This window comes from Chanos chanos, chromosome 10, assembly GCF_902362185.1.
Source record: "Chanos chanos chromosome 10, fChaCha1.1, whole genome shotgun sequence".
NCBI classification, from domain to species: Eukaryota; Metazoa; Chordata; class Actinopteri; order Gonorynchiformes; family Chanidae; genus Chanos; species Chanos chanos.
Window position 1 is genome coordinate 11,663,721 of NC_044504.1, and position 119,794 is coordinate 11,783,514.

The 119,794-nt window shown below is 40.0% G+C and overlaps 6 protein-coding genes across 7 annotated transcripts; 5 read left to right on the forward strand and 1 right to left on the reverse strand.

Annotated features, from left to right (window-relative positions):
- Positions 1–1,230: 1,230 nt before the first annotated feature.
- Positions 1,231–28,554, forward strand: fyco1a (FYVE and coiled-coil domain autophagy adaptor 1a). 2 transcript variants are annotated; one of them, XM_030785931.1, is made up of 18 exons: positions 1,231–1,278; positions 2,266–2,367; positions 3,463–3,569; positions 5,006–5,131; positions 6,810–6,916; positions 10,729–10,872; positions 11,821–11,914; positions 12,729–15,224; positions 15,419–15,511; positions 16,939–17,057; positions 17,937–18,104; positions 19,578–19,730; positions 20,782–21,011; positions 22,600–22,747; positions 24,026–24,121; positions 24,972–25,182; positions 26,111–26,220; positions 26,906–28,554. In XM_030785931.1, the coding sequence occupies exons 2-18, from the start codon at positions 2,307–2,309 to the stop codon at positions 26,979–26,981; spliced, it is 4,539 nt and encodes a 1,512-aa protein (XP_030641791.1). In that variant the 5' UTR covers positions 1,231–1,278; positions 2,266–2,306; the 3' UTR covers positions 26,982–28,554. The 2 variants fall into 2 exon arrangements, with proteins under 2 accessions (XP_030641791.1, XP_030641790.1); XM_030785930.1 differs by having other exon boundaries at positions 1,265–1,278; positions 2,263–2,367.
- A 12,108-nt stretch (positions 28,555–40,662) lies between these two features.
- ghrhrl (growth hormone releasing hormone receptor, like) lies at positions 40,663–62,695 on the forward strand. Its single transcript, XM_030787354.1, has 14 exons — positions 40,663–40,841; positions 46,346–46,370; positions 46,667–46,772; positions 47,623–47,730; positions 48,258–48,349; positions 49,698–49,795; positions 51,931–52,063; positions 53,023–53,176; positions 54,976–55,036; positions 55,823–55,892; positions 56,141–56,232; positions 59,233–59,362; positions 61,002–61,043; positions 62,594–62,695. The coding sequence occupies exons 1-14, from the start codon at positions 40,663–40,665 to the stop codon at positions 62,693–62,695; spliced, it is 1,392 nt and encodes a 463-aa protein (XP_030643214.1).
- A 1,452-nt stretch (positions 62,696–64,147) lies between these two features.
- On the forward strand, positions 64,148–73,480 carry rabggta (Rab geranylgeranyltransferase subunit alpha). Its single transcript, XM_030786996.1, has 17 exons — positions 64,148–64,200; positions 64,540–64,569; positions 64,710–64,820; positions 65,367–65,491; positions 65,768–65,955; positions 66,703–66,954; positions 67,591–67,674; positions 67,804–67,886; positions 68,482–68,577; positions 69,516–69,621; positions 69,836–69,887; positions 70,094–70,182; positions 70,307–70,395; positions 71,417–71,533; positions 71,648–71,761; positions 71,869–71,956; positions 73,140–73,480. The coding sequence occupies exons 2-17, from the start codon at positions 64,567–64,569 to the stop codon at positions 73,286–73,288; spliced, it is 1,746 nt and encodes a 581-aa protein (XP_030642856.1). The 5' UTR covers positions 64,148–64,200; positions 64,540–64,566; the 3' UTR covers positions 73,289–73,480.
- Positions 73,481–83,652: 10,172 nt separating this feature from the next.
- On the forward strand, positions 83,653–94,273 carry tgm1 (transglutaminase 1, K polypeptide). The gene is made up of 13 exons (XM_030786897.1): positions 83,653–83,905; positions 84,526–84,717; positions 87,888–88,139; positions 88,799–88,917; positions 89,177–89,284; positions 89,668–89,845; positions 90,234–90,372; positions 91,012–91,204; positions 91,592–91,745; positions 92,594–92,878; positions 93,097–93,257; positions 93,846–93,982; positions 94,129–94,273. The coding sequence occupies exons 1-13, from the start codon at positions 83,653–83,655 to the stop codon at positions 94,271–94,273; spliced, it is 2,316 nt and encodes a 771-aa protein (XP_030642757.1).
- A 4,002-nt stretch (positions 94,274–98,275) lies between these two features.
- LOC115823071 ((Lyso)-N-acylphosphatidylethanolamine lipase-like) lies at positions 98,276–101,170 on the reverse strand. Its single transcript, XM_030787076.1, has 8 exons — positions 101,148–101,170; positions 100,635–100,720; positions 100,409–100,513; positions 99,774–100,062; positions 99,467–99,630; positions 99,149–99,260; positions 98,830–99,016; positions 98,276–98,365 (listed from the first exon to the last, which is right to left on the reverse strand). The coding sequence occupies exons 1-8, from the start codon at positions 101,168–101,170 to the stop codon at positions 98,276–98,278; spliced, it is 1,056 nt and encodes a 351-aa protein (XP_030642936.1).
- Positions 101,171–101,569: 399 nt separating this feature from the next.
- Positions 101,570–103,130, forward strand: LOC115822916 (dolichyl-diphosphooligosaccharide--protein glycosyltransferase subunit DAD1-like). The gene is made up of 3 exons (XM_030786874.1): positions 101,570–101,815; positions 102,450–102,607; positions 102,746–103,130. The coding sequence occupies exons 1-2, from the start codon at positions 101,605–101,607 to the stop codon at positions 102,578–102,580; spliced, it is 342 nt and encodes a 113-aa protein (XP_030642734.1). The 5' UTR covers positions 101,570–101,604; the 3' UTR covers positions 102,581–102,607; positions 102,746–103,130.
- Positions 103,131–119,794: the final 16,664 nt, after the last annotated feature.

The window sequence follows — 119,794 nt, forward strand, 5'->3', positions numbered from 1 at the left end:
ACGTTAATACCCGCAACAGAACAGAGAACAGTATTTGTTGAGGTCTTGCTGTTAACTGAACAGATTGGTATCTGATAATTAATCATTTGAGGTACCAAATGACTGACTTTAAAGTTAAAACAATAATGATTGTAAGATTAGTAAAAACAAACAGACTATTTTTTCATTCAAGACTTTTAGGTTATTACACAGTATTTTCCCATAATATATATATATATATATATATATATATATATATAATAGCAGATTGTCATATTTTTTCACTCTTATTCAGACATTTTTCAGATTACTAAAGAAGCTGAGTAGAGGCAAAATGAGGAACAATGAACACAGATAAACACAATATTTCCACTATTGGTGCAAATGGGTGCAAAGGTCCGCATGCCGAATTAATATTAAATGTCTTCTGGTTAGCCACATTCCTATGGTTTATGATGAATTGTATGATGCAAGGGTCTCAGTACCGTCACTTATTTTGTGCTGAACTGCTCGTCTTCTTCTGCCCCTGTTATCAGTTTCTTGCGTAGCTATACAATAGTAACTCATATCGAGGCGACGCTGGATTTCTTAATGTGTTTTGCAATGACGTTGCTTCGTTTATTTATTTAGTTAGTTTGTAGTGGGTTTTTCTTTTCTTCTTCTTTTTTGTCGTTGCTGTTGTTCTTTTTGTTTTGTTTTTTGTCAGTAGTTGTCACAATACAGGTGGATGGCCCATAATATATGACTTGGAAATTATATCACATTGCTCAAAAAAAAAAAGAAGAAGAGAGAGTCATGTTATCGCGACGAAAATAGTCATATATCCAGTTATCTAAGTGCCATGTTTACTTCTGTGGCACCGTTTCCAGCTGACTCATGATGTCATTTTGTTTTCAGACACAGGCCTGTATTGCAACCAAGCTATAATATGTACGCCAGAGCCATGGCTCTGATGTACACTAATCCCGCATGTGGGTGGGACAAAACAAAGCGTAGTCCAATGGAATAAGATTTCTTCCCCACGCGACTTCAACTTTCCTTTTCAGGTTATTTTATTAATGTAACAAATGTAATATTTTTTCATGAAATCCGTATTGTTTATTATTTATACATGAGCTGCGACAGAGGGTGTCTTGGCAGCTTCAGTGATCTGAACATTCTACATTATGGATTTAGTCTTGCAATCCCAATCGCTCGGTCGAAAGTTTACTCGTTCACAGAGCTGTCAATCAAACAGTTCAACTGTCATAGCAAGTTTGTTCACCTATGTAAACTATGTGGACTGCTTCAGACCTTTAAGTATGTCAAAGTTACTTCTATGTCTTTGAGAACATCTTTCTGTGATTTCGTACTTGCATACATTTTATAGTGTTAAGAGTATTGTTATAAAGCATTTGCGTAATGAATATTAGTAAAAGGCCCTGCTGAGGCGACTTCGATGGTTTTTCATGGGCCATCGTGTATTCCATGGTAGGCTATGCTGATTTCGTCAAATTCATGGTTTGCTTTTCGTTTCGATTATTTTACGAGTTGCGAATATACGCTCGGTTGCTTATGCCCATAGCTATAACCTAAATCGTTTCATGTATTATCATCGTAGACAACGATTGTAAACCTAATCTGTCAAAGCTTGCATGAACAAATATTTTTGAACATACTCACAGAGCTTGACAAAACCTTGAAATGAAACCCACACGCCTGTTTCCAGGTGGCTAATTTCTCTATTTGTGTCACATCCTTTCTGTTAGTTGGCGTCACTTCTCGAATAAAATACTGCTATTGTGACAAGATCTGGTTCCATGAGCATTGACATTTATCTCTTCCGGCTGTGGTGGGCAGTATGGTAAAATTGTTGACCATGGAGGTCTAATACACCCAACAGTTCAATCGGCTCTTGTTTGAAATTGTCAAACCTGGAACATTGCCTACAGTTTTTGTAGCCTAACCTCTGTTCATTCCGCCCACACCCAGCACATCCTCATCCTCAAAGGGCCCACCTTTTCATCAATGTCTGCCGACGCTGAGACAAGATGTGCTCTTAGTGATAAGCCTAAGTGATAGGCCTAGTTTTTTTTCCCTGTAGGATCAGCCCCACAACATCATGTTTTTAATAAGACTTTGACTTTGTAAGTTACTTTACAGGGTCATAAGTGAATCTAACCACTGCCACAGGAGCATTTGTATCCATGTGTGTGTGTGTGTGAAAAAGAGGGAGGAAGAAAGGGAGCTAACATTTATGTTCTGTTTCTGCTGCCCCTGAACTTTTCTGATTTTCTGACTCAGCAGACCGTGACTGTGTTTGACCCCGTAACCCAGTGGGTAGTACCATGGCAACTGGCGTGGCTCCTGGGGATGGCCAGCTACAGAGGATTATGAGAGATTTACAAGGTACTCTTTGTGTGTGTGTGTGTCTGTGTGGTGTGTGGTGTGTGTGTGTGTGTGTGTGTGTGTGTGCGTGCGCGTGTGTGTGCGTGTGTGTGTTTGGTGACAAACGCAACATGCACTATATGAATGTGACTGGGGGAGATCAGCAGAGGCCTATTGTGTGGACACAGCGAGAACAAGAGAGAGCGAGAAAAGAGTACATGAGAGAGAGAGAGAGAGAGAAAGAGAGCACTGCTCATGTCACTGTCTGCCGTCAGCTCTTTTGTGGCTTTGATCAAGCAAATCGCGTATTGGTGGTGTTGAGGGATAGCTTTTGGAAGAACTCCAAGAGAAAGAGATGCAGTTAGAGAGAGACATGAGGGTCAGAACTCACCCCTCACGGGTGTCTTTCCAGTTTCTGCGCTGGATCAAAGGCACGTGTTTACTTTTTCTCTTCCAGAACCAAAAATGGGATGAGCAACAACATGGAGAAACAGGATAGTGAGAGGGCCAAGAAAAGGATGAGATGATGTGAAGAGAAACGAGATTAGAGACGATAGAGTAAGTGGATGGAAAGAGAGGGGACAGGCAGAGACAAGATGAAAGAAAGCCCCAGGAGAAAAGGAAAGATTAAGAGAGGATGTTTCTGGAGGAGAGGGGCATGGATTTGTCATGGTGGAGAGAGTGACAGGGATAGGCCAGAGGAAGAGATGGAAAGAGTGGGTTATGAGTCTGTAGAGAGGGATGGGAATGAGGATGTAGAGGAGAAGGATGAAGTTTAAAAAGAGAGAAAAAGAAGACAGAGCAAGTGATAATGTGATAACTGCCAGAACTCAAGAGTGTGATGGAGTGGAAGAGCTTTTAAGGCAACAAAGTTGATAGTTTGAATGACACATTTTCTGTAATTGTATTTTTTTTTTTTACTTCCTCTGTACTCCATTAGACTTCAGAGATGGCAGCACTTAAGTGCAGCTTTCATTGGTTCTCTCTGACTATAAATGTATGTGTCTCAAAGGATCTAGTCAAAGAAGGCGACAAGGAAAGTGGATCCTGTGAGTGTGCGTGTGCATGTGTGTGTGTGTGTGTGTTTTCTGACTGCTTGCTTTCTCTAATCCACAGATGCTGTAGCAGAGTTGACAAAGGAATATAAGGAGAGTGGGGAGCCAATCACAGATGACAGCCCTAACCTCCAAAAGTTCTCCTACAAACTGGAATACCTGCTTCAGGTGAGCTATTTTTCTTACGACTCGCTTAAGAGAGAAAAAATAGCTAACCTCTGGTTTTTTATATACCCAACTGAAATGCAACTCAGAAGTCGCATCAAAACAATAAAACCCACTTCAGACAGCAAGTGTTTATCAAAGAGGATACTCATTTGCTTATTGCAAATGCGCGTGTTTATAACAACCTGATTTCTGTTTATCTACATCTACTGTAAGACAGTCGCCATTTTAACGCATCTCCTTGCACACAAAGTAGGGAGACAGAGGCTTTGAAAATGAGGAAGGACGGATGACAGCCTGCACTCCAGACACCTTTAGAGTGATAGTCAAACAAACAGACAATGTTTTGATTCTCATGAATCTTTGTTAGGTCTGACCTAAAACCAGTGACAGTCCCTTGACACATCAGGTAGAGAATATACAGTTCTTATAGAAAGACACAAAGGCTTAGCAAGATTCCCAGACTTAATGAAACAGATCAGTCTTTTTACCAAGGGCATAAACATGCATATTGTAATTGGCTCTGTCAGACAAGGTACATAATTTTTTATAAACCAGTACATTTTAATATATAAATAGTGTCTTGTCAACCTCCTTGTTCAAACCATGTTTTTTTGTCAAAACAAGGCTCATTTCCTGTTGCTGACTCTATCAGTGGTAGGGTATTGCAGTATGCAGTATGATATATTACAATGAGCTTTAATGGTCCTGGTTATAAATACCGCCTCTGTAATCTGATGTTCTACTTTTCACAGCTCTTGATGCTTTCTGTACGTACTTAAAATCCCTGGACACGTAATTATGCACCCAGTATTTTTGTTGCAAGGGAATCTTAAAAGCCTCTCCTGTCACTGGCTGAGGAAACATCTTCCCCTTAAAATCAAATGTTTTGCAGATTGTGTGAAATTATGTTGGGCTCACTGCACAATGTTCTGTCGGATGCATAACCTGAAACCATCAGCTTTTTCTCACGATGCAAGTCAGACTGGACAGTAGACGTTAGAACAATTCTGTGGGTAGTTTATTTAGGGTTTTTTTTTTTACATCTCACCGACATAAGACATGGGGCCTTCGAGTCTGCTGATAATTATAGATGTGGGGAGTCTGCCTAATGTACATTTCATTTAACTCTTTATGACAGTTTGACCTATGTGTGAAAGATTTTTTTAATGGTTTTTGCTAAGAGTTTTATGGGTTTCGTTATGGTTTTTTGGTTTTCTGTTTTTATCAAAGAAAACGGAGTGTGTAAAATATATACTCTATGTTACTCTTTGCCTAATTTTTTAAGTATAACCACATAATGAAACACACTACATATATCTTTTTTTCAATGTCGGCCAGTTAGGTGTGAAATATGAATCTGCTAGAGTATGCTAGTGAAACGGCTTTTTGTGTTTGTCATCAGTGTAAACTGTAATATATCTGAATTGTGTGTGCAGTTTGGCCAAAAGGAGAAAACAACATTTCTGGGCACTAGAAAAGACTACTGGGACTATTTCAGCGACTGTCTGGCCAAAGTCAAAGGAGCCAATGATGGAATCCGCTTTGTTAAGTCCATTCCAGAGGTATGGGAAATGGCTGTACCATTCACTGAGACTCACAGACTCGCAGAATTGCAAGCAAACCACTACCTAGTGCTGCAAGTGTTGTATAAAAGACATTTAAGAGAGAGGTACTATAGTGAAGAAAATAGGAAATAAAATTATGAATTCCAATTAAAAATGAGGTGAAAAAAATAAATAACCTTGTCAGATATGAACTTGCTGTTTCGTTTCTTTATAAGATGCAATTATTCCTGTACCCCTAAGGTAACTTCTCTAATTCCCTAGTGAAAGTGATGTTTCGCATTTCAGAACAGTTTTGAGCTAAATGCTGCTGTTTCATTTTCATATGAAACGAAGGCAGCTTTTTTCTCGCTCTTTTTTTTTTTTTTTTTTTTTGCATTTACAACCATACTTTACATAAAGACTTGATTTCTACGTTCTTTTTTTTTGTCTAATATGATTGTCTAGATCTACTGCTGCTGATATAAAAGTGGAGAAAGGCATGTCAGTGGATGATGTAGACCTGCTGCTGCTTGAGACTAATACAGCTGTATTTCTGTGGGCCCTAGCTCTACCTTTTTTTTTTTTTTTTTGTACTATGTCTATAATCATAGGCATCGCTCGATGGTAGGACTCTCAGTGCTATATGGTGTTTAAAATAGCTTTGGTATCAGCAGGAAACTTTTACACAAAGCGAAAAATATGATGCAAGCTTTGTGGTTGTGTGCTTGTGTTATTCTTTGATTCTTGCACCTCTGCAGAGTTCCGCATGCATGTTTTTGACTAGGGTGGTCCCACTAAAAGTGCAGACACCATCATTTATTTTCCCATAAAATGATCTTGTTTGTCTAGAATGAGTTATTTAAAACCAGAGACTTATCGGAAATTCTGAACTTGAAACCTAATCAGAATGAACATTCAAATCAACATCTCTTCTAATTCTTTGTATTGTAAAATTACACTGAATTTCCTTAAAGGAGAAAACATTTCTTTTTTTTTCTTAAGTTTTTGTGGGTTGATACTTTTCTGATTAACAGGGCCCAGGTGTAAGAATGTTGCTCTAGTAGTTAAAAACTGAACACTTTTGCTGAAACCTAATAGCAGTTTTATTTCAGAGCCTTGCAGACAGATATGGCATGCCACATTTTATAGTCGTAGATGTTTTATGTTTCATTTATGTAGATGCTCATAACAGTTTGACTTTTATCAGCAGGCTAGATACATGTCAACTGAAATCACACACACACACGCACACACACACACACACACACACACACACACACACACATACAGACAAACAAAAAAACGCACACAAAGTAGACATCATCTCAGTTCCCTCTTCTTTGGTTTTGGGTGACGACAATATGCCCAATGAAACATTTTGTTCTGGCAAACCCTCACTATAACTAAGTGCACACACAGTTCCTATTTAACAAGAGCACCTGTCTCAGAAGACAATGTCAAGGCAATATTACACACACACACACACACAGACATGCATGCACGCACAATGTAGTTTTGCAGTATGGTGTACTAGTGGTTTTGTGTTTGAGGCGGACAAACTTCAGGGAGTCACAGATGTCAGTAAACCATGGTGTGACCACGCCCCTTTCTTGCCCCTCATTTCTGCAGTGCATTCACACATCCTCTTTGTACCTTTATTTATACTTACCCAGCTGTCTTTGTTTTTCTCGTGTAGCTGAAGACATCCTTGGGCAAGGGCAGAGCCTTCATTCGCTATTCCCTGGTGCATCAGCGTTTGGCCGACACCCTGCAACAGTGTCTCATGAATGAGAGGGTCACCAGGTAAGCTGTCTATGAGTCAGGTGAAAAACAGTTCACCAGATTAACTTTCCGTGAGTCAGGTCCAAAAGTTTTCACCTGTCAATCACTGTTTGGGTAATTCTGTTGTAAAAAACACATATGATCCCCATTCAACTTTTTCTTTCCATAAACAGAAATCAGGAATCTGTATAATGCATAATTTCCACTTGTTCTGAGGACAGGGATGTACAGTACACAGTCCATGAGCCAATTTCAGCCATCTACATCAACCTTCAATTGGATCAGTTGATAAAACTAAACAAATAAAGTACTTCTGCTTGTGAGCACATGCTGGGTTATTGCTACCCGCTATGTCTGGATTAGTGTCAGACGCATAAAGTCACAGAAACAATAGGTGCTGAAACATGAGCTGTGGACCATTTTTTGTATGTCCCTCTGAATTGCTTACGGGTTTATTTTAGAGCTGACAAAATAGCTATCTGAAATTCAGAGAGATACATCCTGCCAGATCTAAGATGTTAAAACATTAACATGCACTCTGAACATAGAATGGACCAAAAAATGACCTTTGTTTGACTTGATACTTCCATGTAGTTAAAGGCAGACTTTGCTAAAAGAATAAAACGTGCGCCAGCACTTAATGTGGTGAGGTGGTGAGGGCCAGATAAGCCACCAGAGAGATGTACGGTCATTCACTAAGCGTAATGATCTACTGCTGATGCATCCCTGAGTAGGATACTTGGAATAACCCAAATATTATTTTAGGGGTCTAGGACCTCTGGCATAGATTATAAAAGTTGTAGGTTACTCAGGTAATTAAACTATTTTCAATTGTAACTGAAAGGCAGTAGGGGTAAGATGGAGTACCTGTTAGAGGCCAGTGAAACATGGGCTGAAACATGAAGGATCAGCACTCTCCATCATTTCCATGAGTTCAGTTTCACTAATAGCAAAATTTACCGGTTTGTGACACACTGCTCAGTGGAAATATCTGAAGTTTTTCCCTGCAAGTTTTAAAATGCCATTAAAACAGTTTTCTTTTCCCAGAATAGACATGCAGCATCACATTACTGACATGTCAGATGGTTCATATGATCTGTAAAGTTGCGCTTATGACTTTGTGGACTGTAGCCACAGTTAAAATGTCTGTGGCAGTGTTTACAGAACAAAGGTTGGTGGAGAAAATGCCCCTCATCCAAAATATATAGTCACCCCCTTTTTGGTGTGTTTTCTCAGATGTGACAGTTCACCCTGTCACTAATACCATTTTTTGTGAAACTATGAGGTTGAATTGTTCAAAACCGACCTTTTACAGAGCGTTGATCAGCGTGTGGCTGAGCCTACTGGAAAAATCTATCACGATAGGTCAGTAGGCCAGTCAGTAACAGTGAAGTTCAAAAGAAAGCCATATCTCCTTGTCCCAGAACTTGACGTTACACAATAGAAATTGCATGTGGCCTTTAGGACTACTCTTTTTTGGTCTTTTGTATAAAACACACACGTGCCTGTTTAATCTGTTCACCTTTTGTTATCAGTGACCAAAAACAGGTAGTAGATTGACTGTGTCTTTATTTCTTTATAGATAAACCTTTGCATTAACAAATGTCAGTGGTTAGCCTAGATTTATGCAGTTCGTGCTGCAGTAAACTTTTTCTTCCTTCTTAGTGTGATGCCGTGTTTAGTTAGACTTACTTTTGAAGCCCTAAATTTCTCTTCCCTAATGATACTTCTCCACTGTTGTTTTCCAGTTCTGCTTGTATCACTGTGTAAACATGTCATTGCCCTTTCCCATGAGTAGCTCTGGTACAAAAAAAGAAGAGAGAACATGCTGTGTGTACCATTACAAATGTACATATTTTAACTTTAACTTAATATCCAAAAAGGCCTGAACTTCTTGTCCAACAAACACGGTGACAAATCTCCCCCTGTAGGTCGGATATTTAGAGCAGATATTGAAATGCAGTTTTCCATGTACTGGCTTAATCCACATCTCTCAGTGTAGGTAGAAGTATATTCACATTGTGGCCCCAAAACAAGTCTACACTAACAGAATGCTTGACCCTCTCCTAGTAACCTGCCATGTTCATTCGTTGGGTAAAAACAGTTGTAGTTTCTAACAAGTGTTTTTATGGTACTCATGAATGCATATTATTCAGATGTTGAGTAAAGTGGACAAAGAGGCCAGGAGAGGAAATACTGTAAGAGTTTCTAAGACAAGGCCAGGTCTTCAATCACTCTAAATAAATATTTAACTTTAGTCTTGATGGAATATGGACACGCGTGTGCTGATTGTCCCTGCAAAGTTGTCATATTGAAAGTGAGTAGTGCAGAGTAACTATTATCAGGAAATGATTTGTGAGTCCTTTTGTCTGACCAGAGACTAAGTTTTTCAATGGCGACATGATGGAAAAACAGGTCACTTTAAAAATCTGGAGCTGGACAGAAATTTTAAAAACCCTCAAATGATGCAAATCACTTTTGCACTTTTACTGAGGGGTGACAAAGTAACATATCCGAACTCAAACTCAAGAATAAGGAACAGACTTGGTTTTCTTATTACTAAATTCATAACCACCTTTTACACACCAGAATTGCCATGAACTTCTCTCTCCCCAACAGAGGACAGAAAATCAGTCTTTCAGAGCTTATGAATTTGTGTGCTAATGAGCCCTGATTATTAATGTGGTTATTACTGAATCTTTCTTGGCAGTGTTGATATTAATGTAGTAATTACAGTAATTAAAAGTTTTGGTTTTATATGTCAAGCTGAAAGGAAGCTATGTTTGTTTTCCCTCTTTATCTTGCGACAGCATTAGAATTATCACTTTCCTTCCTAAATATTTTTTGACAGTTTTTTTCCTAAATATTCCTCTTTGAAAGAAGGTTAATTGTCATATGTTTGACCTTGTCAAACATGTAACAATTAACCTTCAATCAACTTAGCCTAAAGTCACCGGTAATGTTGTTGCTGATGAGTACAGAGTGTAATTTTTACTGTAATAATCAATGTGAGCTGTACTTGAAACAAACTTAAAATTAACATTTTGGCTCAGTCCAGGAAAAAATGACATGGCAAAAAAAAAAATTATTTTACCAGTAGTACGTTGTAATAACTTACACATTCATCGTAACAGCACAACAGAAATCTTAAAAAGAGGAACTGAAAGATAACTCAGCTGTAAAGAGAAAAAAACTGAGGTCACGCTTTTGCTTTTCGGAAAATGGTTCGGAAATGCTTGATCCTGTGGTTGCGGTTAAGGGAAAGTGGTTACAGCTTACTGATCAGGATGTAGGCTTAACTGAGAACAGTGGATTTCTCCAGAAGCCATTAAAAGACCGTGACTCAGTTGTGAATAATGTAATAAACTCTAAGATGAATAGCGTTTACAGTTCCACCTTTAAATCATTGATAGAGGTGAATATTAACACATTATTATCGGCATATTCTGCTGATGACTTTAAGGGATTTTAACATTTGTGATTTTTATTTAAACTATCTTTGCAATAGGCTATGTCCTCATCTATGGACATTATATGAGTGTAATTCCAGGTGAAGCTTAGCCAGTATTAGTGATTCATGCTTCATAAAGTGTCATAAGGCATCACAAATGTTTAATTGTATTAAGAAGATATTTCATTGTAATTTTCCACATAGTGATGAGCTAGTACACACTTTTTAATAATAAACTTGTAACGGAGCTACAAAATTGTTTCACTAAACTATTTTTAATTGCTAAATACTTCAGATATCTGTTTAATACCCATCATTACTCCACTAATAGAGCTGTTTTTTCTGTATTTGTGTCATAAACGCTCTGTTTGTGTTCTCACAGTGATTGGTACCACCCACGCAGTCCCTTACTGAAGCCCCACCTGTGTGTGGATATAATCAACCACCTGTATGAGCTAAATGACGTCCAGTTCGATGTTGCTTCCCGGGGTCATGACCTCGATTCAGCTTGGCCTACATTTGCCAGGTAAATGAAGAGAAATTTATGTCAGTGGTTATTTTTATGCTGGCATTATAAAGGCATACTTCTGCCCATTATCCACTACAGATTCAAATAATTAACAGTAATTTGTGTGTGTGTGCACAGATGTGCGCACACATACATGTGTACACATATGCATGTCAGTGTGTTAGCTTAATGATTAACTGTGGGTGTTAGAACACTTATGCAGAAATTATGTTTGTGTAGGATACGAAAAGTGTACCCACCACCTTATACCAGCAGATCCAGGTTGTATGTTTTGCCCTTGTGTAAGCATTGAAAGGTTGACTTGGCCATCTTATAGACATCTGAACCTGTTTCACTGGATTGTTAACTCCCCAAGTGCTGGCAGACACAACTCCACAAAACATTTTTCCCCTTTGTCCAAACAAGTGCATGCATCCATTCTGCAAAATCCTAGCTGTGTCAATGCATACTCGTCACTGGACAGGAGATAATTATCTTCTACGTTGTTCTCATACATTGGATGACTTCTGCCAGCATGCTTATGGCTTGTCAAACTCTTTACCTGGCCAAAAGAAAAGCTTCTTGAACGAAGGCATCGTGTATAGATCACTCCAGCATCATGTTTGCATATTGTTTCAAAATAGCTGAATTTATTTTGAACGATGTGTTTGTTTTATCTGATTTTACGTGAAACCATGTTGAAAATAAATTTGACTTGTGAATGTGTTGTCATCGGCAGGGTTAATCAAATTGGTTTTTATCTTGACATACTTAAGACTTAAGGCATGAACTAGTTCCGTCGTTTGAATGTGGTGTGCTATGTGGAAAAATTAAATACATACACAATGGTGCTCATTTACTATGAAATTAATTATAATTTTGATGAAAAGACTGAAGACTAAAACAAAATTTCCTAACAAAGTTCACACTGATGACTTGACACTGATTTATGCTGTTGCATCTCAGGAGGACCTTGGGTATGACAAACTCACCCAGCCACATGTGGAAGGCTCCGAGTCGGAGCTCGAGCATCAACAGCCTGGCTAGCTCCTACTCACAGGTACCTACATTCTCAGGATTTATGGATTACATTCACTATTTGTTTCTATAAGAGCACAAACACAAGCCGATATTCAGGTCTTCACTTGTCATGCGTTAAGCTGAAATATTGTGTACGTGTTCAGAATGTGGAGGCTCATTTATTCTGCCCTGAATGATACAGTAAAAAGTTCCTAACTATTATTTTTCTTAAGCATGACTTGATAGGCTTTTTTGTTTTGCTTTTTTAAGACATTGCCAAATGCTAAACTTTATGACATTACCACATGCTAAACAACATTACTTGGCATGTCTCTAGATGGCAGTGTTTGCCACAGATTTGATCTAAATCATGGTGAAAGCTCTTATGCCCCCCCCCCCTCACTGGACATAATGTACTGTCATTTTTCAGCAATGGTGTTGTAGTTTGGGTATATGCAACACTCTTATTGTTCTCTAAAAATGACACTGTCACATTTGACTCATTTATTAGCATTTTAATTTTTCTTGTTGCTGTCAGCAGAATTGTCTTCATCTGAGATGAATACAATACAATCCCCTCTCTGATTTCACTGCATAATTCAGTTTACTACCCACCCAAATGCCATCTGCCCAATTTTTTCCCCCACATCTTTCTTTCTCTCCATTCCACCGCCTCTAATCTCATCCTTTTGTCTCTACCCTTTTCCGCAATTTATTTACCCTCTAGTTTTATGTCTTTATCGCTTTTCATTTGCCCATAATAGCATCCATCTAGCTCTCTCTCTCAGTGTCTGTCTGTTTACTTCTCTATCGTTCTCTGATTCTATAATTCAATCCCTTTCAACCTGCAACAGGCTCATGAGTTTCCCTGCAGCCCAGACTATGGGCAGGGAACACTGGCCGACCTGAACGAGTCGCTCCCAGGCGGAATTAATGACTCGGGGGTCAGCACTGTGGAAGAACTGCGTCTAGAGCTTGACCAGTCGGAGCTGAAGCAGAGAGAGCTCTTGGACCGTGTGCAGGAGTTGGGGGGAGAGGCCTCTGAACTCCGCAGGGTTGTAGTGGAGCTCCAGAGACAGCTAGATACCTCGCTGGCTGCCCAGGCAAACCACCAGGAGCTTGAGCAGAACCTGAGGGTTTTGGGAGAGAGGGAACAAACCCTGGCCCATGAACTGGAGAACCTAAGGGGCTGTATGAGCGTTAGGGAGGCTTCCCACCAGGCCCTCCAGGAGAAACTAACCACAGCAGAGAAGAAGAATGAGGAGCTCCTTGCTAAGCTGGATGAAGTGCTGGATGAGAAGGGCCAACGGGCAGCAAGCCACTTTGAGTCAGCCCAGAAGATACATGAGCTCCTAGACAAACTGAAAGAGGCAGAGAGAGGAAGGATAGACGCCGTAGCAGAGGGAGACGAACGGAGGAGGCAGGCAGAACGACTTGGAGAAGAAGTAAGGATGCAAGACGAAAACCTAAGAAACATGGAAACAAAAATGGCAGCCCTAATAGAAGAGGGAGACAAGCTGCGAAAGCAGTCGGAAGACCAGCACAACACAATCGATAAACTTCAGGGAGCGCTTGCAGTCAAGGAGAAGGAAGCCAGCAACTTGCAGATGCAGCTGCAAGACCTTCAGAGCTCTCTGGAAATGTGGGAAAAACAGACAACTGAAGAGAGAAGGAAGACTCAGGAGGAAAAAGAGGACCTACAGCAGAAGATGAGCAACATGAAGAGGAATTTTGATGAACAGGTGCAAGACCTCAAGGTGCAGCTCAAAGCCAAGGAGGACAGTCTCCTTTCTATCACCAAGAAGAATCAGCATCTGGAGGCAGACACCAAGAGGCTGAACAGTGAGACAGAGAGCCTGACAGGGAGCATGGCTGAGCTGGGGGCCAGTATTAAGGATCAGGCTAAAAAAGTGGAAGACTACAAAGCCCAGTGCAGCAGCCTCATGGAGCTGAATAACAAGTTACTGCAGACAATAAAGAGGAATGAGGAGACTAATAAAGAGCTTGTGGAAAGTAAAAGTGCCATAGAGAGGGAGCTGGCTTCTCTCAGGGCTTCTGAGAAACAGCTGCGTGGCCAGATTGACGACGCCAAAGTCACTGTAGACGAAAGGGAGAAACGGCTGCGTGAGGAGAACCGAAGCCTGGATGAAAGGCTCCAAAAGACTATTATGCAACTTGAAATGTCAGAGACACTATGCCACAAACTGGAGCAGGAGAACAAGGACCTCAAGGAGGAGCAGAGTACTGTGAAGACCTCACTTGCTACCATGCAGGGGGAGCTGCGTGCCATCAATGGCCAAATCACTGAGCTTGAGAAGAGCTTGGGGATCTCAAGACGCAGTGAAGCAGACCTGATGGCGCAACTGCATGACAAAACGTCCCAACTGGAGGAACAAGAAAGGCTCTGTGAGGAGCTTCAGGGACGAGTGGAAGACCTGACATCCAGGAAGAAACAGTTGGAGATTGAGAAAGAGGAGGCTGAAAGAGCCTGTACCAAGCAGAAGGAAATGATTGACAGTTTAGAAATGCATAAGCATGCCATCGAAAAGGCCCAGCTGGAAAAGAGCGCAGTCCAGGCTAAGGAGGCCCAGGAGACTGTCTCAAAAGTGTCCCTTCTTGAGGAGCAACTGAACCTGAATATGAAGGAAGCCTCCAGGCTCCAAGAAGAAGTACTTGATCTCAGGGCCAAGCTCCAGAGTGTCACAGAGGAAAAACTAAAGATCCAGGCCAGATTGGAAGTCACAGAGGCCTCCTGTGTGGAGCTACAAACCTTGACAGAACAGTTGAAGAATCAGGCAGAAGAACTGAACAGAACCCATGTGTCGGAGCTGCTTCAATACCGAGAACGTGAAGAGGCAGTAACCTCTGAGCGCGACAGGGAGAGCTCTGCAAGGACTGAAATAGCAGCTGAGGCTGCCTCAGTGAGGGAAGAGCTGGCGGAGCTCAAAGTCCAAAACGAGAGGCTTGCCCTGGAGATCGCTGAAACCAGAGAAGGGCTCCACAGGGCCAACACAGAGATGGCAGAGCTTGGGATGACCATCTGCCGGCTGACGGCCGATCGTGAGGAGGCTGAGGAGTGCTTGGCCAAAGAGGCTTCACGCATCCAGGAGCTTGAGGAGCAGACTGAGAGAGAGACAGAAAGACTGAATGCCAGCTTGGCTGCCCTTCGACAGGAAAATGCCAGCCTACGGGAGGAGCTGAAACAGTCAGAGAAGCTTCCAGAAACTGTGTTGGAGCTGAAGGAGCTACTGGACAAGGCAGAGAGTGAACGAGAGGCCAGCAGAGAGGAGGTCAATGCCGTGAAGTTCCAAATGAGCACAGAGAACATGACCCTCCAGAATCAAATTAAGGTAGCCATCCACTCACACACTCATGCAGACAGATGGGGTTTGAGTAAACAGTTGTTCTCTTGGCTTAAATCTCAGGGATATGAGGCTTAATTTCTACCACTCTCATACCCCCTTCTACAACACAAAGTTTCAGATTACAAGTAGTTTTGGAGCTGATTTCTATTTGTTGGTTGTCTATATGTCTGTCCATACAGGGTTTAAATGAAGAACTGGAAAGTCTCAAAGCTCAGCTGAGGACCGAGAAGGAGAAGACAGTGGGTCTGCAGACTAAAGTGTCTGAGTTAGAGGTCTGTCAATGTTATTTCAATTCTCTCATAAAGATCCTTGAAGTGACCTTATGTGTCTTCGTTTTAAACTCCTGATAGGGTTTTATGATGTACGCAGTAATTTAACTGCGCTGTTCTCTTATCACTTTATAGAGAGAGACACACAGAGTCACACATGATTTTGTAGTGGAGTGGATCCATTTGAGATGTGTATTGAGAACTGAGTTGAGAATCTGAGAGAAGATTGCAATGTTTGACAGATATTAGAGGGTTCTGGGTCTCTATTTGCTACTCAGAGGAATGATGTCTGAAGTTGACCCTTTTGTGACACAGTAGGTCTGTTTCTTCAGCCAAAACACTCCCTGCCTGTAAATGCATCCAGATATGATTCATATTACAGTACATCTAAGAAATGTTGTTAATATGGTTATTTTGCAAGGTTTTCTACAGAATAAAAGTGCATGTAAGTGCATGTTATATGGCTTTGAAAAAATGCACCTCAACATTTAATGGAAACGCCTTACTGATGAAAACATTATTGGATTGCGTTTCAAGTGTGTTTGGAGACTTTCTCAATAATCCTTTAATCTCAGATCAATTCTGGGATGTTTTTAGATGTACTGTGTATTAATAGCACTGTTTTAAAAAGTTCTGTAGAATCAATTTATTTAGTTATTTTTACAACCAGCATTTTCTGTATCATGCTCTTAGCTACTCAGAGACAGGTTTAAGAGCAGAAGTGATGGCCGACACTCTCTCTGACCTCATTAGAGGGTCTAGATTGCATTCTCTCTGTGAAGTATTTTTTTTTCCCCCCAAGTCAGTGTGATAAAGTCTTGATTAAATGGTCTTTATCTTGCGCAGGGCAAACCTAGAGTGTGACTCAACAAGATCTTTGTCATCTCTGAATGGCTTTAATTTCTCTCACAAACCTCACTCAGCTCACCGTTTGTTAAAGTTGTGACGATACAGTCAACTCAGTTCAGCTAATTAGCCAGACATTAGGAGTCAACTTAAACTCGGGTCTGTCTTTTTTTCCGAAGATTTTAATTCATATGAGTCACACGGAGAGACCAGGATGGCTATCTGCAGAGGAGAAATGGTATAATTAGCAAAGGACAGCACATCGTGCAGTTCTCATTACGATTTGGGCTCAAAAACAGAGCAAAATGATCTTGATGCCTTTCTCATGAGCGTGAATGGGGCCTTGTAATTAGTTGTTATTAAAATCCTTTTACAGAAATGTAAGAACATTGTCACTGACACTGTACTGTTTTTATAATCCTTAATGATAGCAAGCAATTCTCTTACACTAGTTATGACATTGAAAAAAAAACCCATAAATGTGATATGTAAAAAATAAAGCATTTATCTTTTTTGTGGTTGTTTTGTTTTGCTCATGTTTTCATTTTTTTGTTTGTCTGAATGAATTGTTTTGGCTCTTTTAGGAGATGAACCTAGAGTATTCTCATCTGATAGAGGAGAAAGATTCACACATCACTAAATCAGAGGAGCTGATTCGCCAAGGGGAGAGTGAAATACAGCGGCTCCAAGGGAGCATTAAGAGGTCAGCTCTAGAATGTCAATGCTTTTACATTTAAAACACACACTCACACACACACACACACACACACAGTGAGGGAATACAGAATAACTCTCCACATTGCTGGATTTGTAAGTTACTGGTACAGAGAAGAGCACTCTATTTCATACAAGCCAGAAGTGAAGGAAGCAATATGCCTGTACTTAACTATTAATATATCTCAGATTTTACTGTACTTTGATTATTATATTACCCGGTACTTATTAAATATTAAAACATAGAATATCAGGGGACTAGAGAAATAATGTGTGTGCTGAGAGAAGACATGGGCTAGGGTGAAAATTGTGCAATCCTCAAGTCATGAACAGATAGAGATCTCGAGTGCCATTAGCATTTCCCTTGGGGGAAGGATGACAAGCATTCATCAGTGTTCATAAATGATCTAAATGAGTTAATCATGGGGTTAGGATCTGAGAATGAGGCATTGCACCTGAAATTCAAAAGCACCCTGTGCTGTCTGCCTATTCTGAATTGCCTTATCTTATAAGGTATCTGCTGTGTCTGAATTACCTTTAAGAAATACTAATGGAAACGGATATATTCCAGTCATGAGTTAATTATTTATTACATTACTGCCATATTTTCCTAATTTTTTCTGCCTCTCTCTGCATCCCTCCCTCTCTCTCCATGGATGCAACACACAACACACAATAAAATTGCAGCTAACAACTTAAGTTTCATTTCATATATAAAGACAAACACCCTACTCACTGCATTACCTTGTTTTCACCCCGGTAATCCTCATAAAACATGCACTACGTGCTTATCTTTCAGATTCGTCTCTCTTTATGGAAATACAGTTTGAGTTGTAGTTTAATCACTCTCTCTGTCTCTTTCTGTCAGTTCTGAGGTGGCTCTGTCAGATGAGCAGAAGTTGAGGGAGGAACTGAAAAAGCAGCTGGACCAGGTCTTGACCGAGAGCCAAAGCCAGAAAGTGAAGATGGCTGCTGAGATTGAGGAGCTCTGCGGTACCAAGACCAATCTGGAGGAGCGGCTAATTGAACTCATCAGGTAAAGGGTGCACAGACGTCTCTCGTGCCCCGACAAACTCTGACTTACATCCTGTCATACATCACACAACATTCCAGCCAGGCCATGACCTTTAGCACACCAAATCTGCATGTACCGACCCCAAGTAGTGAAGCCTCTGAACTTAATTCACCTCCTCTGTAGAAATACATTGGAAAACAATTGATAGATGTAAAAATGTGGATTTGAGCTATGACACAGTTAGTTAACTGATGTTCTGTTTATTTGTAACTTAAAATGTAAAATTAAACGGTGCCAACAGATGGAGACTTAAATTTGTTTGTTTGTGATATCTTGGCCTTATATCCCAGATTCCTAGATACGCTGGTCCTATATCCTGTTGTATCTAGTCAGGTGTGTGTGTCTATGTGTTTGAGTTTATTGTGGCACCTCCGGCCAGCAAGTTTGGTTTGAGTGTGTTCAGATAATCATTAGCGTTTCCATGAGTCTAGTACGAGGTTTGTTTTCTCTTATTGTAAATAGAGAAAAGGGAACAGTTTAATCTTTTTATGTGCCCCTGAGCCCACCCCACAGTAGTCAGCAGGCTGTCTTTTGATTATTTTAATTGCTTTAGCAACAGCTACGGGGGTCTCTTTCCCTCTCTCTCTCGCACACACTGACACAAGCACACTCTCACACACACTCTCACACACACACACACTCTCACATACACACACACACACACACACACAGCCAGCATATCTGTCATGCTCCGCTTGTCCTTTTTCACGCTTAATTTGTTTGTTTGCCTCATCAACCCCCGTTTTGGTCTGACAAATTCAGTTGAATTTCCCTCAGCAAGCATGCATAAACTGGGTAAAAAGGTTAAATAAACACCGAGATTAAATCAAAAAGCAACACCAGAGTGATACAAATAATATCCATGAAAAACATCCTTGAGGCTGTGCTGTGATATAGCCAGTTGCCAAATGGATGACTCATACCCATCAGACCTTTATTATCAACAGAAACGTGCTATTCCGTGAACCCATCTCTCAACCAATTTTTGGCAGCGTGGACCTCTGATGTTATCCAATGGAATGGCCGTTCAGTTTCCGCGCTCTGCCCCGTCTGCATCTTCCTCAACTGTCTGCTCACTTGTGATAAGAACATGTGATTTTTTTTTTTCGCTTAATGCACAGACTCCTACAGGGAAGCACTTAGTCACTTAGTAGAGAAAATGACTGGGAGTACTCACCAAAGTTTAAACTCTGTTTTTAATGACTGAGTTTTTAATGGCTGCGTTTTCTACTGTATTGCCCCCCCCCCCAATCGCCACTACATCTTTCTCTCTCTCTCTCTCTCTCTCTCTCTTTTTCTCCCCTCTCTCTCACTCTCTTTCTCCCCCTCTCCCTCTCTCTCTCTCTCTCTCTCTCTTTCTTTTCGCCTCTTTCTGAACCTCCCTCTCTCTCTGTTTATTTGCTTTACTTCACTTCGTCTCTCTCCATCTTGCAGAGATAAGGACGCTCTGTGGCAGAAGACGGATGCTTTGGAGTTTGAGCAGAAGCTCCGTGCAGCCGAGCAGTGGTGGTTGGTAGATAAGGAAGCCACTCACTGTCTGGGCTGCCAGGGCCAGTTCACTTGGTGGCTACGCAAGCATCACTGCAGGTACGTGCAGTCTGTGTTGGGATGAGAAGGCCAATCTGTAACAAATTTATCTGACTTGACTTGCAGTCACAGTATGCATACCTGTTTGCAAAGTGTACTCAAAGCTGCCTTTCAGAGTTTCCCTCCTGAGAGGTAAAATGCACCTCCATTCCATGTAATTTGCTTCTCTACTTTATATAAGTCTGACACAGAGCAGAAAAATATTCATTCATTTCATTGGCTTTCTACTTTTACTCTGCACAATGATAATAAAGTTGAGTCTAATCTATTCTAATCTAATGCTCACAGCTGCTTTCATATTGGTACCTGGGGGTATTGGCACTTAACCCATTAAGGCTGGATGCAACATTTGCGTGATCCCTTTAAGCTGTGTGCAGCGTTTGCATTCGTCTCCCTTTAGAGTTGGGTGCGATGTGAGCGCCTTTTAGATGATGTCATCATTTTCAAGACCCGTGACCGATGAACTGCATCTGATTCACTGAAATACACGCGGGGAGGACGAAATGCTTGTTTTCATTTGTTTGTTTGTTCTCAGCGCGAAATGCTTTGCTTGTTTTCCTGCTGACGACAGCTGACGACGCGCTCCCCTCGCTCAGGTCGTCAGCCGTTGTCACTGTCTGAAGCTCGACTTTAGAAACGTTTTTGCGGTCCAAATGGAGACTAAGAGGCTAAGACGAGCTAAAACAAACAAAGCATTTCGCCTTCCTCGCCACGTGTATTTCAGCGAATCTCGATGCATTTCATCGGTCACGGGTCTTGAAAACGATGGCATCATCTAAAACGCTCTCACATCGTATCCGACTCTAAAGGGAGAGGCATGTGAACGTCGAACACGGTCTTAAAGGGATCACGCAAACGTTGCATCCGGCATTAACGGGTTAGTAGTTACCCACTTGAGGAACCTTGATCGGCTACTCTTCAGCACGACTCAGTCTTCTCATTGTGCTCTTAAAAACACACTTCTTTTCATGCATTTTGTCATGTCAGTCATCAGTCATTTCATTATGATACTGTGCTTAGTTGACATGAGTGTTGGTGTCTTTGCGCCCAGGCTGTGTGGCCGTATCTTCTGTTACTACTGCAGTAATAATTACGTGATGACGAAGCACAGTGGGAAGAAGGAGAGATGCTGCAGAGAGTGCTATGGCCAACACAACGCTGTGACTGAGAGATTCACTCAAGCTGAGCTTAGTGGCTCGGCTGAACCCCCGCCAACGCCACCTCCACACGCGCACCCACCCAGCCAACCAGCACCTTACAAACCCACGCCAAGGGTGACAGGTGAGGAGATAGATAACACGCACGCACACCCATCCAGCCAAACAGCACCTTCCAAACCCACACCCAGGGTTACAGGTGAGATCAATAATACACACACAAATGCTCACGTATGCACTCATATCATTCAGCAATCAGGCACAAATGCTATACTGCAAACTCTCACAAGGGTTCCTGCTGAGGAGAGGGGGTGTTTAATGCACACATGGGCACACATACACACTCACGCATACACACATACATACTCATCCATACACATACACACTCACGCATACACACATACATACTCATCCATACACATACACACACGGGCGCGCGCACGCACACACACGCATGCACACACACAGAGAGCAATCAGCAATCAGGCACGGACACTATCCTGCAAACCCACACGGAACATTACCAGTGAGGAGACATACAAATACAAATACAAACAAACACACACACACACACACACACACACACACAAACATGCACACAGCAATCAAGACTAGTCTGTACAAACTCATATATCATACCATATCAGAGCTGAGTGGGCACACACACTCTCTCGTTTACACTTGCGCTGTAGCCAAGACCTTTATATTTTGCATTAAAAAACATGATTTGTTTGCAGGAGGTGAATGTATAGATAAACTCACAGAGACTTCCTTGTACACAGATGGACATACATAGAATCTTTTCAGAGAAGGCTTTCTCCTGAAGGCTCTCCATTTCAACATTTAAAGACTAATGTTCAGTCTCAGAGGTAATTGTTTCGTCACTGAAATGGACAAAATGAGGTAGGGCCTGTTAGGGACACCGCCATGAATCACTGTTAAACTAAAGTAATTAAGAGAGAAGAGACATAGTGTACTCCAAAACCATTTCACCTCAAAAAGAAGTCATTACAATTCAGGGTCCTTTGTCATGTATTGATTGGGTTCACAGTCTTCCTGTCTAAAAGTCTTGACAGATTCCATAACATACTTCTGTCTGCTTTTTCGAGACACGTTGAGTAGTCTGAATATCGAACTCACCCAAACTGAACCGAGGTGTCGATTCTGAGACTAAAAGAGGCTTTTAGTGAGTGACCCAGTTCCAGTATTCTGTAATAACATTCTTTTCAATTGCTCACATCCTGGATAAATTGAATGGACGTTTAGGGGCCAAGGCACCAGAAATACTTCCAGACACCTTAAATGTATGTTACCCATTCAGATTAGGTGAAAAGAGGACAAGGAGACAGTGAAAGCGGGAGCAGCTGGCTTAGTCTCATTTTTAAAAATGTGTTTGGCCATTTGATTTGCTCTAAATGGATTGTATTAGCCAAGTATACTGTTAATATCTGTCCATGTGATGCAGTAAAGATGGTTTTCAACAATCCTTCCAGTCTGGTATAACATTTTCACGGTAGATATTGTCACAAAGCAGCATTAGCGATGTGAGGAGACCTGAGGTGACAGAGGAAAGAACAAAGAGTCCCAGAGACTAAAAAGCACAGTTTAAGGGGTGAAGTAATTAGTGCATAAATGTGCATATGCTGTGTTTAATGGTTTACTGTAACCATGGGAACACTTTAAGATCAGTTCCTGTTTTTCCCACTGTGCAGTGACAGATCCAAGTTCCAAGCAAGACGACAATGCGTTTGACATCATTACAGAGGAAGAAGTGAACGGTGTCTATGACAGCGACTCTCTCTCACGTACCACCACTGGCTCACAGGAAGGAGAGGTTGAGGGCAGACCAACTGGTGATCAGTGAGTACACACACACACACACACACACAGTCAAAAGATACCACACAAGCTCCTCATGCTCTAATCAACACACACGCGCACGCTCTTTCTCTCATTCAATTAAGATACCATTCTGACTCACTTGTGTACTAATATGAACACCCACTCTCATTCATCCAAAAGACAGCACACTGACTCACATTTGCACTAACACATATGTACCCACACGCACAGTCATTCAGTCAAAAACTACTACACTGACTCCTTGGTCACTGATATACACACATTCACACAGACAGAGAGACACATGATGTATAACTTCTAGGAAGAGATTTGCTAAATTAAGGCAAATGTAAAAAAGAAAAAATCAATTAAAATCTAAGGGTAGCCCAAGTAATCTCACGATGAAATAAAATCAAATCTGGATGCTCATTTTTAAAGAGTGAATTAGCTTGAAAGAGTGAATTAGATTTTTTACATTTACTGTGTGAGAGACTCATTTAGCCTGTCTCACCTGGCCAATCTGGTCTGGGGTAGGTCATCCATTAATATTCAGCCCAGAACTTCAGTTTTTTCCGATTCATTTTCCAGTTCCACAATTTTTTCAAACAGCCAGAGTCTAGCCATTTTCTCTTCACTTATATCCTGCTGGAATGATTGCAAATGAACGATAGCAAAAATCGGAGAATAATTCGAGGAAGCAGTGGGAATTTTGATGACTGTGAATTTATGCGATGTTTCATAACTTTGATTTTCATAGCAGCCGGTGCTCCTCAGATAAATACCTGCTTTAAAGGGAATTACGTAACAGTCGTTCTCACAGACCTGTCTCCAGTCTGTCTGAGGTGCTCTATGATTGAATCCACATCAAAGAGTGATGTTGTTTTCTCCTGTTTGTTCCAGATGATTCTTGAGTTGCATCTTGTTGACTTAACGATAGTACATGCTGATTTCATTAGCCAGTGGAGTCTTAAGCAACCAAAAAGAGCCCACAAGAAAGTTTGTAATTAAAACTGGAAAGTCAGTGTATCAAAAATCCATGGCAATGACACCAACCAATTAAGGTTTTCATGTGACATTTTCATTTTCTTACATATAAGTCATTTGCAAGTGTTTTTTTAAGCATTTATAACAAAGTAGAAGCAGCTCTTTCTTTTTCTCCCGTTTGGACAAAAAAAAAAAACCTTATGTTTACTCATATTTTAAATGGCTGTTGCCCAGAATGGCCTCTATGAATCAGTCCTCCCAGCAGGCCCAGATCTCTGTCAGTTATGAGCTTCTGTTTGTTTTCTTTTCCAGAAATCTCTCAGGAGACACGACCCCCGATGACCAAGAGGAGACAGAGACGACCGTGCAGGATGCAGAGATAAACCTTCTCAAGACAGGAGAACTGACGTTAGTATACAGACATAACTCCTACACACGCACGCACACACACACACACTCTCGTGTGGTCGTATAGGAGCTGATTTCAAGACCTTTCGGTGAGTTATTTCTTGTTTTGGAATTAGAAGGAGAGAGGAAAAGAGGAAGAAAAACAGAAGAGAAAAGCCTTTTCCTGGGTGAAGCTTTTAATCCTCAGAGTGTTAGGATCATAATGTCATGATGCCAGTGCTTACAAGTCATAGGTGCTGTGTGTTCTGTATGTCTTATGTAATTCAGGTTTCATGTATTATGATTTTGTGTGGGCTTAGAGGATATTCACACTACTTGACATATGGGCGCATTACAACCCTTAACTCAACATGTATTGGTACTTTAGGCAGTTCTTCAGGGAAACACTTGAATTTTTTTTTCCCCAAAACACAAATTTTATGTAATGATGTAAACCATAGTGTAAGAGATATTGATTTATCATGACATTGTCTGACTGCAGGGTTTCAAATAACTGTCCCAAAGCGTCAAATAGGTAAAGAAAGAAAGACATATTTGTCTTTACTGCATGGCTTTCTATATAATCTGTAATCTTTTGACGCTGTTCTCATATTTGGTCTCACTGGAGATGGATGGAAGCAGCATGTTGTACTATTGGTCTTAAAAATCCAGTATCAAGTATCTTAAAGTTGCACATTGATATACATAGTGGATTTCAATATATCAGAAAAATGGCATCAACATTATGAATATAAACAAGGACCAACAGCTCTTGTGGTGGTGGTAGTGATGATGATAATGATGATGATGATGATGATGATGATGACAATGATGATGATGACAACTGGTTGTGGTGCTATGTGTTTTGTAGACTGACTGTCCCGTTGAGTGTGGATGAGATTACTGAGTTTGGCGACGGTTCCCGTGAGCTGTTTGTCAAGTCCAGCTCCTACAGTGTCATCCTCATTACTGTGTGTGATGCTTGCCCAAGCATCAGCTGGGTGTTTTCATCCGAGCCAAAGAGCATCTCTTTCAGCGTGGTGTACAGAGACATGCAGGATACCCCAGTGGAGCAGGCCAAGGTAACCGCACCATAGACACATAAAACAAGCTCTCAGGGTCATTCTCCACTGAAATTTTATGAGTTGTTTCTGCTTAAATCTCACTTACAAGATCATTTCCAATGCTGTAAACATCTGAGGTGTTTAAACAGACTGTGAAATTTGAAAATAATGAAGTTTACTATTGCTGACCATTTTTGATTCATTTCCTTTCCCCTAAAAAACTGAAGACACGCTGTTCAGTGGAGAAGATCTTTAAAGTGTCTGGATCTAGTCAAAGGAAAGTTTAGCTCAAGACAATAGCTCAGATAAGCAAGGTACCAGACTGGTGCTGTTAGGAATCCATTGTGAAGCTCTACATGAGGTCTTTTTTTATCTAGATGAATACGGGGTTGCCTCGGCAACCCAAAAATGGTATGCAGTTTTAATCTAGTCTTATTCAAGGTGAAAAGAAAAAGAAATTGTTGTTGGAGAAAGTTCCATTAACCATAACTATCCAAGTGTAAAAAAGTCAGGATGGGTCAGGGTCACAAATGGAGCACAAAAAAAGCCAGACCAGATGATCTGTAGAGTATTTTACTCTGCTTTCCTGTCTGAATGAATTGCTCAGCTGTACAGGTTGATTATTAATACCTGTTCAGTCTCAAGTGCAAACTCTACTTTGTTTTTGTTTTTGTGCTTATTTATTTATTTGTTTGTTTGTTTGTTTGTTTTTCAGTCTCTTTGTATTTTCTGTTTTTAAATGAAGCATGTGTGGCTATATTTCATGGTATAGTAGGAATTGCTAGTCCGAGAGGAAACATATTAGACAATGTTTACCCTGGCGGACAAACCAGAGACAAGGGGATCTAGAGCACGTGTGTTTAAAGCACATTTAGCAGACAACACTGCAGGCACTGGTATTTCATAACTGTGCGTAAACCTGTCTTCCTCTGGTCTCTGTCCCCAGGTTTTGATCCCCCTGACACGGTGTAACTCACACAAGGAGAGGATTCAGGGTCAGCTGAAGGCCCGAAACCCAGGAATCTATACCCTCATTTTTGACAACTCCTTCTCAAGGTATTGACACAATGACACAGACTTACATTACTTTACCATTACAATGGTCTGTTCTGAAACAAGTCTACTTGCTTACGCCTCTTTGTGATGTATGTATGTAGCTTACAGTGTGCTTATGAAATAAGTTCAGGATAATTCAGTTGACTGGCTAATGACTAGAAGTGATGACTGCATGGAAATGACTGTATATCAAGGAGAATTTCACCTTTGCTGATATATATATAAGCCTATTTTTAGCATTCCCTCATTGTGTTTTAATTATCAGTGTGATTATTGTTTGAGTACACCACTATTTATCAGTGGTTTTGCACTATTTACGTTCTTATATTTGGTGAACATGGTTTATCTGTGAAGCTGTAAGAACTGTGTGGAATATGAGCATTTTCTGGAGAAAAATACAAAAAATGTAAATATCTGAGCGTTTGTTCAAAAAGACCATTTGTGGTAGTGACAAACATTGACGCTTGGGTGATAACATGTCAAAAAAAGGTTGGAGTTTCTCCTTTATATTGGCTACCACATCCTCTGACATGCATAGCACTGTAGAGTTTGTGCAGCAGCAGCTCTGGGCTGTAGTAGTGTTAATAATGATTTAAACATACATTAATGTATGTGTCCATATGAAACAGTAATGGGTATTATTCCTTATCATATTGCACGTTTCATAACGCTGTTCCATCCATAGGTTCATCTCAAAGAAAGTCCTGTACCACCTGACTGTTGAGAAACCCGTAATCTACGATGGAAGTGACCTCCCCTAGGCAGGGTGGCCTGTGTGTACAGGTTTTCTTAACAACCGATCAAGAATTTTTTTTTTTTTGTTTGTTTATTTGTTTCAGTTTAGTCTTTGCAATCATTTTAAGTTTCATCACTTTAATCTGTTCCTGTACTTGTGTGTGCGTGTGTGTGTGTGTGCGTGCATGTGAGTGCATGTGTGTGTGTGTGTTTGTGTGTTGTGCGCCTGAGATAGCATCACATGTTTTATATTTACCTGTAGTGAAGTATTTAATAGTGCAATGTGTTTTAGCAGAGGAACTGTGTTTTTTGGGTGTTGAAGTGTGAGATTTAACATAGCTGAGGATGTATTGACTTTGACCCTCTGTTATGGGGCAAAATATGAGGCAGTGCAATGGCCTTTCTCCCCCTCAGTCACACTAAACTATTGATTAGTGAGGGAGGCAGAAGGCTCTCATTTATCATAGAGAATGAAATGTCAATTGACTAAGTGTCAAATGGGTAAAATGTTATCGGGTGATTTAGTCCCTGTTAAATCTAATTTTATAGCCGAAGGTACATTTTGGGCTACAAGTATATTTGATTAACAATAAGAAGGAAGAAGGAACGAAGGAGGACATTTAGTGAGGAAGAAGTCATTTCCTAATCTCTTTTAAAAGACGAGGGTAATGTGAGACACTCTGGTGTTTATGTTACTGATGGAAAAAGTCTGCTGGCCTTTTGTGATGCATCCAAATCCAAGACTCAGGTGGAAAACACGCTGTGTAGTGCACACGTCTCAAACTGATAAACTGTGCATTCACCAGTGTCCCAGTCAACCCATTTTATCTCTGGAAAAAAAAATATTTCAAGCCAAAGGACCATAACTTCACTTTTACAATTCATATGAAAAATAAGCTCTTATTGCCAAGAACAAACAGGTTTTTCTATAACTAGGATCTACCTTCTGTATTTCCATCATGTTTTAGCTTAAGAAAATTTTAACAATGGATTCATTTTCAAATTGATTTTATTGTATTTTTTTTTTTTGATTGATTAACGAAACTTTTTTTATCAAGAGGTTTAAGGAGCTTAAGAAATATACACCATCATGTGACACTACATTTCTCTTCTGTGCAGTTAAAGCAAGCTATAATCATATATTTGTTGCATTTATTGAGAGAGAGAGAGAGAGAGAGAGCCCTGGAAAAAAAAAAATGGGAAGAGGGAAGTAAACGGAAGTTGCTGGATATTGTCAACCAGCGATGTAACCTTACAAAGACACAGCAAAGACAAACTCTTCTGTGTCCGACACGTCCTGACTTCTGACAAGAGTGCAGACCACCGGTCACTGCTGCATTTTTCTTTCTTTCTTTTTTTTTCTTTTTCTTTTTTTTTAATGTCAGACAAACTTTTATCTAAGCATTGGTCTCCTATGTAGAGTCTTCAGATGTTTTGAAAAACAGAATCTTAGGCATGGGTGGGGGACATTACTTTGTGCTTTGAGAGCATCAGTCATTTTGTGTGGACGACTTCCTTTGAAGCCCTGTTAGAAAAGGGGTAAAGTGATACCAAAAGAAAAAGAGGAGACCAGACAAAATGTCATGTATTCAGTTTCTCTCTCTTTCTTCTCTTTCACTCCCTCCACTGCTAATGCTTTGATTTCTTTTCATGTGTCATGGTTTTAATATGACAAAAAAAAAAAAACTTAATTTGTTGTTTGTCTCAACACTGTCGACTAAATAAATGCAGAAGTAAGAACAATTAGTTTTGTAAAAGAGGACTGAAGGTAGATATATTAATTGAAAGAGTGAAGATAAAAACACACTGATGACAATAAAATACAACAGAATACTCTCTCAACCCATGTAATTGACCTCTATTTAATATGCAAACACTAACTCCCGAACACTAGCCCTCGTACCCGTAGGAAAAGCCTTCTCACACCTCTGAACTGTTATTTGGGAAAGTCACGGACACTGTGTTGTGTTCTTCATCATTCTGTCTTTTCACCCCATGTCAAGAACATTTTAAATCCACTTGTGAATGATTTTCAGAGGTCTGCTGTGTTCCAAGACACAATCATACTCTGTTTCCACCTCGACCTTAGTTTAATGGGGTAGTGTTCTTTTACCGACACATCAAACAGAATATTTACTCAGTCATAATGTTTTGATTTTAATTCATCACACTGCTTTCTGGATCCATTTATGAATACGAGTACGAATACCTTGATTGTCATTGTACATGTACAACGATTTTACTCTGTTGTGGCAATTTCAAGACGTTTTGGGGGTTTTTGGGGGGGGGGTCATTTGTTCTGTTTTAATTGCAATAAGTAAAAACCACCAGTCATGCTCTGTGCTCATTGATAATTATGAGATATTGTTGTACTGAAAGCTGCTTTTGTAAGGACATAGTTTTATATTCACAGAACACATTTCTATTTTCAATTTGATCAGAGATACAGTTCTTTATAGTCTCTCTTACATCTAGACTTTTGGAGCAAAACAAGTTTTGAAAAATGTTTTAAACAAGATTCAAGATGCCTTTTGGAACTTTTCTAAGATAATGTTTTATAAGAATTTGTCTACTGTTATACAAAGCTTTTTATCAGCTAAATTTACAGATTGGTATATAAATTCACTATGCAATTACTGTTTAGGTAATACAGATCCGTTTTGTCAAACTGTTCATTTTAAATAATGTAATAAAAGACTTTTTCATTATTTACATTGTGGCTTCCATCTTCTGTGCATAAAGACAGATTCTGTGTATGCGTGCGTGCGTGCCTGCATCTGTCTACATTTGTTTTTGTTTTGGTCATTTTGTGCAGAGGCATATGCAAAGCTGCAGGTGTTTTAAGAAACACTGGTGTCATATGTCTTGTTTTAAAAACTGACAGTTATTTATTGATCCCAAGTGTGGCCATTGTGCAGTACCCCACTCTACGGGATGTCTACAGTCTAAAGAAAAAAACATCCTTTATTTAACCAAACGTGCATAGCAAGATACTCATAGAACTCATGGCGTGCTGTAATAAGACAGTTGTTACATTGCCGCAGCCAAAAATGGAATCAGCTGAAACACAACTCCACACCTATGTGCCAAATGCTAAAGTTCAGATGAACAAGAACTACAAAAGTGTATGAAACTCCGCTTATGAAAGAGACTCTTAATGAGCTTAGACTACACTCTAAGTCAGTGCCTCTTCACTCCAGTCCTGACCCCCCTCTTGACTGCAAATTCTGACTTATGCCAAGAACTGTCCCACCTCGTCCAAAAGACCAAAGGCTCAGTAATCAGTATATAAGCTGACTCAGGTGGGGTAGTGCTGGGCTGAGGGAAAAATCTTCTCTTGTGAGTCACAAAAACTGGAGTTGAGAAACGCTGTTCTAAGGTATCGGTATTGATGGATGGTCCCACTGTCTATTAGGGTCTGGGTTAGCAGAGTGATGGACCAATAAAGGTGGTTGCGGGCAGGTCCGAAATTCTGATTAGTTAATAAGCTGATTAGTTCAGCTCGTACATCTGGTCTTCTGTCTCCCTCACAATCTTAAAGAAGACACGCCTAATATACTACTTATCTTTCTATGATGTATACTTCATGGCACTTCCTTATAAATACTAAAAATCTATGTCGATGCTTATGCTGTCCTGTGTGCATTTACTTTTATGATGTACATCCCACATTCTATGACAGGTGTTACTTAGTGCCTATTTTTGTGGTACTTTATGTGGAAAGGTACACTATAGCATTAGATTATGGGGCTACGGAACCACTTTGTTGTCATGGCAAAAGTATTGTTATGTTGATCACTGTTCATACGAACCGACCTGTTAGCACTACTTTTCTTGCACTTTTGTTAGGACTGTTTCTACCTGTATCTGTCTGCAGCTCACTGTCTTACTTCCTTCAACTATTCTCGCTCTTGTATCTGGTCTAGTCCTGTACTCATCAGTGCCGCTTATGCTGCAGACAGCTCCTTAATGGCTACATGCTTGGTTCATATTCTGCCTCTCTCCCAAGTTGCTTTCGACAAAACATCTGCTAAATGAATAAATGTTAATGTCCAAAACAGCCCTGTTTTGCGAGTTTGTGGTAAGAGCGTATTAAAATGAAGTGGTGGGCTGGGCAACAGGGAGCCAGTAAACTGTCACCGTGAGAACCCTGGCCGCAGAACCCCGTGGGTACACAACAAGGCGCTAAAGTAGAGCTTGTGCTGGACGCGGATTCTTCTTTCACCACGTACAGTTTCTTGAAGCCACACGATCTCTTTAATGCCATAGGAATCCTTTCATGCCCTTCTGAATTTTGCGGCTGCGTGGCTTTTCGAAAACGTGATCACTAAACATTAAAACCAGGTAGACGATTTCCCCTTCACCGTTACCTATGTATGGTTGGTGTTAAAAGACTCTGGTGCTCCTTGGAGAACTAATGCCCTTATCACACAGGCGCAGAGAACACTTTAGAGAGAAGTCGACCTCCCTCAGCAAAATATAGCGAAATATAATTCACCAAGGGAGTTGCAAGTGTGCGTGGGCGCGTGCCCTTCTAAGTTGCGTTTTTTTTCTGCCGTTAACTTACTTGTTGGCTGCGCCGTCACTGGGAAGTCCAGACTGCTGTTGTCAAAGAATTGCACACTCCAAAAGACGCTTTCCGTTTCCGTCAAAAGCGCAGCCTGGAACTGTAATTACAATAGTGTTTTTAAAGGAACATAGCAACGGCTCTGGCCTCAGATAACAGAAAATATGACCATTTACAAAGAAGAACGAACCTCTTCTGGACTCTAATACAGTGCATGTATTCTAAATCAGAACCAAATGACCATTCTCACGCTGCGCTAAGTAGGCTTGCTCTGCTCATCCTCCCCAGAGCCGCGTCAGTGACCGACTATAAAGGCTTTGGTTGGACAGAGACCTGTCCAAAAATCGTTTTAAGTGGCTGTTATTCGACAGTTTTGTCTCTGGATAGCCGGACCAAGATGCTTACATTCTCTTTTGGAATCCTGTTTAAGACATTTCTGCCGATATCTGTGAGTACTCAGAACTTGTTAATTACATATTTTCGCGCTTACGAAAGTACTTTCAATTACCTTTCAGTAGTTGTTTAGTCTTGCTTTAAAGAGGGCTGTTTTTCATTAACCGGCTGGGATCACACTGAAAGTCATGCTCTGCTGTTTATTTTAAACAGAGTAACGAGTAACGTAGGCTATTTCTAACGCGTTTAGTGTGGGAAGGCTGTACGACGAGCAGATAAATGGAGTTTGTGGTGTAGCATGCTTATTACCTCTATGAATGCACAACTTTGGAGTGGGGGGAAGGAGGGAAAACTATTGTTTGAATTAAAGCTTACGCCTGAAAAACAGACGACGAATTGTCATTTGCTTTTTTACCGCGCACGAGTGTCATGTCTTCTGTGGAGTTTACTAATGATTAGTGCCATCTGCAGCGCACGCCCTGGCAAGGGGAGCGCATTCATAATTAGCCTGCTATTAATGACGCGGCAGGAATTCAAGATGTAAATAAAGGTGTTAACTGAATTCTCATCCCCAGTGACAGTAGTTTCGCGTTCGACTCATTAAAGTCAACGGCCTTCGCTTAGTCTCGTGCTGCCTACTCTCTCCTTCATATAATTACCAATACCATTAACACGGTGCGTTTTGCATAATACTAATGTAAATGACTTGTGTGTAAAATATAGTCTCTATTTGCGGTTCGTCACCCATAGGCCTAGTTCACTGACCCTAGACGCGTGTCTGGAGTTCCAATGTACTGCTACGAGTCTGCGCACAATTGTTTTCTGGAGAGTCATGTTTACTATTGTCAGAATAAATTGATAAGGTCTATTTATTTACTACCCCAAAATGCACGCTAAGGTCATGATTCGTATTTACAAGTGCGTTACAGAACAGTTTTTTTCTCTCTATTTTTAGATATGTTTAAACTAGAACAGTTAATAAAAATGCAGACAGTAAAGCATATAAAACTGATCGGTAAATAAGTCTTAGCCATACCCCTACGTGGAGTTCACTTGAGTGCTGCATATTCAGCTCCTCCAAAGACCCGACTCAGAGGTAGGGTCACAGTGATTATTAAGCCTCGGGGAGACATGGATAATAATACCACAGTCACAAACGTCACAATATCACAATCTGCAGACTGGACAAGAGAAGGTCAATGAGGAAGCGGAGGATGAAATGAGCTTTAGTTTAATTATTAAAATGAATATGAAGAATCCGCAGTAGAAATAATAACCATGATCACAGGTCAGGAAGAAAGATAAAGTAAATGGTAATGACTAGTGTACACATTTGTGTTATTAAGTATATTGGTCACGTCACATCACAGAAAGAAAGGAGAAATAATCACAGAACATAACCCGTTAAATAGAGCCTTTCTTGTGTATAATGTATTCTGTACAGAATTTTGCAATAAATTTGTATTGTATTGTACTAGATGAGAATGAAGACTAAACATCATCAGAGGTATTCAATGGGCGATTTTTCTCAACCTTGCTTCTGGAAGCCCACTGTACATTTTAGACGTCTCCCCGTTTTAACACACCTGATTCAACTCATCACCTAATTGTCAAGCCCTTGATTAAATGAAGCAGGAGTGTTGAAGCCAGGAGAGAGCTAAAATATACAGGATCCTATGTAGCTTGATTAAAAAACCTTGCACTTTAGTATAATGATTGTAAAGAGTGGCAGGTATGCAGGACCCTATGGAGCTTGATTAAAAAAACCTTGCACTTTAGTATAATGCTTGTAAAGAGTGACAGGTAAACATTTTCTATTTCATTAAAGTGCTCATGGCACAGAGAGAAAATTTAGCACATCAGACCAGCTGAAAAGATACCCACCAATTGGTATTTTCAGCTTGCAGCCAACAGCAGACAGGACTCACTGTAAGTGTCATTAAAGAGAGACATCCATGAAAATGTTTTCTTAACCGCTTTTGTAAAGACTCAAGAGGAGGCATTTATCCCTGTGGGCATGCCTACCCAGAGTCCTCAGATGCTCCAGCATGGCACCCTCGTTCTGCAGGTGTGTAGTGGAATCACAGTCTGTGATAAGAATGCCATCAAGATAAGAATGTATGCTGGATGGTTGGAGTACTTGATGCATTGACCTTCTGAAGATTGCTGAGGTGGAAGCAAGACTGAAAACTGAGCAGCTGTCACAAACAGAGCTGCACAATTAGCCGTGTATTAGTCTTATTCATGATTTTTACATCTGTAGATAACTGAGTGTGTTTAGCATTCTACTGAATCACAGCCTTTCCCTTGGAGTGGTCTGTGAGCGGCTGGTTTACGAAGCAAAAGTGAATGGTGTGCCTCTCTTTCCAAATAAATTTAAGGTTTTATTCAATAGTTTTTTTAATATATAAAAAGATAATCAGTTACTCTAATTCTAAGGAATAATTATTGTTGAAAGAAGATCCTCTGTCTATGAAGGCTATTCTGGTTGCAAAGGTGACAACTATAATCAAAGAACAGACACTGTTCATTTAAGTGATCCAGTGTAATAAAGTCATGTACCGTGGCATAAGTATATGACTGGAATATAATCACAATTATAATATCGGTCAGAATAATCACCATTTTTTCCCCCTCATAGTTATGCAGCCCTTGTAATGAAAAAATCCTTTGTATGTTGTTATTGTGAGAGATTTCTCAAACACTTTGTCCAGTTCTGTCTGAAGGTATGCATGAGGATTGCTGAAATGCCTTTTTTGCCACCAAGTAGATAATCGGGTCCTCGATTTGGGACGAATGACTTTGCTCTAAACATAGAACAAGATTAAGAGAGCCATGGTAAAATCCCAACACGCCCTCTCAGATCCTTTTGTTTTCTTGATTCAAACAATAAGGGAAGCCATCTCACTCATCTCACCATTTTTTACTGGTACCAGTCCCCTGATGTCCATTAGACAGTCCAGCTCTGCCTCAACATGTGTCCAAATAGCATAAGGTCCTGGTTTGGGGTGACAGAACTTTGCAGTTTGTTCTACCTTTAGTCTTATTGTAGCTCTGCTATCTGTTTAGTCTTACTGTTGCTTTAATGTGTCTTAAGTCTTACTATAGATTTAATATTTCCTTATGTTGCTAACATCTCATAAACACAGCAGCATGTTTCTTTATGTATGTGTCAAAAGAGAAAAACGGTTACTTTTTGTAGTCGTCTGTGATTCCTTAAAATATGTATGCTACAATAATAAGTATTATCTTCAGTCTGAGTCACATGAATGGTTTCAGACAAGCTGGAGAGACAAAAATGTACTTACTCAAAAGGTGAAAACACTCAGAAGGCAGGTGCATCCACACAGATTCCTAAATTAATTAGAATCTTATTATCCCAGTAAGCTTGGGGTGTATGATGAACATTTGAGGCATGTCTGGCTTTGGGTGTAGGGTGATGTAGAGAAGGAGGTGGTTTTGGGGAAATGTTTGGAAGGAGCTCACTAATCATTAGACAGCTCATCTTACTGGTGTCTCAGTAATTATGGTGTAAAGGAGAATAGTAGTCATGGGATAATTGGGGTACAGAAAGGCTAAGACTAACACGGGTCAGGGCCTCATTTATAAAACGTTCTTACGCACAGATTTGATCTTAGAATGTGCATATGCTCAAATCCACGCCAAAGTTCAGATTTATAAAAACGGTCCTTGACACGGAAAAGTAATTATCTCCACGTTAGGTTCCGACTTTGCGTACGCACGTGAAGCAATGTTGGAGTGCTGCAGGTATTCGCGGAGAGCGCCAACATGTCGACTGCAGCCCAATTGTTTCCTCATTATTATTCACATATAGTTCTTCTCAAGTTTTGTTATTATTATTTCTTCCCACAAGGAGTTTATGTTTTCGGTGCAGTTTGTTGGTTGGTTTGTATGTTTGTCAGCACGATTACGCTAAAACTACCAGGTCGATTTTCATGAAACTTGGCGGAGGGGTGTAGCATGGGCCAAGGAAGGACCCATTACATTTTGGATCGGATCCGATTCAAGATGTGGATCCACATATCATTTTCCACTTTCGTTAACATTGCCAGATAGGGCAAAATGTACTAAACTTGTCGCCCATGCGCGAACCCAGTGCAGTGAATGCCGCGAATGCTGTGCCGCGACTAAACTACAACAAAAAACGTAACGTCCACCCCAAACATTACTATAGAGATAAATGCAGCAGGTATGAAAGAAATAAGCAATGTCTAAATTATCCTTACTGTCCATTTTCCAAGTCGATATGACCAAAATAAGCCGATTTAATGTGGGCTTGCATAACACGCGAATAATCGCTAATCGTTTTTTAGTCGTTTCACAATCATACATTCTGATTCGTTCTAACAGTTTTGGAAATATATCCAGACATATAGGCTATAGTAGTGGCGGTTGCATCACAGAGGAGTGGACTATTGGCCTTGGGGGAGGTCTGCTCTCTCCGAGTGCTCTTCTAGTTATTATTATTATTATTATTATTATTATTATTATGACGGTCGTTTTTGGCGACGTTTCTACTCCAGCTGTTTTCATGGTATCGATTCCATTGCAGCTGCAACAGGTCCGTCCTAGTGCTTACAGTGTGCTTGTACACAGCTAATTGATAGGTCCACTCGTTTTATTTTTATTTATTTATTTATTTTTAATTACCGTATTTAATCTCTTATTTTCCCATTGAACATGAATGGGGAATATTTTAGGTCTCTAGTGGCACGACGAGGGTTTTCACACAGCGGCAGTCGATAGTTGATTCAATGGTCTTTTGCTCCGCGAAGCGAAAGTGATGCTGTGGCGCAATCACACTCGCATTTTCTGTTGGAAATGCATCTCTAGTTAGTAGTAGTAGTAGTAGGTAGTAGTAGTAGTAGTAGGCTAGTAGTAGTAGTAGCAGTAGTCGTGAGAAGAAGGCAGTTGATTCACATGTTATTCCAGCAGGTAGGAATGTTATTGGATAAAAATCAAAATATAAATTCACTTTTTCTACCAAAATACTTTATTCTCACACACCGTTTTCTCATGCTAAGAGATGTCTTTTTGACCGTAGGACGGCCTCAGATAGGCACCTCCGCTAACAGAACCTCGATTTCGGCCTCGATAAAAAAAATCGCTTGCAGCTCGCCATTATCAAATAGAGGATTTAGGTTTTGATTCGAACTTCTTTATATGCTAATAACATTAATTAGGGGGCGTTTATAAGGCGGGGATTTAAAAGCATTCAACTGCGCACAATTTCAAGATCACTTGTGATTTATAGATTTCACATCTGGGAGAGTGGCGTACGCTCGTTTTTTTGTGCGTATGTTTGTTTTCTCTGAATCTCACGTACGCACATTTCAGAAATGATCTTAGATCAAATGTAGGATGGTTTCTACGTAACCTTTTTGTAAATGAAGTCCCAGATGTAGCATTTTTTGTAGATGTTTTGTCAAGCTTGACCGTATCTACTATTATGTAGATACATTTACATATCCATGTCATCTGGTGTTCATGTGAACATCATAATAGTGTAACAATCATTTTTGACTTCTGGAAAAGTTTACTGCAGAATCATATTAGCAAATATCTTTAATGCTTTCTTGCTGAATGTCACAGTGTGGCTCATTGTGACTGTGACCCCAGGCATACTCTGAGCCTCTGTAGAGACAGTGAGGAGAAATTCTGTGTTAAAATTGTTCTAAAGAAGAAAAAAAAGACAAATAGCACTTTTTGCCAACTTTCTTTCCGTTGAATGTGAATCAGAGATTGTAGAGCAGATGAACGAGGGGGTGGGGACCTGCTTGAAATTGCACCTTGAGATGTAGGCACAATGGGAGTGTTGCCAAGACTGATGGCATCTGATTGCAGCCTCCGTTACTGTTCAAAATAAAGGTCTGTTGTATGCATGGCCTGTTGTCAATATCTGACAAGGAAAATTCATTCTTTGAGCGATTATCAACGACCACTCTAACGTAAGTCTGACACAACTTATTTGTCCATCTTAACATTTATTAATTAACAGTTGTAAGAATCACCCATTCAAGTATGAAACTTTTGCTGTTTAAATACCAATTTCCGTTATAAAACATAGTTTGTTTTTTAAAACCATTCCTGCTTGTTGAAGAGGAACCTCACTCACAGTTGCTTACCTTGTAAGCTCAGTCCTTGTTAATGGAAAATAAAATGAAAGATGTATATTTGGATGCCTAGTGTAAAAATAGGACATCTATAATGGCCAGGCTTCCCTATATTAACTATATGCACAGTGGCAATGGAAGATTGAGAGAAAGACGTCATTAACCACAGGGCTACTGTGAACTGTGACATGTCCGTGCATTGTGCTTGAGATGCAAGGCTGAACAGGCAAGCAGCTCTTGAACTGTTGCGTGATTTGGTGATTTCATGAGAAACTGATAGGTGAGAATTGCACAGTCAAGTTGCTGTTCAAAACCCAAGCTTGTGAGTTCAGTGATCCAAAAAAGAACAGGCATTAAGAAACAGTAGAGTAATGAGACATGCATGTAGAGATGTCCAGTTCTGGGTGCAAAAGTACCTGTGCTTTTTCTCATCTAAACAGAAATAGGAACAGTGAGTATCTATGTAATGAGTAAATTATCTGATACATTGGTGTCAGATACTGTATTACAGTTAGATTATGGACTGTCTACTCTCAGCAGTATTTTGTTCCATTGTTATGGCTGGTAGAAAGAAGGGCTGGTGATTTGTTTGGTATGAAAGGGTAAGAAAATATCGTTAGTGAGTGAATTAGAATAGCATTTCTGTTTTAATGTAAATGCTTTTTTTTCTGGCTCATCCTTTCAGTTTTCCTTGGCATTTTTTGTCAAGTGAAATAACATTTCCTGTGTTAAAAATGTTTCATAAAATGTCACAGTCATTCTGTCTGCTAATGGAACAGCACAACTGAAAATTGTGGTTGAGTGAGGGCTAGTTCTACCCATGAAGCGAATAAAAACATGCCTCGGGCCTTTGAAAATGACTGCACTTCCCTTTCTTTACATCCGTGCTGCCAGAGAGTTTTCCGGACTCATGCTTTAAATCTGTGTAAAGGTTGAATTACAAACATACATTTGTTGTTATAAACATGTATAATGTTGTTATTATCTGTTGTACTCTGCTCATAATGTGATATAAAACCCTAAAACAATTTTTAAAAAATCTTATCATGACTTGCAGTCATGGAATAATTGAGGCAACATTTCAGCTGATTTAGTTGTTTCCAACTCCAAACCTGGGTTTCTGCAGTGGTGGGCTGGTGTCATTTCTCCTGCAGCACCCAGGCACTGATTGAGGTGATGTTAATCCTCTGTGTTTCACACTACAGTGCAGTCTCGCATCATCTTGAAGCATCGAGAAAGGTAGGCATTTAACAGATGTTTATTTAGCTTCCCTTTCCTATACTAAATATCTGAGTTTTTCTGAAGAGGAATATGCTAAAAATGAGGCTTTCATCCCTGTCCCCACTGCACACCTACACTCGTGTGTGTGTGTGTGTGTGTGTGTGTGTGTGTGAATGTGTGTGTTCATTCCCTTGGCAACTGCACACATATGAATTAGTTTTAAAGAGTGCAGGGGGTAAAAAAAAAAGAATGAATTGAGCATCACCATCTGTAGTGCTCACCCTATGGCCCCTTTTTGGATAGGTAGCAGTAAATGGATTTTTACCATCATCTGGAGCATTTTATAGCTGTGGGCTGGGTTAAAATAGCCTTTATAAGAGAGACAGGTGAGGCGGTAAAAACCAGGTGTGACACTCACCACTTGGAACCTGAAGACTTTGTTCAGTTACGCTCAGCAGTCTTACCATTTTCTCTGTTCTCACTCGCTTTCTCTCTCTCTCTGGTTCTTCTGTTTTTTCTTTTTCTTTTCTTTTTTTTAACCACCGCAGCAGATTGCAGCTGTGATTAGGCCGAGTAGACAGAGAAAATAACACCTCTGAAGAGACGTCTTCCCTTTTGCAGTGTAGCTCATTCATTTTCTGTGTTTTGACATGTTTGGTGTGCCATTCATAAGCTGGCAAGACAAAGTATTTTAACAAAATGGAAAAGAGCTGCAAAAAAATCAAGAGTTACAAAAATCAAGGGACATAGGAAATAATTAAAATGCTCTGCATAATTATTTGTTTGAGTGTTATGGGCAGTGATGCCATTGTTTGCACCTGAAACTGTCTAGAGTCCTTCAGTTAACCACAACAACATCAACAACAACAACAACAAGGTTTATTTAGAGCCCAGCATCAGTGTTTGAAATCTCAAAGGGTTTTACATGCTCACAATAAACAAAACAGGATGGCACTCCCTGACTTAATCCTCATAGCGGGCAAGAAAAAACTCCCCCAAACCCCAGGTGTAATAGGGACAAAATAGAAGAAACCTTGAGAAGGCCTACAGAGAGAGGAGACCCCCTCATAGCCAGACAGGTGTGCAATAGGTGCTGACCCAGTGGGCAATTACAAGCAATACAAACATAATGCAAAAGAAAATACACTAGCAGACAAAATAAAGATAAAAGCAGGATGAGGGGGGACGGCGATGATGAGGAGGCTGACAGGGAGGGATGAAGAGGATGGAGGGGCACATGGCACTCCTGGGAGGAAGATAGCCACACTCATACTCACAAGACATTCATACATAAGCATAAGAGACACACACATGCAGAGGATAAGGGGGGAAAAGGAGAGCATTACTGGGGTGTTAGGTCTTAATAAAGCAAATAAAGAGTATAGTTCATAGATGCATAAACGCAGTGAAGCTATTGGCTGTGGATGGCGCAGGAGGAGCAGGGCCATGCAGGGCCATGCAGGGCAAGCAGAGCCAGGGAACACAGGGCAAGGGGACAAAGTCAAAGATGAGAGCCACGTCTATGCAGCGAGTCACAGACAACAACCACTCACACAGTCAGAGGAGAACAGGTTAGTAATAGGCCTAGAGTACAACGCGGGCAAGACAGAGAGTAGAGGGGAGAGAGAAACTATGAGAGACATCTAAACCATCTAAAAGTAATATTTCTACAGCCTGACATTTCCACACCTTATTCGAATTCATTCGGTGTCACCTTAGGACTTACGGAACATAATAGAAGATATGGAATTAGCAAAATGTAATGAAATGCAGTTCACATCCTTCTTGGTGTGACATTAACCCCTTTTGGAACATCTTTTACGTAAGATGTAATATCATGCCATTTTCTGGGCAAGGGCCTTTCCCCGTGTAAAATGAAAGAAAAAAAAAATCAAGAACAGAAAACACCGTTACTTGTAATATCTAATTATCTTCTTGTTTTAACCCTATAATTATCTACATTAAAAGAGCTGAAGTAGGGATGTTTACTGCTGAGTTTTGCTACTTGCAACTTGCTAACTTGTTGAATTGGAGAGTCCATAAACACTGCTTGGCTGTTTTGGATTAGAATGTCATCTGACCATCAAGTCAGCTTACACCCCCCCCCCCCCCCCCCCCCCGGTCAGACTGTGAAGGTTTTAATGGAGCAAAAAGAAGAGAGAGCTCCTTTAACAAAGTCTCTTTTGACTCGACGGAGTCTGTGATGGCATAATTACAACGCAAATGCATTAACGGAATCCCGCATTATTTTGTTAGAGAGGTTCAAACGCATTAGTCACAAAAGCACTGGCTGATGACTCTTCTATTTTTCCCATTTAATACTGAGAGATCAAGCCAATTACTATCCAGGGTACAAAACTGAAAACATTATCAAAGCCAGTCAAGTGTACAAATCAGCAGCATCAAACAGAACATGGTCGCAGTTATATGTAAATATTTTTGGCATATAATAATGCCTCTTTGTATTTGCATAGTACACAGAGAACCACAAAGCCAAGCTGCTTTTGCTTACATATTTGCTTGCCATTTCTGGAGAAGAGTGCAGCCGCATGTTACATTTGGAGGAAAAGCTCAGAGCTCTCTGTCAGTAACATGAAATTCGAACGCCGCCAGAACGAAAAGGCTGAAAAGGCATGTGAATTCACTTGTTTGTGAGTTTCATGAATACATGAATGGATTTAAATATTTGGTCCATGTTTCTAAAATTCTATGATTTTCCAAGCAGCAGAGAGGCTGAAATCAGCCCACATGTTTTTGAAGAGCCCGGCTGCATTTATGAGTTATTTATAGCAGGTTGTTTGAGCCTCCCCACTCTTTTCAATTGTATTGAAGGTAATGCTAAAAAAAAAATAATGTAATAATATAATAATATTGCTTCACATCTCCAAGATAATTATATCTACTGGTAATGTGTTGAAGCACAGTTAGGTTGCCTGGAATAGTGTAACCTGGATCAATGCTGGATTTGAAGAAATGTGTGAGTTAAGGCACGCAGCGAAAAATTGGGTGATTAATCTATTCAAAAAGTTGAGGTTTCTAGCATCCGATCGTCATGGTTTTCAATATTTGCGGATGTGATTTGAGGTGGTTAGAACTGTCAGTTCTTATAAAAACCGAGTGGTTTGGATTCATGTGGATTCATTACAAGTGGTAGGATAATATGTCAGCAATTCCTGCAAAAAAAAAAAAAAAAGAAAAAAGAAAAGAAAAGAAAAAGAAATACCAGAGGCATCTTAATTAAGAATATCAAAATCCTGTGCTAAGGCGTTTTCTCTTTTTACAGAGTTTTCATTTATTGCCTTTAATGTGATTTATTTATTGAAGGTTTTCATAGCTTGTATGTGAAATACATGAGGATGGTGTTCACCACCCTGGATGACCCCAGTCATATTTTGTGAGACTATCTGGAAAATTTAACCTTGTTCAGATTGGCGAGAACGGGGGGCTCTTTCACACAAAAGGTCACTTCGTTGGTCAATACCAATTTAAGCTAGCCTGTGGTGCCTGGTGATGGATGCTCAGGGAATATATCTTGTTTACTTATTTATGATAACATTCATTTATTTTTGAGGGTACTTATCTGAGCCGAGCGTATTCAGCATCGCATGCCCTTTCCAGTTTGTTTTTGCTCTTTTTTTTGTCCTTTGTCCCCGTGATATATGTGTTTGATTTCTGACCACTCAGTGTATAGATATTTTTTAATATAGTTTTTTGTTTTAAAGCACTGTTCAGAGCTTGCCCCTGAAAGCTAAAAAAACCCCCCTAAACATAAATGAGGATTACTCCCTGAGCTATACCCACGGTTCTGTGACTTACTGCCTGCCAGATGGCCAGCTTAGAGATGACATTTCAGAGTAGTGCTCTACCAGAGAGACACTCTGTGCCTGTGCATGTCTCTCTGTAATTTCCCGACCATGGGATATCTACCTCTCTCTCTTCTCCGGCAGCGCTAAGGGCACAGGCCAGGTCGGTGAAAGGCCATGCCAAACACCACAGAGCGCACCACACCAGAGACTGTAACATTAATCAGAATCTGGTAAAGGCACAAAGTGATGTTCAAATGACAGACAAAAAAAAAAAAGACTAGGCAGGGCCCAAGAGACAATACTTCTCACTGTGGAATTGGCCGCTTCAGCAAATAAGATATACTGATAATACCTGTAATCCACAGAAAAAAACCCTCCTAGAAAGAAAGAAAGAAAGAAAGAAAGAAAGAAACTGTAACTTGTAAGCAGCAAGAATGAAAGTACCCCCCCCCCCCATGTTTGGTCATTAAGACTCTTCGAAAAGCATTCAATAATAACCTCACAAAAGATGCACCAAGCTAAGGCACGTTCCTTACAGCAGAGAGTGACATCTTGTCATAGGGGTGAATTTCACTCCCTGCAATGCCATGCTTTTAATATTTGTTCTGCCTGGGGAGTGCACCTGTGCATACTTTGTAGTAATGTGGTTTCTCCCTTTCCATTTCATCACTGTGTGGCACCCTGTTGGTCAGGGAGTAGATTTGTAGATAAAAGCAAGAGACTGACTTACCCTGCTGTGGGTGTTATGTCACCTGACAATACTATATAACTTGTAGAGACTTGAACTGGAGGAGCCATGTATTCATCTTTCTATAGAGGTCTTCCATCTAGGGTCGGACTTCCAAATATGGGTCATCAGTCCGTTTGGATAAAATAAGAAAACGTTGGGAGGGAAAAAAGACAATTAAATACCTAGTCCTTGTTTCATTGTCCTTTTTATAGTCAGCTGTAAAATTTATAAATGTTGAGCTTAGCGTTTTGGGGAGACAATTTGTGCTGACCTTTCATCCAAATCCAAATCTCTGTCCATCTTGTGATTTCAATAATCCACCCTTTGAAAAGAAAATTCCAAATAATTAGCAAAAGCTGTCTATCCTTATCTTATCATGGCTGGTTTCTTCTTCAGTACAGCTTAGACAGGGCAGGGTGTTTAACGTTATCAGAGACAAATGTGACCTCGTTTTTAGAGAGACAAAAATCCTTTTTTTCTCTGGCTGAGTGGGAAGAGCGGAACATCTGGTGTGATTGTCAGACAGAGAAAATTAAAACCAAAGTGAAAACATTAAGTGAACAACTAGATCAAGAGACTTCTCAAGAGAGAGACTCTCTCAACTGGTCTTGCTATTTGATTTGGAGAGTCGGTTACTTGCATATGCATATGCCACAACAATTTTCTCAGTATATTTGTCTCCGTGGAAACATTCAATTGTTTTAGTTTAATTAGCTGTCCAACTTTATCCCCTAACATGACTTTTTTTTTTTTTTTTTTTTAAAGAACTTTTTTTTTTTCACACAACTAACAGTTCAGGAGAGAGAAAAAGACGGAGTGGAAAGGAAGTGAAGAGGTTTATGATACATTTTCTGGTGTGCTGAAATGGAAGTGAAATATGAAACCTCTTTCATGTTCATATGTAGTGCTTCCGTCATGGGTATCTCAGACCCTCTCTCTCTAACAGACCATGTACAAGTTAAACACAACAGATTTCAAGCACACAGCAAGAATTGTGTTGTATCTTGAATTTATACTTTCTCTTTGGATATGAAGCCTTGGACAGTTAAGTCCTCTGGGAGCACTCTCTTGCTTTGTGAACACGGCTCCATGGAACTGTATCTCATTGCTCTCTCAATTACTGCACTCCTGTGCAAAGTCTGAGGAAGCAGTCATCTACAATGAGGGTTCAGAAGGGAAAAAGTGGAAAATGATCCTTTCATGAATTCTGTAATTTTTTGAGAATGTGAGAAATGCTCTTCCAACTTTTTGGTCAACAGACCTTTTTTTTTGTTTGTTTGGTTGTTTTGCTTGTTTTATTTTTTACTCTTTTTGGTCTGCAGATCTATTGGTCTACAGATCTATTGGTCTGCAGATCTATGGCAGGGTTTTGGACCCTGGAGAATTTTTTTTTTTTTTATCTGAGCTCTCTCTCTGTCTTTTAAATCAGGATATAATCATTGATAAGAGCTTTCCATCTCTCTTCATGTTATAGAGAAGGGTTTGAATAGGTAGCGTGGAGAGCACAGATCTTAAACCTTCCAAGCAATGTTCTGTTCTGGATCTTTCTTTGATGGTTAAGTGCTGACCTTGGCTTTTAAAAGACTGGGGCCTCCACTTCTTTGCTAGAGTAGGCATATGGAAGAGCAAGACAAGCGATGTCCACTCATAACCTACACTAGCACAATCACTGGTTTGCCATCACCTGTATCTTCCTCTGTGCTGTGTATGTGACACATCTCAAACACAACAGGCTTGCTCCATGTTGATCCATGTCCATGTGGACTCAATGGCATCACACAAGTGCTGTACACTGAGCTGTAGATTGAACAGCATGTACCTTTAACGTCGCCCAGGACGGATCCATAACCAAACTCAGAGACTCCCTTCAGCATGACACCACTGGAAGTAGGATTCATTGGACCAGGATTTCTTTTTCCACTCCCCAGTTGTCCAGTGCAGATCATCTGCTAAATGAGGCTGTTACTACTTGTCTTTGGCTGAAAAGGACATGTGGACATCTGCTGCTGTAGTTGCACATTAGATGCTATTCTGCACACCACTGATATTCTGTGGCTTTAGTTGCCCATTGGTGAACAGCCTGTTAATTTGGACAAGTCTCACCAGTCTCCATCCACCTCCCCAATTATCAAGTTTTCTCATTTAAGCCTTCCACTAGATGGCTGTTTTTTTTTTGTTTTGTTTTGTTTTTTTTGTCAGACCATTCTAGGTGAAATCTGGACAGTGTCCTGTATGGAAAACAATAATGTCACATTCAAAGTGATGTAGGTCACATGGCTGTTCAAGCAGTCAGTCAGTCAGTCATACAGTAACTGTATCCCATACTGCATGTCTGCACACTCTGCACAGTGCATCACAACTAGGTGACTCAGCATCTGTAAGAGCAGTCCCTTGGCACAAACGATATGCTGTACACTATAAACTGGTTACTGGCAAACTGACTGGCTTTCCAAAGGAGACCTTTTCACCATCTTTATAACAATGTACTAACTGCTTGTCACCCTTTACCCCATTTCCTCATCCTCTATTTCCTCTTTAGTTTTGTCAAAAATCAGTTGAAAAGGGTATTTTGGATATTTGGACGGGGCGTAAATTCAGCAGATCTGTCGGAACATGTGCCAAGCCAACGAACAATTTATTCATCAGGTTATTCATCTCATGAACAGCTTCACAATGAATGTCAAATATGGGTCTCTGATGAGATGACAATAGTGTCTTTATTTGGTTGCTTTATTTGAAATTCATCTGTCCATTCATGCGATTATTTAATCCTTTGAGCGTAAATTTGTTTTATGAATTTCAATCACATTTGTTTATTCATTTGGAACATCTCTCTCTCTCTCTCTCTCTACCTCCCCAGGTGCTGTCAAGTCTGCATCCTGAGTGCGAGTACATTTTTCAGCTGGAGCGAGACGAACGACGCTGTCTCAGAAAGGTAGCCGAGCATGGAAATGTCAACATCTCAGGTAAACAAACAGACAAACAAACAAAAAAAACCAACCAAACAAACAAACATACAACAATTAAGCCCCCTCAGTGCAAACTGCTATCTCTGGGTAACATAAGATAAACTTTGATTTATTCATTATTTGATGAGCTTCTCTCGTTTAGTCTTAACTCACACACTGAAAAGTTCATGAGCCTGATGGTGTTGTTTGTGTCAGAGAAGAGAGGCCTGAGGTGGCACCAGTTGTAAGGTGATAAGATGAATGACAGGTTTAAACTACAGTTGGTTGGACAGGGAGAAGTTTCGGGTATTTCTTCAATGAGTTTTATCTTCAACTGGCAAAAACACAGAAAAGAATGCCTTTCATAGTCTGTGAGCTTTGTGTATGTGTTTTTGCCTTATAAAGGAAATTAACATGAAAATCAGCCAATGTTTATCCAATGGATAGAGCAAACACACTGTGTAATTGTAGTAGCTGATCTATATAATACTTCAATAGTATAATAATAATAATATCCTTATGTTATGTTCAAACAGAAATGTCTGCACTGACATATTCTAAAGTACCCAAAATATTAATACAGTGGTGTAAGAGAGATGCATAATTTGCTAAATTAACTTCAGCAAAGTTAGCATAAAAGCATCGTGAGTTGAATATTTGAACCACTCTGTCATTAGTTAATACAATTATCACATATATTCTACTCACTTTCCTATATGCACATATGTAAAGGGAAATCAGACCAGCTAAACAGGATAAATTTGGAACTGATCACATCATTCTTGGTTCACATACCCATTAAGCAGATGTTGGAATAGAGACTTCTCTCTCTCTCTCTCTCTCTCTCTCTCTCCATCCTACTCTACAGGGTGCCCCCCTGTGTGGGACTCAGTTGTATGTTGGCCAAAAGCTGCAGTTGGTGAAATGGTTCATTCCAGCTGCCCAGACTTCTTCTCCCTCTTTGGAAACAACACAGGTGCTTCTAATTTGAATCGAAAACCACCGTCCTCAATCAAACAATCAATATCTCATTATTTAAAACCCTGGTGTATTATTTTCCTTACAATAAACAAATCAACCAGATATAAATTCTGAACAATTACAAGATTCATTCCTAATTGTCTGTAAAAGTATCAAAAAGAAGAAGAATCTCAAAGGGCAGTGAAATCCAGCCATTCAGAAGATGACTACTTTTCCGAGACAGCTACCAGATAATTAATGCTATTCAGCTTTTCTTCATACAGGGATGACTCAGTCCTCTTTGAAGAAAAGTCACTTCAAGAATAAAAAAAACTGTTAGGGGAAAATGAAAGGCCAGGGTTCAGGTTTATGAGGCTGTCACGATTGTGAAGAAACTTCCTGTTCAACCGATTCAGTGTCAGTAACCCAAAGGCAATTTTTAGAAAAAGTTTGGAAAAAGTCATGAAGTTATCAAATTCTAAACAGAGTCATTCTTGCACACTGAAAATCTCAGATATGGTTTTATCTGTGCTGTGTTTGTAGGTACGATCAGTCGTAACTGCACAAGCAGAGGTTGGTCCAGACCCTTTCCACCTTACGACATCGCCTGCAGTGTTGATGATGACCTTCCAGAGGTCAGTGCAGTTTAGTGGTTTTTTCCCCTTTTGTCTCCTCTGAGAATAAAGAAAGACATACATTCCATGCTTTAATGTTTTTTGTATTTTATCTAATAGCAACAATCCCTACAATTTTATTCTCAGTATGATATAAATTATCTCTCTCTCCTCTTTTTTGAGAAAACTGCTTGAGGTATAATGTCTGGCTGTCTGGTCTGACTCTCTCTCTCTCTCTCTCTCTCTCTCTCTCTCTCGCTCAGTCATATCTTGGTGGTACATTTTAAGTATTCATGTTCAGTTTGAAGAGCCATGTATAATTTCCCATTTCCTTCTATATTTCCCTCTGTAAAATATTATTTCTTTCTGATCTGGTTTCATATATTCAGTTTTGGAGTGGGTAGTGCATTACGTAATACTGGTATATTATGTTCTATTCTATTCCTTTCATGCCCGTAGTGGACTCCAGTTTACCCCAAAGTATTCTCAAAGAAAGACAAAACCATGTCACATTTCTCTGGCGGATTTAACATTCAGTGATGCAAGACTGAAAGCCCTTTCATAGCAAGACCACGTATCAGACAGAATTTACATCTGCCTTGACATGCTTGCACTTAAAACACTTAAATCATAGAGAGAGGTTGACATGCAAGAGATTAATGTCTCTCTTTTGTCCTCCCTTCAAATATCCCCAGTCCGTCACGTTATCTGTTCTAATCAATAGCGTTTGACATTCTCATTTCAAACACGTCAGAACGTTCATTTGCTGAGAACGAGATGAGATTAGGTGGAGACGGCAGTTTCATGGTCTGACTCACAGAGCTGAAATTCTGTTCTGAGTACAGTCGCAGCGTGAGCAGTCACATAGCAGGATCTGAATTCCATTCCCATTAAAGGCTAGCCTAGCCATCCTCCCTCCTCCTGTAGAGTCGTGTTCCTCAAAGGTTGCTCCACCAATTCTAATCTACCGCACCTGATTTTAGTATTCATGGGCACATTGGGATCTTGATTAACTGAACTAGATGTGCTGGAGCGGAGGTCTAGCAGAAAGTGCTCTAGCTCCCCAGCAGGTGAATAGCTTGGTCTAGCACTGGAAACGCTGACACATTAGCCTAGATTTGATGCTGTCGGTTTCATGTCAGGGTGGTTTTGAACATATGGGTCAGTGATGATGAATATGAAGATAGAGATACTGTGGTAGTAGCTTATTTAAATTATTGTATATAAAATAGATGGCTAGAGACCTGTGTTTAAAATCCTGCTGTTTATTTTGATTCGTAAAGAGGGATTCTGTGCCACATTTGTCCTCAAATGCACGGCGTATCCTGTAAAGTGTCAGAAATGTGATGATTATTTGTCTGTGCTTTAGGAGTCCTATTTTGCTACCGTGAAATTGATCTACACTATTGGTTATGGGGCCTCATTGATCTCCCTCTCCGTCGCCGTGGTGATTCTATTGCTCTTCAGGTAAAGTGGCTCTTCATTGCACTGAATGTTTTACCATTGAATGAACATCTGTCACCAGCAACTGTTCTGAGCTATAAAATTTTTACTGGCCAAGAAACAACCTAGAGAGAGCTTCATGCGTCATCTGCCTTTGTGTTTTTATCCAATCATATGCAATTTGAGAAAACAGTGTAAGACCTAGTGTTGTGAAATCTTATGTTTCTTAGATTATGTTGTCATAAAGGGGATAGGAGCACCTTTTAAGGAAAGCTGCATGCATGTTTATAGATTGACAGAGAATAGTGTTAATGAATCAGCAGTAGAGGATCAGTGTAAAGGAGGGTGTCAGAATGTAGTGGCCTCCTGTTTTTGCAGTCACCAGAAAATTTGCACCAACACAAAATCTGGCAACATCAGACTGGTTTTTATAAAAGGAACACACAAGCTTAAATTTACTCAGCTTACACAGGACTAATTATGACTTTTGCACACATTTTCATTTTGTAGTTTACAGTTTTGCACCTTGAAATTTGCACAAATTTGTACATTTTCACTTTATACCTAAACGACAATAGGAAGTACTTTACACCTCACTTATTTCTGCTTACTCGCATATTGTCATTTTCCCTTTTAACCTTTCCCTTTTAAACTTTTAACCTTGAACCATTTTGAATTATTCCATCTTTCTTTGGACCAAGAATGGTTGTTTGTTCAAGAGTTTGAGTCACTCTGGCAGTTAATTGTCATCAATGTCACAAACCAGACCAGAAGCTGGATGCATGTGAAACACCAGGTTGTTTATTTGAAACAAAGAAAAAGGTGGAACAAACAAAAAGGAAGAATAGACAAGGCATAAGATACTGAAAAAGACTGACAGAAGCCAGTACTCAGGCTTAAAGGTAATATCAGAACTTCTAGGCGTTCAACAAGAATTCAGAGATGTAAGATTTCGCAAAGAAACAATGAAAAAATAGTTGTACTTATACAAACTAAAGACAAGAGTAAATTGACAGAAGGCAGGACAACCTAAGAGAACCAGAACAGAAAACAACAGGTGTAAACAATAATTAAATGATGAGGTGATCAGACCGGCAATCAGTAGAACCGTTACGCTGAACGGTGGAACCGGAGGAAGGAGGAGAGGAGGACGTTACAATCAAGGTGTTTTTTTTTTTTTAAATAGAATATTCTGTGTACGGTAAACTACTCTTCCTGAAAGTCACCCTTCAACTATGCTGCCCTGTTTGTTTTTAGAGTCAGTAAACACTCCAACCCTTGTCAGACATAGTTAACGACGTACTGCTTTTCTCTTCTAAACATATTTCAATTTGGGTTCAATTTAGCCTCTCCTAACCTCATGCCCCTCTAAACCATCTTGACCAGTATAATCTAATGAAACAGACACGCTTTGAAAAGGACAAATCAATTTTCAGGAATTCAATGACTGGTTCTCATCTCCCAGATGGACTTTTCATTAAGACATACAGTCACCTTTACATCTCTATTGACTTAGAGAGAGAGGAGGTTGAGTTTGAGCCGCATGAAGGGCAGACTAAATGGCACTGCCTCTTAACAGGCTGTCTAAGACACCTGCTCCGTCCTCCAGTAGTCAGATGGAAGTGACCTGGAGAGCTGAAGTGAAGTGTTACACAGAGTACGAGAGACTGGAATGGATCGCTCCAGCTAATTGGCAGGTGGAGGAGTAGGACAAAGCAGCTGTCAAGCACTCATCTCTATGTTTCTCCCACTCTCTGGACCTTTTACTTTTCTTTCTTTCTTTCTTTCTTTCTTTCTTTCTTTCTTTCTTTCTTTCTTTCTTTCTGTATTTCTTTCTTTTTTCTTTTTTTCTTTCACTGCTCTTTCTCTCTCTATCTCTCTTTCTCTCTCCCTTTCTTTTTTTTCTTTCTGTATCCCTCTCTGTTTCTCTCTCTGATTCATTCATATTTTTACTCTTACTTCACATACAGAGTGTGAAGGGGATATGAATGTGAATGCAGTGAAAAATGTGTTATGTTTTGTTTGGTGTTGCACAGCAAGAGCCTGACTTGTGAAGCTGTTTTCCATCAGTGCCTGCTAGACGTTTCATTCCGAAGGTTTGACTTGGTATTGGATTTGTATCCGACAGTGTGCATTTACCATATCCTTGGATTTTACAGGAGACTCCGCTGCTCCCGAAATTACATCCACATCCAGTTGTTCCTCTCCTTCATTCTTAAAGCAGTGGCTGTTTTTATAAAAGACGCTACGCTTTTTGCCAGTGAGGACATTGACCACTGCACACTGTCCACTGTAAGTTTCACAGTTATCAGTCGTAAGTCCTTCACTCACTGCATACTGTTGACTATAAGTCCTTCACTTCTCAGCCATTGTCTCAGCTCAGCTGGGAGAGTGTTAGACTCAAGATCTAAAGGTTCCTAGTTTGCTCCGCCGTTCTGGCACACTTTTCAAGCTATGCACATGTTGTATGTTTTCATTATGTATTTAGGTAAAAGTGTTTTACAAATGAATAAGTGCAAATATTCATTCACTGCACATTGTCAATTGTAAGCCCTTTACTCACTGCAGACCGTTGAGTGTGTATCCATTGTTCACTGCACGTAGTTTAGAGTTCATCTGCTCCGAACTGTATGAAAATGACCATAGGGGGACTAAATGCTGTCAACTGTGAGTTTGTCACTCGTGGGTTTCTTGTCGGTCACAAATCTTTCCCATGCAATGAGTCCTCCCCTGCCTGTACACTTTTATTTCAGGGTCACTGTTCCTTGTCAGTATTGACTCTAATTCCTTTACCAAATGCAAACTGGAATTGCCCTTTAAAGAAAAGTCAGCCTGAGCAATTATGTATTTGAAATGATACTCTCTCATTCTCTTCTCTTGTTTTCCCTGTCCCCAAGCTTATTGCTTTATTCATGCCTGTCTCACAGACTTCCTGCCATACTCCATCCCTGCACTGTTCTAATTATTTCCTTCCTTTAATCTTTTTACTCCTTCTTTATCTCCCATTCTGTATTTTTCTCACTGACATTTCTCTCTCTTTCTCTCTCTCTCTCTCTCTCTCTCTCTCTCCCTTTTACTTGATTACTTCTTCCTTTAATCTTTTCCTTGCCTTTTATTTCTCAATGTTTCTATCCTCCTTGACACTTCTCACTCCCGCACACACTTCCTCCCCTATTTCTCTCTCTCTCTATCTCTCTCCCTCTTTCTCTCTGTCTCTGTCTTTCTCTCTCCCTCCCTCTCTGCCTATCTAGGCAACCTGCAAGGCCTCAGTGGTGTTCTGTCATTACTGCGTGATGACTAATTTCTTTTGGCTGCTGGTGGAAGCTCTGTATCTCAACTCTCTGCTGCTCTCAGCGTTTCCTCACAGCCGTCGATGCCTGCGGGGCTTTGCCCTGCTGGGTTGGGGTAAGCAGTGGCTATCAACCACACTCAAGCTACAAAAGCATTCCTCTCAGCAGAAATATGCTCTCTGTATTGATGAGTTTAAGCCTGGACAAGAGTGCTCTCTTACTCACAGACACAACTCTGGAAACTATAATTGGCAGCTAACTAGATCCTGAGGTATTTGTTTGTTCAAAAAAACAAATTCAAGCCGGTCTACTTTGAGTTTGGCATACCTCACAGCTGCACCATTTGAACATGTCTGTAAAGTTATAGAAAAGTCACACTGCATAAGAACCAGAGAGTTGCAACACTGTTCTTTAAACTGGTCTTCATGAGGAGAATATTTGCTCTGGTTTTCATGAAGCATGTGTTCACCAAGTGCTCCTTTCAGCCAACAGCTTCAGAAGCCCCCTAACTCAAACTCAGCCTTGAGGAAAAGGCTTTAACTAGAAAATAACTTACAGTTTTAGACATGAAGGTTAACTGATCATTTATTACATGTTCCCCCACTATGCTCGGTTGTGCTTTAAGTGGAATTTTTGGCTGGTACAAACATTGTTATTATGGAACATTAATAATGATAAGGGTCACTGATCAGCAGGAAATTAAAGAGACTGAGTTGCACTCAAGGCAGAGCTGTGCAGTTCTGATTTGTCTCTCTGCTGGCAGATGGAAAATCCATATAAAAAGATAAAACAATGCAAAGCCTCTGCATGTACAGAGAATACAGCCCAGCACATTACACGGGACATGACAGATTAAAAAAAAAAAAAAAAGAGCTCTGTAGAAAAAAATAACGGTTCTATTTGTTAAAATGGCTGAATCACTTTTCAGTTTTTCTTTGATCCACATTCAGAGGAGTAAAATCAACATTTTTCATTACATTTTTACTCTTCCTTGGGGTTCAATATCCAGCTCTCCTTGAGTTAAACGGGTCCTGTAAGTGTCTGCCAAGTGTCTGATCACATATAGAGCTGGTGATGAACTCACCTGTGATGCTGTTTCTGATGCTCTTAAAAGAAAATAATAATTGACACAACTAACTTAATGCTCTCTTTATATAAACATTCAAAGATTTTGAATATTCCCTGCATGGTCATTCATTTTGTGGGAAATGATAGAAGTCAAGATGAAATGCTGTGTTGTGGCACCACATCATTTATTATGTTAAATTCTATCTTTGTTCAAATATTTTGATTTAACAAAGACAAAACAGGAAGGTATCACTTTCAATTGGGAAACATTTCAACCTCATTCTCAGGCAAATTTGCTGCAGTAATTTTTTTTTTTGTAGAGTGGAGTTTTTAATTAGGAAGCACATTTAATTTAACATCTGCACAGTTCCCGCTGGCATTTTTTGAGTTGTTTTAAATTAAATTTCATTTTATTATCTGACACCTTCCCCATTTAATCAGAAAATATTGGCTTAGTTCTATCGAGTATTTATTATATTTCCAGGATAAAATTCCAAAATAATTACAGGTACAGAGTTATAAAATGACACAAAGTCTGTTGTGTCACGTGACTTATCAAAATAAGAATGCCTAGGAATATTCTGTGTTTTCTGATTATAGATAATGATAATTAAATGTAAAAACACAGCAGTCTAAAACTGACGTCATTGTTACGGTACAGTAAAGATCGAATATTGTCACATGATTAGTGTCAGGCCTAAAAAAACCACGTTGTATTTGAATTTTCAAGGTGCCCCTGTTTGCATTTGTTTTTGCTTGTCCAATCACATTGCCTGCCTTTCACATGGTCTCTAATCTATTTGTTTCAACAATGTCTAGTTGACCATGTTTCCTCTCTTTTTGCAGGTGTCCCTCTGCTCTGTATTACTCTGTGGATTGTCACTAGAATATATTTTGAAGACACAGAGTGAGTATTTCATTTTTTCTTGATGAACTTTTTGATTAACTATTAAAATGAATGAACTCTGTGGACTGAAGTGGGAACTCAAAACCAGCTTCAGATTCATAAAATTAATCCTGATACAGAGAGTTGAAGAGGGTTATAGTGCTGTTCTGTCTCAAGCTTGGGCATGGTTGAGTTAGGCATCCTTCGGTGTGCTTTCATTGGAATTTGTGTTAACATAATAGTATAATATCACACTTTTCATTAGGTTACATTTGTTTTAATTTGAATTGCATTGAATTAATTACATTGTCTACACGTTTAACTGAAAAGACAAGGTCGTTTGCTTAAAAGCAGCTGGACTGAGTAAGGACGTGATAAGGGCGAAGAGGGTCATGAATCAGCCAGTGTTGGAATGAGGAATAAATGTTCTCTAAAATATTAAAACCACTCATTTATTGCATACGCTCAAGAAGTCAGCATAGTGCACGTCCAATTTATATAACAAGAACAATTTTGTAAGTCAGCAAATTGGTGTTGGGTTCTCCTTCAACGGTGAGTCTGAGTGTCATATTCTGTCAATCAAGTGCTGGTGTAGATTAACTCCAGTTATCTTTACTCCCTCTCTCCACAAGGCAAGAATAAGCACAGTAGTTTAATCATTATGAAATGCATATAGTTTCCTGTGTGTCTTTTGTGACATAGGTCTTTTACAGATTTTGCATTTGCTTACAGAATCTCCATCAAGACTCATTACTGCCTTCAGTGAAGCCCTGTCTCCTCATTCTGATTTCAATCCATGTATTTCAGATGCTGGGACATAAATGAGGATTCTCCTTATTGGTGGATTATTAAGGGCCCAATTGTGGCATCTATTGCAGTAAGAGTACTCCCACACACAGACAGAAACACACAGGGGGAAAAAACACATTTTTTGAACTGTAGTATTTTTATTCTAACATTTCCCTGTATTGTCATGCTCAGTGGGGGAAAAAAGCTTACATAATTGTCAGTTTAACTCTGGTTAATTTCATACAGTTTTACTGTTCATGTCCCTTTGAACTGCACATGAATAATCAAGGCTATTCTCTGATTGAGGTCAATTTTATGATTCATCCAAATGAACAGGTGAACTTCCTGCTCTTTATGAACATCATCAGGATCCTGGTCCAGAAACTGAATCCGCGTCTAATACAGTTCAACAACTCTTCACAGTACAGGTCAGGGGCAAGATCTGAACTCCGCTTGACAAGAGTTGAAAGAGGTCTCTGGCTGGTCAGAACAAGCCAGCATATCAGTAATCTGGTGGAGTAGTACGAGGAAGTGGTTAAATGTTGTGAGACTGTGGTAATATGAATTATTTATACAGACATACACAAAGCTAGAGGTGATTTTCTTTAAGATGTTGAGAGGAAATCAGTTGCCTTACGCATTTGTGGAACTTGTGGCTTCCCCATATTGCTCATTTGCTTTAAACATTACATGCATCTAACTGGTTTATAGAAAAGAATAAAGAGGGACAGAAAAAGATATGCACTATTTTTTGTCCATGAGGATCTTGGGTATATGTATCCATAGAGATCATGTACACTGCCTGCCCCCCCCCCCCCCCAAAAAAAGTTGCACACTAATATTTTGTTGGACCACCTTTAGATTTGATTACGGCGTGCATTCGCCATTGCATTGTTTCGACAGACTTATGCAGTGTCACAGCATTTCGTTCCGTCCAGAGTTGCATTAATTTTTGGTCAAGATCTTGCATTGACGACGGGAGAGTCGAACCACCCCGTAAAGTCTTCTCCAGAACATCCCAAAGACTTTCAATGGGGTTAAGGTCAGGACTCTGTGGAGGCCAATTATTATGTGAAAATTATTCTTCATGCTCCCTGAACCGCTTTTTCACAATTTGAGCCCAATGAATCTTGGCATTATCGCTTAACTGGCATTAATATGCCTGTGCCATCAGGGAAGAAAAAATCCACTGATGGGATAACCTGCTCATTCAGTACATTCAGGTACTCAGCTGACTTCATTGTGTTGCCAGGTAATGTTGCTGAGCCTAGACCTGACCAGCTGAAGCACCCCCAGATCATAACACTCCATCCAGAGGCTCCAAATCCAAACGCCGACTTTTCTTTTGGCCAGGCAGTGTAGTTATTTCATTTTCCTTTTCACGGTGTAAAATGACCTTTGAAAAAGTACAATCCAGTTTCCCCCTCTGCTGCTGGTCAAGCAGTTCTTTACAAATAGAAAAAAGTCCAATTGTTTCAGCCCGAGAGTCAAATCCATCACTGAACAGTTCATTGAATTTAGGACACTCCATGATTGATTCGGCTTTGGACGAAGCAATTTCTGTAGCTACTTGAGAAAATCTTTATGTATGTTTGTTTATTTTTTTCAGCAGTAGCTTTGTCCTTCCCCCTTTATCATAGCATTACATCTGAGCCATCTCAATTAATTATCTAATGCCAAAAAACCCCAGCTTGGAAGTAGATGTATTGTCCAAGCATCTTCCATTTAGCCTTATTAAATCTTTGCCTTCACTCACAATGCCTCTGATGAAAATATCAGAATGCCAGTGCTCCTATGATTACTCACTAAGATCCACAGTGACTTTATTAGGGCTTACGCTGACAAATAAAACATGAAATAGCACTTAATAATTTTTCATTTGATCAGTGGATATTTCTTTTGGCCCTTATGGTTACTCCGCATGAGTCTGGACTACCCTATTTGCCCCGTGCTTCAGTGTCATGAACACTTAGCTCATTTGCAGGGAACATCACTTCACTATTCACTATCACTGATGCCTGTAAAATCAGGAGACCTGTCTTTTCAATGTAGTTTTAAATCCCTCCCACGCATCCAGGTCTGATGATAGGATGTTGGCTCCAGACGAGCATTGTCCAGGAATGGTTCTGTGAGCATAACCATGTATACATTCAACTGTAGTAGTCTCCCCAATCAAATCCAGATGTCAGTCCAATCCAGCATCTGTAGTATTAAATGGAATGACCTGTTAAAGGTAGAGATCCACTATGACCTATTTGCAGCAACACTGGGGAGCAATGCAGTTGACAAAGGCTAGATTCCTTGTGGCAACTTTACAACATTTGTAGGTGATGCCTTTACAAACTCAGGCTGTTCTGAGGGCAAAATGGGAGTGCAATGTAATTGAGTACTGCACATGGTAAACCTGCAGGCCCTTTTAATGCAGAAGTGTGTTCAGCTCTTGAGGTTATAACAGAGAGAGGCCATTCCAGGACCTTCATTAAGATGCCGTGTCATCCCGCTTGATCGTGCCTGCATGTTCCCTCATTAACAGACCCTGTAGGGCTTTAAAGTGAATGTGCTGAAGAGGGCTTATCTAGTTGTTTAGAGAGGTGTGTATGTGTGTGTTTGTGTGTGTGTGTGTGTCAGGCACCTTTTGTTTTCAACCATGCTAAAAATGAATAGGATCTCCCAAGCATCCTCATGAATATGCAGATTTGAATGGGGTCCTGTGTAAAGGTTACAGATTGAAGCATTGTTGGGAGTGTGAGAATCCTGTCAGATGAACATACTAATATTTACCCAGGAAGTGAATCACTGTTACAAAATAAGTCTTGACCTGGTGGTTAAGACCCCAATGGGAATTGGAGTGGTCCTAACCCACCCTTTGGGGATGTCCACCTCTCCTCTCTGGGTCTGCTATTATAGAAGCAGTTGGAACCCATACATTTTCTGTGAATTTAAAGTCTCTTTTCATGTCTAGAGTTTCAGTCTAAATTTCCAAATAATCCTCCATAAAAAGTTAATCCTATCCTTCACAGTATAGCAAAAATCTGTTGTGTGTATATAGTTTACAGTCTGGCTACAGAACACAGGGATGGTCTTCTTCAGATGTGATACATATCTATATTTGGACATTATCTGAAATATTGCAAAAATAACATTATATATCATGTTTGTAATTAGACTGTAATTAACACAGACTGGCTAATTATTAGTTGAATTGACATGCCAAGATTGTTACAATTTACCACAAACCTTTACAGAACACTTACACAAGTTCTGATATAGGAATGTAATAAATCAGAGTAGAGTATGTCTGTGTGTGTCCGGAACTGGTGCTGAGAAGTATCCTCACCTCTCTCTCTCTCTCTCTCTCTCTCTCTCTCTCTTTCTTTCTGTTTCTCTCCATGCTCATCCTTCCTCTCCTCTTTCTCTTTCCCCCTCAGGCGTCTGACCAAGTCCACTCTTCTTCTTATCCCTCTCTTTGGCACTCACTACATTGTGTTTAACTTCTTGCCGGATTATTTCAGTGTCAGTTTGCGTCTGTGTCTGGAGCTGTGTTTAGGTTCTTTTCAGGTAATCCACTATTACATGACTGACCCACTTCTCTAATCACCACTGTTAACAATGTCATTTACTCACTAATTAAACACTCATAGCCTACATTAATCATCCATACTTAATAGTTACTGAAAAAACACTTAGGATATTGTCCTGGATGTTCGTAGGCTGCTAAACCTCACTGCACTATCAAAAAAAAAGAACAATCCAGTTAAGCTTTAGGGAGAAGTGTGATGTTAAAGCAGTCAAGGCTGTACATAGCCCTGGGTATTCTACAAGTACACAGTGCACCAACCATAGTATAAAAACATTATTTGTAGATGAAAAACCTGAAAAAGCAAAGATTAGTCATTTGTGCTCTGTCTTGGAGCAAACACATAAGCTTTTTATTCACTGATGGGAATACTGTTCTGTGATATGTGGCCATAGAGCTTTGCTCCAAGCCAAGAGAAAAATCTATAGACTAGTGTTTTAACAATAAATCTGAAAATGAAATGCAAAAACATGAAAATATGAAAACGAAATAAAATGAAATCCTAAAACAAATGTCGCCCACCTTTATTATCCCTTATAATCCTTCATTATCTTTTCAGTTGCCAAGATTACTTCAAATGTAGCCTAACCCATTCAAACACATCTAATGTTTTTACTCCCCCTCTGGGTTGGTTTCCAATTTTGAACCCTCACATTGTTTCAAAATGAAATTCAGTAAAATGACATATCTTATTACAGTAGATCTGTGTGTATGTCTTATCTCATCAGGCATACAATACAAAATTTGTTATTGAGATGTTTCTAAGCACAATCTTGTGGGGATTTTTTCTTTTTTATTGGATTTTCACCAACCACTCAAAATAAGCTCTCAACTGCCTCCAGCATAACATGTCTTTATTTTCTGAGTGAAATCAATGGTCTAATGGGTGTCAGAATAGGTTAAATGCAGAATCTGGCCCATGTTCCCAGTTCAGTTCTGTTTTATACCTCCTAATCTCCCTTCGACACTATTATGACTAATGATGAGTACATATATATTTAGTTCCTCACTTTAATTTTCATTTGGCTGGAGTCTAATCCATGTGGATTAGTCCAGCCATAGGACACCCAAATACTGCCATGTCTTTGCATAAATGAGCTGTTTGATTTGATCTGGCTAAAGCACATACTCAAGCGGTCTATTGAACAGAGAATGACATGAGACGAAGAAATATCCCCAACGTCTGTAGCTCCACAGGGCACAGTTCAAATTATATTCCAACAGTTTAAGAGGTTAACAGTTCAGCAATCAACAAGGTTAGTTCAGTAAAATCAGTAGCTCAAGATTTTTCTTGCTTTGTACGTCATAGTTAACATCACATTTCTTTAGCTGTGTGCTCAAGTACGCTCCCATAGAGAAACATTTTAAAATGCACTTCAGTGGATTTGAAGCTAAAGTAAGTACTTCCTGTTATTATTGTGAAGGCTCTGATTACGGGTAAACCTATTTGAATACTGTAATGTACCACAGCCGCACAGTTCTGTCAGTCTGGTTGCTGTCATCAGATGAAATGAGCAAACAAACAGACTTGATAAACACAGTGACAGCTAATCAGATGGTTTTAAGTTCTTGTTTTTAGTCTCATCTGTAACATGTTTCTCTGACTGGCTTTGTTTATAGGGCCTAATTGTGGCAGTTCTCTACTGTTTTCTCAACCAGGAGGTGAGTGTTTTTAACTTAACACAAACTAAGATATGAGCCAGCTAACTCAATAAACTACCCTTAAAACAATAACTACATTAGCTTGATCATTATTTAGTTTTCTATCACAGAAATATGCATGCATGGGGACACAAAAAGAATTTACTTTTTTAAATGATTCACCTCAAAGGTCTCTGACATAGTTGCTGTTTCAGGTTTAAATATCTGACCACTTTAAGCATGGTTCCTGTTTTTCAACTTGACTGGTCGAAGATCTCCCGGAAAAATGACTAATGACTAATCTAATTAATAGTGGTGGTTTTAGCATAGCAGCACAATGTTGGTTCCAGAGGTTTGATAGTATGGTGACACTTCTGAAAGGGAACTATGACTTTAAAGCTTTTCTGTTTCACTGTGCTTAGATAACAAGCCTGTCAATATTCAGTTATTCAGTTTTCCCCCAGATCACTGGACCAGTACCACAGCACGTTACTTCACCGCGTTCATTTTGAAATAATACTGTTCATATTAGTAATTCAGGTCCCATTTACAGAGAGACAAGAGTAAACAAGAGAACTGTAGATTCATTGCCCTGGTCCAGGGCGCTGCTCATTTGTCAGTGAACAAGACACTGAATCAAAAAGGTTTATTTTAAGGGAGCTGTAAACTGGAATAATTTATGTTATTGATTGGCGAGAGACAAAAACATATTGTCAAACACTTTCGTAAATGAGGTGATTATTTGGCCTTTTCTCATGCTTTTAGCACATTCACAAATATCCCGACCTAACTATATGCTCTGGAAAAGTTATATCAATGAAACTACTTCAGCTTTATTCATGTAAAAAACAAAAGAAGGTTACATTATAGGACCTTTTTTCAGTAAAATGATCCAACTTTAATCTTAGACAAAAATTGCAATATTAGCCATCTTTCCTTGCTGCAATCTGTCAGATTACAGCAAGGAAAAACTTTTAATCTGTCAGATTTGTTACAGTGCTGCTTTTCATTGCCCACGTGTTGGTCTCTGGTTGTCATCTGACCTTTTAACAAATGATCATTTGTGTACTAATGTTCTCATACCCAGTGTTATGTTTTGAAGAACAGGATCTGTTATCTGTGCTGAGGACTGTTTCTACTCAAATCCTAAAAGACCAGCAGCAATGGATTAGCTCAGGGGTCACAGCTGAGAGATGCAATGAATTAATTAGGAGAATTAGTTCTGCATCAAACTTCTGACACGTGAAAACAACACCTCACTTTGACAGGAAGGTGTTTAAAACACATTTGCTGGAATAATGCCAAATAACTGCAAATGCATGTACCGTTTTCACACACAATGCGTCATCTTTTTCTGTCATTTAATTTTTGAGAAAAAAAAAAAAAACCAAAAACAAAAAACAAAACAAGCTTAGCCATAATAAAATAATAATTTCAACTTCAGTCTCTTTTTCGCGCCCAGATGTAAATGGTAATATGTGACCATGTGAGATGACTGCGTTCTGGGTGGTGTCTCTGGGTGTGTCAGCATGAGTTGTGTTGGTTTTGACTACAGTTTGCTCTGGAGTTAGGTCCAAAACGAGCTGCAGATGAAGTGGATGAGGTGGCAGGAGAGCAGTTACGTGGTGGTACCGGCCGGAGCCAAAGGCAGTCAAATGGACACGCCGTTTTAGCCTCTCCCAATTCTCCACCTCTGCCTCCTCTTTGATATTTGGGACCAGTAGTAAGAGAGCAAGGTCCACTCTTCCCTTCACAGGATCTAACTTGTCAACTGTAGCACTTCACACTAGCCTTTAAGATTGAATAACTCCTCACTGCATCTGCATACCTGGGATCTTCAGCTTCTTTACTCTCTCTTTGCCTTTGAATGACTCTTGTAGTTCAGCTGAACAACTCTGAATTTTAAGAATTACTTTTGAACATGTGTAAGAGCCATGACAACTCTTTTTCTGTTGTCTAAGGAGGTAGGAAGTCAGAGTTGCTGTTCTTAAGCCCATGGTAATCATGTCATGCAGTCATGTCTGTATTCAGTATTCATTGATTGATTTGGTTGGAGTATTTATGTGTGGATTAATGTATATATGAGAACAAAGACTTACTGTTCGTATTTGTACTAATTTGTTGTGATCAAAAGTGCACATTCAGTTAAGAATTGGTGCAATGTCTTATTTGTTAACTTGGAAATATTTTGCTAAGAACATTTTTGACAACATGAAAATTAACTCAGTTTCTCTGTGTTTGTGTGGATGAGTGCGTATCCGATTATTATAAGCCAATGCCTTACAGCAGGTCTTAAAAATAAAATTTCAGTTGAATTCAAAGCATGTGTGTTTGTTTTTGTTTCTTTGTTTGATTTCACAACCTTGCCCCGTTTGTTCGTAAACCAAAACAAAAACGTTTCGCGCGTGCCGACACTTTAATGTGGACATTCATATAGAATTTTGCTTACTTACTTTTTAAACACGATAGAAGCCACACAGACTACAAATGATTAAGTAGTAACACAGTGGCATACTGCTTCCCAGTGGCGACCGTATGTAGGGCTAACACAGTCGACTCACGCAGCGCTCCTCTGCTTCTATGCCTGTATAGCACTTACAGCGGTTGCCACGTTACAGCTGAATATTAGAGATGTTTGAATCAGAGGCAGTGCAGCAACGGATAATAAACGTATTGCAAATATGTAAAAAAAAAAAAAAAAAAAGAAAAAGAAAAAATGCACAGTCTTTCGCAGATTAATCAGTGGAACACAATCTAACAAAAGGTCACACTGTCGACTGACATTCTGATCAGCACCGCTACACATGTCGTTTGAACGGTCAACTAAAATACCGGTATCTAAATAGTCCGGATTCTATTGAACCCGTTGCATTTATTTGTGGGCGTCATACTCGACCGTTTATATCACAGATATGGAAACATCTGTGGTTTATATTTTGTCCTTTAGAGGGAGACGTCGTGCCAGACGGCTATGTTTGATGACTTCACAAGTTACGTTTATTTCAAAGTGACGGAAGTTGGATTTGTTGTAGTTGGAAGCTACGTTCGCCGAGTACAGGCACGGTGATTTTGTGACAAAAATAAGTCAAACGGGTTCTCTCATACGAAAAGTGAAAGTTGTCCAAGCAGCCTGCCCATCTAGAAGGACTAAAAGGTGAACACTAGCCTCCTTTGTAACGTGAGTAGCAAATGAATGTTTATTTGCATGCTGCATGCTGATTTGTCTCCCCAAAAATCGTCAAACCAACAATTCTTGCTAGGGAAGTTCATTGATGGTCATGTGAGATTTAAAACAGCATGCATGGGGTTATTTTTGGCTAAAGAAACCTTGTTCATTTCATTCTAACTGAAAGTCTAGTGTTGTTCTGTACCGTCAAGCCTTACTTTTGAACCGTTCATTTATATGAAAGATCGGATAGGATCGTGCATACGATGTCATGTTGTTCTAATTTTGTATTTTTCAACCGAACCAAAATGTTAATCGTGTTTGTGTCTCGTTGACGTGCCTCTTGTCTAGGTTTGGATTAATTTACTCCCCTAAACGATGGTAAGCCCTAATGCTTTCTCTCTGATACTGATATCTTTTGCAAAACCACCACATCATCATTAAGTATTCATTGTAGGGGATGTCTAGTGTATACACTTATCTCACTAAGTTCCTCTCCCTCCCTCTCAAACCTCTTTCAGCACGGCCGAGTAAAGGTGAAGTCTACAGCCCAGCAGGAGGAGGAGAAAAGGAAAGAAAGAGAGAAGAAGCTGAAAGTATACATTAGTCTCCGAGACGCCTGCTTCAATAAGGTACGCATGGTCCAATATATAGATATCATAAAAACATTAACCAACAGTCTTTAGGAGAATGTATTGCATGTTCTCCCCGTGTTTGCGTGGGTTTCCTCCAGGAGCTCCAGTGTCCTCCCACAGTCCAAAGACATGCAAGTCAGGCAAATTGGAGATACTAAATTGACCCTAGGTGTGAATGAGTGCACGAATGTGTTTGTCTGTGTGTCTGCCCTGTGACGGACTGGCGACCTCTCCAGGGTGTTTCCCCTCCTCTCGCCCAATGAATGCTGAGATAAGCTCCAGCACCCCTGGCGACCCTAATTAGGATAAGCGGCTTAGACGATGAGTGAGCGTGATTGTGAATGACACACTGAGTACTCTCACTCTCACATTCAGTTGGTTGGTCAGTGTTGCTGCTGGCCTTTGTTTATTAGTTATCATCCTGTGGTTGTAAATCCTGTACCAAATTGTCAGAGACAAAAACATGGTTTTTAGTGTCTCAGATGTCTTATATGCTATTTCTCTCTCTCCCTCTCTCTCTCTCTCTTTCTTTCTATCTTACAGAGAAAGGACGGTGTTTTTGATGAAGAGGCTCTGCAGTTGACACAGCAGCTTCTCTCCTCTAACCCAGACTTTGCCACCCTGTGGAACTACAGACGTGAGATCCTCTTACACCTGGAGAAAGAACGGTTAGTGAAACCTGCACTGCAACTCCCAGAAGTCTCTGCATCAATGTCAAATTCAAAAATCACCTTTACAGCTAGATAATGGTACTTAAGGTTATATCCAACATTAAGTGCATGCATAGACAATGTTATGCATGGCACCCCATTTTCTCTCATTTTAAATTTAAAAGATTTTTTGGGTAAAATTGTTTTTTAATGTAATGAAATGGAATTATAACAAGTGTTCCTTATCTGTTCTCGCTGTCTCTTTCTCGGTCTCTGTCTCTCTGGATGGTATAGAGAGAAGGAGGAGGTCCAGAAGGTGTATGAGGCTGAGCTGGCCTTCCTGGAGTCATGTCTGAAAGTCAACCCTAAGTCTTATGGGAGCTGGCACCACCGTGGCTGGGTGTCCAGTCGCCTGCCCCAGCCGGACTGGAACAGAGAGCTGGGCCTGTGTGACCGCTGCCTCAGTCTGGATGACCGTAACTGTGAGAGAGGAGGGAGGGAGGGACTGTAACTGTGAGAGAGGAGGGAGGAAGGGACTGTAACTGTGAGAGAGGAGGGGGGAGGGAGGGAGGGAGGAGAGCAGAGGGAGAGAGAAAAGATTTGTAGGCATATGACAAAAGAGTCCAGTAAAAGAGCACAGTATAGTGGCATGGTAAATAGTTATAATAACAATTGTGAATCATAATTGTGTTGGGTTGTATTGCTGGGCCTTGTGAATGTTCACTGTTTAACCTTATTATAAATGATGAGTTTAGGGGATGCTATTTTTACGATTTAATGAAACCCAAAATCAGATGAGTATAGTTAAAGATGGAATTTTATTCTCATTGTAAGCCCGGCGGTTTTATTCACATATTCATCTTTGCATCCTTATAGTCTGTCTCCCTGTAAGGCCAAGCAGTGGGGGGACAGGGGAATGCAATGGTATTTCCAGCACCATAACCATGTGTGTTGTTTTTGTTTTTTGTTTGTTGCTTTGTTGTTGTTTTGTTTTTTTAACAAAATTGATTTAGATAAGGTAACAAGGGTCCGGTGCTCTGAAGCGAAGAGTGAATTGAAACCAGCAATGTTAACAACCGTAGTTTAATATTCAGCATTCAGAATTTAATAGATGGAAACATTTATATTCAATGTTTAAGTGTCAGTATTAAACACATGTTATTTTGGCATCCATCGTACACAAATGCATGTAGTAATTTTCGGTCTCATTGTTTTCCCCCACACCGAAGTCCACTGCTGGGATTATCGCCGGATGGTTGTCAAGGCGTCAGGTGTCTCGGTCGATCAGGAGCTGCAGTTCACGGATCGATTGATCGGGTCTAACTTCTCCAACTACTCCAGCTGGCATTACCGTAGCACCCTGCTCCCCCTGCTTCACCCCTCCCAGCCCCCCTCCCCCTGCCACCAGCCGCCCGTCGCCTCCCCCACCAACTCGCCTCAGACGCACTCCCACCGTGTGTGTGAGGAGCAGCTGTTGAAAGGTAAGTATCCAGACCCCTCGGGCCTGCAGACTGGCGCTGGATGGCACTGACCCGCTGGTCAGACTGGTTAAGAAAGTGCCTGGTTGGCACTGTTGTTGAGGGGTGGCGAGTTTACTGGAGCCTTGGGTTAGAGTGGTTTGGACTGGTCTGGCTGGTTAAGATTTGGCAAAGTTGAACGGTGCTAAAGAAATGGTACACAAATTGGCACACACACTCATGTCCAGGTGTGAGATGAGAGGTCCGTCCAAGTAGAAACTATGAGAGACACACATGTGGTTCTGGTTTTGCAGTTCCTGGGAGCTTGATCTTATTTGAATTTGATGGTCAGTTGTTATTCCAGCTCTAACTTCTCAAACATCGTTCGCTCCTCTTTGTTACCTGAGAAAACGGGGGTCTTAGTTTTAAGTCCTTATTCAGTCTTTTACAGTGATTTGTTCAGACAGTAGTCAGTCAGTGTTTAAACACATTCACAGACCTCCCACAAAAGAAAATCTCATGCCTTGCAGGCCAGAAAAGTCCGCTGGACAAATCTCCTGTCTCCAGGTAGAACTGGGAACTGGCCACACAGTGACACAGTTTTAGGTGAATCACCAGATTCCCCATTGACTACTTGTTTCATTTACTCTCTTCCTGTAGAGTATGAGCTCGTGCAAAACGCTTTTTTCACCGACCCTAATGACCAGAGCGCCTGGTTTTACTATCGTTGGCTTCTGGGCAGAGGTAAGTGTGCTTAGTGTTTGCGAGTGGTTGCCTGGTCTATGACATGAGATCAAGAAATCCCTTTCAGGCTCAAAGTCATTACATATTTGATTGACACACTCTCTCCCTCTCCCTCTCTCTCTCTGTCAGCGGAGCGTGAGGAGATGATTAGCTGTGTGTACGTGAGCCGTGAGGGAGAGCGAGTGGCGGTGGCTTTCTCCAGACCGGTTCATGTGAGTATGAGTATGTTCATTATGACTTCTGAGACTAAACATCATCAGTAGCCTGTAGTGACCAGCAATCAGTCTGCGAGGTGGCCGAAACCACTTGACTCTTACCCTTATTCCCTCATACTTACATCAATCACTGCAAAAGAAAGATAAAGACAGCATTACTTTTCGCAATGAGCAGTCCCATTGTTGATGAAGCTCTCCCTATTGTAAGAAATTGCTTATGTTATTGATATTGATTTCTCTCTCTCTCTCTCTCCCTCTCTCTCTCTCTTTCTCCTAGTGGTTTTTAGAATTGAGTTTGTTCTTCAAAACATCGCCCTGGTTGAGTCCAGGGTAAAGTTTTATCAAGGCCACAGATAGCCACAGTGGGGGGAAAAATATATATATTTTTCATGCGAGCTGAATGTCTTTTTTTTTTTTTTTTTAACGGTTACCCAGTGAAAATTAATGTAGACTTGTAACCATGCATGCCTGTTGTGTATTAATGCAGTTAATTTAGCAATAACAGAGTGTGAAACCTCTCTTTTTTTCTATTGTCTCCCCTACCTCTCCCTCTCTCTCTCTCTCTCTCTCTCTCTCTCCCTCTCTCCCCCAGGCTCCATCAGTGGGGTTGATTTTGGTGTTGGATGGTCAGCCACAGCAGGTAGAGTGGAAGAGTTCACACCCTCGTCTCCGTCACAGTCCTGTGTGGGTATCCTTGTCTAGCTCTGTGTTCGCAGCTCAGCTCTGGGTCAAAGCATGCCACGTGTAGCTAGTTCACATGCTTCTGACACACTGAGAGGTGTAATAATAAGGGTATTGTGTGCAATTTTGATGTTGTGAGTGAATGGTTGCTATGTGACTAAAGCTGTGACAAATAGCCAATTTCTACATTTCTACCAGTCCAAAATTGTCCCTGTTTCAGGGGGAAAGCCCTTGAAAACACAGTGCAGCTCTCGCGTATCAGCTAATAACTCAGGGATAACGTGGGAGTAACTGACAACTCTAAACGTATTTTTATGAGATGGACAGTCTAAACATATGTTTATGAGATGGGCAGTCTAAACATATTTTTTATGAGATGAGCAGTCTTAACATGTTATTATGAGATGGACAGTTTGCTAATTTTGCATTTCAGACTGCCGTGAACAGGACTGTTACTGAGTCTCACCGTGACTCCCCACAGAATACAATATTCAACCCGTTTCCATACAACAAAAGGGATTTGTCTATAAAAATGTTACAAAGGTAACTTAATAATGGGTTTTAGACAAAAACAAAACAAAACAAAAAAAGAGTTAACTGTTTTCCCCCTGTTTTGTGTTCCTAAATGATGAATATCTCCTGATGAATATCTTTCAACCAGTCTGAATTACGATTCTGCAGCAAACCTACAGAATCTTATTGTAATAAATTATGTCTAATCCTTACATGTTTATTCCTGTTTATTTCGTCTATCAAAGACCATGTATCTCCGAAGGTATCAAAAGTGTCTGCTCAACCTATATTTGTGACTAAACCAACTGACTTTTCACCAGTTGACAATTGTGAAATGTTTACTGTGTCCCCTGTACATAAGGAGACTATAGCACACACTCACACACCCACCCCTACCTGTCCAAGTTGTCTTTAACACAGTGTTTATCACAGATCTGTGAGCTCCCTCCAGGTTCTGTGAGTGACATAAATAACGAACACAACCTGACGGTCCACTGGAGTGAGAAGCATACACACAGAGACTGTGCTCTCTACACTGGTAAGATAAAGCTATGTGTGTATATGGGAGTGTAAGTCTGTAAATGCTTGTTTGAGGTTGTGTGCTGTCACTGCAGTGTAGTGTGTGACTTTTTTTTTCTCCAAGTAAAGCTGACAGGTGTTCAAGTGTGTACATGAGAGAGAGAGAGTGAAAGAGAGTTGATTTACACCCTGTAGCTGCAGTGTTTTGTGTGTGTGTGTTTTTTTTTTCTCAGGTCGAACCGAAAGCTGGTGTAGGGACTCCGCCACAGATCAGGAGTTATTCAGGTGTGTGTGTGTATATACAAGACTCACAGGCATCCTTTCTGCCTGTGAGAGATGAGAGAGACGTCAAAGATACTGTCTTGGGACACAGTCATAACCCAATAGCCCAATATGTATATGTCACTGTATACATTACCAGACTATGAAACTCTACACCTGTATCCCTGACATACTTGTTTTGTGTGTGTGTGTGTGTGTGTGTGTCTTAGGAGTGAGCTGTCTGTAGAGAAGACCTCAGTACTTCAGTCTGAGCTCCAATCCTGCACTCAGCTACTGGAACTGGAACCTCAGAACAAATGTATGTCATTTATAATATTAGACATTTTAACCCTTACTATGACACAACAATGACCATTATTTAAGGGCCTCATAGGCTCAGACGGTTTGATGTGTGTGTGTGTATGTGTGTTTGTGTGTCTCAGGGTGCTTGCTGACCATCATTCTGCTGATGAGAGCCTTAGATCCTCTGGGTTATGAGAGAGAGACGCTCGCTCACTTTAACACCCTAAAGGTCGGCACACTCTCTATAGCACGCCATATATATATAACACATCATCTGTACATATTATAGCACAAAACACACTTCATACACACCCTGATTACACCATGTCATACAGCACACTGTCTGTAAACACTGTAACACAAAACAACACTCTGGACACATCCTGCACACAGACTATAGCACAAAACACAGTCTGTACACACCCTCCGTACACTCTATGGAACAACATGTTCTCTGCACACACTATAACACAACAAACTCTCTCTAAACACTATAACACAGCAAACTCTCTAACACTATAACACAACAAACTCTCTATAAACACTATAACACAACAAACTCTCTATGAACACTATAACACAACAAACTCTCTATGAACACTATAACACAACAAACTCTCTATAAACACTACAACACAACAAACTCTCTATAAACACTATAACAAAATAAGCTCTCTATGAACACTATAACACAACAAACTCTCTATGAACACTATAACACAACAAACTCTCTCTAAACACTATAACACAACAAACTCTCTCTAAACACTATAACACAACAAACTCTCTATAAACACTACAACACAACAAACTCTCTATAAACACTATAACAAAATAAGCTCTCTATGAACACTATAACACAACACGCTCTCTATAAACACTATAACACAACAAACTCTCTAACACTATAACACAACAAACTCTCTCTAAACACTATAACACAACACTCTCTCTAACACTATAACGCAACACACTGTCTATTAAAACTATAACACAAGCTCTCTATAAACACTATAACACAACACACTCTATATACACTACAGCACAACATTCACTCTACGTACACACTTAACACACACAAGAAAATCTACATGTGCAGATGAACACATTAGATAGTATTACCAGAGAGGGTGATAAACAGAATTTAACAGACTCATAGAGTATAGTTATCTCATTCTCTGAAATCCTACTTTTGTATGCTTTCAACTGTTCCCATACACTCTCTCTCTCTCTCTCTCTCTCTCTCTCAGGAGGTGGATTCCATGCGTAGCTCCTACTACAATGATCTGTGCAGTAAATTTATGATAGAGAACACAATACTGAAAATGGAGTATGCGGAGGTTCGGGTCTTCAGCTTGTCTGACAAGGTGTGTGACAGTGCATGCACCCATGTTGTCATAGTGTGTGTATCTGCCACCTGTTTAAACTGAAACATTCTAAACTTTACTTCTCTCTTGTATTGTCTTTACACTTTCTGTTAGAATTTGACCTCACTCTGTCACCTGGATCAACTGCTATTGGTCACTCACATCAACCTCTCCTCCAATCGGCTCCTCAGGCTGCCTCCACAGTTTGCTATGTTGCAGTGTGTAGAGGTAAATCCTGTTGTTTTGTTTTGTTAATGTCAAGATCTCTAACATCTAAAAGAGTTTAACTTAACACTCTCTCCACCTCTTTTCTTTGTACTTCACCTGTCTTTTAGGTGTTAGAAGCGGAGGATAACACTATCGAGAGTTTGGAGGGGCTGTATCATTTGCCTAGTCTACAAGAAGTGTCTCTTAGAAATAACCGTATCTTTTTCATCTCTCTGAAGTGATGCAGACATCAGGGGGGGTTTATAAGGGGGGATGTCTACTAGGGTAGCCTGGCTAAAGGACCGTCTAACAGTCCAGAGATGTGATCCTTTGTCTTGGCTTCATGGCTGTGCTGCACTTGCTTATTGTGGCTGGCAGTCCACAGGAACAGAATTGGCCGTGTTTTCTGGGTTGGTGCATCGGACAGGGCCATTATCCATCAGGGCCAGTGAGCACTTTGATTCAGGGGAATAGCGTGCCGCACCAGGCATTTGAGACAGCTCGATGCTATAACTGAGTCAGCAGTGTGTGAAAAAAGAGTGATTTGGCTTCATTTATGGATCGATTCAGGGCCTTTCTGTTTGAGGGATTTCAGACTGTGAGTGGGGAAAAATGAAAAGGGGAATGACTAAAAACATGTTAAATATCGTAATGAAAAACAGTGTTTTTCAAGTATGAGTATTTTCAGTTGAGTTTGGAGAATAAAATGAAAATAATTGAAAAAAAAAAGTTTAAAATTGTATATGAGATCCATCCAACTTGGATATAAAGCCTACTCCCCAGTCTAATCTGCAGTCTTTCGCAGGCTGGTCATCTGAGTCTGAAATGATGAAAATCTTCAGTCTTACACTAGAGGGCACTTTACTAAAGAGTTTGGGTGATGATATTTATGAACCTGTTGTTGTAGAGATGGTGCTGTACGCTCTATAGGTAGACAGGCGTGCGCAAGATAACCTCATAGAATGAAGTCTCTTTCAGTAGATAATATTTGTTTAAGCACTTGTGTTTTCATAAACTAAGGAGTGAAGGAGCAGGCTTGTGCCTGGATGTTCTTATTCAGAGTTTCTGTCATCCATTTTTGATACTACAGCATTACACAAGGTATTTAAAGAGTTTTCCAGACTGAGTCAGCGGAGCACTTTGTAATTAGCCGTTATTATCAGTAGAATTAGTCATTAATCAGTTGTACTGATGTTGGGACACAGTGAAAAAGTTGTCAGGTGAGAGGTAAGGTAATGAATTTTGGAAACCCTGGCATTGCAGAATGGGAAAAGTTTAATAATGTCTACAGTGTTACTCACTCTGTACTGGTCCAGGTCTTTCAAGCAAAAGCTGATAGGAAGGTAATACATATTAGTGTGTTGAAACTATAGGTTTTTTTCCTTAACTTCTGTGTCAGAAATCACTAAGCTTGCTGACCTTGAACCATTGGCCTCCTGTCCCAAACTGACCCGATTGGATCTCCGTGGCAACCCCATCACCGAGACTGAAAATGTGGAGGCGGAGATAGTTAAGCTGTTACCGTCGGTCACCGATTTGCTGCTCTGATTACGCCACATGTGACCAGAACCATTACCTTGTGCTTCTGAGTGCATGACTGAGAGAACTATAGAAAAGAAAGAGAGATGTTCATTGTGTGTGCTTATTTATTCTTCCTAGGGAGTTAAGGTGGTCAACACCACTGTACTGATTTCAATGCACTGGGCCAAGGAGATGTTAAAACCCTTTCACTAACACGTGTGTGTGTGTGTGTGTGTGTGTGTGTGTGTGTGTGTGTGAGTGTGTGTGTGAGAGAGAGAGAGAGACAGAGTGTATCTAAATGTCTGAATCAAAAGTAGCTGCATGCTCTTACAGAAATAACTGCATTGCCTTGTGCATATGTGTCTGTGTGCATGTGTGTGTGTGTGTATATCTGTGTGCATGTTTGTGTGTGTGCATGTGTGTGTGTGTGTGTGAGTGTGTATCTGTGTGCATGTTTGTGTGTGTATGTGTGCCTGTATGTATGTATGTGTGTGTGAGTATGTACCTGAGATATTCACATTGTGTAATTTTCAGTGTGAAACGGTTAATGTCAGTGTCCGCTCCGAGGGTTTCCATCCTAACACTGAGAGGTAAAATGACTCAAGTTCTGTATTACAACAGGTGTGTCCAGTTCCACCCACACACAAACATCACTTTTGAGCCAAGCACCTGAGACTTCTTTTTCCAGTGCAATACTATTCATGTGGGCCCTTTAGGATGCATGTTATTTTTTTGGTTCTTTAATCCATTCATGCACTTCACTGACTGACTGAAATAACTCGCTACCCTTCTTTATTCAAAGTGCAAGTAATGGTTCCATCAGGTCTTATATTAATTATGTGGCCAGTAGGTCATGTAACCCTAAAGGACCAAATGAATATGAGCTGCTCTATACTGGAAAGCTCTTACTGATGGTGCAGAGTTGCCTCTTTATATGTGTATATCTTAGGTCATCGTTTAATACGTGAATGAATCAAACTGGAAGCCCACTGTACGTCACCGTTAATAAAACAGCACATGCGATGTCACTGCCACATGTCTCTGAGTTCATTTCAGTAACAGCCTACATGCAAGGTCACTGTCTCACCTTATGGAATTTGTAGGACGTGGAGGACCACAGTAGGTTTTGTTCAGAATATTCTAATTAATATCACAGTAATTGATTTCATTAAAACCTGATTGTTTTTCCAGTGCCAATAGCCTGTTTTATCATTATCTGTGATGCTTCTACATTATCTTTGAAATAGCCAGTCTCCCCAGTTTTTTTATCGCACCAGCAACATTTACGCACACGCACACACACAAAAAAAAACAGATTTTTCTTGTGGTCATCTACTGATATGCATACAGTGCACTGATATGCATACAGTGGTGCCATGCATACCATTCTTGCTAGATTCAAGGTGACATGTTCAGAGATCAGTTGATAAGAACAATCATGACGCCAGCCTATGAGGTCACAATGAGAGGCTTCCAAGTTTGTGGCAAAGAGTTTCACAACCATTTCTTGAATTATCTGGAAGACGGGAGGTACAAGTGCCTGGTTCATTCTGGCCTTCAGCATTGAGTGTTGATGAAGAGAAATGACACCTGAAACCTTTACGAGATGGGAGCTCAAATCAGATTGCTTATTTTGTTTTTTTTCTGATGATGAATTTAAATTTATACAAAATGAATTCCCCCAATAATACAAACGTGGTTCAAAGGGAAGAACATCTTTTAAACAAAACTTGAAATTTCTCTCACATATTTCAGCAGGTGTTCAGACACCTAACCCAGGGCAGTGACATCAGATGGCAACGCGTTTCAGTTCTGAGAAAAAGTCTGGACTTCTTAACCAGAACTATGGCTGTGAGAACAGTGAACTTGAGTCAGTGAACAATAAGGTCATACACATTTTTCTTTCACATATTCCTTTGTGCCTCTCCCTTTCCTGGGTGTGTGGCCGCACCATACTGATCCGACGCAAAATCAAAGCCAGGTAAGGAATGTGACGATATTACGGGCACTGGGTTAGATACGTGCTCTGTACAAAGGAAGGCACTTTTCTAATAGAATGATCAGTGATCACCGAGGGAAGTGATCCTGCAGCCAAATAAAAATTTCAGCCAATGCTAGACAGGCTGTGCTGCAGTAGTGGTACGTTACAACATTTAACAGTTATTACATAGATACCCACCACAAGGAGTCATGTAATCACAGACACGTCACTCTTTTCTTTCAGTGTTGGTGGTGTCAGTGAGATGTGTTGTATTTAGTTTATTTTTTAGCATTTTGGGAGCTTTAGCCCATTTGTCGGTCAAATGTGAAGTGACCTCATGAACCCGCCTTATTGAATTTAACCCGATATTCAACAAGACTAGGAGTGGTCGACTCCACATTCCAGAAATCCTTTGTGTTGTAGCAGATGTTTAACGGCTGTACAGTTTAGTGTATCTGTAGGTCAAGTCACTGTAGACTGGCTGTTGTTAAAGAAAAAATGCTCTGAGTTTGCACTGATAAGAAGTGTTTGATACCTTTGTAAAAGAAAAATGTGTGTCTGTGTTGGTATGCCTTTAGATAAACGGTGTAAAGGAAGAAGAGCGTGTCCAGAACAAATTCCTCTATTTCAAAAGTCTCAGCAAGTCAGTGTGTAAACTCAGGTGAATACCATGACTGTCCACCACTGGCATAATTAGATTATTTAACAGCATCCGAGACTCAGAGTTATATAGAGTCAAATATTAACTTCAGGGTGAGGCTTTGTGACTTTGATACTCCCTGTGTCCAGATTGCAGATTAACCCTTAAGGTTTTGCTCTCTTTGTAAATTTCAAATCAGATTTCTAAGAAAACAATTTCTCATTTCTAAGGGGTTTGGTTAGAGTCACACCCTTCCTGTCCCTCTGTTTCTTCTGAGTCAACTCTCTGATGAATGAACGACTCTCCTCCAGTTGTCATAGATGGTGAAACAAGACATGACTGAGTCACTACTGTAACTGTAACTTTTTTTGTCATTTGTGGCATATGTTTGACAGCCTGAGGCATGAGCATGCAACATCTTTAACTGTGAGTGTGTGTGTGTGTGTGCGTGTCTGTGTGCGAGGCAATGCTGCCCAACAGGTTTTCACCCCATTCGTAATTACCACTTTGTGATGTAGTTGACTGTTTAAATTTAAATGTTTAAGTCTGTACTTTAACTAAAAATCATCTGGGAGGGTGACTTTAGCCAAGAATAACTACTGAGTGGCATGGGTAATTAGTGTAGCAATATTTTAAGCACTGAATGTAGGTTGTAAATAAATATTTGATTCAAAAGGAAAACAAGCAGGACAAATACTCTCCAATACATAATTACTGTCTGAAATTCAGCAACGTGTTCTATCGCTTTAGTAACATGAATGATTCATATGGGACATACAGGATAACTGGACTCTGTTTAAAGGGGATGTTTGTTAGAACTGAAATATGGTCTTTTCATAACCCCCTACCTCAGCATTTGTCAGCACCTCAGATGGTTTATCAAACAAACATTTGTATTTTTATTTTTTTATTATTCACCATTATTATTGTGGCATTAATGGCCATGACCGCATCAAATTTCAGAAATAAGGAATAAAAAAGACCCTTAACTATCTGGCGCAGGGTTCTCCGAGATCTTCTCTCATTTTTTTCCCACAGGACGATGGAGAGAGCGGTGTCTCATACTACTGGTCTGTAAGATAGGATGTACAGTTATTTTGACACAGACCGCTGTGTACTGATATACTCTCTGTCCAAACATCCAAATAAAAGCTGCAAAAAAACATTTGATAAGTCTTGCTCTACTGAGCTAACTTCAGAAAAATTGCAGTAGCCTTTTGATTAAAAGGAGGCAAAATGTCAAAATGGGTGAGCTTCCCATTTTACACTACGGTCTACAGATAGCTACTGACAAAAGTACAATTTTGACATGTCCTTTCATGTACTTGGGAAATAAAACAATAAATCAGAGAAGAGAACTCTTTCCTTCTCAGAAAACAAATTGTCAAGGAAACAATAAGTTAGGGATGGCAGTGAAACTTCAGCAGTGATGAAAAGAGGAGTGGGAAAAGGTGTAGAACAGTTCAATGAAGGGATAGTCCATGATTTGGCAACGCACAGGGAGGTGTAGGAAGTTATGTCACTCATGTCACTTTTACTCCTCAAATATGATGAAACGCACTCTAGTGTGTACATACATACTGTACATACATAAATACATACATACACACACACACACACACACACATATATAAATGTGGATTTGCTGCTGTATATGCACACACGCACATACATACAAACACACACACACACACACACACACACACACACATGTGTGTGTTTGTATGTATGTGCGTGTGTGCATATACAGCAGCAAATCCACATTTATGGATTTATATTTTGGCAATTATGAAAAGGAACTGATCTTGCTCTGGTGAATTACCTGTTAAAAGTAGTGAACCAGTCATTTAGCCCACGTCACTTCATTGCCCTTAAAGTTTAGAGTTTTACAAATGTGCAGTCATATTCAGACTTCTATCGTATGTTACAGATGAACAATAAATAATTGACGCATCACTCCTCACTCAATAAACTTTAACAAGTGGAAACTAGACACTCTTTTTTATTTTGCTGGCTGTTAAATTTTGTTGTTCTGCTCCTTTTCCCTAATAAAATATAAAACGTTTGAAACTGCCTCGGAAAGCCACCGTACCTTTTGACTCTTGTTTCCGTCTGTAAAAGTTACGAAGGGCACAAATTTCTTGCTTTTACAGCAAACCCGCAACTTTAAACTCCAGAGTTATTGCATCAAGCATGTGTAGCAACATTTTATGGCTATTGTGTTGAGAGTGTATACACAGCCTTCATTCATCAGAATGTAAGAATTTTACTGTCACTCAGCCCTCACTCTGCTCCCCAGTTCCCGGCAACTCATGACGCAAAAGTAAAGATCATTAGCCTGTCGAAATGGAATCATGTGTCAGACTCCCTGAAGGGAAAATGAACCTCTAGTCTCACAGAGGGTCTTATGTGGGATGACATGATCACAAGGGCGTGCGGATCCCCAAACACAAACTCAAACACCATGGGGTGTGTGTGGGGGTGTGTGTGTGTGTGTGTGCGCGCGCGCGCGTACGAGCATAAACATGGAATCTGTTGAGTGAATTTTGCATTTCTAAGCACTTGTTTCCTGAAACAGTACTGAAAAAAATTGAATAGTTTGTTTTATGGTTAGTTCTGTGTTTTGTTTCATTTTTGACCTCTCTACCACATGAAGTAGTCTTTATACTTCTTTTAAACTGTTCCGTAGGCTAATTCGGTACGGTGACAAAAGGATCGAGGCGCTCCCAAAACACAGTTGAGACTGGGGCATCTGATGTTGGGCCACCTCAGAAACATTTTTATTTCGGCTCTGCTAATCCTTCAGTGGCCGGTATAATGGATACATAAGTTGTTCAGTAACTTTTGACTAGACGCGCATTTCTAAAAACAACTCTTTGTGAGGAATAACATGTAAATTCACGTAAGTCAAGATATATAAACTGAATTAGAGATATATATGAATACCTTCAATGACCACTACATTACGGGACAAAGTAGGCTTAGACCTTTTCTTTATTGTTTTTATTATTTCTTTACTATTTTCTAGTATTACGTTTAAATTCAAAGTAACGAAGAAACAAATTACAGATATCCTTATCCTGCTACGTTACCTCTTTATTAAAAGAGTCAGCTTCTCTCCAATGAAACTTTTTTTAATCCACCTGTTCGAGACGCCTTAAAAGGAAAACAGCGCCTTGAATCTTGCCTGTGGCGTGCTTACTTCATTGTGTGAATTGCAAAATGGTAAACATACCTCAATTGCTTCTCCCAGCTGCTCCCATTGCCTTGCCCACCACCCTTGCTCTATGGCCCTGAACCATTGCCACTGTTTGTGGGCGGAGTGTCACCTAAGTGGCTGCCTACTTTAAGACGGGTTACAGCTCTGTCAGCGAGCAACGAGTCTGAAGCAGAAAAGGAAAGGCGTGTAAAGTGAAAGGGCGCAGAACAGTGCTGTGATTGAAGCGAAACCTTTATCGAAAAAAATAGTATTTCAGGTCTTTCTCCAAAGAAAAAAAAACCCCATCAACAACACACGTGACACATATTAGAGAACTCGTCCACACTTCCAGAGTTTGAACAGGTAAGAGCAACGATTTAGTCATTTCAACTAGATATATGCGTTCTTTGTATATTATTTGGTGCACATCAAAAATAATAACCCTCAGTGGTCAAGAGAAAACCATGCTTTTGTGCCTGAATTTTACACTGTCATGACAGGCTTTTAATCCCATAAGCAGAACTGTATTCCTTCAGTCCTGTAAATAGTGCTGCTTTTAGATGGCTTTTCTAAAATACTATTAGGGTTCTTTTAAAAACTCAAGTGTGACAAACGCGTGTGTCATAATAAAGCATGTGGGGATTTTGACATTTTACATTTTACTGTAATCAACAACTAATACCGGAACTATAAATATAGTCAATGGCTTGATTTGGCACCTTTTTGGTTTAACAGTAAAAGCCCTATATTTAACTAACTAACTAACTAAATACATACACACATACATACATACATACATACATACATGTGGACACCATGACTTTTGTAGAATAATGTTTGCTTTTCCTGTAGCTTTTTACTTAAGAAAGCATACCTGTAAAGGTCTTCTTAACATAAAATAGCTATTTATTACTTGTGGAATATTTACCCAAAACTCATCAAAGTGTCTTCCTTGTTATGCAGTGTAGGATTTGCTTACATCTAAACCTGTTCTTCTTCAAAACTATTGTTGAAAGTACAGGTTGAAAGTCTTTTGCCCAAAAGTAGCTTAAACACCTGAGAGATTGCCACTGATGAGTCCTGGCATCAAAACAAGGCTATAAAATGGTTGGGTCATGTTGTTATTCCCATGGTTATGCTTTTATCAGTTGTTCCTTCAATTGTCTAGTTTTTGCCAAGAAAATGACAAGATCAAAACAGCTCTCTGTTGAAACACATTGGTGTGTTTGAGGTAAAAGTTATTTTCATCCGCAAATAGCTAGGTGTCCCCAAATTTTTGACTGGCAGTGTACATACACACATACATACCTACAAACATGCATGCATACATACATACATACATACATACATACACCCATACAGACATACATACATGCATGCATACATACACACACTGACATACATACATACATGCACACACACACACACACACGCACACACACACACATACATGAATAAAAACATGCATACATACCATGGTTATTCATGGTAGGAACCAGAAAACTGTCCTCACCTGGTCACTTTTATAGGATAATTCTTTCTTCATGGGGACCATTTGGTCCACATCATGCCGGTCCTTACAGAAAGGGAAAGAGGACTGATGAATGCACTTCCAAAAAAGCTTCTGATGTTTTCTGTGCAGTGAGATAGATCACGGGTACAAGACGGTACCGGGCGTATATTCATTTCATTCTGTGACTGCCTTAATTTTTCCTGAATGTGTAAGAAAGGCAAACAATAGTACCTGTATAAGAAAGAACATACTAGATAATTGTTTCCATTCCTTTATGATGAAAGCACATCTAGACTACATACACACACCCATCTCACACAGCTTCTCAAAACAGACTTCAGTAGTCATGACAACAGCGACACCATAGGCGACAGTGAGTGTGAGTGAGGACAGAGGAAAAGGAGAAGACAAAAAGCAGGGTTGGAAGGTCACGTAAAAAGACCAATACATTTCACTAATCATTTGGGCACTTATCAGAAGAACAGGTTGCACACCTTACACAAGGCTGTCTGAGGTCACTGACCTTTGACTCAGGCTCTGATAGTGCTCCTGTACCATACTAAATGTTACACACACACTGATACACACAGAAACAAACACAGAATCAAAACCATTTGAGATATAGAGCTGTGTTGTGCGTTTCAGGTCTGTGGCACAATAGGTTAGTTGGAGTAATGGTTCTCATCAAAACAGAACAGTTACATGTGTGTAAAAACATCTCAACTCACAGCTATTAGATCTTTTTTTATACTCATTTAAATTGATTTTTGGAAATGCAAGAAGAAAACATCATTTCAAAAGTGACCTTACATCCACCAATCTGCTGAAACTAGGCTTAGTATAATGACTTAATATCTTTAAATGTTATATTCGTGTTGCATTTCATACATTTGACCTGACACACACACACGCACACACACGCACACACGCGCACACACACGCACACCCATACACAGAGAAAGAGAGAGAGAGAGAGATGGGTGTGTCTCACTATGTTAGTACTCTCATTGTTTTTATATTTAGACTGTTATTATTGTTTTGTCGTTTGCTGAGATGTCATGAGGCAAGCCATCTGTAGACATGCTGCTGTGTTGAGTAAGTCATCTTGGCTGCACTGAGTCCAGTCAGTGGTATTGAGTCATAAACTGAACCTTTTTTCTAGATTCCTTGACTGCTTCTCTATGACCACATTTACCTCCAGGGAATGGTTCTTTCACAAGTTCTTTGTCACAAGTCAAGGATGCTGCCAGGAATTTTTGGTCAAAAGAGCTACACTTAGACTAGGAGACAGAGAAAATGCTGTCTTTTCCCATGGAAATAACATCTCTATTTTTCAAAAACATTTTCAGGGCCCATGTTAGCTTTTCATATCACTTTTGACCTGGCAATCACTCATCTCATGTTTAAACCCTGATGTCTGGCTCTTTCATCCCCCAACTGGGCTGTCACAAATAACTGATGACACTCGATGGACAAAGTAACTCTGTGTGTGTGTGTGTGTGTGTGTGTGTGTGTGCATATGGGTGTGCAGGAATGTGGTATATCTCTCTGGAATCTGCTACAGTTAAATAATGAGTCAGATGTGACATTTAGTTGTTCGTCCATTTCGAATAAAATAGACAACTTTTGGAAATGCTGTACATTTTTTGACTGGAAAATACCAGACACAAAGCAGGCATAAATGTAGAAGCAGAAGAACTTGACTGCATTTTGGATGGACTTTAAAAAAGCATACTTTTTATCAGCTCATTACAATCTTTTTTCTTTTTTAAAAGAATTAAATTCAAAATAAAATAAATGAATTAAACAAATAATAAATTTTTTTAGTGACTTAGCCATTTTTGTAACTTTATCATTTCATCATATTGGCACATCATATGATATTATAGCTATGTAGGTTAAAACACTGTTATAGAATACAGAGACTATTTTTTCATGCTTTGGTCACTGGACATGGTAGTGTAACCGTGCAGACTGGCTGTGTAGAGATTGCCAGATGAGCCGATCAGAATCACCGACATGCCTAAAATCTTCAGCACAGGCTTAAGGCATGCAGGCTTAATGTGTGTGTTTTATGAGGGACGCAATATACTGTTCATTTTTCCTTATAAGTATTTGTGGCATCTGTGTCTAGTAAGTATGTACGTTTGTTATAAGGCACTGAAATACAGGTTTTAAATTTGGTTTTCCATCCATGTATTTATCTATCCACCAAAAGGCTTTGGATACAGTTGTGTGTTGTTGTGTTTATGTGCCTTCATGGTTACATAACTATGTGTATGCATTGCTTTCCCAATTCAAGTTCACCATCAGTCTCTTCATTACCAGAGTTTTTTCCCATTAACTTGACATAAGCCCTTTCAAGCTCGTCTGTCCACAGAATGTTCAACATTTGAACAATAAACAAACAATGCAAGCTTTACCTCAGAGTTTTGTAGGTTCACTTGCAATGAATGAATAGATTTTTTTTTAATGCATTCCTTGCATTTTTGTCTCACTCTTATCTGAGCTTTCTGTCTTAGCTTCACACTTATTGAGTCACACTTAGTGACAGAGTCCTTGAGCTGGTGCATGCAGATGACCTGGTTGCTATGTGGTAACAGTCAGAGAGGGAGGAGAATGCAAAGAACCATAATGGGACTGTCAGTGTGGGGTTCATCTGAATGGACCGAGGGTTGATTAAAGATGACTTGGAGAGAGGAATGCATTTAGGGAACAAAGTTTATCTGAGGTAAAAGTAGAAAGAGAGACCAAGGGAAAAGGACAGAAGTCATTTTGAAATAATGAGACAGAGCCGGTTAGCAATTTAGGGTCTTTTGTCTTATTCCTTATTCAGACAATCCTTTTAAAAATGATCAAACCATAAATGTAAATGCTTTTGTTGCTAATTTTGAGCTAATTTCCATTATTCAAAGGGTCTCCTACCACTCAGGAAATCTAAGGAAAGTCATTGAGCATTAAGCAACACAACTGAAATGAAAAGCATTGAAGGTACTAAGCACTATTGTTTTGTTTTTTTTAAGAGACAGTGTCGTAAATTCTCTTTCCATTCTGCAGGATGGCATTGGAAAGGTTGTCAATTAGAGACAGAACAACAGTTGGCCGATTCCCAGAAGTCACTCTGGGTTGGGATGAAGCACAACCAGACAAAGAGGAGTTGGTGGAGAAAGAGGAGGGGAGGTGTCGTAGGTGGCTACGTAAAGTCTGCCCTTGCTGTTGCCGCAGAGGGAGTGACGATGATAATGTCACAGATATAGTGGTCACAGATGACGGAGGAGAAAAGCCTCCAATCGATGGCCATGAGCTGGATGGTAAGAGACAAACAACAGCAAAGCTTTGTAGGAAATGTTGTTTGCATTCACAGGGAACAACAAAATCACAAAGAAGGAGGCTACATGGTGGAACTGCATACATAACAGTGTTTATAAATATGGCCCATCCCTCTCCAACAGCAGGCTTGTCAAGATGCTTACCATCATGCTAGACTTGCATTTTAAGAACAAGTCACTGAAATATTTCTTTGAAATAGGCTTGAATAGGCTTCACTGAAGAATCAAAACACCATAGGCCAGGTCTTGGTATTCAAGGCCCTTTCCAACAGATGGACTCAATGAAAGAGTTAGACCAGGAACATTCATCCTGACCTGAGTGTAAAATGCAACAGCAGAGATTTTAAACTTTGTAACCCCCCCCCCCCTCCCCTCGCTTAAATTATTCATCATGGAGAAAACATGCAGTCATTCGTGTAGTCAGATGAATCAAGCAGGAAGTTATGCATTTATGTAATACATGTTATATATACATATTCTAAATATGAATATATTTTTGTTAAATGGCCCTACAAATTAAGTTTCAAATTGATAAAAAGTTCTATCTCTCTTTTTCAGTTTTGTAGTTTAATTTTTTTACTCTCTCTCTCTTTCTTTCATAGACCTGATGCTGACAGTGCGTTCCATAGATCTTCTTAAATCCAAATCCGGCCCAAACTGCACGGAGCACCACACTGACCGTTACCATGGTGACAACCTTATCATTCGCAGAGGGCAAACATTTCAGATGTGGCTGGAGCTCTCGCGACCATATGACCCAAAGACAGACAAACTTCACCTGGAGCTGAAGATGGGTCAGTTAGTTTTTCACTTAACCATTTTTCTGCTTCTCTGCATATACCCTGACCCAGCCCAGAGGCAACACGGGTAACAACCACATGACAACACTGCACCCTTTGTAAGCTTGAACAGAGGGAGAATGAATGCTGGCATGTCTACATACATGTGTGCTTGAATTGAAATAGTTTTCAGTATTTTACCCTGAGGGGCTTGTTTGTTTCCTGGTGAGCATGTATTTTCTTGCCTGGTGGATTGAATGTTTTGATTTTTTTTTTTTTTTAAGTTGATGTTTCTTTCTATGTTTTTTTCCATTATGGTTTGCTCAATAGTCACCATGGTAATAACACAGTGCTCATGAACTGAGAGGTATGATGTCACAAAGCCTGATTGAACCACAGCACCCTCTGAACACTCCTTAATATGTTCCACTGGTGAATCCCCCATGATTACACTGCAATGCAACCACATCAACGTCAGCTTAACTTTCTGTGGCTACTTAGTTTTCCATATACATCAGATGCATCACTTTATATTTTACGTTTTTTTGTCCAGGTTTAGCAGGTCCATTTGGGTGTGCCCTTCCTTCCTCATTCCTGTCTCTCTCTGTCTATCATTCATTCTGTCTCTATCTTTCCTTTCTACTCTTTCTCTGTCTGTCCTGTAATATGTCTCAGTATCCCTTTCTCACTCTCCATCTCCCTCTGTCCTTCTTATTCTCTCTTTTATTCTCATTCTCCTCGCCGTTCATTCTTCTGCTGTTCATTACCAACAGTTACAGAGAGGAGAAAAGAATGGAGGGTGGGAGTCTGTGGTATAATTGAATTTTTTCATTTTCAGGGAATGTTTCTCAGTGGAACTTGGACTGTTGACCCTATTTCATTTTTTACTGTTGAGGAAAAAAAAAGAATTCAGTTCAAACTTTAGCCCTGTAGTCCATTCAAACCTTTATGTCGGAAAGCCGTAACATCCTTCAGACAATATGAATTATGAACATCATAATATTCAGCCTCATGGCTCTTACATTCATTCTTACATGAACTGTAAACATCTTCACCATTGTCTACATTTGACACAACGCATTCATGCATTAGGCTTGATTACTTTTTTGATTCAGGTATAAGAATTGTATTTTAGTGTGGCCGGATTGATAATGCAAAAGTCTTGGGTTTAGCCACCACTCTGTAACATGCAGGATCACCAAGAGCAAGTTTAGCGAAAAAGTAGACATTTTGATATGTATTTGAAAGGACGATCATAGTTTGTTGAACTGATGTCGTCATAACTATTAATGAGCTTCCTGAATCAGGTGTGATAATTAGCTGAGTCATTTTTTGAATAAATGACCCAGCTAATTTTTCAACTGATTTTTTCACTCGATTAATTGATTATTTCTTTTAGATTTGCTAGTCATGAAACGTAACCAATATGTGAAATGTTTTGAAAAGCTGCCTCAAGACCCTGAGATTTGAAACTACTGTCATGTAGATAAGTGCCTAAGAGAACTCAGAAAAGCTGAATAACTTGTTTCATTGTATTCTGCACGTCTCAGCATATTCCTCAAATCATGCATAAAGAGCCTTTTTAAAGACTCTTGAACGTTTTTACAGCTCTTCATGGTATGTTAGATCATAGTTTAAACATTTTTTTGCATGTGCCAGCCTAACTTTGTTGTGGTCTCAAAGAGGTTGAAGAATGCTCAGTAGCACAGTAGCACACATATAATAGTCAGATGCAAACTGGTGTTTTGGCATTCTGAGTTTCTGAGGGAAGTGATATGCTCCAGAACATCAGTCAGCGACTTCGGTTCAAAGTCAGTTAAACTTGCTGAATCTCCTGTTCTTAGGCTATTTTCTGTTGAAGTGTTCTGAGACAGAAACATGGTTTGTAACCTTACAGTTAGACTGTTATCTTGTCAGAAGTCCATTACCACCTAATGTGACCGAGTGATTGTAAATATATTTTCGGAGTATAGATGGTATTCTCAATCTTTGGGGAACATATGATTTGCAGGATCTCAGTTAAAGGGCTGAGACTTTGCATTCGTTCATACAGATATACATGATGCATCATGGAAGTCTGAATCAACACGGAGGTTGTTTTTGAATATGTGCCATAGCATTGCATGTCTTGTGTCTGCGCATACAGCATAATGTCACCACATGCCAATTCATCTATTTTGAGATGGTCACCAGCACTGGGATGACTGGGATACCCTGCTGCTATTTAAGCTGGTATTAATAGTACAGACCAATGTTCAGGGCAGTTCTACTCTGTATAGAACCAGGGTACTTTGTGTGTACCTGAAAGACGAAAAGAGAGAAGAAACAGCATGTTTATTGAGTGTTGAGTAGCACATTTGTTTTCTTTAACATGCCTCTCTAAGGGTGGAATCTGGGGTGTGGACTGGCCTTATTTCAAGAGTGAAGGGATTTATTGACATAGAGCATAGCTTATCTAGAATGCGTAAGCATGAGAGTAGGCTTCTGTACACATTAATCACTATGTGTCTGCATATGAGAGAGAGAGAGAGAGAGAGAGAGAGAGAGTGTGTATGTATGTGTGTGGGAGTGTGGGAATGTCTAGGTGTGTGTAGGTGCATTGACGTGATTTTAATTCTCATGAAGATCTTATTTACTTATGATGAAACACTTTCCCTGACACTTCCAAAATAAACATAGGCTGTGACAACAGGTTGGGAAAGCTGCCTGTCATAAGAATGCATGCTTTACAAAATAAGAGGTGACTCAGAGTGCATGTTAGAGAAATCGTTTTATAAGGGTGTGTGTGTGTGTGTGTGTATGTCTTGACTATGAGAAAATAAAGACATTACAAGTTAATTCATTAGCTAATGCTCAACTGCCTGATTCACTAACTGATTATTACTGAGTATGTCAGAGGGAAACATCTCTGGGGTTAAGTACCTTGTTCAGGACATCACCAAGGTTAAGTAATTTGTTCAGGATATCACCAGGGTTAAGTACCTTGTACAGGGGCCCATCAGCAGTGAACTGTCATGCTTGGGATTTGAAACTTCAGCCCTCTAGTTAGAAAGGCAACATACAAGGTTTGGAATCAATCCCAGATTCTGGTTTACAGTTTTACAGTTACCTTTACAGTTACCCACATGGTCCTTAATCATCTCCTAATTTATCTGGGTATGTGTGTTTGTTTGTGTGTTTTACAGGCCACCTTCCAGTGGTGTCAAAGGGAACCCATGTCATCATCCCATTGGTGGAGGAGTTAGAAGATGAACGCTGGGAAGCTAAGATTGTCGAGAGGAGTGGTAGCCGGCTGAGACTGTCTGTCAACTCCTTGCCAACAGCAGTGATTGGTCGATACAAATTCACGGTGGTGACGCATAGTCCCAAGGGCGAGAGCACTTCAGCATACGACCCTGCCAACGATATCTATATGCTGTTCAATCCATGGTGTGAAGGTGGGTGGGCAATGAGGGCAGATGGAGAGAAAAAAATGGAGAGAGAGAGAGAGAGAGAAAGAAGGGATGCATAGAGGGGTGTGGGGTGCAGAGAGAGGGAAATATGTTATCTGGTAATCATTATGCAAAAACTTCAGAGGAATCTCAGTGGAACATTCTCATGAGTAAACTCTTGTAATGATGAAGAAATCAAATTCTCCTGAACTGTCACCTAACAAAAAAAAAATGTTGTATCTTATCTTATCTACATCATCTTTATCTAATGAAAGACATAGCATTACATGTTTGTCCTTATGCAGCACCTCATGTGCATTTTCACATTCACTTCTGTCTGGTTCAGATGAGCTACTGAAGTACTGACTTGCCTTTCAGTCACATTTATGTTGAAAATGAAATTTGTTTAGCTCGTAATTTTCAAGCTTATTGTTGAAACTTAAATTGCATGTCCTTTTGTACATGCATGTTACATGACTCATTGACTATTTCCTAACTTTTACAGGTTAAAATATTTAATGTCATTTCATTAAAGTCAGTTCATTTCATTGAATTCATTTAAAGAGTATCCTCTTGACATCAGTGGCATTATAAACACACGTTATAAACATAATGAGACCCTCTCTCTCTCTCTCTCTCTCTTTCTCTCTGTTTCTGTCCTTCAGATGACATTGTGTATATGGATAATGAAGAAGAGAGGAAAGAGTATGTTCTGAATGATGTAGGCAGAATTTACTATGGCACAGAGAGCCAAATTGGGGCCAGAACGTGGAACTTTGGACAGGTGAGAGAAGGTTTGCACCTGACACCCTGACTTATTGATGTGCCACTCCTTATCCAACACAATGACAGAAAGCACTTTAATCAAGGGTGTGGACTGAGACAAGACAACCACTTGAGTTCAACATGGTTTGATAACTGTGTGAATTAGTACATTACAAAACAGCACCCGGACCTGCTGGGTTGTCTTGAGAGTAAAGAAGTGAACTTTGGTCTGTTGCTGTGCTATTATGACATTCACTGACTCTTTGCGTTTGTGTCAGTTTAATGAGGGGATGCTGGATGCCTGTCTGTATGTTCTGGAGAAGAGCGGTGTACCTGAATCCGGTTGGGGTGACCCGGTGAATGTTGTCAGAGTCATTTCTGCCATGGTGAGTCACTACAAAACACTTCACCTTGCCACCCTGTCACACTCTTTTCTATTAAAAGTTTTAGAACACAGATAAACGTAAGCACTCATCCATTGCAAATATCAAAATATATACTCACATGCATTCTGCGCTTGCGACTAAAAAATAACTTCCCGGTGATCTGGTCGGATTTGATTGAATTCTGAATATGCGATTCTAAGAAATCTACCAACGTTATCTTATGTGCATAACAATTCCATATAAAGTTATTAATGAATCCATATTAACTGAATGAAAAACACACTTTGATTTTCAGTCCTGTCGATTAATAGACCTTTTGCTTTTGTTAAAACATTCTCGCTCTCTCTCTCTCTCTCTCTCTCTCTCTCTCTCTCTCTTCACAGATTAACTCACCCAACGATGGTGGGGTGTTGGAGGGGAACTGGTCAGGTAACTACGCAGGTGGCACTTCTCCCACTGTGTGGAGTGGCAGTGTGGACATTCTCAAACAGTACTATCAGAGCAAAGGATCCACTGTCAGATACGGCCAGTGCTGGGTCTTCTCTGGGGTCACCACCACAGGTGTGTGTATGTGTGTGTGTGTGTGTGTGTGTGTGCATCAGTAGGTGATTTGTTATTTTTTAACAAGGGGGATGGTCCAATGGCCACTGACACTACTCTATAGAGCATATAGTGGGATGGCAGGTTAACAAGGGGGTGCATTTTGGTTATTTTGCTAACAAAGGGGATGGCATCCCCCCTCATCCCCCTACAAATCGCCTACTGGTGTGCCTCTGTGTGTGTTGGTGGATGGGTGGGTGTATACAGATCAAATTCCTCGTGTTTGTGTGCTTATGAATGGTCTGTGTGTTCTGCAGTTTTGTATTAGTTCTTGATAAAAATAAAACTTGCGTTTTTGCATCACTAACTATGTTATTTTCTCTCCCTCTCTCTCTCTCTCTCTCCTCAGTGATGAGGTGTTTTGGAATCCCCTCTCGCAGTGTTACAAACTTTAACTCAGCCCATGACACCGATGTGTCCTTGACCACAGACATTTATCTGGATGAAAACTTGGAGCCCATTGATGCTCTCAATGCTGACTCAGTCTGGTAAGACAGCCCATACTTTTCTCAGAATCTATGATGTCATCAGTGTGTCGGCTCTTTTTCAAAAGATCGAAAACCCAACCCAGTTTCAGTTACATCACTTCATATCATACTCATCGATGTGTTCTTGATTTCATCATATCACTGAGCTCATGAAGAAAACTCTTACCTTGATATCTGGTTATCAACATGACTTCAGACTCTTAACCCAATGTTAATATTTATATTTATTAATTATTAAGCATAATATTAACAGACTGGAGTGAGCGCATTTAAACCAGTCCAAGTCCCGTTCTGGAGGGCTGAAATCCTGGTGGGTCTTCCCCCACTTTTTAAATTAAAACTGATTTTTTGGCACAGAAATGTACACACCGACTCTCTGTGCACAGTCAAGCACAAACAACAGTTGGTTAATATGAAAATCGGCATAACTGTGAGCCTCCAGGACTGATTTATTTGAGATTATTTGTAATCCCTCCTTTCTCTCTCTCTCTCTCTCTCTCTCTCTTTTCTCTCTTTCTCTATCTCTCTCTCTCTCGCTGGTTAATTCAGTTCGTGGGTCTGAGTGCATTTTCTGGTCGTGAGGAAAAACGAGTAAAACCGAGTAGTAATGAAGTAAATTGTCTCTCTGTCTGTCTGAAGGAACTTTCATGTGTGGAATGACTGTTGGATGGCTCGTCCAGACCTGCCTCCAGGTATGGGGGGTTGGCAGGTGGTTGATACCACCCCACAGGAGACCAGCCAGGGCCTGTTCCGCTGTGGCCCAGCCTCTGTCGCCGCCGTACGCAACGGCCACGTCTACCTCAAACACGACACGCCTTTCGTTTTTGCAGAGGTACACCTGTCATCTCTTTATCACACACTTCTCTTAATCTCAGACGTGTGCATGAGTATATGTGTGTGTGTGTGTGTGTGTGTGTGTGTATTGCAGTCCTTTAACTTTATCTCTGAAATCGTCATTTCTGTCTAATCGTCATACATTCTGGTTCTCATTCTTCCTTTCGTTTGTTTGTTTCCTTTAACTTCTACACACACACATATTTATCAAAGCATTGGTCAGAGAGAATTATCTGTGTTAAATTATTCAAATGAGATTAATTATGGTGAAAATGATTTGTGTTTGATGTGCAACATTTTTGGTATGTTTATACTTTCTATCTTTTAAAAATGTGGTTTTTTTTAAAAAAAAAATGATATATTCTTCTGTCTCTGTCTGTTGCAGGTGAACAGTGATAAGATCTACTGGCAGAGGAATGCTGATAGCACTTTCACTCAGATTCACAGTGAGAAAAACGCTGTGGGCCATTTCATCAGCACCAAGGCTGTGGGTTCAGACGAACGCGCTGACATCACACACCTCTACAAATACCCAGAAGGTTCGGTCCCTTTAAGTTAACAATGTCCAAATAAACTTTTATCTAATCCCACACTTCTACACACACGTGGTGCATGACCATATAATATTTTACAACATATCCATTACAGATACACAATATGCTCACTAATGCTGCTCACGCTCTCTCTTCATAGTGGTAGTCACTGTTGGTAAGACACCTGTGAGTATTAGCAGGTAGAGTCAAGTGAATAGTCATCTGTGCCAGGTGTCTTAGTCCACTTGAAAATATTTTGGACAACTCTTAGAGTGAAAAGACTGCAGTAACTGGCTTCATGCTTGTCAGGAGAAGTGGTCTGGGTGCAACAGAGCAGACTGTTGTCCAAACAGAAAACTTGTTTCCATTTTCTGCTAATCACTTGAGAGAAAATCGGAATTATAAAACATAACTGCACAGCTATAATACAGTAGTCCATAACCTCACAGTGACACACATAATTAGCGACTCAGAGAGTGACTGCCTTTTGTGTATTTGCAGTCACAAAAACATTTCCTTGTCTGTGGTTTTAGGAACCAGGCTCATACTGTCACAGTTTTGTTCAGGCAAACAATCACACACTCCATTAACTGTGAGATACCCATACTACCTAATGAAATTTTTTACAGCTTTTATGAATGTTTTATGCTCCAGTTATGCAACTGTACATGGGCAGTTGCCCACATAGACTCTTAAAACTATCCTATGAACGCAAGTCTTAAGGCAGTGCTTTAGTTCAGCTCACATTCATAAAGAAAAGTAAATATAACAATGAACTCTAGACTAAAAATAAAATGACTTAGAACTATAATCATAGAAAGACTAACCTCTCCTTTCTTTTCTTTGTCTGACAGGCTCAGAGGAGGAGCGGATCGCCGTGGAGACGGCCTGTCGCTACGGTACTAAGCCACACACTTACTCTTCCCCCACCGCAAAGGACGTGACCATTGAGGTGACAATGGAGGGTGAGGGTCCTCGGATGGGCAACGATGCTGAGCTGACCATTACACTTCAAAACACAAGTGCGCAGTCACGCAGTGTCACAATCCACAGCCAGGTGTCAGTCATGTACTACACGGGCGTGCTGAAGGGAATTGTCAAGAAGGACAAGGTTCCAATCGAACTCCAACCAAATGAAGGTAAAATCCAAACCGATAAGCATGCCAAAAATGCAAGATGTTTGTCTGTGGAGTAGGAAATTCCCATTTGGGCATATGTTATGTACAATATTATGAAAGGCATGTTAAGGTTGGTTCTTGCAAAACTCAAGATCGGTTTTGCACAGTTGGCCATTTTGGCATTTGTAGCCATCCTGGCTCCTTGTTTCACTGAGCCCTTTGTTCTTGCCCAAACACAGTTCAAACTTTGGAGTGGGGCCTTCTGTACAAGGATTACCAAGACCAGCTAGTGGACCAGGCTGCACTGATGCTCATGCTGTCAGGCCGCGTCAACGAAACCAAACAGGTTCTGGCCACTCAGTTCATCTTCCGGCTCCGGACCCCAGATCTTGCCATTACTGTGAGTCCAAGCTTATCTCTTACCAGTCTTTTCACTCTGCCTGTTTGTCTTAGCTTTGCCCTTGACTGAGACTATTTAACACAAGCTCCAGAGAATGGCCTTTAGCTCTGGGCTAATGTGACTTTTCTCTGGTGCAGGGCCAACAAAAGCAAAAGCGTTCATATCACTCTATGATTCAGTGATTTGTTAAAGCTTATTCCTGTAAATGCAAAGAGCTAGGAAAGCCTAGGGTTAAATATAGCCTTTGGTTTATATCATCTTGGATCACAATATGCTGGGTGACTCATCCCTAATTCTGTCTTTGCTTGTCTATCTGTAAAATTAACCATTAAGTCAGGCATTGGGACACAATGCCAAAAATGAAACAGCTTCACTCAGAGTCGTCAAAGAGATACGGTTGACCATTACTGACATGTCAGTCTATTTTGACCATTAACCCTGAGTCATTCAATCTTTGATGTGATTTGTCTGATATGGATTTCCGTTAGACAAACGTTAATTAAGCTTTTGGCTTTTTTGCGTTTAGATATTCGTTAAATATATCAGAGTGTTTAATATTTTGGCCTCTTTTTTGTTCACCCCTCCCAGCCCGTTGGAGCTGCTGTTGTAGGGAAAGAGATGGCGGCTAAGATTGTGTTCACAAACCCACTTCCACGCACGCTGAAGAATGTGGTGTTCCGTGTGGAGGGGCTAGGGCTCCAGAACGTACGAGAGATTTCGTACGGGTAAGACAAAGTCTCAACCTATTTGCCTCCAGAAAAACTGCGCCGGTGCTCACTCTTAAATCTGAAGCTAAATAGTGTGTGTGGGGGTAACAGAGAACAGCCAAGTGTTATATATTTCTCTCTCTCTCTCTCTCTCTCGTTCACAGTGACATAGCCAGCCGCTCTACTGTAAGTCTGACAGAGAAGTTTGTTCCCACGCTGCCAGGGCCCCGGAAGCTGGTGGCCTCCTTGCACTGTCGGCAACTCACCCAAGTTCATGGAGTGGCTGACATTGTGGTGAAGGAAAAGTGAGGAACGCGTTCTCCGAGTCTTCACATATTTAACAACTTTAAATAGCCTGAATTCCACCCGTGCCTGTTAGAGACAGTTTGTCTGTCATTCCATCTCTCCTTACACACAGTCAGTGCATGACCAGTGAGATGTTTACTGTCTTGATAAGATGGCAGGCTTTCCATGGAGCAATATGTTCTTTTAAAGTTTAAATATGCACATATAATTTTTCCTACCTTTGTTCTAACATTTAAAGTTCTTTATTTATAGTTATCTTATTTAACAATCTTATTTATATTGCAACATTATGAATGTTACATTTGTTCCTCCATCTGTTTGTAATTGCTGTTTTGTGCTTGATAATGAAAACGGGATGTCGCCTGTTTTATCTACATTTTGAAGTTGCACAATGGAAGACTGAAGAGAAACTAGTAATTGGGTGTTAGTCAGCCATAACTCATAAGACTCTGTGTGGCTAGTGATCATGTCACCTGAACTCCTGCAGCCTCTTCTGAGCCTCCTCACGTCGACCACCTTCATATACACATTGTACAAACAGACTTCCTTACTCAGTAAGTTGTCACTACTATCCATTCCAGTTTTTTAAAGCATAGGAAATGCTTTCATTAAGCCACTGTGAAGGTATGATTTTCACAGTTTAATTACAACCTCACAAAAGCATGTATTCATTTACAGTGGACCCATATGTGTTGTCACTATTGTTTTGATAGGTTCAGTGTTGATAATGGGTCAGTAATGGGGGGGCTCTGTTCTCTGCCCTCATTGGTTAATCTTTTACATGCTAGATGAGTGGACAAGGAAGAGAGTTTGACTTGAACTGTTTTTTTTTTTTAACAGAAGCATTTTTCTGTATGTGTCAAATTCTTCCAACTTATGTTTTAGTTCACCTATATGTTTACAGTTTTTAAGTGATACTGAGTTGCAGTTCACAAAGTTTTTGAAGTCTTTTCACATGCTGGACAATAGCCAGCTCCATCACAGCCTTAATCACGAATATTTCGGCTTGTTTGGTTCAAACGAAGGATGGAAGCCTTCTGTTGTGCAACTTTAAAAAAGACGCTATGAAAAAAAAGACTTTTTGTTACTGTTGACTGTTTGTTATATAAGGACCTTTTACTTTACCTACATCAGTACCCTTAACAAGTCACATGAAGTCGCATAAAGTCAGTATTACGAGGTCATACTTCTGATTTTGGGGCCATTTTTCTTTGATATGTTTGCGCACTAATGGACTGTTTCTACTCTGAACTGACTTTTGAAGACATTTTTTTCTGCTGTTTTATGGCAGTTTTCAAAACAGACGCATGGCAGCTTTTAAAGTCTATCTGATTTAGTACTCGTTGCTGCAGTAAGCTGAAAATATATGTTTTATTTATTTTGTTTCCTTATATATATGTGTGGCACTTAAGAGGATAAATGATAAATGTTTACTAAAGCCCTCCATGAAATGTAAAAATAAACAAGTCTTTATTTGTTTTTAAGTGGTTTAATAAACAGTATTGTCTACTCTTTTCACCTCTCTGTTTCTCTTTTCATTTTTACGCCCATCCTAGATAAAAACGAAAATATCCCAGTCATTATTGCTCATGTAAAAGAATAATAACTGAAAGAACAAATAACAAAATGCCAACTTGCAGCTACTGGGTAACTCTTTTTCCTGGCTGTTTCTGTTGTCATAGCAACCTTTAAATGACAGGCAGGTCTGACAGGTCTGTTAAGTAAAGTAATTTGGGCTGGAACATATAGTACAACAGTATTTTTTGTTTTAAATATGCCTTGTAGGTCCAGATTAACTTCTTGGATAGGTAAGTATAAGTACCAGGGTGTGAAAAAGCTTGGATATCTGTCACTCAAGTTTGATTCACTTGCATTTGCATTCTTGTGTAAATACACACAATTAAAAAGATCTCATCCTCCCTTCTGTGCACAAACTTTCTCTCACGTTTTCCTTTCATTTTTAATAAACTAGACAAAAACACACATACAGATCAAACCTTGAGTCCTGTGCTGCACCTTTCTTTGTACTATATACTTGGAAAAGCATTATTAAATGTAAAATGCCTGGAAACGACACCCCATCTTCCACATTTTGGTTACATACTGACATCTAGTGGCAACAAGTGAATACTACAATGTTGTTCTCCCATAAGGAAACTTCACTGGATTCCTACTTTTCACACAGAGTTCAATTCACTTTTAAGACTTTTCTTTTCAACAGGTAAATTGTGAAAACTTTTAAAACAACCATAGGAGAATGAAACATATCCAAAAAACTTAATTCCATCCCTCCCTCCAGAACGTATGAAAACACAACCAGCATTAAGTAAAACCATTGTCCAGTGTCTGACATTTCTGTATTGTTTGAGGTTTCACAGAGCTCTTTTTCCTTGTGTGTGTAGCAAAGAAATGAAATGTTCCCTCGCTTTCAGGCATTTTGATCAATGACAGCACTAAGGATTGAGGGTTTGAAAAATTTCAAGCAAATATTAAGGCCAAACATGTTTTAACTTAAGACTTATTTAGACACATAGCTACAGTCTATACAGACCCTCCAACTAGCTGTGGGTTTTATCTTTTTTTTTTAATAACAGAAAAGAAGACAACCTGTCTGACAGCTAAGTTACAAGACATAAAGGGAACCACAGAGCCTGTAAAAGGGAGTCACCCATGCCCAATGGTGAAGACAGACCACAGATAAATGTTTCATACAAGGACTGAGATGGCTTCTTAACACTGAAAAAGACTCCACTGGAGCAAGGACAATTACAGCAAACGTGGCATTTACATCTAAATCCCTATTTGGGAAGGAAAAATTAGGGGAGTTTACTTACCTTATTGATCTACACATGTCTGTTTCAGATCATGTTCAGTTTTCCTTCACACACAGCACAGATACAGTCTTGGTGTCACTGTAATATTTTTCTCACCTTGTTCAATAAAGATCAGCTCCGTTCCCCGACAAATCTTCCGCTACGACACTTTCTCTCAAAAGCTGCTCTTGGCTTAAATATCATTCTGTATCAATAACATCCTAAAATACTCATGTGAGTATCATGGTCAGTTCTGACATCATAGGGAAAAAATGTATGAATGAATGAATGAGACTCAAAGCTCAAATCCTCCTATTTCTGAAGGCACAAATGAAAACGGCCTTTTGTTATACCCTCTGGTCCAGTGAAGTGAACCAGAGACTGAACAGGCCCATGGAATGTGCCAAAGCAGCACTCAGGACAATCAGTCAGTCCCCAGCACTGTCCGGCTCTTTTCAGACAAACTACACCTCTCAAAAAATAAAAAAATAAAAATCACAGAACCGCTAAGGCATCAGTTCAGAAGTACAGAAGGCACATAAAATGAAACATCAGTTCTGAAACGCAGTACAATAATTTAATAAACTTGAAATGTTTTGAATGAGTTTTGACTTGTGGTCAAGTATAATTTACAGTTTAAAAGGCACTTTCATATCTCCATTACTCTCTCTCACCAGTACATATTCTCACAAACATACATTCTGTCACTGACAAAGCTACACAAGTACCATTGAGTACCACGAACTAATCTTACAGTGTCCCAAAAATAACATTCAGTCCCACACAATCCTCCCAAACACTACCCAGCTGATGCTTTTACTGAAATCTAACTCAGTTTTTCTCAGCTTTTCTCCAAGTAAATCACCAGCTGAGATTTTCATTTTGAGTTGTTGCTGACTGCCCTAAGAGTCTGGACTGACCATGGACTTGTTGATCAGTAAACAAGCTGATTCCAGTGTGTTTGTGCAAAACTAGTCACATAAATTCTGCTCAGCTCAGTATCAGCTCCAGAATTTTCTGGGAAGCAATCACTTATGTAGGATGCATATTGTAAAATACACACCTTGTTCATACATAACAATGTGAATGAGCATGTATCCTGGTCCAATACATGCAATGTTTCTCTGACACTGAAACCACACCCACACACTTACACACACATATACACACACACACACACACACAGAGTCTCTCAGTCCACACTATCACATATACTTTGCACCACTCTGTTAAATTCCTCTGGCTGATCAGCATAGACATGGTGGGCTGCCCCCTCTATAACCTGAAAGAAAGAAAGAAAGAAAGAAAGAAGAGAAGAGAAGAGAAGAGAAGAGAAGAGAAGAGAAGAGAAGAGAAGAGAAGAGAAAAAAGAAAAGAAAAGAAAAGAAAAGAAAAGAAAAGAAAAGAAAAGAAAGCAAAGTGACTATTCTGGTAAATATTTGTCATCTTCTCTTTGAGGTGTCAATATTTTGAACACAATATAACTCCCTGATGAGGTCTATTTTATCAGTGAAACTGCTTAAAACTTTGACCAAAGCAATAATACAAAATTTTAATCCTCTCACAAGCTTCACCCTTTCAAGACAGTGTATGCTCTCCAGAACAGTGCAGGCCATGCTGACATGCTGTCATTTTTCACTACACTACTGCTGCACTACAATACTGCTGCACTAACTGCTAATTTACTTGCAAGCTCTTTCTCTGTGACTTCACTTCAATATAGATAATGCACTATCTAATACTCACCACAGTGCGGGTGTAACTGTTGGGTCTCAGTTGGGCGACTTTTTGTCCTGTGGTGCTATCCATCCATGAGCGGCCACCGTACACTAAGGTCACCGGGAGTTCAGGGGGCAGTAGGTGAACGCGGTCCAACATAGGGCGCTTGGCCCAGCCAAATGATTCTGACATGGCCCAGAATCCCACCTCACCACTGACAGACACACAGATTAATACCAGTGAAAAGTCTCCCAAATGAATTTGAGGAGAACGCAAGTACAACAACGTCCATCACTCCCGCCAATGGAATACAGCCAGTAAAGTGTCTTACAAGGGGTCAGTGTACCTGGGAGTTTGTGCATTGCAGTGGTAGAGGTACTGTGTCATGGTGTCATCATCAAATAGATCCTCAAACTTTCTCTTGAAGTCTGGGCGGAATCGATGGACTAATTTAGGACCTAAAAAAAAAGAGACAAAAGATTGAAAAACAGATGACAGACTATGTTAAAAAGGTCATAAATGTAAACTCTCTAATCTCATCTTTCATGTGTGTGCCCTTTCATGTCATTCCCTGACTTACCACCCATTATTCCAAAACTCCTTTTACCACCCTACACAAAGATTCCCAACCCCTGTTTTTACCCATTTTGCCCAATTTCTTTACCCCATGGTCCAGCTGCACGGATTACAGCCAGAGGGTTGAACAGGGTAACCACAGAAATGATAGCCTCCACCCAGCGAGGGCAGCCTGGCCTGGCTGCACCTGTGCCTTCGTCCACTGGGACTGGGGGGAAACCCCATGGGTCAACCAGAATGAGGTGCTTCACCCTGACAGAGAGAATCAGAGTCTCAGAGAGGCAGATGTTTTATTCTGACATATTTCCAAAACTAATTTCCAATACCGATTTTCTAAAAGTTGCTACATCATGAGCAAAACATAAGGGTCACCGTAACTTTCTTGCCTCACCCACCTCTCAGGATATTGTATGGCATAGGATGTTGCTAAGTAACCACCCAGACTGTGTCCCAATAAGACCATTTTCTCTAAACACAGGGTCTGCCTCCAGTGCTCAATAGAAACGACTGACTTCTGCTCAGCCTGGACAGGATCCAATGGGAAACGAGGACGGGAGCTACGTCCAAAGCCAAGCAAATCAAAGGCGATGACAGGGCGGGAACGACAGAGGGGGTCCAAGTTCCGAATCCACAGAGCCACACCTCCTCCGAATCCATGTACCATCACCAGGGGAGTCTGGGCAGCTGGGATAAAAAAAAAAAATTAAGATTATGTTAAGATTACATCAAAGCATCGTTTCTTTACCTTTAACAGAACAGCACTGTCACAGGGAGAGAGCACAAGCAGCACTTATGTAGGCATTATGTCACACATTCTTCTAAAATGTAATTGTAGCATGATTACGACACAGTTCCTGTGTTATCTGCCAAATGTCTGGAGGAAATACCCCTGACCAATGTCTCTTAATGTCTGTAGAAAACATATACGGCCCAGTTAGCTCGATGCGTTTGCTGAACAAATGCAGCTCAAGTCAAGACAATACCCAATACGCTGAAAACATGTCACCATTATATCGGAAATGGGCCATACCTGGTTTTAGAGCATTATGAAAACTCTTATGGGTCACTGACAGGGTCCAGATCCGGTCCTGGTTTGGCAAGGACACAAAACGGGCCCACAAATCATTCTGAATGCCTACAAGACAATGTCAGGTTATGAGCTTGACTGCACACTCTGCAACACTACCTTATCGCTTTTAGAAATTTAAAAAAGAAACAAAGAATGAGAAAGAGAGAGAGAGGAAAAAAAAACTCACAGTCCAGTATCTTTGATTCTGAGCTCTTGAGCAAGGAAAGGGATGTGGGACGCCATGAGGGCCACCAACCCCATCCAGACACAGACCTGAGAGAGACACAAAGAGGGTAAAGAGAAAGAGAGGGGGGTTTGCTCTGACAGCAGTTTGCAGTCACATTGTCATTAAACCTAATAAAGTGAACTGTGAGTTATTGTTCCATTTTAGTATTTACTGCTACAATTTTTTAGATTGAATTCCTTTGGTCTTGGAGCATTCTCTGCAAATTACATAAACACAACACTCATCATGATATGACTATTTCAAATGCAATGTACCACATAAGAGAACGATCATAACAAATTACTTTCAGGTGACTAACGTCGCTATTCAGTAAGGGAACATACTGTATGTAATATACACAAATTACTCTAATTAGCAGACTGCTGGTTGTTATTTAAACAGGGATCCACTGTGCAATAACAGTTATGCAATTGAGCTCCTGCTTAACACCTTAAAAGAGGTCTGCAAACTTACTCTCTCTCACTCTCGTCCTGCATTGAGTCAAAATACAAAAATCCAAGTCACAGAGCCTCTAACCCGGTCAAAAGAATGCGCTTCGGTCAATCCATGCCATCCGTTCATACGTCTATCTGTTTCTTCGTTTTGTAACCAACGCTGCATTGGATCAGCTGATCGAAGGGGGTGGGAGGAGAGGTGGAAAGAAAATATGGTTTAATTTATATTAATACTTTGTATGATGGCTGCCACATATTATTCTTTACATAAAATTATCACATTTTACACTTAAACCTGCCGATATAAGGCTATGAGGCATATAAGTTTGTTAAAAAAAAAAAAAAACCGCTTGCAGTTTTTCATTCGAACTTTAACTGGATCTGTACAGATGACGTACAGCTTCCGGTTATATACGTCATATTCAAGCGGCGCCGCCTAGACACCCTGGCAGTGGTTGACATTCTAGACCATCAAAATGTCTAATTCAGTAATCTCCGTGATTTCAAGATTCTTGGAAGAATATGCAAACAGTACATCAAATAAGTTAAAAGTTGTGGATGCCTATCTCCTGTACATCCTGCTAACGGGTGCTTTACAGTTTCTCTACTGCTTGCTGGTTGGCACCTTCCCTTTCAACAGTTTTTTATCTGGCTTCATATCGTGCGTTGGATCCTTTATTCTAGCAGGTGATTTAACTGACAGCAGAATACAATTATAAGTAGTTAATTCATCTTATTCTCTAGTTATGTGATATGTTACTTGACTGGATTTTCGTTTCATATTCATGCATCATGTTTGACAATGCTACTCACCATACACAGCTCAGTTAAGTATAGCTATAAAACTAATTTAAGATTAAACTGATGTGAAAACCTTTTTGAAGATCGTAACCCAGTCCATGTATTAGAATTAGCCGTAACCTATGTCTGTTACAGATGAGTGTAACATGAACAATGTGTTACTTGTCGATTCCGTTATGCTGCAAGTGAGATGTGTTTTAATTGATACTGTTAAAGGAAACGTTTGGGAATTTGAAATTGTGTTCAGTATTATTTACAGTGTATTCTATTTACAAAATATGCAGCTCATTACAGGGCGATTTGAGAGCTATTCCTTAAAACAGTAACAATGTACACTGACAAACTAAAAGCTTGCTTGAGACTTTGGTTACTAGCTGTTTGGCTGTCACCATTCAGATAAGGCCTTTATTCGCTAGGGTTAAGCACTGAATCCATGAATTCTTGGCGTGCAATGTGTAGAGGTGGATTAATAAAAGTAACTGTAATATTAACTCATATCTTACGCAACTTCTTCCCTCAGTCTGCCTACGTATCCAGATCAACCCACAGAACAAAGGCGAGTTCCTGTCCATTTCTCCCGAGAGAGCTTTTGCAGACTTTCTCTTTGCCCACACAGTGCTTCATCTTGTTGTCATCAATTTCATTGGTTGAAGAAAACCCACTGTTGTGGTGGGTCAGGTGAGAGCATTAGTTTGGTTATAAGTGACTGCAGCAGGAAATACAGTAGTACATTGTAGTGGTTAAATATGGGATAAAAGTCCACATAGAATGTCCTCCCAGTAAATTCCTGTCCATTTACTGTTTTTCTTGTTACAGGTGGGTAGCAGAGTAATGACCAAACCTATATCATTTCAAGCCAGCATCAGAAGACCAGCATTCATGATCTGTGTGAATGTTGATCTAAAGTGTTATTGTACGTTACTCAAAGAGAGGTATCAGGCCACCCAATACTTTTTCACCATCTGAAACTAGCGATAATCAATAATAAAACAGGGATAACCCTTAATGCTATTTTAAACATTACAACCCAACTGCACCTGTGTTTAAACCAGAAATATTAATTATGAAAACGTAATCTCTAGTTTCATTCAAAAGAAATTGCAGTACCTGTGTTGCTGAACTTTTTTATGTTGTTTATTTTGTTTTGTTTCGAAACATAACTTTTTTGCTGCGTTGTGGCCGCACTTGTTAATGTCAAAAGAAATAAAATTCTTAAAACATCAAACATTTAAGATATTTGTGAGTGTTTTGATCAAGACTCTTCTGAACAATCAGTGTATGGATAATCATTTGGATAATGAGCAGAGGTCATCAGAGTACCGCAGAAGAATGTGGAGTAGATTTATCAGCTGACAGAAGAGGGTTTATTCAATTCCTTTTCTAACTTTTCTGATTTGTCGTATGGCCAGAGTGGTTTTTATGGTCCTCTGTACTGCTCCTCCGACCTGACAGATCTGACTGAAATTTCAGCCTTTAACATTTGCCATGGAAGCTTCAGAGTGAATAATGCAATTAAAAACCTTTTAATTTTCTGAACAAACAAACTCTTACATCACATTTTCATGATTAAGTTCATGTCCTAGTTTCAGGGTTCCTACGCAGTATGGAACAGTATTGAATTTGATTTTAGTAATTTCCAGGTCTGGATAAGTATGGAAAAAAGAAAAGATAATATGGAAAAAAAAAAATTGTGGTCCCAGACTGTTGCCCCTATTCTGTTTTCTAAAATCTAAAATTCTGAATTTCTAAAAATAAATTGATCATACAAGCAAAGTGTTTTTCAAGGCATTTGGAGCAGGCAGACAGCACAGCCAAAAGTCCAGCAAAAGGGACTTATAGCCCTTTTCCACCGATGTGTGCCAGTTGCGGTGCCTAATCTAGAATCTTTCCATGCGTTTCCACCAAAAAAAGATGGCTCCTCAAAATTGCTTGTCCAAAAGTTGGAACCACTGACGTCAGGGGCTATGCAAATGAGAACCATGCGAGAACCAATCAGTTCAGCGTGTGATGTGTTTGGTACGTGATGTTCTCTAGAGAGGCGGGAATAACAAAAAAAGTCTGACCAAGATGACAGAGGCAAAAGGCTACATGTGTATGATTAAAAGATGTATGGGCAACCATTTGTGTCTACATTAGCATGGATTGTTGTTAACATGTTAGCTGAACATAGTTGGGGCCAGAGCGGTAGAAAAAACTCTCTCAGTGGCTCTGATAGGGGCAGATAGACTACTGCAGCTTCATTCAAGGACTTGAACTTTTGAGCTAGGTGACAGGCTTGCTTTTTTTTGCAAATTTCGCTTGCAGAGTGAAAAGTGGTAGAGCAAAATTCGCAAGGTGTTTCGCTGTGTGGAGGCCTAACGTAAAAATAAATTTATAAAAAGCAAGCAGAGCAGATGCATTCTCTCCACCATGATTTTTTCCCCCATGGAAGCTACCCCAACTTTTGCTACATAACGTTCGGTTCTCAAACCTGTCAAAATGCAGACCTGTTCTCAAAAGGCACCAGCACTGGCACTGTCCTGGTGTAAATGAGGTATTAGAAAAATTTCTCTGGCCCCCTGGTTATCCAAATTACTAAAAGACTCCTAAATTTAAAATAAATTAACACCTCAGGCTCTGAAGCAATGGAAAGCTCGCTGGGCTTCTCCCTTATCTCTTGGGGGTAAACTGGTGTCTCATAGGCCCAGCTATGGAGAAGTAAATACAAAAATCTAAATTTCAGCCTCCAGTCGCCGGGTAACCTAAAACATGAATTGCTCTCTTATGTAAGAAATAATTCATGTACCAGGCTATGGAGCTCAGGGCACCTCCCTGGACCTCTCTCTGAACATCTGGGGGAAAATTGGTGTCTCATACCCCCTGGTATAGAGTTATTTAAATTTACATGACAAAAACTGAAAAACATTGCACTGTTTTAGCAATGCAGCTTGAATAAAATGCAGTGCATTGAACTTGTCTGGGTGTTAATTGATTTGTGTGAGCTACAGTGCCTAGCTACAATCTTATGGCAATTATTTGGTAACATACAGTAATAGCATACATAGTCAGAATGTAACATACATGTTAACAGTTGGGTTTTAAAGCCATTTATTTACAAAATAAATATCTAACTATTTGTACTCAGATGTCAGATATGGTCTGAAAAATCTACCAAGACGTCTGGAAACTTGAATCTGGAAAAGTATGGAATTTTGAAAACGAAAATGTGTAAGAACCCTGAATTGTTCATTGTCATAACATATGCTGTGATAGTTTAATATTCATTCATGTTTGTTATGTGCATGTTCTTTTTGGTATAATCCTACGGAGTAGACGGCAGTGTCATAATATGAGCACGGTGTTGCAAGTCACTTAAAAAGAATGAGGAGCCACACAAACTGGAGTGAAGCTAACATTAAATATGTTAGTGGCAAAATGAACAAGAGCGAAGAATAAATTATTGTTTGCATCAGTCTAGTGAAGGAGATGCTTTGGCTAAAATAATATTGAAAAGATGCGCAACAAATGGCTATGGTTTATCAACAAAATTATGTTGTTCAGATCAGTGGCATGCAGTACTAGATTATTCATATGTGACATTTTCCTAGTAACAGTAACGATCTCTGTATGATCTGGATGATTTTTTGCGTATCCTTTAGTGTAACATTAAAGCAGCTGTGAGGAGTCTTAACCTAACGAGCTAGCAACCTAAAAGGCGAGCAGAAACAATGACAGCTAAGCTGGCATATCGTGCTGTGAAAACTTCTTGTGTATATCCTGCGTTAAAATGAGGAACGTGGAGCATCTTGTGAAGTTACACTTTATTGTAGGTTACACACCTAACGACGAAATACAGTACTTAATCTTTTGACACATCAGCACCACATTATCATCAGGCTGACGCCTACAACACAGCAGTTGCAAAAAGCAGGCTCAGGCTGCCATTGATTGTCCTTTCACGCATTTGTTAGCTGCTGGTAAGATATTTTCCTAAAAATTATGTTTTTCCCCCCCGCAAAATTACGACTTTATTCTCGTAATATTATGAATATTTTTCAGTTACGACTTTATTCTCGAATTTTTTTCCCTGAGTGTGGCCCTAATACTATTCACACGACCATATCATCAAAATGATTTTGTAGAAATTCCAAAACTAGTACCAAAAACTAGTTGCCCATAAAAACATACTTGAGAAAGCAACTGAGAAGATGGTTAACCGGAAGTAAAGATATCACCACTTGGCTCAGACCGGAAAGACCGCCATCATTACATGAAAAAGGTCTATATGCCAGTATTAGGCCTTAGAGGTCAGGCCTATGATGGTGCAGCGAATATTGCTGGGAAATACTTGGGTACACAGGCAGTCATTTGTCAAACACAGCCACTAGCACCTTATGTACATTGTAAAGCGCTTAAGGGTTTATACAAATTTGTATAAACTTAGTAACACAACAGGGATGCTCTGCCTCCCTTGTTGTGCAAAATGCACTTCGGTGTATACACAAGCTTGGCACATTCTTTGCACAGTCTGGTAAACTAAAGAATACCTTTAAAAATACTGCTGCAGCTACTGGGGAAGGACCACTCCTGTCAATCAGGCCTTTATGTTCCACCAGGTGGACTGTGTGGTCATCTTCCATTCGTACTGTGCTGACCCAATATGAAGTGCAGGTAAATGTTGTGGTAATGTTGTACTGGGCCTTATGCTTGTCCTAGATATTATAAGTAAAATAGAGATACCAAATGTATCTCTCCAGAAGAACATCCAGACAGTGGAGGGCATGCTTTCTGCAGTCTCCCTCGTTCATGACAGCTTGGGGGCAAAAGCAGACACTGAACACTTTCAGACAATCCTTAGAGAGGCAGAAGACAGGTGTGACAATCTGTCTTTACAGTCCATTGTTTTACCACACACTCATAGGCCCCTAAAAAGATATTCTGGGCAAGGCACCACTTACCCTACCTGTTTTGGCCTTGGACTTCTACAGAACAGAGTTCTACCATGTCTTAGACACAGTAAACACACAAATGAGTGACAGGTTTATGCAACAAGGCATAGAAATGATAAAGCGATTGGAAAACACACTCCTGACTGGCATTACAAATGATGCTGCTCGTAAATATCCCGAACTGAAGGAAGAAAATTTGAAAGTCCAATTAGCTATGTTTGAAAACAAGTACAATATCAAGAAAACTGCAGATGCTGTGCAAGCCTTAAAAGAAATGATCCCTGAAGTTCGTGTCCTGTTCGACCACGTAGAGACATTAGTTAGATTGTTGTTGGCGGTGCCCATATCATCTGCTAAGGCAGAGCGCAGCTTTAGCAGATTGTGTAGATTGAAAACGTGGTTGCAATCTACTATGAGTCAAATAAGACTCAGTGGTGTTGCTGTGTGCCATATTCAAAAAGGGAGGCTCAACAGACTGGACAAAATACAAATTGCCCATCAATTTGTACAGGGTAGTGAAAGGAGGAGTTTTTGGGTCCATCGAGGAGCCTACTTCTAGACAGTAAATTTGCTTGGCTGCATTATGTATATAGAAGTCATTTCTGATACTTTTGTGATTTAAAAAGTCAAAGGTTAAAATTCATCGGTAGTAGACTATTTCATTTTACTATTTAAAATCTGAAGTGGACTACTTTATTTATTTATATAAATGTTTTATTAAAGTATTTGGGGTTTTTTTTTGGTTGTTCGTTAATGCTAATAGTTGACTGTAAGGGCACACTAAATGTGTTGCAAATCACAACTTCTTTTGATTGTATTTACACGGATGTTTTTGTTTTCTTGGTACTTCCTCATATTGTGCTCTTTGATTTTGTTTTGAAAGGTAACATTTTCCTTGTATTTGTTATGACTGTAGTCACAGACAAGACACTGAAATGTCCTGTTTGTCTCATATTTGATCTGGGGAGTGGCTCATTAGGAGTGATGGCTGACACCTGGGTTGGTGTGACTGCTCATCTATATAAACAGGTGCCTGAGCAGTCATGCTCTCGCTCTCTCTCCTTTCTTTGATTTATTTATTTATTTTTACCTATATATGTTCACACATCACCGATGAACTGACTGCATCCCTAATTTAGTTTTCTTAAGTAAATTTATTTTTACTTTAAAGAGTCATGCACAGTTTCCACATTTTGTCCTTCCTTTGAGCCCTGTCGTGACAAAATGGGGGCTTGTCCAGTTGGGTTTTGGTAGTATTAGTTTTTCTTTGCTACTTTTGGGTGGAATATCACACATGACAGTGTTTTTTTTAGTTTGGGGAACATTATTCTAATCCATTTTGGGCTCATTATTTTGACTGGTGTTCTCCTCTGTGAGGCATAGCAGCAACTTCTCGTAGAGAGTCTGTTGCGGCGTGTTTTCTTAATGTGACTGAGAAAGTGGTTAGAGCAGTTGCCTTGGGATCACATCCAGGGTTTCTTGGGGAGTCGCTGTTTGTTTGCAGTTGCCCTCCAGTCCACTGGGTTACAGTGAATAGGTACCCGCCACAAGTATCTGTCCAAAGACTAGGGATGAATTTAATTAGCTAGTTAATCTTACTAGTTAGTTTATGATGGGGAGACTCCAGGTCTTCTGGCTGCTTGTTGCACAGTGAAAAGGTTTTGTAGAGTTTACCTCAATTTGATTATCTAGGTTGCTAGATTTGGGTGATGGCTACCATTGTGGAAGATTTCATTCAGTCCCTCTCTGATGGGTTGCTGGAGCAATGTACCAAGGAACACTTGAAGATTGCTTGGCATTACTCTGTTGAAGTTGATCCCAAACCTATAAAGGAAAACCTGAAGAGTATCATTATCGTAAAGGCTAACTTGCAAGAATGTGGTGTGCTGATGTGAATGTGAAAGACGTTTGGCTTCACTCTATCGGTACAAAATACATACAAAGTTACTGTAATATACTTTGACCATTAAGACAGCAAAAAGTTTTCTTTTCTGTCAGCCTAGCTAGTGTAAAAGTGTCAGGTTGGTATTATAACTAAAATTGCAATATAATCACAAGAAGTGCTCTCTTAAAATTGTTTCAGGTTTTGTTATTGTCGTAAGTTTTGTTCTTTTTTTTATTGCTTTTAAGCAATGAAGCCCAGCTTTTCTTGGATTCCGCAAGGAGTCGCCAGTGTAAGATGCATTGTTGTTAAGGTACTGAGAAGAAGTTCATATCATTGGTATACAATTAATGTAGTCATCGAGCATAAACCATGAATGCTGATTTTTTTTCTTTTTAATAGGTTATCATCTTTTGCAATGTCTTTTAGTATATGTGTTTTGTAATATAACAGCCATACGAGTAATGTGTATAATAGTTGAATAAAAGCCTTGAAGAACATGGTTTAAGTGATGGTGAGATGATTATTTTCAAGATATATTTTGGTATGGTGAAAGTTATGCTTCATAGAATTGAAGGTCCATTCATGAATTCTTATATTTTAGAGGTCTGTGTGGATCTCTCGGAGAGAATATATTGCAAGTGTTCTTGTACTGAAATCATGTGTTCAGAGATATGTAGTGCGAGGTGCCTTTTTTACTGACTGTGAAACTGTTTACATCACTGCGTCTCATAGGAATATGTTTTTAGTGGTCTGTTGTCTAAAGCTAAGGAAACGCACATGATCAACAGCGTTGTGTTTTGTCTGCAGCGTGTGTGTTTAGCTTATAAAGTTGAGGTACAGTTAGAGTCCATTTTGACCTTTTTGAATGAATGATGGTAACTGAAGATTCTCCCAGCAATAGGCTTAAACTAGAAGAGCAGGACATCTGCGGATAATCCATAGTGTCACCCCAGTAAAAACGTCCTTAAAGACTCGAGTGCGGTATTTCAATGCCGTTTTACAAGCAGGCAGAGACCAGTATCATAATATGGTGGTGTTTGGTACAGAAAAACATGCAGCTTTCTGCCAAGCTGCAGCCAATAAGACTCCCGTGAAAGTCTTACAGGCCAAGAGAGTGTTGAGTGAGTATGAGGGCCACAATGAGTGAATGCAATATTTGACTTTCCTTATATTGATAATAGTGATGTCGGAGTAAGTAAGTTAATTAATATATTATGTGTTTCTCAGGAAACTTGGTGGGGACCCAGAATTTCTTCTCTCGATATCGTGTACCAAGTTTGGCAGCAATCCATCCAAGCATTGCTGAGATATGCTCACATCCTGTTTTTGGCAGCTTCGCCATCGAAACTTTTCGGAAGACAGCGGCCATATCCTTTGACCTAGCAAAATTCCTTACTAGTTAGCAAAGGTAGGTTTTTTCGGAAAATTCAAAATGGCGGAAAATCTAATAGGCAGAAATTGACAGCAATGGGTGCATTTGACTCGCCATGACCCAAGGATTCAGAGGGAAAAAAGATCACAACTCTAAGACAGGATTCAAAAGTTAGTCAAAAATGTACCTTGAAACTTGGCCTGTTGGTGGCGCTACAGGGCTGCATATTGGTGCCTGGATACCTTGGACTGTCCTATCAATGTGCCAAATTTCATCAAAATCCACCAAGGGGTTCCACAGGCTGTCGTAGACTTCCAGAGGAGAAAACGTAATAATAACAATAGTGGAAAATTCTAACTATTACAATAGGTGCCTGCAGCTTCACTGCTTGGCCCCTAATTACATTATCCATAAGTTCGAGAAAATAGATAAGTCTTTAGTCTGGTTTTAAATGTATGGAGAGAGTTTGCCTCTGTAACTTCTGTAGGTAAACCATTCCAGATGAAGGGAGAGCGGTAGGAAAACGCTCAGTTGCCACTTTTAGTCGCAAATGCAAGTGAAACACTCACACTGTCAAGCCCTCCTACAGCTGATGTTTTGAACCATCAGAATATCTAATTCAGTAATCTCTGGGATTTTGAGAAGAATATGTAAACAGCACATCAAATAAATTAAAAGTTGTGGAGGCGTTTTTCCCTGTGCATTCAACTAACGGGTGCTTTACAGTTTCTCTTTAGAAAATCTCTTATGTCACATTTTCATAGTCATAGTTTTTATTTTCACCTGGTGAAAGTTTTAGGTTGCTCGTCACTTTTTCAGGTTGGTTTTCCTCTCCCTTCCAGGTATGGGATTGAAACCTATGAATGAGTCAAGGAAGGAGGAGGTCTGCTAAAACTTAGCAGAGAATACTGATGCACTTTTGATATTTTGACTTAAAATGAAGTCATTCTGACTATTCAGTCTGCACTTCCTGTCATTCGTAGACATTGTTTCGTGCCTTTGATGCTTTAATCAGCTAATTTTAGATTGCAATAATTTATTGATCTTCAGATCCATTTTAGCCGATCAAGTCACATGTAATATGCTTTGTTACTTCATATGTGACTCTGACACAATTAATTGGCACATTATTTGCTGACTGGAGAGATTATTGTATGACTTAAACAGACAAAACTCTGTGTCCCATGCCCTGCATCTTGACTTGAATTGTCTGTCATATTGTCACGCCCTTCTCATTTCTGTTCCTTGTTTCTTGTTTCCTCCCCACTAGTGGTCAGTTTTGGTTCTTTCATGTATACTTGTTTTTTGGTTCAGTCCAGTGTTTTGATTTACTCCCTGTTTCTCCCTTGGTTCTTTCCTGTTGGAGTTCTGTTGGTTTAGCCCCGTTAAGTTCATTCTCTCCACCTGCTTTCAGTTAGTTTTCCTCATTTACCTGTGTATTTATACTCCTTGGTTTTCCTTGTTTCGTTGTCTTGCATTGTTTTCTGTTTCCCCCTGCTTTAGAAGACGCCGCTCTGTAAGTTTCGTCACCTTTTTAATCATATCCTTTGGACATAAAGAATCGGCTAACCTGCACTTGCATCCAGCCTCTTTACCACATTGTGACACATGTAGCGCTCTTGTTTATCAGCCATTATGACTTAAACTTTCAAAATTATTCACAGCATATTTTGACATGAGTGATGTAAGTGAAATGTAGATGACAGCAGGGGTATTTGAAAGCAACACGTGAAAATGAAGAAGTTAGGTTTTTTTTCTTTTAATAAAATTGATGTCAAATGCTGGAGAAAAGAAATAATGTTTTTAGAATTGTTATACAGAAATTGTGCAATATTTTTAACTGTCCAGTGTATTAGATTAGATAAATAACGTTGAAGTGGTGACCAAAGAAATACACTTACAGATTTAACTAAGGTGGAAGGTCTGACATTAACCAAATCTGAGTATTTATGCCTTCTTTTGGTGGGTTTCACACATTTTCTTTGTAACATACATCAAGTGGGTTAAAAAAAAAGGGTGGTTATATATTTCTTATTAATAATTGAAACGTATTAATATTAAAACAGCAAGCAACCTTAAAGTATAGTTCTGCAGCACATTCATAACATATACATAACAACTTTATTAGCATTCCTGTTTTGAAGCAGCCTGTCAAAACATACTGCTGGATAATTACACATCAAACAGCAACATAATGTATGTAATGCTTCTCTCCTCAGTATGAGTGGAATCTGTCCAAGAGTATAAAACATGAATCATCCAAAACTTATTGTCTTGTGTTCGAGACCTTCATTCCAAGTTAGAACAAGGCGCTAAATCCAAAGGTTGCATGTACTAAATTCCTATAATATCTTCCAATAACAAATGAGTTGTTAACCTTTGACACATAACATTAAAATCTCAAAATGATGTAAGCAAATGGCATCTTTCTTGATTTTAAAAAGGCAAAGGTGTAGTGTAATTCAATTTCATTAAAATGCACTGTTTTATTTACTTTTAAAGTGAATAAAGATACTGGATATTAACATTGCATTTGACTGAAATGCGGTTTTATTATTTTGCCACGAGATGTCAGCATTTGATAAAAATGTTGCTGGAGTAGAATGGTGTCTTGAGTTGCCTTAGAGCAGTGTTAAAAGAGCTTTTGTGTTTTTATGTTATATAAATTATTTTAATGCCTTGTTAACTTTTTTACTTATGTACACAATCATAGGGCTGACTTACTGGACCTCTTGCAATTTTAGTATAATAAGCCTGACCAATGTACAATTCAAGCTTTGACCAAGTCTTTCATTTGATTAAATCTATCAGATTGTAATTCTACAAAGCCTGTGTAGCATTGTAGCGATTCGTTGTTAAAATATACTGCATTTGAAGGTAGGTGTTGCACATTTGATTTATTGTTCCCCCAATTTAATTCTTGTAAATCATCTTAATGTCATTGTTTATTGCCAAAAAACAACAATCTTTCTGAAGGGCCATTCCAGGCTGGTCCTACTCCTGCAACTGTGCCCCCTCATAGACTTCTCTAATGGTCTCTGGATCCAGAAGTGGCCTGTGTGACACCCACTTACACCGAGTAACAAACACAAGGGAGGTATTCTTGCCATTAGAAGTGATATTAACCCTAATATTGGCATACTCTTTCACTGTGGATAGCACACCTAATCATAAATGATCATTTGCAAGGTTCTTCAAATATCTCTTAAACGTTTCTTGTTTATCACTTTTTTTCTTTTACCCTCCATTGTTATTCTTAATAAGAAAACATATTAAGATGGTGTTCCTTATTACTCTTATATTACTTAATACACACTCACCTCTCTCGGCCTGAACTCCACACTCTGTGACTAGCTGCTAGATTTCCTCACTGGCAGACCACAGTCTGTCAGAAGTGGAAATCTAACCTCAGTGTGATGTACACTGGCACCCCACAAGGATGTGTCCTCAGTCCCATGCTCTACACACTATTCACCTATGACTACGTCGCCCCACCCAGTCATTGGTTTGATCACTGGGGATGATGAAACGGCATACAAGAGAGATGTGGCAAGCCTGGTGACATGGTTTGACGACAACAACCTCTCCCTCAACACAGATAAGACCAAGGCGATGATAATGGACGTGAGGAAGGAGAGGACACCCCATCAACCCCTGACAATCCTTGAGTCTGTGGTCAAGGTCAGCAGTTTTAAATTCTTGGGCATCCACATGAGTGATGACCTCACCTGGACATGTAACATCACCCAGCTGGTCAAGAAAGCACAACAGCAGCTGTACTTTTTAAGGGGACTGAGGAAATTTGGCATGTCACCAAGGATTCTCAGCAGCTTCTACAGCTCCATAATAGAGAGCATCTTGGCCAGCTGCATCACTGTGTGGTATGGGAATACCACCGCCAGAGAGTGCAGAGAGTGGTTAAGGCTGCTGAGATGGTCATCAGGGCACCCCTATCATCTCTGCAGGACCTCTACCACCGGAGAGTCCATAGAAGAGCTTGCAGCATCATCAAAGACTCCACCAATCCCCAACACAGGTCTTTCACGCTTATGCCCTCTGGCAGGGGTTACAGAAGTGTGAAATGCAGGATTTCTAGACTGAGGGACAGTTTTTATCTTCAGGCCGTCAGACTGATCAACAGATCCAACCCACTGCCCCTGCCCCCACCCTAATACACCTCACCACAGGAAGCTTCACCGCTGGAGGTGTAGACTTGATGATGGTGCGCCTTCTTTTACATGTTTTTCAATGGACCTGGAGTAGTGGTCCATTTGACGCTATTTGTAGACAGAGGGTACATATCAGAGAGAGACTTGGTCAGTGTTGATTTATACTGAACTGAGTGAGATGCCAAATATACACAAATATCCCTCTCACACATCAGTAACAGTAATAACCTCTGAGTTATGGATTTACCTTCATTTTACCATCATCTACTTCTTGGCTGACTGTCGTCAAGAGCGTAGAGAGACACTCTAGGCTCAGTTCTCTGAGCTTCTCCCCAGCTTCTCCAAACATTCATGAGTATTGAGCTTGGCAAGCATCTTGATTTTGAAGAGCTCGCCAATAAATCTCACATTCCCTACAGAGCAGCGATGAGCTTTCTCTTTGAGCTCCTGTTTAATTTGCTCCCCTTTAGCCTGCATGAAGGACAAAGAGGAGCAAGTTGTCAAAAAGGCTTACGTCAATCAAAAAAGTTAAAATACTTTAAAGGCTCCCCCCTCAGTTTGTAAGTACACAACACAAAATAAGTGATAGAACAAAAATACAGGGAACTTAGTGGTGATGGGAGGTATCCTGCCATATCTAGGCATTTTTCATGGACACTCAGGCATAAGTTTTATCTGTTTCTGTTGTAGGTACCGATGCTGATGAAACCAGATGCTTGTGTAACTTGTCATATAGGAAGGCAAGCGTCTCAACCTTCTCAAATTCCGCTTTGCATCACCAAAGCAAGAGCACGATATGTCACAGTGGTATTGGCTGTATCCATCATGGGCATTTCGGTCTATTATACAAAAAAAAAAAAGAAAGACCGGAATATGCAGGACAGAGTCCAAGCACAGTAGTTGACACAAATGCTTTTTCTCCTCAAATGACAAGGAACAATGTTAATAAGTAGGACAAAAAAGGACAACTGGTGTAACTCAGAAATGTCAGTGGGGCTAGGAGACGTGTTTATGCCTCAGTTAAGTGAAAACTACAAATGTATTTCTGATATAGGACATACCCTAGCCAAGCAGTGGCACATGTTGGGATGGAACGCCGTGAACTGGGGTTCTTAGACAGCCCTGTCATAGACCACATCCACTACATGTTTGAGCCTCTCCTCTGTGTTAATGGGGAGGCCGGCCATGTGCTCCAGCAGCTTGTCAAATTTCTCCGGCTTCAGTTTAAGAATGCCGTGGACCTTACGGAGAACTTCCTGAACGGCCATAAAAAAGAATCAAAATTCATATTGTTACATCATCTCTGCGGCTGTAAGTCTGACACACTGTTAGAGACACAGCTGTTAGCCGCTGGTCACTGTGCATTGGTGACCTCTCCTGGGTCTCTGGATCGATACAGACAGCCTCCAGGCTTCGTGCCTTTTTCAGCTTTATCTCTTCATTCAGGGTTTTCTTGGCGATGAAATCCCAAGATTCCGCAAAGCCGCCTTCTGTGGAGCAACAGTCACCTCACCTATATCTACCAGCCTGGATGACAAGATGTACAACACCTAGTAGGAGCCACTGCTCAAGAACTCCAAGGACAGACCATCTCCAGTTCTCTGCCCAATGCTGAAGAGTATCATCAAGCAGAGATGGTCATTCTTCAGCAAGCCCAACAACAGACATTTCCTAAGGACTACAAACTCCTTGCAGCAGGGAAGCCTGTCTCATCTGGGAGTCGCTTATTTACTTTAGCTCCTGAAATAGACAAGTCCACGTACTTCATAAGAGCGGGCGGTCGGCTCTGACGCTTAGGTCTAGATCTAGACTTGAAATTGCACCCTGTTGTCCTGGATGCCTTACACCCCAATGCATGCTTGCTCATCCAGAAATATAACAGCAACCTGCACCATCCTCATCCAGAGCAGAGGTCTTTCTGGATAATTCGTAGGTGGGATGCAATTTGAGGCGATTCACTGCCAGGAGAGGAACCCCTGTGGAGTTGTAGTGTGACCAAGGGACCAATTTTAAAGGAGGAGAACAGGAACTTAGAGAGGCCTTTGCAAGCATAGTGCCAACCTTGTAGAAACAACTCAGCCACCAAAGGATTAAGTTCCAGCTTAACCCCCCAGCACCTCCACACTTTGGCAGAGTGAGGGAGAGAGAAGTTTGTTCCATCAAGTCTGCTCTCTACACCTGTGTGGGTGCCCAACCTGTTCATGGAGAGGTCCTCCTCACAGTTTGCATGGAAGATGAGGCTATCCTCAACTCGAAACCAGTGGGTTATGTATCTGCTAACATTGCAGATATTGACCTTGTGACACCTAATAGTCTGCTTATGGGGCGGCACAATGGATTGCTCTTCCAAGTGGTCTATCCTGAGATGGAGATCCTGATCCGCAGATGTTGGCAGCATTCATAGATTCTCGCTGATCAGAAATTATCTCCCAAGTGAAATAACATTCTCTCCCTCGAAGGGTGGACGGTATAAATGGTATAGAAAGTACACCGGTATGAATTTGCCCTATGGTATGGATTTTGACTATACCATGCTGACCAGTAGAGCCCTCACAGATCTAAAGTGGCAATGACCCAACTATACCAGTGCGAGACAGCAATGCACTAAACTATAGGCACTTTCGCACCAAACAGTTCTAGGGTCTAATTCGATAGGAACTACCCCCTGTGGAGCTTCCCCTAGAACTACATTTGTTCTAGGGCCTTTTTTCTGTTTGCTTTCGCACCGCCAGTAGGAACGCTGAAGTGACATAAACCGGCCGACGGTATAGCAGCTAAGAGCTGTTGTTTATGACTAACCAGGATATCTGCACATTTTGAAGTACAAATTTAATGACTTTTAAGACCTTTTAAATACCTCCAAAAGGAAAAAAGAACCATTACTGCGGCAAAAGAAATCGACAAACTAGACTACAGTGTACGCAATGAGTTTTATTGAATTTGAATGACAGAACTATTGATTGCACATTAGATAACCTATAACTGCCTTTTCATTAACGAAAATAAAACTGTATGGCGATAGACCCAGTCCAATGGAAAAAATAATTTCCCAATGCATTTATGCATTTACCACCGCAGTAGCAGTGAATGACTTGATGGGCATAGTACTTTTCGGGTGCTAGCATAGCACTTGTGCCTGACCCTTGTTCGCGGCATCGTGTTTTTTTTTTTCCCTTCTCCCCGCCGCAGCCCTCAAATCGTAAGCTGCATAAACACATTCTTATTTTAGGTTAAAATGCGGATCACAGCCACACAGGCGGACACACAAGCACCTACCGAAGCGGAGTGTACGCTACCTCTTCAATGTACAAATATACATTGGACGTTGCAAAATGGTCATTGTTGGGGGATATAAAATACCGGTAAAATAAAACATAAAGACTATGTCTCCCCTCCTACAATTCCAGACATTTTGAGACATGAATATCAAAAGCTAAATGAAATACTTTCTAAGACTTTATATTTTGCATGGATCTTTAAAAATGGCGGTTGCAATCATCGTATACCTGCGTCTGGACCAATGGCTGTAAACCTACGTCACAAGGTTCCTATTGCGCTGCGAAAGTACCTACCCTGAAGTAGGAGCTAAAAAAGCCCCTCAAAACAGCGTTCTAAGAACTATGATCGTTCTAAGTTCCTGCGGTGCGAACACGCGAAAAAGGGGGTACTTTCTCCAACAGTTCTAAGAACTGTAAGAATAAGAAAGAGGACTGATTATACCTTTGAAAGTTTTTATTTAACTGTAAATAAAACCAAACACAGTATAACACAATGCAAAGCCATTGTGTTATATTGACTGCAGTAAACACATTCAAGTCAAAGTTGTCTGCCTGAAAAAAGGGGCATTAAACACACCTAACAAAGGAGTAGGCACAGATCCTAACACAGGATTTCAACATATTATCTATTACAAAATTTATACTTTTGCCACACTGTTCTAACAATGGATGGAAATTTGGTTTGGCTCAATATAAGCATGCCAAGTAGGGTTGACAGTCTGACTTTTAAATTCCATTTTAGTGTAATTAAGACAAAGGTATCTTTAAAGTAATTACTACGATGTTAATCCTGTCATTCTACAATACCAACTAATTTTAAACCTTAACTCTGAAGGAGCACAGGGCTAAAGAGCCCCTAGCCACACAACATAACCACCGCTGTTCCCGGGATCTAGCCAAGCAAACACCCAGGACCAAGACTACATTGCGTTAGCAACATGCATGTGTTACTTGCCAGTTAACGCTAGATTATAATAATTTAATCGTGTTTACTTGTTGCTAGTGGTGCATTTGAACAAGAGGCTAGCTAAGGTTACATAAGACTTCACTAACCTAAATTAATTTAACATGCAAAAGTCAGTAGCGTTAAGCAACCTAATTTACCTCAATATGTTTCTTCAAATTTGACGGCGAATTTTTGAAAGCTCGTATCTCGTGTTTTCGAGGGAGACACAGATGGCATCTCCATTAATCACTTTTAGAACCGGTTATCTCAAACAATTCTTCTAAATATGGCCATGGGTGGCGCATGTCTAATGGCTGAATCTCCGTGGTGGCCTCTCTCGAATCCATTTTGGGTATTTTATTACCGGTTAGTGCTGCTGCTGATGCTGCTCCACTCTTGTTGAAGGAGGGTCTAAAATTACTTGATTGGTTCAGTGGACCAATTCCCCTCTCGCCATTGATTACTTTAAAACTAATAAACAAACAAAAAAACGCAATGTGACTGTAACGTGTAACGCAACGAATTGTAGAAATGTAGTGGAGTAGAAAGTATAGATACTTGCTGTAAAATGTAGTGGAGTAAAAGTCAAAAGTACCCACAACTAAATCTACTTAAGTAAAGTACAGATACATGAAAAATGTACTTAAGCACCGTAACGAAGTACTTGTACTTCGTTACATTCCACCACTGGCATACCATACATATTATTACCATTACTCAATCTGTTCTGTGATCATATTGATGTTTCAGTGCATTGACAGATCTAAATGAATATTTATTTTGATGATTGTTGATTGATTTACGTATGACGATTGCTGCAGTTTGTGCTTGTTAAATAAATGTTATTTATTGCTTTCTCGAATATATCTACATAAAAATGGTCTTGTCTTTGTCTTTGGGTTAGTCAAAATTAATTTCAGGCTACCAAAATCTGAAGAATGCCTGCCTGAGGGGCTATCAGGGATTTAGAAATTTTGCGAGCCTGGATGTTTTCTAGCTTATCTCATTTTCTTTACTGTCAGCATGGTTTTTATGGTCCTTTGTAAGGCCCTCCTGACTTGACAGATCAGAATGAAATTTCACCTTTTAACATTTGCTATAATTACCTCAGAATGAATAATGCAATTAAAAACTTTGAGTCTCGTTTACTGAACAAACTGAACTTATTATGTCACGTTTTCATAATTAAGGTCATTCATGTCATAGTTTGTATTTTCACCCTGTAAAATTTTAAGGTTATTCTCATCACTGCTCAAGCCCCCGCCCCCCTTCCTTCCATGTATGGGG

Bases quoted from the DNA above. Each gene is read 5' to 3' on its own strand.
- fyco1a (XM_030785931.1), top strand. From the start codon at position 2,307: ATGGCAACTGGCGTGGCTCCTGGGGATGGCCAGCTACAGAGGATTATG. The intron at 18,105-19,577 runs GTAAAGGGTGCA...TCCATCTTGCAG, and splicing joins CGGCTAATTGAACTCATCAG to AGATAAGGACGCTCTGTGGC. The intron at 19,731-20,781 runs GTACGTGCAGTC...CTTTGCGCCCAG, and splicing joins CTACGCAAGCATCACTGCAG to GCTGTGTGGCCGTATCTTCT.
- ghrhrl (XM_030787354.1), top strand. From the start codon at position 40,663: ATGCATAAACGCAGTGAAGCTATTGGCTGTGGATGGCGCAGGAGGAGC. The intron at 49,796-51,930 runs GTAAAGTGGCTC...TGGATTTTACAG, and splicing joins GTGATTCTATTGCTCTTCAG to GAGACTCCGCTGCTCCCGAA. The intron at 55,037-55,822 runs GTGAGTATTTCA...CATGTATTTCAG, and splicing joins ATATATTTTGAAGACACAGA to ATGCTGGGACATAAATGAGG.
- rabggta (XM_030786996.1), top strand. The intron at 68,578-69,515 runs GTATCCTTGTCT...TGTTTATCACAG, and splicing joins TCCGTCACAGTCCTGTGTGG to ATCTGTGAGCTCCCTCCAGG. The intron at 69,888-70,093 runs GTGTGTGTGTGT...TGTGTGTCTTAG, and splicing joins ACAGATCAGGAGTTATTCAG to GAGTGAGCTGTCTGTAGAGA.
- tgm1 (XM_030786897.1), top strand. From the start codon at position 83,653: ATGGCATTGGAAAGGTTGTCAATTAGAGACAGAACAACAGTTGGCCGA. The intron at 89,285-89,667 runs GTGAGTCACTAC...CTCTCTTCACAG, and splicing joins TCAGAGTCATTTCTGCCATG to ATTAACTCACCCAACGATGG. The intron at 91,746-92,593 runs GTTCGGTCCCTT...TTTGTCTGACAG, and splicing joins CCTCTACAAATACCCAGAAG to GCTCAGAGGAGGAGCGGATC.
- LOC115823071 (XM_030787076.1), bottom strand. From the start codon at position 101,170: ATGCAGGACGAGAGTGAGAGAGA. The intron at 100,063-100,408 runs GTATGGCCCATT...TTTTTATCCCAG, and splicing joins TCATAATGCTCTAAAACCAG to CTGCCCAGACTCCCCTGGTG. The intron at 99,261-99,466 runs GTAAAGAAATTG...CTTTTTTTTTAG, and splicing joins CCGTGCAGCTGGACCATGGG to GTCCTAAATTAGTCCATCGA.
- LOC115822916 (XM_030786874.1), top strand. From the start codon at position 101,605: ATGTCTAATTCAGTAATCTCCGTGATTTCAAGATTCTTGGAAGAATAT. The intron at 101,816-102,449 runs GTGATTTAACTG...TTCTTCCCTCAG, and splicing joins TGGATCCTTTATTCTAGCAG to TCTGCCTACGTATCCAGATC.